The following is a 142,861-nucleotide window of genomic DNA, read 5'->3' as shown; positions in this document are numbered from 1 at the left end:
ATATAAATATAAATATATTATTCAATTATATTTTTCCACTGGGCCAAATGAGCTAGCCAGGTAGCTAATGGTAGTGCATTTAATACATACAGTGTTTCCCACCTGACAGGATGAACTTCCTCTTTAAAGCCTTTCTATTTCATTTGTATCTTATGCTGAGAGAATCTAACATTCAACAACAAGTTCCTCTGGTGAAAATGCAGGTACTGTAATGCGAGTTCTGGAGTCCCTAAAGAAGGTTCCTGAAAAAGCTCCAGTAGTCAGAAAATGTTAAAACTTGTAACTGCTGAATTATATGACAAAAGGAATGTGTGACTTAACTAACTAAAACATCTTCACTTTCATTCTGAGGAGAAAATGGGACCAGTCCTGTCATTTACACATAGTCTATCATTCAGTGTTTGTAAAGTAAAGTCTACTCAACCTTTCTTTTTCTGCTTATCAGTGACACACACAGACACAAAGGAAACACTTAAATTAACAATGGTAACACATCATCCCATGTCCTGGTTTCAGACATTTAGGTTTCTGAAAATGAAATATATGCAAATATACAGACTAGACAGTGAAATGCTAAGCCCATAGTGTGCAGGCATGCATGAGCACAGTTTTGTCATTTTTCTGTCTTTGTTTTTTTTTTTTTTCAATCTAACTGGAACCGCGGTGACTTGTGCACACGCTCATCTCAGCATCCTGTTCCGAAATAAGGAAGTTAGCAGAAAGCTGAAGCTCAGTGTTGGTCTCGCTCTGCACCGCTACTATTCTTTCTATCTTGGACTGTATTTTGTACCCTTCGTAGATTTGTCTATGAAGGAACAAACAGGCTTTACACAAAGACTCAGCCATGGAGGTTTTCTCACTCGGATTAATATGTGTTACCTGATTGCTTTTGTTGATGTCTGCAGCCTAATGCTTCTCTATTGCTCTGCTGTTCTTGCCTCTTCTGGATTTCTGCATCTGTAGTGCCCCCTAAACCTTCACACCTGCTCGCCCTTGGGCAAGACAAGAAACCTAAGAGGATCCCTCCACCGCCGTCGAGGCCTCTGCCAGCTCCCCCTCCTCCACCTAAACCAAAGCCCAGTCTAACCCCTCCTGGCTCGGGATCACAGCCACAGAAAGAGGCCCAGAAAGTGGGGCTGCTCATCGAGAGGTTCGAGAATTCAAGGTAAGGCCTTCAGCATGCTAGTCTTGCTTGTCACATTTATATTTGCATTGTAATGTTTCGGGTATGTGTGGATGTGTGTCTCGACGTTCAAAGAGAAGCGTCAACTTGAACCTCTCATGTGGTCTGCCTGAATTTTATCGCTTAAGGATGATATTTTTCACCCTTTTATCCTCTCATATTTTTCCAGTAAAAAAGCATATTGATTCTTCATTTGAGTATGATTGATAATGCACATTTTTTATTTTCCCAGGGTCCCTATCCTGGGGGTGCTCCCACGGTCCCAGCTGCACCTGTGTCTGAGAATGGACACTGCGTCTGACATCACTTCCTCCTGCGGCCAGGACACCACGGCCAAGGTTGCAGTAGACTCCTTCCCTGCAGACAAACTTGCACTTGGCACCTCCGAACGGACTGACGAGGTGTCGGAACTTTCCTGTCTGGCTTCTGTGCACATCGATGGTTCGGATGAGGCACCATTGGACGACTGTGACATCACACACAGCGTTGGTTGCCTTGATGACGTTGAGCGGGAGGATGGCTCCTCCCACGAGCTCCTGGACAATCCGGACTCCTCGGAGCAGAATGGGAAAATTCCTAACCGGGATAGTGGCATCGACAGCCCGTCATGCGCTGCAGAGGGGGAGGTATTCCCCAACGAGGACGCAATCGACGAGGAGGATCATTACGACAGCGTCACTGAGACGGAGAGTGTGTCCTGCTGCGTTACCCTAGGCAACAAGCGAGATTCAACGCAGGATGAGGACAGTGACTTGGATGAGGGGAGCAGTGGAGAAATACACTCTTTGACAGACACACAGACTGGGTATCTGACAGATGCACACACAGAGGCGCACAAAGTGAGTACCTCACATGCTTTAGCATTATTAAGTTATAACCATAAACCTGAACGACCATCATTTAAAGTCTGAATCAACCCCCCACACCTCTGGGATGGTCATAAATGTCTCCCAGTTACTTCCTTCCCCTACCGCAGTACACTTTTTAATTTATATTTCATGTTACATCATGATTTTGAGGAATTTTCACAACATGTTTGAATTGAGCACACCTTGCATGTTTAAAAGCTTCATCTCAGACAGTCAGACTGCCTTTCATGTAGTGGAAAAAGTAGCTTGTGTCTATTATTATCTCAGCCTGGGTGAACAATTTCAAGGAATACTTTGAAACGTTAGAAAATGTTAGAGCCTCAGTTTGCGGGTCACAAGTGACTGACTTGTATCTAAAAGCAGCTTTGCTGTTGCATAAAAGGATGAATACCTGCCCAAAAGCTGTAACAGGAGCTTGTGATGGCTGCTAAATAAAGAGTCCAGAGACGGATATCTCCCCACAGCTGGGCTAAAGTTTCATTTTTCGCTTGTCCTTCAGTTTGACTATTGATTGTAAACAACACTGATACCTCAAGCAGCGCACGTGCGATTCCTTGTGGCCTATACATGCTGTCAATGTGTCCTTTTTTGGAGACACAGTTCCTGATATAAAAGCATCAGGGACAGGGTAAAGTCTTAAAATATGCTGGCATACTAAAGAAAAATAGATTCTAGAGGTGATGACTGAAAGATGAAACAATGTCAAATGAGAAGAGACAGAAGTTGTGAAACCCACATTGTCAAAATAAGCTAAATGGTTCGTGACCCTGATGTGTGTTGCGTGTCATTGGGATGAACTTTATCAGCAAACATTTCTAATTTTTAATCATACATTTTTTTATGTCCTCACAGTTTCAACAAACCATAATGAAAGATTGAGAGAGATCATTTTCACCACCTCAGCTAATAACATTACACATTAGTTTCACATGATACCTCGGCTAAACCTAAACTAAACCACCGACTAGAATAGAGCTATGTGAATGTCAGTTTACAGTAATGTGCTCCGGATGCTGCTGACTGTTTCTCAGCCATCAGTATAAAAGGATAAGCCTGCTGATATTTTATATTTTTCTTTATTGTCAAGAAATCCCATGGAAACAAAACAAAACTAATATTGAATTCAAAGTACAGACAAGTGTTGTCTGTGTAGACAAAGCCTGATATAGCTTATTTTCTCTCTACCATAGAGCTTTATTGTTGTTGTTAAATACTCATTAATGAGCCGCACTGTTGCACATGTTCTTTCATTACAATGAACATGAGCTCTATAGTTTATTATGAGGCGACCCCACATACACCATCCTGCTGCTATAAATACTAGAGCACCAGATCCACAATTTACTCTGGTTTGAAAACTACAGTGCCAAGCTGTTTTAATAAATTATTTAGGCTTTTTTTTTTTTTTTTATGTAAACTGGGCCATTTATGTGGATTTACATATTCGGTGGGAACATATTGAAGTAAATGCTGTTCATATTCGACTGATATGAAGTGGTGCTTTCCTCAAATACTGCCATAAGTGGATTTAGGACAACAGCTTTAAATGGAACACAGCATACAGGCACAGTTGAACAAAATATTTTTAGTGAAGAAGATTTGCACTAAACAAGCTAGTGATTACTTTTACAGTAAAGATTTAAATTCAGTATAACAAACCTATATAATTGTTGTTTTACACCTATGTACTAACAGTCCTTGAAACAAATCAAGTACTGTCATTTAAAAAAGACTTTGATACAAGTAGTATAAAGGTCATGCAGGGGAGATAGTTTTGCACTGTATTGTATGTTTTGGTTGACTGTGGTGAATATAAATATATGAATGTGTTGATGTGGAGAGTCTTGTAATTTTAGTCACATAATCCTATTCGATAAGTGCCTTGTAAATGATGTTAGCATTTTTTTCAAAGAAGGATTTGTGACTCGTCTGTGTTGAACTTGGGTTAGGGTTGTTGATGCTGAAAACTTGTGTCAAAAACCTAATAACTGAGAGGGTTTCTGTTCACAAGTTTATGTAATCCTTGGTGTCTGCCTGTTTCTCTCAGTGCTCAGAGACTCAGAAGCTCCTGAACATCGCCAAAGAGCTTCTCCAGACGGAAGAGGCCTACGTCAAAAGACTCAACCTTCTCGACCAGGTAACTTTGGGCCTTCGTCTCTTTTTCCATTAGCGTGTTTGTGAGAGTGACAGTGTGTTTTGGATGCCTCTGGTCCAAATTTCAATCTCCTAAGTGTGCCAGTGGTTTTAGTAACAGAGATCAGGGCTGAGCTGGATTAAAACTGGCACTGTGATGCACTTGACAACAACCCGTTCCTCTGTTGACTGGATTACTCAGAGCAGTGTAAGCACGATCATGTGAGAAACCCGTTGTGTGTGCGTGTTTTATATTTATGCATTTGCAGCATAAATATAGCTTTGTTACCACAAACCTGAGCACCTACACTAATACACTAGTGCCCACTGTATAAAGCAGCACATATTGGGGTGTGTGTGTGTGTGTGTGTGTGTGTGTGTGTGTGTGTGTGTGTGTGTGTGTGTGTGTGTGTGTGTGTGTGTGTGTGTGTGTGATGCCCTCACAGTGCCCTCCTTTACTACTTGTATGTAAATCTTGCGGATTAAAGATGTGTGTTGCCTGATTCTTAACTGGTTTATCATAACAATATATAATAACAAAGCTCTTTAAAAAAACAATTTAAAAGGCTCAGTGATCCTTCCCAGATTTAGCTGTTTTGATGGAGTCATTGATAGTGAATTCGGCACCATCAAGGCTCTGATTTACAAGATAATTTTTTTTGATGAATCTATTAGTCATTGGTATATAAAATACAAGTTGACATATTTAAATTCCTTGTTTGATCTAATCAGCAGTGCATTTTTTGAAACTTTTGCTTGAAAAATGATTTAACCTAGGGCTGCAACTAACGATTATTTTCATAGTCGATTAATCTGTTTGATTATTAGTTTGGTCTATAAAATGTCAGAAAATGGTGAAAAATGTGGATCAGTGTTTCCCAAAAACCTAAGATGACGTCCTCACATGTCCTGTTTTGTCCACAACTCAAAGATATTCAGTTTACTGTCACAGAGGAGAGAAGAAACTAGAAAATATTCACATTTAACAAGCTGGAATCAAAGAATTTTTACTTTTGTCTTAAAAAAAATGACTAATCGATTATCAAAATAGTTGGCGATTAAGTTACAAGTTGACAACTAATTGATTAATCTTTGCAGCTCTAATTTATTTGATTATCACAATTATCGTCTAATTGCCATCTCCTGTAAACTCTCTCCACCATACTTTAAATCCTGATTTCTATCTTTACTCTCACAAGTCATGACCTGCTCCTGCACTCTGCTCTGTTGGCTCTTTTGTTTGACTGTCTCTCATTTTTGCAAATGTGTTATTGTATATCAGCTTCTATTTGGGTTCACTCATGTTTGTGATGAGAATTTACTCGCGGTGGTTGAGTCTTCTTCCTCTTTGTTCAGTTCATGTGGTACAGAGTTGTACAGCTGCCCAATCACAGAACAGATATGGTGCATTTGCTGCTGAGGGCAAAGAACCCTCACAGTTAACTTCCTGTTTTTGTCACAGTACTTTTGCACAATACTGGTTTCCATGGAAGCAATCGTGTCAATTCATTGTTGTGACTAGAAGGGAAGCAAAGGGTGATGAAAATGATGGATGAAGCAATTTAAGACAGGAGTTATGACGCACCATTATGTTTAAATTCAAAACTTAACCCAGACATTTTAAGACTGCTACTGCAAGATTAGATTTTATTCCCCCGCTGACATTAACTTGTAATAGTACTGAAACAATACGTTGAATAGACAACATAAATAATTAATTTTCTAATTATTTAAATGCAAGTTTTGCAAGTTGTGGGACTAAAAATAGAAAGCATTGAAGGAACAGAGGCTGAGATATCCAGACCTTCAGTTCCTGGTATGGGTCAAGCACGAAAACCACATGATCCTATATTTCCTATGATGCAACCCATAGCATCTCTTATCAAAGCCTCCCTGCCTGGTAAACACTCACGTATTTCAACCTCCACTTCCTCAATTTGTAATGCAGGCTTTCTGTTACAAATGTGTCTTTAAGCTGAGATAACCCTCATGAACTCACAATGACATCATCAGTGTTATTATTCTGACAAAGGTCCCCAGATACATTAAGGACACAGTACCTCACAGTGCCCCTTTGAGTCATTAGTAAAAAATGCCAAACATTTGCTTTGTTTATTTTTTTACTGTTTTATATCATTGTCAGTGGAATATCTTTGGGTTTTGGACTGTTGGTCGGACAAAACAAGCTATTGGAAGAAGTCACTTTGGGCTCTGGGTAATTGTGATGGGCACCTTTCATAATTGTATGACGTTTTATAGACTAAACAATTGAATTGAAGAAATAATTGTTAGTTACAGTGCTAACGTATAATCAGGCTGGGTTTGTGAAATAATTTTTAACATGTCAATTACAAAATGTCAACAGTTGTTTTACCATCAAAACAAAACTCAATGATGTATCTGTCAAGTTTATATTTTGTAGTTTAACGAGGCAACGCTGGAGAAAATGCTTGTGTGGATAAGCAACAACATGTCTATGTTTACATGCCTGCTGCATGAAATGGAGCCAGATTTGGGTGTTTTTGGAAACAGCTGCATAAGTGTTTGTATGTATGTTCTTTTTCTCTGCAGGTATTTTGCACTAAGCTCACAGAGGCTGGAATCCCTCAGGAAGTGATTACAGGGATCTTCTCCAACATCTCCTCCATCTACTGCTTCCACGACAAGTTCCTGCTGCCTGAGCTCCAGACACGCATTACTGGAGAATGGTGAGGAATAAACACCTGAAAGTTCAATGGCTTTCCAAATGGCATCAGTATGACATCATTCTAAAGATGGTTTGGCTGTTTGTGGTCAGTTAGGCAGTTGGTGTTGGCTGTAAAACTTCGACAGCTGGGCGGCAGTGGAGGGCATTATTTTTCAGTGATGTCAGGTTGCCACGTTGTGTGTTTTCTGTGTGTGTGTGTGTGTGTGTGTGTGTGTGTGTGTGTGTGTGTCAGAGTTGCAGAATGAACCCATTTTCTGTATTTTTTCGAAGTTTTCAGAAATGTACCCCAGTGTGTGTTATTGTGTCAGCATCAGCCACCCTTGGTAGATAAAGACTCCTCTAGAGGAGGATGTGTTCATGGAAATCACCTGCCACATAATGATTCCCCACACATTATTTTCTGCAACTCATCAAAACGTATTGGCTTAGATAGAAAGATATAAAAACTGGTTCACACAACCACACAACCAGTCAGACAAGTGCACCTCAGGAAGAAGATTCATAAGGATTCATTTGTAGAACTCCCCCTTAAGATTAGTCTAATTTTTTTATGAACCTTCATTTGTTTCTTACTTGTCTCCTAATTCTAAAGAATTACATCAATGCTTCCTTCATATCTATGGTAATCTAACCCTTGTTGGTCTCAAAATGTTAATCTGTGTTTTTTTGTGACATGTCAGGAGAAAGGATGTCATTAAATCAGTTAAAGCAAACCTTAAATTACCAACCTCACTTCACGAAGTTGAAAACGGGTTTTGAGATGTTTCTCCCTAAGCTTTACATCTATAAAAACTGACTACATAGGTAACTTAATGTACTGGGACAGGCTGATTTAGTAGTCAATAAAGGCTTGCAAGATGGAACTGAACTTTCCAAAATGCTAGCTTCATAGCATGAGACAAAAAAAAAATCATTGGCAAGCTGAACTTCCCTTTTAAAATGTTAAGGAACGGAAGATGCAGTAAAAGTGGCAATACTACTAAAATAATTACTTTTGTGACTAAATGTGTGAACCTGTGTTTGAGCTACCTGAAAGTCAGAATTACTATTATTTTTTTTTTTGTTGTACTTGAATTAACCCTTTTTTATAAACATTCATTTTCTGATCAGCTCCAGAACAAAATACTGTATATGACATTAAAAAAAAGATTTTTCAAGATCTGTCTCATCCATACAACATACACTTTACAGTATCATGTTTTACTGTATGCCACTTTACATGATAGCCATACAATGACAACGATCAGTGAAGATGTAGTTGTCCTGCATCAAATAGACCCATATATACCCCGTATAATTTTTTTTTTGGAATTTTGACTTCAGTCTTGGATTAATCCGTTTGTTTGTTGTGTTTGCTGTAGGGACTCTAACCCTCGTATTGGAGACATCCTCCAAAAACTGGCTCCGTTCATGAAGATGTACGGAGAATATGTGAAGAACTTTGACCGAGCCATGGACTTGGTCAACACCTGGACACAGCGGTCTTCACAGTTCAAGAGTGTCGTCCAGAATATACAGGTAGGTGTCTGTGTTTGTCTGTGTATCTCCTAATTGGATACATCCTCTGATGTTTGTCCATTAATTAGCAGTATATTTCAAATTTCAAAGCCATTTTTTATTTATTAATTTTTTTTTCATTTTCACATGCACAACTGCATGTACTAGAAAAACAATCTGGTCATGTATCTAATCAAATCTTTGTTGTGTTTGAACGAACAGAAACAGGATGTGTGCGGGAACCTGACGTTGCAGCACCACATGCTGGAGCCAGTCCAAAGGATTCCTCGCTATGAGCTGTTGCTCAAAGACTACCTGAAGAAGCTGCCTGATGACGCTCTGGACCGAAAAGACGCAGAGAGTGAGACATCAGACCCACTGTTTTTACTGTGAAAAAAATATTTGATTTTGTTTTGATTTTGTGGTTTATCTGCATTTTTAGTCTTCAATAATGTAGTGCCCCAAACGACTTGAAATAGTTTCTGATCAGACATACCACATATGAACCTCTAAAGCCTATGAGCAGACTGAGAAGAGGATTAAACAGCCCACTGGCTGCGCAAGAGCTAAAGCTGTGTGCCATATCTCTTCGTGCCTGCTTTCCCAGTTTCAACACACTGCTCGGTCACGACTGATCAACTGCGTGTTGCAGAGACTTCTTCTAGTTACAGTTTTCTCTCTTCCTGTCAACCTGTTCCTGTTTTTTCCTCTGCTTCACTTTTTAATTTAAACTTCACCTGTAATTGTTCTGATCGCAGAGGTGCGTATGTATGTCATGTGTCTTTCAAAAACCTACCACAGAGCTCATGGTTTGATGCACTCACAATATTTATTTATTTCACAAAATACACAGCCTAAAATATGCAAATGCAATGTTTTTTAATGTTTCATCTTTTCAGTTTTTAACTATAGATTTTCTTATATATTCTGGTGCAAAATGTCAATAGAAGACTGCATTATTACATGGAGGATACATCTTGTTTTACAAGTAGATCATTATCTGTATTAAACTGAATAGAAGAATAAGTGTTCTCATTATGATAAAGAGAAAACGTCTGAACTTGGTTGGACTAGAATGCTGCCATTTAGCTAAAAGTGATGCAATAATTAGAGGTGGCATGAACAAAAAGGGTCAATGAAAAGACCGGAAAGTAGGTGAAGCGATGCAGTTTCACATTCCAGAAAGCACAGGTGAAACAAAGACATGTCTGCTCGAGTTGATAATGCACAAATGAACATTTGTGGTTATCCTTAGTTATTTGGCTCAATGACTGTGGAGGAGAGGGAGCATAAAGTGCTGGCTGAAACTGGAGCTCCTGGTAAACTTTAGTTCAAGACAATGTTGTGCACATCCATGTAGTTGCTGGTGCAGGACAAAAAAGTGAATGTTCAAAGAAGGTAAAGTCCGCACAATAGCTTAATGCTCCGAAAAAATACTTTAATAGTGCAAATAAGGCCCACAATTTGGCCTTCCTCAGGTGTGTTCCTCAGTGTCACCTGAGGAAGGCCAAGTTGTGGGCCAAAACGTTGTGTGCCTTATTTGCACTATTAAAGTATTTTGTATTAGGCTGTTGTGCGGACTTTACCTTCTTTCAACTTACTGTCTGAACTGTCGTACACAGAGTCTGTATCTGTTTTCACTGCAACGGCTATTTTTCCCCGACTGTGAACAGTGGTGGTTTGTAGCCAAAAGACGCAAACTGCAAAACTAGTCCAAAGTACAGTATGTGAGAACCTCTTGCTTGAGAATGCTAACCCACCGTGGATATTGCTCCTTGCTGCTCCACACTTAAACAAACTGTTTATAAACAGCCAGTTGATGAGATTTAGTGCACACAATGTTAGTATTGTTGGGGAAAAAATCACCTTTATTAACACCATACAGACAAGTAGCTTGCCCTCATTAGGGTAACAGGATACAGGATCATTTCATCTATCATAGATATGATTGCAGGATTGCAGATTAAACACATCACGTCAGTGCGTCTTTATTTATGCCCACAAATTCCATTTAACATGATCTGATGTCCTCCCACATCCGTGTTTCCATTTACCTGAGCATTAACTTCACCACACTGTGGTGTTGTTTGGAGCCTGTGGAAGGGGTTTTCTCTCATCCACAGTTGAAAAGCAGTTCATCACAGTTGTTTTTGGCCTCATTTCCCCTGGCTGTGTCTCTTCTGCTTATGTAGACCATGATTAAGATGGCTGACTCAGGTGCTCGCAGGGCTCTCTGCTGGCTAAAAGCCATTCTAATGCATGCAGTGTGTTTAATGTTAAGACAATGCATGGTAAGCCTTTGATCCTGTTCAATTTATATAATACAACTAGTGTGACATCTTATTCTTCAGTGAGCAACAAAAAATATTTCTTGATTTATATCTGCAGTTTGATTCAGTTTTACTCAAACATGATCTTATTGTTGTATTGTATTGTAACATGCTTACATTTGTATATGTGAATGCTTGTTACAGAGGCACTGGAGCTCATCTCTACTGCAGCTAACCATTCCAATGCAGCAATCAGGAAAATGGTAAGACTTTGACTTGACTTTTATTTCTTTTTCTGTTCACTTCTTTCTAAACTCTTTTCAACACACTATTACTGTCTCATTGAGGTTTATAAATAACCTCAATGAGACAGTAATGTGTTACCCAATCATGGAGTTGCTGATGCTGTACTGTCAGTCAGCAAACATTGCAAGTGTGTGTCTGAGGGCGTGAACAAGTTGAATTTGTACAGACAGGAAGGTGCCGTTTCCTGCCTCGAATTTCACCGCTTTTTAATACTCATCCTCTTTATCTCTTTCCTCTGTCTGGCCATTTTACTCATATGTCTCACATCCTTTAAAACAACTCAAGCAGACAAATGTGTTTAAGAATCAATAAGGAAATATAATACCTGCTTTCCTGCCTTGCTGGAAAACCCAATGAATGAATGAGAGTCTTACCTGAAAACAAAATCACCCCCTCTGGTGGAGTTTTGCTTATAGCTCCATCTGTCTTCTCACTCTCAAGTGTCTTCTCTGTCTTTTCCTCATCCTCCTGTTGCGTCACGTTTTCAGGAAAAGATGCACAAGCTGCTGGAGGTTTATGAGAGGCTTGGAGGAGAGGAGGACATAGTTAACCCAGCCAATGAGCTCATCAAAGAAGGACATATCAAGAAGATGTCGGCCAAAAACGGAACAGCACAAGACCGATACCTCTACTTGGTGAGAGGATTGAAGTGTTAACTTAGAGAAATATCAGATTTCTGGAGGATCTTTCTATATATGAGCCTTGTTATCTGTACTGCTTATTAACCGCATCATCTGTCTGATCCAGTTCAACAATATGGTGCTATACTGCGTGCCTAAACTCAGACTGATGGGACAGAAGTTCAGTGTCAGAGAGAGGATTGATATCGCTGGCATGGAGGTGCAGTTCCGCTTTCTCATTCTGTTAGATGTCTTTTGTTTTCTCTAATCTTTTATGTATTATGGTGGCTACAAGTGTCCTCTGTTTCCTGACCTCAGGTGCAGGAGAATGTGAAGCAGAACCTTCCACACACGTTTGCCATTATCGGCAAGCAGCGTTCACTGGAGCTGCAAGCAAGGTAAAGACATTTGAATCAACCACTATAGAAAAACTACAAACTGAACTGAAATTTGAAAAAGTACTGTAACTGTATTAAATGCAATGTATTCCTATGGGACCCGCAAAGTGTTTAATATAAGATTAAATGAAAATATTACAACCTAATGTATTACGAAAATACCATTATCAATATGGTATTTATCCCGGTGAAACCTTTAGTTAATGTCACATTTTCTTTTACAATGTGACTTATATTTCATAATATCACTTTTCGTGAAGGTGGTGTTGTCACCAGTCACCTTTCAGCCAATCACATGCAGGCTCAACAACTACGAGCTAGTTAACTAGCAGCATCTCAACCTACATATTTCACATTTCTCGTGTTGGCCGTGTTGTTGTTACGTACCTTTACAAAGCTGCACATACTACCTTCCAAGTCAGCAAACTAAGCTGGTTTGGATTATGATTATTTATTTATTTCATAATGTCTGCTAGCGCTATTTGGGGTGAATATTTGAATAGCTAAGCTATTTCATTGTGATGCTCTGCGTTTTTTGTTAAAATGAAATAATCTCATGATCTTTTATTTGCTTTACAGGACAGCTGAGGAAAAGGAAGATTGGATTCAGGCAAGAATCACACACATGCACGCATAGATATACATGTAGTAGAAGTACACCCATGCACATATGCACACACCGTCTCTTGTCTCTCGTGCACACATGCAGCATTTTGTGCCTGTGCCTTTGGTAGTTCTGCTTTATTAGAGAATGGAATTAGCAAAGGTTTCCTCCCCACATTGATTCAGTGTGTTTGGGAATTATATTCTCTAATAAAGCTCCTTATTATTGTTCATTTAGCACATTAAAGCAGAGTAAAGCTGATTAAAACATTTTGCAGGCTGGGAGAGGGGGGAGGCTATATTACAGAGGAGGTTTTCTGTGTGATTTAGTCTGGGTGCAAGCATGAGAGAGGGGCTGAAATGAATAGAGAAAGCATTCAGAAAAGCAATGGACAGTGGAATGTAAACTTTAAAGGTCCTATGACATGCTGCTTTTTGGATGCTTTTATATAGGCCTTAGTGGTCCCTAATACTGTATCTGAAGTCTCTTTCCAGAAAATCAGCCTTGGTGCAGAATTACAGCCACTAGAGTCGATCCCACAATGACCTTTACTTGGGATGTGCCATTTCTGTGTCTGTAGCTTTAAATGCTATGGAGGAGGAGAGAGGTGTGGCAAGGTGAAGGGTGGGGGTGTGGCCTTGACCAGCTTGCGGCCACGGTTGTAGCTCTATTTCCTCATGGGCGGGCCAAATTCTCTGAGCAGCTGTGGGCGGCAGGCAAAGCAGAGAAAGATTCCAGATCGCCCCATCTGAGCTTTCATTTTTCTCAAAGGCAGAGCAGGATACCCAGGACTCGGTTTACACCTATCGTCATTTCTAGCCACTGGGGGACCATAGGCAGGCTAGGGGAACTCATATTAATGTTAAAAAAAAACCCATAAAGTGACATTTTCATGCCATGGGACCTGTTAAGGTTTTTGAGAAAAAAAAGAAAATGTTTTTACCACTAGCAGGGCAGGTCTCTAAACTCTGACTATGACACTGGCTGTGAAGCTGTAGCAGTAGGACCATGATGCTTTTGGAGCTGTGATGTCATTGCTGTTCATTCGTTTGGTGTGTGGTCTTGCCAGAAAGCACACCACACGCGCTGTCTTTGTTCCCCAATCAGGCAGTGAAAGGAAATTTGGCTTTCTTCCTCCCTTTATCTTCTCTTTTTTCACTTTAGTCACTCTTATCCTTTTAAGCTAAGTATCAGACGCAAAGTATCAGACCCTAACTGAAAGATACCTAACATAAGATGAAAAACGTCGTCATGCTATAATTCCGCAATTTAGCATAGTTATTCTCATGACAAGTACGTACGAGAATAAATGCATTCAAATGCTGATGTGTCTGATCAATAATCCATCCCTTCTTTTTGATTTTCCCTCACTTCTCTGTCTGCTAAATCTCTTCTGACTCTCAGGTGATCCTGGCCACTATCGAACGTCACAAACAAAACAGCGAAACATTCAATAAAGCTTTCAACAGCTCCTTCTCCCGGGAAGATGACCACCCCCCTGAGTCACCGGTCAGTCTCACTCTTCCTTCATCAATCTATTCATTGATCAGTCAATTAGTGGGTCATCCTGTGCAATGAATCATGGGGGGCTAGTGGTACATCATACAAATTTGTCATAGTCTGGTCTTTGTCTGCCTGAACAGCTATCCCATCTATGGATGTGGTAGAATCGTACACACAAAACACACACATAAAGAAGCTCTTTCTTTCCATCCTTGACAGTTGCACACGTAGCGTCTGTGAGTCTCTTCTCCAGAACTCTCTCATGACCTAATAGGGAAAGCCCAAGTCAAAGTGTATACAAAACTCTTATGGATCTGCTTTGACCCACTTTGGGCCGGCTGGAGTTGGACGCTGGCCAAACTTAACTAACACAAGCCTGAGGACTTGATTCAGAAGGTCCAGACTGACACCTAGTGGTAGAGATATCTGACTTCAGACAGGAGCTACTGGTGCTCAATATGTTTTTTACTTCTCCTCAGGGTCCCTGGTGCAACACATCCATCGACTCAGATGGTGAAAGACTGCATGAAAGGGTAAGATGGGATCTCATTTAAAAAATGTGGTACCCTGAAGCAGGGCTGGGTTAAGAATAATATTAATAATTAGCTGTGGGTCCCTACTGTCTCCCCCATTTCTCCCAATGTCTGTGTATTGTGTGTGTATTAGTTAGTTATCAGTAACTAACTTTGTAGTAACTCAACTTGATTAAGCACACATTTATTTAGGAATATGCACCATGTTAAAGCAATGAAAGAATAATACATTTCCTTAAAACTAGATTTTCTTTTACTCTAAAAGACACCATCTCAAGGTTATGTAATAATGCCGGTGTCCTATCATTTTGGTTTATCAATTAATCCGTTTTGCTCTTTGGGGAACATAGGTCATTCATGAACTTTCTTCAGCTGGTTCGGTGTTGGGCAGTCTTCTCTGCTTTCTTTCAGGATGGTCTTGTTTCCTTGAGTTTTGCCTCCATAGACCTCCTCCAGCTGTTTCTGGGTACAACATGGCACAACACTTTGGTTATAGTGTACTTTGATTGTGCACACAGTATTACCAAACTAATTTGCAGTTAATCAAATTACCACAAACAAATTGCCCCATGTTGAACTGACGCCTTTGGGGCCCTTGAGGGTCTGTGGCCTTGGGGCATTTGGTAATCTAGTGTTGCCCTTATTGTGATATGAATGAATTGAAAGTCTGTCTATTTTTAATATCACATTAAATTGCTGTGCTGATTTGAAAATACAATTTGCAGTGTAAGCACGCTGTACCTTTTTTTTACGTACTTTGGGGGATTCTAGTGCATTATATATATATATATATATATATATATATATATATATATAAAACAGCTCATCTGCAATTTGTTTCTATTTTCTGCATAATTTTCTAAAATTACGTCACAGGTCTACACTGTTTGCACGATAAAGAAAATATAGAACATCGTATTAACAGATATAAATCTTCCTTGAACAGATCCAAAGGCTTCTAAGAAACTGAAATTGTTTACATGATGTTGAAAGCGTTGGTTGATGTGTGTTGATGTACATGTGGTGTTGATTTGTGTTTTTCTATAAGCAGTTTAGGCATGTGACATCATGAGCCTGATTGATGAAATCAGCTAGCACACCTGGTATTAATTAGCTGTTTATTCCTGACAGCTTTACCTGCTCCTGATGATGGTTTTAAGGTCGTGACACACCAACCAGACGGCCAACCCTCGGCAGAAAAGGCAGTTGGACTGATCAGTCTCCCCGAGTTGGTCAAAAAAGTGCCTCAGAACACACCAAAGCGTACAAGACGTAATACGTCTCCATAACAGCAGGCGGCGCTAATCTGTATTGTCGCCCAAAAATGAAAACCGGCAGCTGATTGGACGAACGCGTCACATGGGTCTGGTTTCTCCGGAAATTCAAAGCCAGACTGTCATGGTGACTTGTTCAGAATACGATCTCATATTGTACTAAAATAGTTCACTGAAACTTGTTTCTGAAAACATTTTGAGCGAGAAATAGCCCATGCAGTTGCTGAATCTGTCTTCATTTCAGATCGACAAAGGTCAGTTTAAAAGATTTTCGTCAGTTTTTGAGAGACTCTAGTCACGCTCATCCCGCTCCTTGTTTCCGGTTGGCGCTCTACCAATCAGATTGGTCATTTGAGTCCGACTGCCGGCAGGGCCTGCCTTCCGATTCAACATGTCAAATCGGCCAAAATGAAGGTCGACGGCCCCTCGGACGGACGACGGCGCGGAACACACCGAACAGACTCGAGTCACTGACCTCGCCAGACTGTCCGACGGCCGATTATTGACTTGGTGTGTCTCGGGCTCTAAAGGCCCTGCACAGGTGTTTTTAATTATTTTAGCTGATTAGAGTTCTGCTGCTCAGATGGGAAGAGCCATCATTATGCTAACTAACACTTTGATCATCCACTACACCATCATGGAGGATCCAACAAAAGAAAAACAAAGTCTTTCATAAAGTGGCCTGACATATAAAGGTCGCTACTCCAAGTGACAGATACAGCTGTGCAGCACGTCATTAGTAACTGATGTTGCTTAAAGTGCTCATATTATGCTCATTTTCAGGTTCATAATTGTATTATTATGGTTATATCAGAATAGGTTTACATGGTTTAATTTTCAAAAAACACCATATTTTTGTTGTACTGCACATTACTGCAGCCCATTTTTTCACCCTGTGTTTTGTTTTAGCTACAGAGTGAGACATCTCACTTCTGTTCCATCTTTGTTGGGAGTCGCACATGCTCAGTAGCTAGGTAAGCACTGCTAGCAAATCAGAAGCGCAGAGTATGAGGGCGTGCCACGCTAGCAGCTAGGCGAGCATTATAACGTGTGTTACAAAGTGACACACGTTCGTCACGGAAGTAAAGGCTGGACTACAATAGAGCTGCTTGGAGCAGTTTGTGAACAGTGTTTTCTCTGGAAGATGGTAAGTCCCTTTGGGGTGGACTTTGGGCTTTTTCACTTTGGAAGCCTATTACATGCACAAAAAATATATATACAACACAATAAAGGGAAAACGGCAAAAAGCATAACATGAGCACTTTAAGACTGACGCTAAGGAACCAAAGATTTTTCATTTGGCAGCTTTGGCTCCTCTGTCCTTGCGTCTCTTCCCCGCATATCTCTCTCACATTCTTGCTTCTTATAATACATCCATGGAAAGAGCTAAGACGCGAGGTAGAGAACTTATTCTTACAGTCTATTGTAGAGACGCAGAAAGTGATGAGACATGCCAGCACTATAAAAAGCACCCCATGTATTAGTAAGAATAAGGGGCAAGTTGGCCTGCCTTAACATGTGCAAGGAAACTAAGAAGAGGCAAGAAAGTGACAGTCAAGCACAGGAGTAACCCTACTCTTAATAAAACAGAATATTTGGCTGAAAGGATTAAAGGTTTGCTTCTCATTGACATGCCTGCTGCAAATGGACAAAAAACGTTCATGTTATCTGTATAAAAATCGGACAACCTGTGCTGCTGTGGACGCCTCCATTTGACCTCCATGTTAGTTGTCTTTAAGAGAAGGGATAGTCTGTCTGTGTCTTTGTTAATAGAAAGGAGAAATGGAAGACGAACAGCCAGACAAAGAATGAAGCAAGACGAGCCGTCGGACATTCCTTCAGTTGTGCTGAAACTGAACAGACTGAAGACCTTGACACGTGACTCCTGTGTTTTTTTATATTTTCCAGAAGAGTTCCAGGAAAAAGGACAAAGAGAAGCAAACGTGTAAAGGCTGCAACGAGAGCTTCAACTTCACCAAGCGCAAACACCACTGCAAGTCCTGTGGAGCGGTGAGCACAGATGGAACAAGAGAAATTTGGGCATTGTTTGGCAGGATGTGCAAATGAAGGGATGGAGAGAAAGAAGTCACGGAACAAGTGGACAATTTCTTTCAGACAAATGACTGTTATCAACTGAGTGGCTTCTCAATGCTGTCTCTTTTTCTTTCTGTGTCCTTCTGCAGGCCATCTGTGCAAAGTGTTCAAAGACCTTGGACAACAAAACAAGCAGAGTGTGCCCGGAGTGTTTCGAAGCCAGCCTCAGCCTGGAGACCCTCTGCATTAGTGAACAGAAAAGGAAAGCTGTGCCTGAGGTGAGACACGCACTTGAAGACAAGCAAAACACACACACAAACTGAGAAACATCTAGCAGCATGTGCATAATAGTTATATTTCTGCCTCGATTCATGCCAGTCCAATGCGATCCTGTCCATGTCTCCCAGTATACTGACAGTCAATGTCAACCAAGGGTTAGCAGCCAGACTGAACTGCTGGCACTAAAAAGAGAGAAAGAAGCACAGTAGTTTACTTAATAAGTCCAGTACTCTTATTTCTGTTGAAATATTAAAGTCACTGCGTTTTTAGAAATCATTACACACACATAAAATTACATTATATACATACAGTACATGTGCATTTATGAATTAACACAGGTTCACATTGAAAGATCAACTTATCCCTCTTTGATGACTAATATAATGAGATCTCAGCTTAACGATGACCCGTAGTCTCCGCTGACTCCACAGTCTAGCTGCTTCAGCTGTCTGTCTGGGATGTTGTGGATGTACAGTCAACTCTGGTTATACTGAAAAGCTGACAAGCGTACTGTTTAGATATATTCTGGTGGTTCATTCAGGCTGTGGTCTCAGCTACAAGATCCACAAAAAAAACTCATCTGCAGTGAGATTAGTCACCACATGGGGGGGCTATAGGCCATACATGGATTAGACAAGGGGCAGCAGGAGCTTGAACACCTATCCATGTACAAATCTCCCTGTGTCCTACATTGTCGTTATGTAATGATAATCAGTGGAAGATCTGGGCTGTCAGTTGCTCAAGTTCAAATCCCCAAAATGATTCAGATGGATTTCAATTAGAAGCTTATTCAAATCGATGATAATAATAATCAGGTTTTTATTTTTATAGCACATTTCGAAACGGGATTACAACGTGTTTTATTTATAAAAGTGGTTGGGCTCTTGGTATATATAGTTCTGTATTATTGTATCTTTTCAGAGACAGACATCTCTAACGGGGGAAAACTGCCTGCTATGTGGCCACCTTCAAGTGCAGGAGAAAGGGAAGAGCTGGCCCAAGATGTGGGTGGCTATCACCAAGGCTGAGCCACTGGTGCTATACCTGCAGAGCAGTGGACAGGTAAGAGAGAGAGAGAGACACACACACACACACACACACACACACACACACACACACACTCGGAGATAGGATGATGATACACCTGTTATTTATGAATTATTCCAAGTTTCTTATCAGATTTAGGGATTATATATTTGAATATATATATATATATGATATAGCTTTCTTTATTTTACGCATCAGTAAAGTAGTCCTCACTTACATTACGTGGAATATATTACATCTGGTTTCCCTGTTAAGGAATGTACAAATAAATGACAAACATTGCACACAAGTTTCCCCACATGGCCACATAAATGATGTGTCATCTCTTGTATATCCGCTGATCCTCTTGCTTCACCCGTCTGGCCTTTGTATACGTCCTACCTTCTTCCTCCTTTCGGAACAGGACATCTGTACAGTGTGGCGCCTGGGCACATCAGTAAGCATGTGTAAGTCAGATCTATCCAATCCTGCCAGGATGTCTGTACACTGTCTACGCTCTGTAGATTTGGGCCAGGAGGAGTTGGTTGTCCCGAATCTGACCCTTAGGTATAGCGGCTGCTGCTGTCAGTGACGCTGCTTCAATGTGTGACTAGGTTTTAGTTTGCACTGACCAAATGAAGCAACTCTTTGGATTTAACTTAGTTCCTTGAAATCTTGGCTCTGTATGTAGTAATAAATCTGCTCAGAACATCCCAAGGAGATGCATGAGTGGTTTACAAAATTAAAAAAACTCTGAAAGCAATCATGTGTTGAAAGCTTTTCGCTAAAGACTGTGATTCTCTGTCATTCTCATTCATAGTGGATAGCACAGAAGGGAAGTCAGCCTGTTAAAGCCTCCCCTGGTTTTATTTCCAAGACTAATATCCCAATCCCACCGCAGAAAGCTGCCATTCCAAAGATTAGGATTAATGGGAGTTGGACGAGCATTTCCTGATTATACAGAAAGAAAGAGGGGGAAGGGAGAGTGGGGTTTACTATACATGCCTAGTGGAATATACTGTATTCTCTTGCAACTGAAGAGACAAGCTGTCACTTGCTGCTCTGCTGTATTTTACAGTATGCTTCCTCTTTATTCAAGAGAAGCACAATTTTGACTGATTGACTTATGTTGCTCATTTTGGTAGGACTCTAAGGGGGCACGGGTGGTGCCTCTCCCTGGATTCGAAGTGAGCGTGGTACCGCCATCGGGAAGCGAGAAGTCGGAGATCAAACACTTGCTCCGGCTCAGTCACACCCAGCAAACTTTGCTCTTAAGTGCCCAAGATGCAGAACTTCAGGCCAAGTGGGTGGACGTCCTCTCCAAAGCTGCCCGCAGAGAAACGCCCACAGATGCATCAACAAGCCTGACTGAACACAGGAAGAGCCAGTAGTGGCCATGTTGGAGCCACAGGACTCCCTCCCTCTTTCTCTTGTGTATAGAGCACACATTACTTGAATTCACTTTACCTTGGCACTTTTTGTTTGTTTTAGTTTTTTTTCCCCCCTCTTTTGAAAGGACCACTCAATCCTTCCTATGCCACTTCTTCTCATCATGACCACACAGCTACGTCTTCTTCTCTCTTTATCTTCTTGTCTCTCTCAAACACAGAAAAATTACTATGCTATCAAGCCACCAACGCCACTGTATGTATACGTGTGGTTAGGATATTATAGTGTTTTCAAACGCTGGGGAGGACTAAATGTTTTATTTGTAATATAGCTGAAGAAAGTTCCTGAATGAGTTTTTTCTTAAGATGAAGTTTGTTGTACATCATGCGACTGTGTTGTGAAGCATTAAATCTTGTGTGTGTCTTTCAATTTGTGCGAACGTATGTATGTGTGTTTGAGTGTGAGTCCTTTCCCGTGTTTATTAAGTATTGAATGTTAGTGTAAGAAACCTGCGCCACCTCTCTGTTCTCTTCACTCCTGCTGTGGACACAGTGGCAGTTCAGTGGGTATTGTACAGTATGTATACTATAGTGCGATGTAAGAAAGCAAAGAAACAAAAGACATTTTAACTTAAAAAGACACAGAGATGTGTTCGCTTGTGGCTGGCCACCTGATGCTCCCACTGTCAGTTCCCACCTTACAGACCCTCTCTTCATACTTCTCTCTCATCTATATAGGTAATAACTCCCTCCCGACATTGTCTTTGGACTCTGAGACCTTTATTCTGAGTCGGATCCACCACATTTCCACTCTGTCATGACTGTGACTCATCCAGATGAGAGTACACAGCCAGAATGGGATCAAGTGGCCTCAATTATGACCCTCCGCAGCAGGTTCAGTCCCTCAATATCTCCACTTGTACACATGCTTAATAAATAATTTCCGTATACTTCTCTCTCTTTCTTAGCATAGCAACCGTCTGCCTGCTTCTATCCCTTTGGTGATGTGATGGAAACCAAGTACTGTACTGTAAAACTGTTAATTCTGCCTTGACCCTGTACCCTGCTCCTATCAGCCACCAGCCTTTAAGCAAAAGTAGCAACAAAAAAAACCTTGTCATTGGATCTCTTTGTGCATGTAAACTCACTCATATTTATGTACTGTGCTCTGAAATCTTGCCCCTATACTATACCTCTTTTTATGATCCAGAACTCATTCTTGTCGTACTGTAAGTGAGCAGCAGTAAATGTTTTAAACATGGATTGTGCACAGTGGAAAAGCAGTCAAGCATATCATCAATAAACAGACATTGTGATTCATTCAGTACCATGCTGTCCAACAAGATCTTCACGTTTCACATAAATTTCTGTCTGCAAATATGTTTCTCTTTGTCTTTTTAAGAAACACAGAATCTGATTTATTTTTTTTAAGGGAAAGACCAGTCTTGCATTGTCAGACCTATCTCCACAGCACTGTGGAGTAGGGAAAGACCAACCTCAAACAGAGGCATAAATTGATGTTTATTCACTCCAGTCACTGATCTTGTATTGATATCACACACGAAACAGCGTGTGAAATAATGCCAGGAGATATTTGGTTTAATATGCTGATGTGATGTAAGAATGACCATAGGACTACTGTATGTGTGCAAATGAGTTTCAGGGTGCATGTGATTGTGTCGTCTAGGCATTCTATTCTGTAGTTTTAGTTCCATTGCTTTAAATGTCATGTTCACTTCCAGTTTTCACTTCAGTTTGGAATTAGTTTTTTTTGCCTGACTCTCTTTGTACTTTGCACCGTAATAGCAGAGGACAAAACAAAAACAAAAATGTTGTTTTGAAAAACAAAACCAAGAGTATACAGCATGCTAGCGGCTCTGTGAGGCTGTACTTAGGCACCGTGATGCTTTGGGATATATGCTAACATTAGCATGTTAACATGCTGATGATAAGCAGTATGTTTATTACCATGGTGACAATTATATAGTTTTCTATACATGCTTACAATTTCTGATTAGTACCAAAGGCAAGGCAGTTTTATTTATAGAGCATGTTTCCTACACAGAGATAGGTTCAAGGTGCCGTACAAAGAAGTTTAAATGACACAATACAAAGTAACAAAATTATATAATTTAAAAGAACAAAATCTATATAGAAATTAATTATTTTTTTTTTATTTAAGAACAGAAATAAAAGATTTACAATAATACAATGATAATAAGGCCTTAGGTTTTAAAAAACATGTAGTTAAAAGTGCTTGACAACAATAAGGATTTGAGTCTGGATTAAAAACTGCAATTGGTTGGTGTAAGAGGTCTCGCAGCTTTATATTGCTCGAGCATGTCAGTCATATTTAGGGCCAACTCCATGTAGAGATTTATAAATAAGTAATACAACTTTAAAATCAATTCTATGACTTACTGGTAACCAGTCTAGGGATTGAACTGGGGTGATGGGGGTTGTTCTTTTGGTTTGGGTCAGAACTCTTGTTGCTGAATTTTGTTGCAGGTGCCTGATGGTCTTTTTAGGAAGTCCTGTCAGAGATCTATTTTACCGGAGATAAAAGCATGCATACAATTTTTCCCAAATCCTGTTTTGTCATAAGGTTCCTGACTTTGGTTATGTTTTAATGTGATAAAAGACTGATTTTCTTATGACTGATACCACTAAACACAAGGTACAGCAGAGGCTAATGGGGATAGCATAAGTTTTTTATAATTATAAAAACCAAAATATTGGGAACATTTAAATTTGACCTGATGGTGGTGCTAAATGAAAAGTTCCAATTCATCCTGAAAGGGGGACATAAATGTGTGTATTAAATTGTACGGCAATCCATGTAGGCCTAATAGTTGTTGAGATATTTGCGTCTGAACCAAAGTGGTGGACAGACAGACAGACATTGACCTTTGAGCCGTGCATGGATAATGAAAAATGAGAATTAATTTTCAGTTTAGATTTTAGGCTTTTCCACTTCCCTGTGTACCGTTTTCATGCTTAGTTATTGTCAGCTGTGATTCAGTTGCTTTGGCTCAGTGCAATTTGTTGTTTTATTTTGTTGTTGGCATGTGATTGTGTGTTTTGTGAGTGTTTTGATATGGATTTAAACTGCTGGACAATATATATCTATAGTAACTGTATAACATGAAGTCAAGCACACTAAATAAAACACCATGTTGCCTGCGGTGTGCAGCAGTATAAACAGCTGTCACCCTGAGAACAGCACTGAAACTCCCTGTACTGTGTTAACTTACAACAGGCTTCTCAACATGGAAAGCAATATAGGCAGATCACTTCATCTCATTATTACTGCTGCTTCCATCTGATGTCAGAAGGTAATCCAGAGAGCCCCAGCTGTATCCTGCATGTGATCAGTTCCATAGTAAAAAATGTGCTGTTAAATACTTTTACAATATCAGTCAACTTAACACACAGGCATTGGTTTATGCTGGTGATCTGTGTGTGTGTGTGTGTGTGTGTGTGTGTGTGTGTGTGTGTGTGTGTGTGTGTGTGTGTGTGTGTGTGTGTGTGCGCGCGTGTAAGTTATATGGAAATGAAGGTATGTTGAGTTTTGAGGACCTGAGAGCTAGCTTTGAGATCCCTAGGACATCCTTCTTCCTTTATCTTCGCTTAAGATCAGCCCTAAAATGTTATGGAGTACCATTGAGACCCACCCAATCATTAAATGGCTTGTTGATTCTCCTGCGAGAGGATTAGTGTCCAGGATTTTGGAGTTTGGGACAACATTTATCACTGTTCCAAGAACCCAAATCACCAGCAGATCCACTTCAACATATGTCATAGGACATATTGGACGCCTCAGAAGAGATACGTCTCTAAAGTCATTCCTACTCCCTATTGCACGTTCTGTCAACCTGAACAAACTGGAACTTTCCTGCACATGGTCTGGGAGTGTGAACAGGTGCATGGGTTCTGGAATAAAACAACATCAATAATATCTGATGTGATAGGATGTTGAATTCCTACTGACCCAATTGTCTTGTTACTTAATGACAACTCTAAATCACATCTGCTTGGAAGCCAGACATTTGGCTAGCCGGCTCAACCGCGACCAAGAAAATGATAGCTCAACGCTGGCTCCCCCCCCACTCGCTTTGTATAAAACGGTGGTTGCCGTATTTTCTAGACATAGTTATGCTTGAGCTCTCTACAGCAAGGATTAACAAAGCCAAATCATCAACTATCAACCTATGGAAAGGCGCAGCAGCACAAGTATCAGTCCTAATGACCTCAGCATCACAAGAAGTAGAGGAGAGTGACTAGGCAAGGTGTGATTTCTGTTTTTGTTTATTTTGTTTTTTTATTTTATTTTCCTCAAGACCGCGGAGGGTGGGGGGTGGGAGAGGGTGGTTGTTCTTGTTCAAGTGTGTTTGTCTGTTCTGTATGTTCAAAATGTAAAAATAATTTTAAAAAAACAGATAAAAAAACAAAAACAATTATATGGAAATTTGATTCACTGAAAGGGTTGAGGTAGGAAATCAGCCGTAATTCAAGTTATGGCTTATTTCACCTCTCAGATATGTGTGTATATTAAAGTAGGTGTGGAAAGGGTGTAAAAAAGCTGTTGCAGCTGTCTTAAGTCAATTTTTCTACATCTGGATTTAATTCAGTTTCATCCTCCTTCTGTCTGTTTTGTCTCTACTTTGTCGTCATCACGCTTGTTTTTGCAGTTCTTGTGGACATAAACTTATTGATGTACATTTACAGAAAAAAGGTAGAGAGGACAGCTATTGATAGGCTGTATGAACTGTAACTTCTTTATATAGCGAGTCAACACTAAGTGTCAAAATGATGAATTGGAAGGCTGGCATCCCTGTAGGGCAGAGCAAACTGCTGACTGCCTCCTTCTGTCATTTTACATACTGTACATTTAGAACAGAGTGGAGAGGGTGGGTGCTGTGTCTACTGCTTTCATCAACTCTCCAGAGTCCTCTCCTAGAACGCTCAAGTCTTTGTGTTGTTATTTTTCTTTCCAACTAATCTTTAACTTTTTTTTCTTTGAAAATATATAGTGAGGAGCTCTTTTCTCAACAGTAGAATTGGGGTTTAGTTGGCTAACAATCTAAGTTTCTGGCATGAAGTTTTACTTCTGCATCACACCTCTCTTTCTTGCTTTTTACTGCTTTATGTATTTGCCATTAAGGCTGCAGTGGAACTGTAACTTGACCGTAAATTGACCTCCATCAACCCTTGAAGTGCTCATATTATGCTCATTTTCAGGTTCATAATTGTATTTAGAGGTTATATCAGAATAGGTTTACATGGTTTAATTTTCAAAAAACACCATATTGTTGTTCTGCACATTGCTGCAGCTCCTCTTTTCACCCTGTGTGTTGAGCTCTCTGTTTTAGCTACCGAGTGAGGCATCTCACTTCTGTTCCATCTTTGTTGGGAGTCGCACATGAGCAGTAGCTAGGGAAGCACTGCTAGTCAGTCAGAAGCAGAATATGAGGGCGTGCCACGCTAGCAGCTAGGTGAGCATTATAATGTGTGTTACAAAGTGACACACGTTCGTCACGGAAGTAAAGGCTGGACTACAATAGAGCTGTTTGGAGCAGTTTGTGAACAGTGTTTTCTGTTGGAGATGGTAAGTCCCTTTGGGTTGGACTTTGGGCTTTTTCACTTTGTAAACCGATTACATGCACAGAAGATATATATATAACACAATATAGGAAAGGGAAAAAGCCAAAAAGCATAATATGAGCACTTTAATGGCTCTATTCATCATAGGCGCAGACCTCTTTGAATGAGTAAAAAATGCAGGGTTGGTTGAACCGAGCCATTACTGTCGCCAGAAAGGCCCAGAAACATTTGCATTCTGCATTCCTAAATCTCTAAATACACCACCCTGCTGACCTACCTACTGTATTTGGGGAAAGTGGGAAAAACATATTACCACCTGCCTTTCACATACAGTACAGTACCCCCAATTGATCTTCCCTCATCTCTATTAAGCTCTATTTTTGGCTGCTAAAGCAGCGTCTTCGGTTCCTGTAGGTCCAACACCTTGGTCCACAGTGACATATGATAACCATTGATGGATTGACATGAAATTTGGTGCAGAAATTCTTGGTCCCTTGAGGATGATTCATAATCACTTTGGTGCAACCCTGACTTTTTCCAACAACACCTCTGAAACTATGACTTAAAATCCATTAATCTTAGCTGTACTCTGAGATTAATGCTAAGAGTAGCAGTTTGGCATGCTAATAGTAGCATGGTAGCATTCAGTTTAAAGCACTGCTTTAGCGCAGCGCAGTGGTTTCCATTTGAGTAGGTCAGGAGCTAACCTGATGAGCCTGATGGCTTGTTACCATATTGTTACATATATATACTTAATATATCTATGGTTTGTTACACAGAACCTTCTTAGAAGCCGTCAGCGGTTAAAAGGCAGGCAGTTAAAACTGTTAAAAAGGTAGGCAGTTTCAAAAAAATACCTGGCAGGTGATTGGATGAACCATCTGTCTATCACGATAGACGGCCATCTCAAACACCTATGTCCTTGACGTTACACTTCCAGGATTGCTCCGGTGCTGCAGGAAATTCCGTCGAATGCATGTATTTTCCATTTCCTTCCGCTTTCTGTGTTTTGGAATTTTAAATTTGGTGGATTAATGAACTATTGTTGACTGCTCCTCAGATCTCTGCATGGTAAATTGAGACAGCTAGCTAGACTATCTGTCCAATCTGAGTTTTCTCTCACACAACTATTTTGCAGCAGCTCTGTGCGGAGCTTAGTGCCGCCCATGACAATTCTGATTGGTTTAAAGAAATGCCAGTAGACCAGAGCACGTTTTCCTCCCATCCCCGAATGCCTTGTGGAGTAGCCAGACCCTCCTCCAGCACGCTTTGGAGGAGGGTCTGGCAAAGCAAGACTTCAAACACATAAACCACACCCCAGTAGCTGCCAGTAGCTCCTCACCGGATGCTTATTGGTTCGGTTTGCTGCTGTTATTTTAATTGAAGCATGCCATATTTCATTCATGGAAGCCTGACCATGCCTGACAACATGGATTTTCGTGTGATATGTAATCCCGCGATTCTCACGTGATCTCATAAAATGGTGAGAATCCAGCTGCCGTGCAAGGTAAGTCAGGAGCCTCCAGGGGTTAACAAGGTAGTCTAAATCTTAGGGGTTAAAAGATGAAATAGGGGGGGAAAAAACTCAAGTTCCAATTAGTGTTTTTGTTTGGTCTAATTTTCCACTTGGGCCATTAACCTCCTTGGTTAAAAAACTTCCTTATGTGTAAATGTATATATATTTTTTGGGATATTGTTTTATGTTGTCTGCATCTTTTTATATATTAGCATATTCTTTCTGTTCTGTCCATACAATATAGTCAGGATGTGTTGCATCATGCTGCCGTTAGCCATCATACTTCATCTGCAGCAACACCCACACACAAATGCAAATGAACAGAAACTGCATTCTGTAATGAAGCAAGTTCTCCATTCCTTTAAAGGAAGTGGTTGCGACTGTTTCCTGCCATTTTCGTGTTTGGTACTCTTGTACTCTGTACATGATATGTGTTTTTGCCCTGCCTGGTTCCTGGGTGCAGTTGATGCACCCAGGATGTTTTTTATTCTAAAACTCATCATTAACCTACCTACTGTATTTGGGGGAAAGTGGGAAAAACATATTACCACCTGCCTTTCACATACAGTACAGTACCCCCAATTGATCTTCCCTCCTCTCTATTAAGCTCTATTTTTGGCTGCTAAAGCAGCGTCTTCGGTTCCTGTAGGTCCAACACCTTGGTCCACAGTGACATATGATAACCATTGATGGATTGACATGAAATTTGGTGCAGAAATTCTTGGTCCCTTGAGGATGATTCATAATCACTTTGGTGCAACCCTGACTTTTTCCAACAACACCTCTGAAACTATGACTTAAAATCCATTAATCTTAGCTGTACTCTGAGATTAATGCTAAGAGTAGCAGTTTGGCATGCTAATAGTAGCATGGTAGCATTCAGTTTAAAGCACTGCTTTAGCGCAGCGCAGTGGTTTCCATTTGAGTAGGTCAGGAGCTAACCTGATGAGCCTGATGGCTTGTTACCATATTGTTACATATATATACTTAATATATCTATGGTTTGTTACACAGAACCTTCTTAGAAGCCGTCAGCGGTTAAAAGGCAGGCAGTTAAAACTGTTAAAAAGGTAGGCAGTTTCAAAAAAATACCTGGCAGGTGATTGGATGAACCATCTGTCTATCACGATAGACGGCCATCTCAAACACCTATATCCTTGACGTTACACTTCCAGGATTGCTCCGGTGCTGCAGGAAATTCCGTCGAATGCATGTATTTTCCATTTCCTTCCGCTTTCTGTGTTTTGGAATTTTAAATTTGGTGGATTAATGAACTATTGTTGACTGCTCCTCAGATCTCTGCATGGTAAATTGAGACAGCTAGCTAGACTATCTGTCCAATCTGAGTTTTCTCTCACACAACTATTTTGCAGCAGCTCTGTGCGGAGCTTAGTGCCGCCCATGACAATTCTGATTGGTTTAAAGAAATGCCAGTAGACCAGAGCACGTTTTCCTCCCATCCCCGAATGCCTTGTGGAGTAGCCAGACCCTCCTCCAGCACGCTTTGGAGGAGGGTCTGGCAAAGCGAGACTTCAAACACATAAACCACACCCGTAGCTGCCAGTAGCTCCTCACCGGATGCTTATTGGTTCGGTTTGCTGCTGTTATTTTAATTGAAGCATGCCATATTTCATTCATGGAAGCCTGACCATGCCTGACAACATGGATTTTCGTGTGATATGTAATCCCGCGATTCTCACGTGATCTCATAAAATGGTGAGAATCCAGCTGCCGTGCAAGGTAAGTCAGGAGCCTCCAGGGGTTAACAAGGTAGTCTAAATCTTAGGGGTTAAAAGATGAAATAGGGGGGGAAAAAACTCAAGTTCCAATTAGTGTTTTTGTTTGGTCTAATTTTCCACTTGGGCCATTAACCTCCTTGGTTAAAAAACTTCCTTATGTGTAAATGTATATATATTTTTTGGGATATTGTTTTATGTTGTCTGCATCTTTTTATATATTAGCATATTCTTTCTGTTCTGTCCATACAATATAGTCAGGATGTGTTGCATCATGCTGCCGTTAGCCATCATACTTCATCTGCAGCAACACCCACACACAAATGCAAATGAACAGAAACTGCATTCTGTAATGAAGCAAGTTCTCCATTCCTTTAAAGGAAGTGGTTGCGACTGTTTCCTGCCATTTTCGTGTTTGGTACTCTTGTACTCTGTACATGATATGTGTTTTTGCCCTGCCTGGTTCCTGGGTGCAGTTGATGCACCCAGGATGTTTTTATTCTAAAACTCATCATTACAAATTTCTCAAATTTCATAACCATTGCTGTAGGTAGGATCTGGACACGTCACACCCCAACCTCCTCGCTGAAAGACAAATCCACCTGACAGACGCCCTGGGGTAAATGTCTTACATGTAATTACATAATCTGAAGGTACATGATAGAGATTTAGATTATGAATTGCTGTAATCATAACAATAAATCACCAGAGACACCATCATTCATATCTTTGTCTGATTCACAGCCTGAGTGGAGGGGAGAAAAAAAATAAACCTCAAATAAATCTAATTCAGAGTCAAACCACTGCCACTGAAGAGGGTTGGTCATTGGAGAGGGTTGGTCATTCTATCATTATATTCTAATTAGAAACCATTAAGCTTGATTTGATCATGCTGATGTGAGGTCTATTTAAGTGAATAACTAGAATGGCCTCAGAGGCACTATTTTATCTATGGTTCCATTAGCTCTCCACAGATTCTTCTGGTTACACCCTTCCACAAGAGAAAGCAGCATTGTTTCATGGAACAATAGAGTATTTCTCAATTAATTCCCAAGTAAACTTAAAATCTAATTATTTCCCAGGAGCTTCACACCTGTTTTTATTCTGACAGATATGTAAATGTGTGTGAACTTGTGCACACTTGCATTCAATTGAATTATGCTGCAGCCTAAATGAGCACCCCTAATGACGCAAACACCAATGTCAACTCTGGGCCACTGAACAAATGATGTTGTAAAACACCAGACCTGAATATCTTATTATACAGAGCATCTAATGTGTCATCATCTTGCATGGAACACTGTGGAATGACATGGAGCAACATGGCAGCAGCTAAAGCTCACCGTAGGAAACAACAGTCATTTGGAATAACAGTAATCATTTCAGAATGAGTCATTTGGCAGTAGGGTACAAATACATTAAAAGTTCAAGTCAAGTGAGATGCATGCAGCTAAACAAAATCACAATGTGCACATACACAAATATAACATTGAACTGTTTATCTAAGATACACAACAATGGTTATTATAGGACTGCATTCAGTCACTGCTGGAGCAATTACTCCATTTACAGCCTGATATGACATTCTAGGTTTTTCGTAAAAGCTTTACTGGACCCAGAGACAATGTTCAAGTTTAGAAATCTGTGTGGACATTATGTACTGTTTGATGTGGCCCTGTTCTTCAAGTCCTAAATAATAAGGTGTAGCTTGTATAGTTGGCCCTGTGAATAGAGTAAGATGAACCTACAGAGAGTATGTTTGTTTTCTAACCTTCCATGTTCAGGAGAGCTACCTTATCATTTTACTTTCTCTCAGTAAATCCATTCCTGCCACCCTCCAGACTTTCTCATCTTTCATGTGTCTTCAGCACCGTCGGGCTGCCCCGCTGTTAGCTCTCTGTCAACACCGCAGCAGGAATCGTCCCCAGTTGCATCAGCCATATAAACACACTGCTTGGCACACATGGATGTCCAAGCACTTAAGGAACCTGCAGGGTGGCTGTGACACAATGAAACTGTTGCAATTCCCTTGCTACAGTATGTTTTGTGCTTTTCTGCAGGGGTCGCGACCGTGTTACTGGGTGTAAGGCTGTCGGAGGATGTATTTAACGGGAACTATTGCAGCAGTGCAATTTAACAGCTGACACTATATTTCTATGAAGGGTGTGAAAAAAATATTTACAGTAGTTACATTGTTAGTCACACTAGCAGTGTGGCTTTAGGGATTGAAATGCTGGCCACTCCACCACTTTGAATTATGAATTTTGGTACGGAAATTTATGGTTCACAGATGATTTAATCTTACTGACTAATCTTCCTGTCTCGTTCTCTTGCCCAATCATGGGGTCCACATTTGATATTTTGAATGAAATGTCTTTATAACTGTTGGATGGACTGACATGAAATTTGGTTCAAACATTCATGTACTTGATGATGAATTTGTCAGTACTTTGGTTAATGACCAAATGCTTGCAATAATGACATTCCCATGCAGCAAAGGGCTGGGGGCCGGACTCAAACCTGAGACACTGCCAAGGACTACAAGGCCCTCCCCAAGGCTTACATCGGGAGCACACTCTACTGGGTGAGCTAGAGGTCGCCCCAGAATGAAATCAATTTATGCCTAATATACGAGATTGGTGTTTCCCTCACTCTTAGAGAAAGTATAATAATACTGTATAGTAATATTTATAGTCGTTAAGAGAAACAGAAACTCGTAATGCATGAATATCTTGTTGGTGACTGCAAAACTAATGGCATTCCCATCAGCTGCACTTTGTTTTGTGCTAATTAGCAATTAGCTACAGTTAGCATGCTAATATCTTAAACTACATTTAGCTCGAAGTAACTACAGCCTAAGTACAGCCTCACATGGCTCTTGTTTTCTTTGAGTGTCAGTGCCAAAAGCTGAATTCAGTTTAATAACTCAATTTATCAAAAGGCCATTTCTTTCAGTGCCTCTTACATTTAGCCTAATGCTTCAGATAGTATACACCTGTGTGATGAAAACCAGTCTCCAGCTTGAAAGTTCTGTATCATATAAGCTTATTGATAAAGGTTGCTAATCAATCTGCCTAACTAAAAAATATCCCTGGCCAAATAAAGTATACCTAACTGACTCAATTTCTCCTCCCAAGCCCGCCACAGTATCCCTCATCCTCTGGTGTCTGAGAAATGCTGTGCATCTGTAACCCATGCCTTGCAAGCTGTGCACGTCTGTGGCAAAGGAATGCGTGATCAACTCAATTTCCTCTGAAAGTCTCATACTTCATACCTACCACCCATTTCATGTCTTTTCTCGCTCTCTCCCAGTGAGTGTATGGAGGTGCAGATTTATGGAGCGGCCCAGTCACTGGTGGCCACAATCCAGCTTGAGTAAGTGATTGGTTCAGAGATTACAGACACTGAGGACAGAGAAAGGAGCGTTAATGATGTTATAGACAGATCACCAGGTGTGTGTGTGTGTGTGTGTGTGTGTGTGTGTGTGTGTGTGTGTGTGTGTGTGTGTGTGTGTGAGAGAGAGAGAAAAGAGAGAACGTGGGTGTCATTTTGGAAGTAGTCTCTAGACAAGGGTTTTCAGCCATATGCATTTCTCAGCAGTACAGAGACAATCCATCCTTAATGATACCTTGACATTAACATTAAATGGTTTCTGGGAGATTCTTAAGTACACTATTTTTTAACTTCATGTTTCAGTTGAAAATAGAGTTTGTTTTGCGGGTTTATGATGACTCATACTTATACCAGGGCCCCACTGAACAAAGTTCTTCATCCCCTATGTAGAAGAAACCTTTGAATAAAATAACTGCCTCATGGATGCAGTGTAGTCTAATAATTACTGTAAAATCTTGCTGGATGTTTGTTTTATCACTTTAGGAACTAACCAAGGACACTTCGGAGAGGGCACCTTCAGTCTCCTCCACCCAGACCTGCAGCCATATGTGGCCTGGTCCGAGCAGCAGTGTTGACATGGGGCCGTTGCCAGTGTAAGATGGTGCCCCTCCTGCTCTACTTAATTAGCTGTGTGATGGAGTGGTACCCCACCCAGCAGAGCCACTGTGTCACACTGACTCAGGGGCAGTGCGGACACACAGAGCTGACCAGTCTCACCTCCCTTACCTTTTCTCTGTTTCTCCTGTCGGATCAGGTTACAGTTTTTTTCCGATTGCTTAAGCACTATTTCGAAAACAGGGACCGTTTTTTCAAAACACTATACACACAATTAGCACAACCACACACACAATTAGCAGAACACCTCAGACCCTTTGCTAAATGAAACACTGCTGCAAATACTATTCACTAATTTATATTAAATAAAAACATATTTTGTTTCATGTGGCATGATTCTGTTTGAACCAGTTACACACTGCTGTTGCTAACCTAAAACACTTTTAGCAATTCTACTTCTCAGTGATTAGAGTACTGTAAATGAAGAATACAGAGAAAGTGCTAATATACAGTAAGTTCACCAAACACTACACAAGACCAATGCTGCAGACTGAGGAAAATATAATGTATTTCTCTCCATATACCCAAATCAGTCAACATGTCAACATGGAGAATCACAACAAAACATGTCCCAGTTTTCATGCTACTAGAGCTCAACAACAGACAAACATAAAATACTGTATCCAGTACAAGTTACAATTACAGTAGAAACAGAGAAAGAGAGAGTATGGTGGAAGGTATAGTACTGTAAACTGTGGATGGTGTTGAAACCAGTTCTGAGAAAGAGCAGAGCGGTGGAATGACACATTGTCCCAGATGACAATGTATTGCATCTGGTGCATTTGGTTAACTGCTGTGACAATGTTGTGCAATCGGTCCAAAAATGCGAGAATGTGAGATGTGTTGTAAGGGCCCATATTTATGGTGGCCGACAGGGGCAAACGCCCTGAAACTTGAGAAAACACACGCAAATAGACAAAACACAAGCAAATTAAGAAAACAACTTCATTAATTTGACAACACATGAGCAGCATTCAGCAAACGTGCTGCAAATACACACAACACAACCAAATACATAAACACGCTGCAAATAAAAAACGATGCAAAAAGAAAAGCACGCAAACCCCGAAAAAAGAAGCGATGCAAAAAGAAAAACAACTTCTTTAATTTGACAACACATGCACAGCATTCAGCAAACACGCTGCAAATGCACACAACACAACCAAATACATAAACGCGCTGCAAATATGAAACGATGCAAAAAGAAAAGCACACAAACCCAGAAAACAAATGCAATAAAAAAAAAGCAGCATCCAGATTACACAACGGAAGTTCTCCAGACCTCTAGGGGGAGCAGCTAGTAGAACAGCTTGATTTTTGACCCCACGGGGAGGGAGAGAGGAGAGAGAGAGAGAGAGAGAGAGAGAGAGAGAGAGAGAGAGAGAGAGCAACTGCATAGATATGTTTTCTCTCGTTTGGTGGGTGTGTCTCGGCTCAGGTCCCAGGTGATACTCAATCAGCAGAGACGTCTGTAAACTCGTGGTAATAAAACATTTAAAACTGCATCAGCGTTTAACGTTGACGTTTGTTTAAGCCATATTACATGAGAGGGTTTAATTTCGAGGTCCGAAAGGCGCATTACTGAAGTAGCCTATAGGCCTCCTCAAGTGTAATATTGTGATTATACAACAACGGTTACCAACAAAATAAGTGATCAATCTGTATTCATATTGTGGAGCAATTCGCTCTTGAAATACAAAAAACAGACAGGATTTATAGTCCCTCCCTGTAAACCAGCCCTTTAGTAAACCAGCCAATTTACCATGGGATTTATCAATCTGAATAAATCCCGCTCGCACATATAAACACAAAACTGCTTTGCTAACTCCAACGTGTTGTAAGTAAGACATCTGCTGAAAAAGTTATTGTATTCATTAGCATGATTGCTGTACTGTTTAGTTCACAAACATCCAACACACCAAAGTACAAACACATAGCGGACCAGACGCGAGCTTTTATTTTGAAAAGCTGAAGCTCGGGGACGGCACCAGCCGGGAGGGCATGAGACGGGAGCATAGACTGTATATTATTAATATATTATGTTAGTAATAATAATATGAATTTAATATACAGTCTATGGAGTTCTCCAGGCTGCAGCCATACCCGACTCTAATAAAAAGGCAGAGCGCTCCCTCCCCATGGGGTCGAAAATCAAGCTGTTCCACTAGCTGCTCCCCCTAGAGGTCTGGAGAACTTCAGTTGTATAATCTGGATGCTGCGTTTTTTTGTTGCATTTGTTTTCTGGGTTTGTGTGCTTTTCTTTTTGCATCGTTTCATATTTGCAGCACGTTTATGTATTTGGTTGTGTTTTGTCTATTTGCGTGTGTTTTCTTAAGTTTCAGGGCGTTTGCCCCTGTCGGCCACCGTACATATTGGCATGACAGAGGAGGACCCCATCCTGTGTAATGGCAGCGCAAAGGGTGATGTTACCCCCACGTTGCCCTGGGACATTGACTATAGCCCTGTGGCCAATGATAGTTCTACCTCTCCTACTTGCTTTTGTGAGGTTGAACCCTGCCTCATCTACATATGGATTTGTGCAGGATTTCTTGAGCATCCATCTGTAAAACTCTCTGAAATACAGTGAAAGACAAGATTGTGTAGTTCAGGATAGATCTAGTATACAATGTACATATAAAAAGGTCATGTGTGCAGTATGCAACATCACAGTGCTAAAGTGAACAATACATACCTCCACATACTCATGACGCAGCCGTTTGCCCCTCTCTGAATTCCGCTAAAAAGGCACTTTATAAAGTTGTTTCATTTGAACCTGATGTCTTTTCAGGATGCGTGCCAGTGTTGACTGAGAGACCTGATGGACATTATTGAAAATGGCATGGTCACTGATAATGTTGGCTTGAATATCTCTGAGCCTTTATTGGCCAAAACCATGTTTATGACCTCTCACTCTCATTATTCTTCTTCTGACTCCTTCCATTTTGGTTGAAGGCAGGTGAACTTACCTGCTGCATTTTATATAGTGATTAAACCTGATTGGTGTGTCTACAATTAAGCAATCATGTGTTTGCGCACCTGATGGCTGTGTTCCACAGATTGGCTCATAGGTGTGGTAATTTGACAGACATTTGTCAGTGCTTTGGAATTGCAAGGTAGTGACATCATGATATACTTCTGTGACTAATGTATACAAGTGTGTTTAGTGTTTTGCAAATTACTGTGTGTATTGTTTTGCAAAAAGTATGAAGCTTACATTGTGCTTATAGTGGTGCACATCTGGGCCAATGTTTTGCTCCTTGAGTGTAAGGTTTTGATAATTGTGTAATACTTTTGATTTCAGTGTGTGAGCAATCAGCAAAAACTTTAATAATAAAACTGCAACAGCCAGAAAGCATCTTCTTTTTGGTCAATGTCTATTTCTGCTTTCGTTGCATCACTGACTGTCCTGGGCTTAATTAGCAAGCCTCTCGGTTTTATATTGGACTGCACAGAGTAGAGAGCACACAAGCCTGGGCAGAGAATAAAGTGGAAGGCACTGAGAGTCCAAACTGTAGCCGCTGAGACTATGCCAGAACACATTAACTGTTGCTGTAGCAACCGTCTCCAAATTAAAAGAGAAAACTCAACCACTTTGAGCACACAAATTTCTCAAAATGTCCTCATCCACTGTGTCTCTTTCTCTATCTTCTTCCTCCTCGAAAGGTTATGTAAAAATATTCTTAAATACTGAATTTGTGGAATCAAAAGTGGTATAACTGTGGACACTCAGCAGTTGATTAATTTAAAGGCACTGTATATGGCTCTCACCACGCCATTACTCCACTAGTTGTTTGCTGCTATGTTTATGTTCTAAATGTTTTATATAGCACCTTTAACAAAATGTTTATTTAAGGAATCTGGCTTGCTTTCAGCAATATCTGGGAGAACTGGGAGCTGAACACCAATTTTGAAATGTTATGAGACTTGTTTAATGCCTACAGACTGATGAAGAGTTTGTCCAGGCAACCATAACATACCTGTGCTTCTTATAACTTGGCAAGGTTTCTTTAGCTAAAGGTATCCTAAAGAACAGCGTAACACGGAGGTTACAATAATAATCATAGTTTAGGACAGTTATGAACACAACTCTTGAGCATTTACATAGTCCTTACGTCAAGTATGAACACTTTTAATCAGTTATGGTAATGTATTCATGAATAATGAAGCAAACTGCGGTCTGAACAGAGGCTCCCATTGTGTCTGAGGTGGTGTATAGGGGTTTGCTCAGGTGAACAGGGCTGCGCCTGTGGAGACACTTATCACCCACAGCAGAAAGAGTCTCATGCATGCCCAGAATTCTCAATGACATTAGAACGGCCGACATTCAGTTTGAACAAACCCTTTATATTGTTTTTTTTGTATGTGTATGTGTGTGTGTGTGTGTGTGTGTGTGTGTGTGTGTGTGTGTGTTTCCATCCACGTTACTCATTCTATTAAGAAACCTGTCAGTAAAACAGAAGTAAAGCAGTTGTATGATTCACATCATCCAAGTCACCAGTTATCACCTTCACCACAAGTCTAACCGAACTGTGACACAGTTAGACACAGACAGAGAAGTGAAAAAAAATGATGCCAGACAGGTAATCAGACAGAGAAACATTAAGGAGCAATGATGGTTATTTACAGGGAAACCACAGTTTTGACATTGTACAGTCAAATGTATTCCCATGTACTAATTTCACTGAAATTGTGTCTTTCCCTGTCACACCTTTTATAAGACCCTTCTCTATTATAGCCTATTATCAGTTTGACTGTTCCTCCCTCTGTATTTGGCACTACTACTGTCGTAACTTGCCAGCATTATAAATGAGCATCCTGTATCACATACTTTGAAGCTGGTGGTATTAGTTTAATGATGGAAGGTCCTAGCTTGCATATCTTCAGTGAAGTTTGGACATAATCACGCAAACAATCTCTTTGTGAACCAGTTCTCTTTGATTTGGAACTCTCTCTCTCAAACACTTATTAACACTTACTATATTAACTGTTGAAATGTGGATACTGGAGTCAGGAATGTAAGCTGTGCATTGGCAAAATGGCTTAATATTCCTTAAAGATTAAGTTTACGTCGCTGATTGTTTTTTTTTAAATATTTTTTATCACGTGTTCAACCCTGTCTGTAGCACCACATCCTGACTCGAATAGAGCAGCGGTGCGACATCCTGCCCACAAAGAGCGGGTTTATTGCTGCTGTAGACTCGTGGACTCGTAGACACTGGACTGCTCACAAAGCGCAGCTCGGATATCCAACTTGACCTGACCTGATGTAATCCACAAAATCATTTATTTCTTTGGTCGACAAGGTCTCGACCGATCACTTAATTCTCTCTTCGTCCTCTCGAGCGCTCATCCGCTTGCCACAGCGCGCTGTGCATACCAGGGAATTAGTATACGTTATGTTGCGGTGAGAAAGCATTGTGGGAGCACTCTGTGGATGTCAAGCTGTTCACTGGAAGAAGCTCACGCACGACTCCAGCTAAACGGAATCCCGACTTGTTTACCCTGTACCGGGCACAGAGCAGCACCGTTGCGCATTCTTTACGCACAACCAAAGCGCGGACTGGGGGGCCGTCTGTCTGTCACAACCATGTCAGCAGCAACAGCTTCAATAGCAGATGTGTCCAGGACTGATTTTACAAACAAAGATGACAGCCGTGACCGGAATAAGTCAGGTAAGACAGATGCCATCGCGAACCATGTCTAATACATAGACCTACTCGAGTTGAGCGTGTGGGACGGGGATATGTTTAAGGCACTTTCACTTATCTCTTAGTCCAGTTCTATTATTAACATACAGGCCTGTATTTTAGGATTGTACATAAACATTTATATTTAGGTAGCCTAATCTCGGTGCCCTGTGTATCTGTTACCTTGCTGCTTTAGGGACTTGCAGTAGCCTACTGTAGGCCACTTGTGATTCCAATTCCCATATATACTCAATAATATGATACATTTGCGGACTTTTATTGATAGGTGTGTAATAATTTAAGAAACATAAATCGCATTAATAAATAGGCTACACTTACATCATTCAAGCTGTCAGCTGGGGGTTTAAAGGGAAAATGTATGAACTTCATGCACACTTTTCTAACAGATCTAATCATTTAAAACAAACATAAAAGAGGAAGTGAAAAAGGGAGGCAAGGCTTTAACATCAGAAACTTCTCGCGCCGATGCACAGCTGAACATCTCACACGCACGCTCACACAGTCATAAGCACGCACGCACACACACACACACACACACACACACACACACACACACACACACACACACACACACACACACACACACACACACACACACACACACACACTCGTTACATAAAAGTGATTCTCATTTATCGGAAGTGCATCCTTGTGTTACATAAACTTGAATATGGTGAGCTAATGCTAATAGCTTTCATATAAGTATTTATCCCTGTTGAGTCTGGCCCGTCATAGTAAAATTTGAACAGAAGCGTGTGTAATTCTTTAAAAAGAAAATGCACATATACTTCTCTTGCTTCATTTCTTTTTGTCTGTATGTCTGTCTTTCTGTCTGTGACACCACAAACGAGTGTGATTTGACCCCCTTGTGTGGTGTTGACATGTTTCTCCAAGTGCACAGCTCCTGTCAGATTCTTGGATGTTTTCCTTCATTTAAAAATTATAAAGAGGACCGCTTCAAATTTTCTCCAATGCCACAAGTCCATTGTGTTTTTAATGCAAACCAGAAGCAGGTTTCTCTCAGTAAACAAGCTCTGCTTTGACTTTTCCTGGGCCTAATCACATTGTCCTGATGTTAGAAATCACCGACTTGATGTCATTGTGTTTATTTGCATTCCAACAGCTTGTGTCATGATGAAGTGATACTCTTTTGTTGGAGGTTCTTCTTGCCAGAATGCTGGCGTACTAAGCAGACACAGTGAGAGACCTCCCCTCCTGTAGTATGCTGAGCACTGTGCTGTGCTGTATGATAACCGGTTGATTAGTATGGCTCCAGATGGCCCGTGTGTTTCCACTGCCTCGCAGGCCTTTTGTTTAATGATTTATCATGTTTCCTGCTTCAATATACTGTAAGAATCCGATACAGCGCTGCACCAGGCTGTTACAGGGGGGCTGTGTTTTGTCACGCTGCGTTGTGCTGTGCAGCCCTACAGGGGTTCAGTGCTGATAGCTGTGGAATGATGGTCCCATCCCACATTGAATCTCATCTGCAGTGCTTCATCCTTTTTTGTTGTTCACACACTGTTCACCCTGAATAGTTGTTGTGCTTCTTTTGAATTCTGAGTCGTCTGATCATCTCTGTGAAAACTAATTTCTTTTGAAGACACATAAATTAAACACATATTCAAACTTTCGCTGAACTTTTGATGATTAATGCACATCTAACATCTGCAACATAATTCAATCAGAGCCACTGTTTTTGATGCACACAATCTGATTCCTCACCAACTGACTGTCAGCTTTTTTTTTTTTAGGTCAGAACCAGGCTCAGTGCACACCCATGCCCCTGCCGGCCCTGGGCACCCAGAGGATCATCCAGGGCAATGGCACGACTGTGGGCACAGTCATTTCCCTGCAGTGCCCAGCCAAACACAAACTGGTTGGAAGTAAGCTAATGTGTGTCTTGGGCACCAACAGCACACAATGGGTGGGGAAGAACTACTGTACACGTGAGTAGGAACTAAGACCTTGATATGTCAGTTATTGTGGAAAATAATGGCACTCATTCATACACTTTATAACCCAAATATGTGTGTGCAGTTTAAATGTTCCAAATGCTTTTACTGGGAGAATTGCAGCAGCTGCAAAACTTCCCCTGAACTGTCTGCCTGCTCATTATTCTGAAGAGATAGGATATATATATATATATATATATATATATTAAACATTATCTGATAGGCATTGTGGCTATGGGCAATGTTACATGAAGACACTTGAGGTATGATTTGGCTTGCAATAATTAATTCTTCTAAATTATGTGAGGACACATTCAAGAGAAAATAATTTCTTGCTTGGGGATAAAGCTCATTAAAAGAGATTATTAATGCTAATGGAGATAGAGAGGAATAATTTCAAGCAGGTGCACAGTTAGCCACTTTCTTGATGAGCAAGTGGAAAAAGTGAGAGCAGGATCTTAATTATGTTTCAGGATCAATCCTCATGGGAGAGAAGAAGCTGCCTCATGTGAAACTGAAAGAAATAAAAAATGGAATTGATGTTTCATTGTCCTTTCCGTCACAAGCTGGCATGTAAAATGACTTTATTTTTACCAATCCCCTCTGGTTAAATGATAATGAAAGACTTGTGCTAAAGCCGTCTATGTGGCCGACTTTATCCGTAAAGCCTAAGGTGGCAGTGTTTTGTGTGGTACCTGAGTCTGATAAGAAATTGTACACAGATTCTGCGGCATGATGAATGGAGATGTCTAATACGTTGAGTGCATGACATGGAAATAAAGTCGATAAATCAGTCAACAGTCTTCTCTCTCACTCCAGCTCTGTCTCCCTATGAGGACTATGGTTTCCGTGTGGCTGTGCTGGCATCCATCGTAAGCTTGGCCATAATCTTCTTCATGTCTGTTGCCTTCATCACCTGCTGTTTGCTCGACTGCATCAAAGAGGACAAAAGGAAAAAGCATGACAGGTGACTTAAAAGTAACAATACCACAAACTAAAAGTATTTTATTACAAGTAAAAGTCATTCATTTCAAGTCCTTCTTGTGGAGAAAACAAAAGTTATCTATGTCACTGTTACTTACTAAAATGCATTGTGTGTATCCATGAGCTCTAACAAATGTGTTGAAAGCATTTCCTTCCTCATAAAACATTTGCAAAGCCGATTTTAAAGTATTTTAAATCCAGCATTGTTTACATCCATGTTTACTGGCTCGCTGTCTTCTTCTTGGCACATTGCTGCATATTTTTGTGGAATAATATGAAACCATTGTGAGGACTGTGCACGTCACCCATCTGTGCGCGCATGCATTTGTTTCCTTGTGCATGAGATAAACAAAACAGGGACCCACTCATAGATAAACAGCTCCATAGCTACTGGAGGTCAAAAACATCACAAGGAACCTTAAAGTAAAAATAAGGGCTGAGGGTCACAAGATAAATCTAAGATGATTAATGGAGTAGGAAAGATAATATAACATGGAAATAACTCAAATCAATTGTAGGTAATGTACTTAGTTCTGTCCATTACTGGAAGTAAATAATGCAGAAGAGCAAAGAAGAGAGTTAACAGTCAGTTTCCTGTGATGCATTTACAAACTGAAATACTGACTTGCAGGTTTATATGGATTCTTTTAAACAGGGAGTCAGATATGTGGCATTGGGAGGAGCAGGCCCAACATCAGGAGGACAACAGCAGGTCTCGCAACGGCAATAAAGGCAGGAACAACAACAACAACAATACCCAGGAGAAGGTGCTTTCACTGTGGGACACCGACTACTCAGCCATGTGTGACAACATGCAAGCCTGCAGGTGAGATGTGGGCTGACCTTTGCTTAAACGGTTAAAAAAAAGGGAGAATTTATTTTTTCAAAGAAAAAATGAAGACATGCAGAGCAGCAGAAACAACAACTTCATGTCCTTTTTCTCCACAGATGTCATCAGCAGTTTGCCTATAGTGCTGACTGCACATATGGCCGCACTCCTCTGCTTTCTACTCTCCCCGGCTATAACCAGCCTCTCTTACTCCAAAATTTAGAATCTGCACAGATCTCTGGTCCACCTGAATACAACAGACCTCCTCAGTCCTCCAGTCAAACTATGAACCCAGATTGCCAGATCTCAGCAATGGGGCCTGGTGTGGTGTGGCAGTATGGAGGACAGCAGAGCAGTTTGTCAGGAGTGAACCCATCAACCACAGATGAGTCCAACACGAAGAATAATAACCCTGCCAAAGACTTTTCCATTCGGATTATTTCAGTGTGAGGACACATTACACAGGAGGTGAATACCATCAGTCAAGAACTTGTTTACTTGCCAAATATGGTGGTCTGTACGATGAGGACTATGGGAAGTAATAACTGAACATTCCTTGTCTTGTTGAAATTATAATGTCTGCAGCTCTGCACAGTATAATGGCTCTATAGGCATACTGATCTGACAGACAGATGATGTGCCTTTTGTAAACTGTAATGGCACACTGCCCTCTGTCTAAAAAGGGGAGCCATTGCACTTTCAGGACAGCCTTGTTGGATGACACTCCATGTAATTAGAAGGTCAAGGGACATTCATGCCCTCAATTGGTTAAAGTTAACGATTAAGGTGTTTTTTTAGTTCACAATACATTGTAGACAGCTGAGGAAGTTGTCTGAGAAACTAATCCAGGCCTGGAAAGTCCACTTTGTTTAGTAAGGAGAGCAGCTGAAAAGCACAGTATGCCAGTGTGTAAATGTTTTTTTTAAAGAATGTAAATAAATGAAAAATGTATACTGATAATGAGTGAGACTGTATTGCAATGGGAGGAGTGCAACGTTGTACATTTCCCTTTGAGAGATCAATCCGAATGTTTACAAGCCAACTTGAAAAGGCAGCAGCAGTACAGTGATTTTGACTGTAAAATGATGTAGCTTACACACAGGTGGGTAAACGCAACACATTATTATTATTATTATTATTATTATTATTATTATTATTATTATTATTATTATTATCAGGTATAATTGACATTGGTATAAATTGAAGAAGGGAATAAAATAAAGTGATAAATGTCACCTCTGTGTTGCTGTTTGCAACAGAAAGCTTAGATCCTGGTAATCTGCTTGTCAGCTCAGTCCGCCGTCGCTGTCTGCGGACTGATAATCACCCTGAGGTCAGTCATGCGGCCCTAGGCGGCGCAGCGTGCTGATGTAACTGGACAGCAGAGACCGTCACGCCGGGGAGACCAAGTTTTATCGGGAGTTTTGTCGGTCGGAAAGAGCAAGTCCGATGCGCTGTTTGTTTGTCAGTATGACAGGTTTGTGAATCACGGGTAAGATGTTTTGGCTCGTTTTGGATCATTTACAGAAATCCACTTCTAGGAAAGGATCGCTCACCGCCTACTGTGCTGTGTGGTGCGCCAGTTGTTGCATAAAATCTACAGTTTTGTATAGCAATGTGTTATGAAATGCATTCATTTTGGCTTCATGTGACGGAAGCATTTGGGTGTTACTTAACTACTAGGCCAACTACCTACTTTTCTGTTCAGATATCAAGCCTATAAATAAATCATCAGCAGTTTTGATGCTTTACATTATGTTATTTAATAGAGCTACCCAGCCCTTTATAAAAAGCATGCACAACGAAGCTCCTTCCTTTGTCAGTCACATCCCAATCTGAAGTTTGGTCTAAGAATCAATTTTTCCATGAAGAACTGGCTCAAATCTGACTTTATGAGGCAGTTTTATCTACTCTTGCTACAACTTTTTTTTTTTGTTTATAGCAGGATATTCTGCCTGACTTGTTTAAAGATGTTGCTAGTTGTATAAAGAAAAAGTAAAACTAGATGTACTTGATTACAAATGTAACACAGAACTAACTCTAATTTCGTATCTACATGATATAAAATTGTGGCGTCTCTACTAGCTGTTGAAGATCAGTTGCAAGCACAAATTTGCCTGGGTAATGTGGACATTTTTCAGAAATCCTAATGACGGATGTGAATCACATTAATGCACAGGCAAAGATCAACAATGGTCATGAGGTAACCTTAACCCAGACTTACTAATACACACTTCCTTTTTTTGTTAAGATTTCTTTTGGGGCATTTTAGGCCTTTATTTGTATAGGACAGCTTAGATTTGAAAGGGGAGAGAGGGGGGGAATGACATGCAGCAAAGGGCCGCAAGTCGCAAGAACCCGCGGCTGCTGCGTCGAGGAGTAAGCCGCTATACATGGGCGCCCCCGCTACCAGGTGAGCTAACCAGGCGCCCACTAATACACACTTAATAGGAGCTATGCTTCTATGCTCATCACCTTTTTGTCATTATGACCCAAGTGTCCCTTTACACCTCAGTGATGAAGATCAGTGAGTTGGCAGGAAAATGTGGGATTTGGTGGCAAAAGCACTATAAAATACAGCCTCAAATAACCATTGAGTTGAACCATGCAGCTCCTGTAACAGTCAACAAAGAACTGGTATTTACTTCACGCCTCACAGGCTTATTTATGCATGTCTTAACTCAGTTGACTTGGTATTCATGCAAGGGTGTTGCCAAATGGACAAAAACACCTTTCTCAACAGGAGAATAAACCTCTTAGTCATTTATTTTCAGAACAGGACTGATGCCAAGACCCGCTGCATACTAAGAAACTACTTAAGACTTGACATAAAATCTGTGGGCCTTCAATTAGTGCTTTGTAACATGCTCTAAATGTACAGGGTCATACGGTTTTGAACTGACCACACAATGGTACATGCAATTTTAGATCACTGATGCGTCTATGAATATGACTTTAAGAATTCAAGTGTATATGTAGTGTAGAGTGCATTTAATTTGACACTGCCTCTTGCTCATCTCTCCTTTTAATGTTGTCATTTCTATCGTTCTTGGCTAGACATTGACGATTACCATGAGCAGCTCCAGAGGGACGCCCAGTTCCTGTGCTCGGACCAGAGGATGGAAACTGAACTGGTTGACAGACTGGTGCTGCAGCTGAACAGGATATACCCCCAGATACTCAGTGACAAGGAAGCCCACATGGTCATTACAGATAACATTTGACATCATTCTAACAACACCAAACATCCTGTTTTGACAGTCATCATGTCCTTACACTTGAATCTGGAAAAACTAAAAATGGAACTTGCAACAGAAGTATGCAGGTGTGTTTAGTGATTCAATTCAGCATGTGTCTCCCTGCAGTTCAGGAAACTGAGTGTGCCCACCAGGGTGCGGCTGCCTGAGCTGTTGAAGCACCTGCATGGGAAGGGCGAGGAGGCGTGTTATGAATTCTACAGAGGACTTCACATCCACGCTGAGGACGTTTACTCCAGCCTGCCCACCAGAGTCCTACAAAGAGGTAAAAACAAAAATGTGGTCCAGCAGAGTCACACCTGAATGTATTTTTCAGATGAAAGTGCAGAAATGCCTTGTAGCAGTTTGGTGGGGAGATAAAATTAAAGGTACAGTAGAATCGGAGCAGGTTTTATATATTGTCAAGGTCCAAATAAATAAAATGGAAGTGACATCAACATCCAGAAAATGCCAGTGTGTATTAATCCATATGCATCTGGCATAGTCATGTGCCAGTGTTCAAACACATTATCTTGTGGGTTGGTGGTTTAAACCTGAAAAGCTTCTCTAAAACATGTATCCATTTATGCGCCCCTTACTTTTTCCTTCATGTTTTCAAAGTTATGTTGTCCAGTGTATCTGATATGTTTTAGGTGAGATGGGTTGGCAAATCTTACTAGCAACTTCACCGGTGTCCCATAATAGTGGATCCCCTGCTGTGTAATTGCCCTGTCTGGCCTTATGGAGGCTTATCCTATTCAGAGAGAAGCCAATGTGCTGCCTGGACTATAGTTCAAGTAGTGGATGTGACATTACACAGGCTGTTATTTAAAGTGTGGGGTTTACCCATTAACCATTTTTAATCTCTGTTCTAGAGGTGGCCGATCCAAAATGGACTAACAATGTGGCGATCCACCCAGAGCGACATGTGCTTAATGACAGAGGTAAATCTAATCAACACCTCACACTGCTGCCGAGTACAGTAGAGCATTATATGAGCTTTCTGTTTTTGATTTATATGTTTAAGTTAAATTGCACATATAGGCATCTACTATCTGCATGTTAAAAAGACCACAGCTATTTACACGTTTTAGCCAAGTATGTACAATCCATGTATACCTTAAATTACGCGTCAACAACTTTTCAAAGCACACCATATGTTGATGGATTGAGTACCTGTGTTCCAGGCAGTTTTTATTTTAGAACAATGTGGAAATCACATTGTAGGGACTTTAAAATTAGTTGAGGTAATCCAAGCAGTCAGTCAGCTTTGTTTGTTTTGAACAAGTTTATGTCGACTAACGTATGTTATCATCAAGTAGAGATGCAGTTGCAAGCAGGAACTAGTATGCTAACTAATAACCGGTGCATTCAAGAACACATTGTATTCGTGTTCTTCTATAAACTTAGACTGATTTATATTTGATTTGGTTCCATGACAACAGAGCAACAAGCTCTGTCCATAACAGCCATCTCTCAAACCTGAATGCCCCCTTTTTTAAACTGCATTACAATGTGATGATAACATAACTTTAAAATGAGAGAATGACACAAATGGGCACTGTGGAGTTTCATGTTTATACAACGGGATAGAGAATGTTCTTTTGTTTGTTGTTTGTATGCTCTTTTCATGTTCTTTTTCAAAAGGCAACCAAATGGAGTCAAACAATGGGTATTTGGGTGGATTGCCTGTTTAAGAAAGGTGTCTAGTCTTTGCAAAATTACTTTTAGTTTGAATCCTATGCTGGCATAAACTGAAACCGGTGGTTTGAAAAACTTTGAAAAAGTGTGGGTAGTAGTGTAATGTAATAATGATTTGTAATTAATGGGCTTCAACAAGCCTTTAATCTGCAGTTTAGAAGTTTCATTTTGCAGCATGACTACTAGGGAGTTTTTTTTAATATGGTGGACTTACAGTTTGTGTGTGTCAGGGTGCACTGTACCCCCTCATTGATCTTCAGATAAGCCCATTAAGCCCAACTAAGCTTTGTTCTTTAACAAACATAGTTGTCTGCTGAACCTTTTAACCCCGAGCTTCAGAATGTGGGCCCTGCCTGCTCTGCACTGCTTCACCATTCATCATCCCATTAAATCCAGTGCTCTGGCTTTGTGGGTCAGTTAAGCCCACATGTAAACCCCTCGTCCAAAACAGCTTCCTCTGTCATGCATTCCTTTGAACAGTGTGGGGGCACATCCACAGGGTCAAAGGTGTGTCAGCAGGGAAATGGGTCATCAGTGATGACTCCCAATCATAAGTCATACAAGGAAATGATGGTTTGTTTGAACAACAAGACAGTTACTTTCTTTTCACAGAGCAGCTTTGGACTCTTGACTCGTGTCATATATTAGCGTACATTTCAGTTTTTCTAAGCTTTTTAGTTCATATCATTTATTAGGAAGACACTGACCCATGCACATTTCGCAGGCCCACCAGCTGATCAGATATTCATTTGTTTATAGGTGTTATTCGTCACACATTATCTCTTCTCTTTCCTTCTGCAGGACCAATGTTCTTCCTGAGCTGTTTCAGTTTTGCTGCTGGTATTGCAATGCTGTACTATTACGGAGGTGAGTCATACAGAAAGATGGAGAAGTGTTCAGACTTATTTGTCCTTGGGCATTTGAAATGACTTCTGAATATCAAGAATTGTACAAAAATCACCCAAAGCCCATCTAACTCTTTTATTTCACATTTAAAACATACTCTGTTTGTGTTTATCATTTCTAAACCACTCCCCATATATCTTAAAACTCTTTGTTGCCACTCTCTCTGCCCACAGAAATTGAGACACTGAGAAGCACTGGTCTGTTTCTTCACTGCTCTGCAGCAAGATTTAGTGAAGGTGCTAAAAATGTTTTCATTTCCTCTGCTGAGGTTGGAAAGCAGAAGAAATGAGGCCGTTAAGATGCTGAAATGCTTAAGAAGTAACCCTGTGAGAAGAACAAGCTGTGAAAATTGCCCCTTTGCTGTGCCAAACTCACATACGCTTTGAGGCTAAAAATGTCACGCATTTGTAAGCACTAATTGACTTTCTTTTTTATATCTGAAGCTGACATTAATGTAAGTCACTGTGTCTTGAATTCCCACAGCTAACATCTCTTTACATGAAAAAAATGTAATGAGTCTGATCTGGATTTATTGTGTGTACAGAACTAATGATTCCAATCAGCTAAAATGAGTAACTGCACACCCAAACAGGTGTTTTCAATCCCTCTGGCTGATTAGACCTCAGGTTGAACTAGTTGGAGTTATGCTTGGAATTACATGATTTCACCAAACTCTATGTGCTAATACGAGTGCTAAAGGGTGAAGTTGTCCTGCCATAACAGGTGCAACTAAACCAACAGAAGAGCGAGGAAGATGCAATCAAGCACAGTTTGTACACATGGTCTATTTAGGCAACATAAGTGAAAACTCCTGTGTTAGTAGCTTGAATCTGCTGTGCATGCATAACATATACTGCACTACAGTTTCTCATAGACATATATTTCCACCCACTCACCCACTTTCAGTGCCTTCTAATACAGTAGCCTAATAAAGAGACTAATAAAGAGACTAGTCTACTGACTAAAGCATTAAATACCAAAATCACACGATGGTAGGTTTGTGTCTGGCACTGTGAACATGAAATGGCGATAACACGATAAAACATTTATTTCACTAAATACACTAGAGGGCAGTGCTTCCTCATTCATTGCACTAAAGTGGGAAACATGATGATGGAAAATGTTTTGGTGTGCTATAACAATGACAAACTAGAGCAACAGACAGCCACATTAATTAATAATGACAATCAAACTTATTGATTGAATAGATTCAACTTAATTAAATGCTACATTAAACGCTGTTGACTGCTAAAGAAAGACTTGTGTGCAGGCCGAATGCATCTCATACTCACTTGAAGCCCTTTCAAGTATTTCTTATAATGATGAATCAGTAGGACAATGGCCACATTAATGATGGTTTACACAGTACTCAGATATCTCAGGTGTCTGATCTCAGGAAGTTTGCGGCACTGAGCTGGCTTTTCCGCCTCTGTTTTCTCTGCAAAGAAAGAGAGAGAGAGAGAGCAACAAATGAGAGAGTGGAGTCAGGAAGAGAGGAGGGATGAGGAGATGCTAAAGGGGGTTGAAAGTGTCACCAGGGTGATTGTTCAGTTTGAATACTGGTATCCACATTCCCAAGACGGAGCTATTAATAGTCCTGCTTCGCACACAACCCCGATGATCATCAGCATCCTGTGATGTTGGACCCCCACAGAGCCGCTCATCTTCAACTTCAGGACTGAGATGGAGCCATAGACATTATGTATATATATATATCAGTCCCCAGATCTGCTCTGAGTGGAGCTGTGTGTGTCATCAATCTGGCTCTCCACTCTTCTGGCTGTTTCCACGGTTACCAATGATAGTTGAGGAGGAAAAGGATCAGATTGTGACGTTGGTTTGTCATCTGAAAAGTGCTTTGTCACAATCATGTTGAAGAAGATATAGATAGGAACATGAATATTGTTCAGGTATTTAGCAGATGGTTATGTGAAACTCAAACTGCTTTTATGTCCTTGTGTTAAACCACTGAAGTGTATAAAATGAGCATTTGCTTGGACTCTAATTGGGGTTTCAGTGACATTGATGAAACACAGTCTAAGGCTTCCATTTTAACAAGCAGTTCTGCTGGGTCTGCGCTGTGTTGACTCTGACTCACCATTTGCTGGTCCAGAGAACGACAGTCACACTCCAGCTTTGCTCAGAACACAGAGAGAGTCATGGCACAACCAAGCATTGCTATAATTGAATGTTAGGCATGACGCCTGTGGTTGGGGGCAGATGTTGGTAAGGTTAAAGAGCTGTGGAGGTGGGATGGAGCTTTGAGTCATATGAGGCACACCCTGCTTTGCATACATTTGTTCAGCAGACCCATCAAACCACCTGGTCTGAGCTGTCTGGAAATGAACCGTGACATCTTGCTTGAACGTCATCAATGCAATTAAAAATGGAAGCCTGTTCTGCTGTCAGCATTTGTGTGTGTGTTTGTGCGCGATGTGTGTTTAACTGTGCTTTTGTGTCTGGCCGGTGCTCAGGGTCACTCTCGGACAGCAAAGGAGACAGACAGTGTGACCTCACATGTGCCTGACTGCAGTTGTCTACACTTTCCTGTTTGTCCAGTGAGAACAAATGTTGTATTGTTTACGTACCAGACCCCTTTTGTCACTACTGCCGTTTTTCTATTGTTTGCTGTTTCTTACCATTTCTGGTAAATGAACAGTAGTTGGATTTTGTGAGTTGTTTTCCGTTGGAAATTTCTCTGAGAGCATGGAGAGGTCAGTGTGTTTGTTTGTAGGTCAGGTAGGGGATTGTGAAGTACAGGTCAGGGGAGGAGAGGCCCAAAAACATGCTGACTACATGGACGTCTATAGGAGACAACTGCACAGTAAGGCAGGAGAGAAAATACCTGTTTGTATAGAGAGAGGGGAGCAGAGAAAGAGGGTGAGCATAAAGAATATAGCGAGCAGCAAAAACAGAAAGAATACCTATGTGTGTATGTGTGTGTTCTTGGTTAGTCGCTGCGGTTCGGCCTGTGAACTCCAAAGGCTGTGATGAAGACGTTGACTACCACTATGATAAAAGCTGGCCTGTGACCAAGTTTTCCATAATGTTCAACCTCCAATGCTTTTGTTCATCGTTCAGGTTCCATCAAACTGCAGACAGAAGCAGGAAATACAATTAAACAACACACAAACACACACTCGATGAATGTCCAATCAAGCATCAGCAGTCTACTTGATTCTGGGACTCAAGCCAACTTATTATACACAGATTTACTGTCAACCATAAATCCATATATACTTAAGTCTGGGTTCAGGGAACTAACATGTCCATGAGTGATCACACAAAAATGCAGTATATAAAATATTTCATTTTGACAAGGGCATATGAGGATAAAGGAATCATATGATTTATTTTTTTCCCTGTGCAAACTGTTATTTTTTTAACTGAACTGAATAAAATCTGTGCTGAATACCATTAGATTTTTTTCTTTTTATGAACAGCTAACACAATAAAACAGTATGTGAAAGATATTGTATAAAATATAATAATAATACTAATGTTCTGTTCGGGCTCCTGGAGATCGGGGCCCTCTTTAATAGCTCAAAAATATATAAGTTTGTTGTTTCTTCACCTTGATACTTCATGGCTTTCCTAATTCAATTATAATTGCTTATAAATATGATTTGTGAACTGATGAAATGTTTAAGATGTTGCATAACTTCTGTCTGGGGTCTCAGAGACTCCAAAATAAGTCTATGAAGATTTCTAGAAAAAAACTGGTTGATTGTGATATTATTATTATTTTTATACATACATCAGTGGGGTCTGTGAGACCCCACACAATTAGTAGTGGCAAAGCTAATGTCAGCAAACACAATAAACTCCATGTACAATTTAGTGCTTACATGAGTACCATACAAGTGGAATATCATTTTCAAAAATTTGGTGGGCATATGTGGTATAAAATCAACAAACTATCTGTTGATAATTGTTTTGTATGATTGATAAAATATAGTGTTATCACTTTTTTTTTTTACATGTGGTGCCCTTAAATCAGTGTATTTACTTTCAACTTAACATCCAAATACTTGTTATTATATGTTAGGCGTCACTCTATTGCTGTGGATTCAGCCATTTATGACAAAGACAAGCTTCTGATTCAAAGCAAACAGAACAATACAGGGAAGAGTGAACTGATCAAGGGAAGCTTGTATTTCCTACACAGCTTCATTTCTAAGTGCTTTGTTAACACCTTGTTCTAAACAAAATGACCAAAAACAAGTAATCAATGTTGTAATAATGACATAGCAGCTAATAAAAGTTGTCATCTTCATCATCACAGGAGCCCGCCTATGATAAAAAAAGTGAGGTGTGATCAGGGAAATGTGTGTGTAGGTGGGAGTATACAGTAACTGTGACTCCACAGAGACATGTTACGTGTATGTGGGAGATTACCAAAGGTTAAACGGTGTCCGTGGCTGTGTGTGTCTGATCTGCCTGGGGTGGGGTAGAGTGGGGTTGGGTTGGGGGGGTCGGTGGTATGTAGGCCACTGACATCACGCACCACTGGCTCCATTTAAACAGAGCTGGATCAACGATAGAGGGAGGGGAGGACGGAGGGGGAGGGCAGAGAGGGCAGTGGGGTTCAGAACAGTCAAAGAAAATGAATGAAGAGGAACGAAAAGAGCAATGAGAATGAGATGTGTTTGATATTCTGGTGGAAACGAGGGGGGGACGGTGGCTTGAAGATTTGGTGGATGGAGAGGGTTAAAAGTGGGCAGGCGTTCATGAATTTGTGTGATGACTCTCACATGCGGACCAACCCTCTTTCTGATACGGGATCCTTTAAGATTCAAAAATCTTATTTTACAGTTAATATGACTGATTAATTACAACTATTGTGCTTTTTTTGTGAACACAGCACAATTTCAAACTTGTAAACAATATCTCTATTGTAGAATTAATAGAAAGAGAGGTTCAAGTAAGAGGAAAAATTAAACCAAACATTTACAGGGGACATGGCCTAAGCTTTTTAATTCTAAATTCTTTTTAGATTATTAAGGTTATAGATTACTATTGAGAGAGGAGTGCAATAGAGATAACTTAGTTATGTTTCAGGTATGGAGAGGATACTGACAAACGGTCTTTTATTTATTACTTCTATTAGAGAAATTAATCATTGTGACCTGGCTAAAGTTCACTGACCTTCTGTTCAGTCCTTCAGAGGAAAATGTACTGCAGTCTAACCTGCACTGGTACTTTTCATCCTAACTCATCTTACCATCTTAATGTACCTGTTTTTCCGACCCCTGGATGTGGCTGCTAAATGCAGACATTCTCGTAATCCCTGGATGTGTGATTAGATGGCACATTTAGATTTAGTTGATTTTCTTTCTTTCTATTTACTCTAAGACATGCATAGAACATGAGCACCGACACATATTGACACATTTACACGCACATACACAGCGAAGAAACAAAGCAACCTTCCTTCATCCACTCCCACAAGGGCTGACAGTAGCACTAAAACCTTGTGAACTCTGACCTGGTATCAGTTCTTGTTGCCATAGTTATAGCTAGAGTCAAACTGGTAATGGATTATTTGTCAGGAGTCAATGGCATTGGTGAATCTTGCTGAGATGCACACAAACGGCTGAAGGTTGAGAGATGTGAAGCTTGCCAGACAAAGACACCTCTGGTTTATACCAAAAGGGCTCGGGCTCTGTTTATTTTCTCACCTATGAAGATGAGCAGGACCCCGACTGTGACTTGCAGGAAGAGGGAGATGCTGATTAGGGTGATGATGGGGGTGTAAAATGAGAAGTGTGGCCCCTGCTCTAGCACAGCCTTTAGCTGGGAAGCGTTGGCCATCAGTAGAGCCACATCCAGTATGCTCTCAGCTGCACTCTTCTTATTAGCATAGTGGTTCATGTTCATAGGGGCTGGGCTGGTGGGTTCAGCATCTGGATAGGAGGCCTAGGGAGAGAAGAAAGTAACTGGCACAGAGATAATGTTTATGGCTTTGAGATAGCGAGATATCAAGAGAAAAGCTTGAAAATAAACAGAAAGGCATGCTCTGTGCTGTGGTTTGTTCTCCCAACAGAGCAACAAGGCAGCATGTTGATGAGACTAGCAGTAATTTTGTGCTTCATGTGCATTGATGGGGAGGATCTGGTTATCATTCTGACCTAAGTAGCACAAGGAACAGCCATTACAGAAGAGTGACCTTTGAAAACAAAGCAATTAGTGCAGCAAAGAGATACTGACACATTGGTAACAGATCGGTGAACATGAACAAGTCAGCACGTGCAGTGTTCAAGGCTTTCCACTAGCTATGGTTTCAAATAATCACATTCAGTCTGCACATTTTCTTGTTCTCTGAGCATATTGTACCATGTGTTGCTGTGAGCCCTCTAGTCCACTATTTGTTGACTTTATCAAATCAAAGCAGTGTGTCTGACACACTGATAGTGGATGATACTGTGACTCTTTAGCTGTATTACTGCACTGAGTAAAACCCAAAACAGATCTTTTTACAGCAGCAGTTTTCTTCATTAATCATTGTGAGATATATAGACATTTTATTTGTACTGTATATATATATTATATATAGCAGGGACTTAGGATGGAGGAGTGTCATTTAGGCTGCATCCCTTCCATGAGTGAACAGGTGAAAACCAAAAGCATTAAAGAAAAAAAATAAACCTTAGTTTTATGTTGAATTCTACAAACTATTGATTCTTGTGTGGGTGATGATTATGTAACAAAACATCTGCTAGGTTTTGTGTGTGTGTGTGTGTGTGTGTGTGTGTGTGTGTGTGTGTGTGTGTGCATGTGTCTACTCCATCCCAGTGGACTCTGCACCACAAAGAGAGAGACTAGTACTGCGGCCAGCAGGTAAATGGTAAATAGTAGCGCTTTATATATTACTTTTTTTACCTTTACAATTTGCCTCTCATTCACCTATTCACACACACACTCATACACTGAATTCATACATGTGATTGTGCTGGATAAACAGTCTACTTGTTGAAAAAAAAATCACTCTTTTAAAAATGATGTAAATACATCTTCCTTAGGAGCACTGATGCTGAATAAACATTCACTTTGAGCTACTGTTCAGCAATGCCTGGCTAACTACTGAGCACCATCGCTGAGGATTTGGTCGTGTCAAGGCCAAAACCTGCACGCTCTCTGCGAACACAAAATAATCAGCAGTGCTCGCAGTCTCTTCCTTGACACTGAAGCCTTCCCATTTTTCTCACAACACACCCCTGCAGCTGCAGAGAGCATAGTTTGTCAGGGATTAACCAAACCACTGAGCTGGTACGATCTGTCTTCCTTCTGCTCCAGGGATAGAGAAAAGAAGAGCTGCACCCTCTAATTTGCTACAGGGTAGACTACAGCTGAATTACAATGTATTTAGTAGATTTACAACAATCAGCTGGCACAGTTAAATTTATATATGAGGGGGAAGTACAAACTGGTCGTGTGGGGTTGAAGAAGAACTGTTTGCTGTAATTATTGTGATACGTTATTATAATAATTTTTTTTTTTTAAATGCTGTGATAACCACTGGACAAGCCAAGTTTCATTCTCTTAATAAACCATTGCTTTACATGGAATACATGTCACTGGCCAAGTTCCCCATCTGGCAGCATACCTATCATTTCAGATTTTATAAATTGCCATATAGCTTCATGTGAACACTGCAGAGACATCCTGACATCTAGCAAACCTTGAAAAACATCTCTATGGGTGTTCTTTTCACTCTGAGCCATAATGCCTCTTGGTAAGACTCAAAACAAGGAATTGAACAGCACTTCAAAACATGTTCCCTAAAGTCCACGGAAAAGCAACATTGGTGCAGTGTAGCGCCCTTGTGACTGTGATTTGTGCCAAACGCCACAAATGGTACACTGTCATGACGTGTCAGGGTCAGCCATTCTGCTCCCAAACTCTGACACAGGCTTTTCAGAGACAGCCCTTTATCCCAGAGTCAACAGAACAGAGTGAGATAATGCTTGTTGTGAGATCACAGGTTGGAAACATGCTGTTAGTATGTCTAGAAACACAGTAGATGGATTTTCTCAAAAATTCACCAGCAAATACAAAGAACTCTTTTTGATGTTTAGTATTGGGCATATATAAGGCCAAAACGAAAGGCCACCTACAAGCTTTTTGTCATTCTTAATCCTGCTGTCTACTTATATCACATGGCTGAGAACATAGGATAATAACTAATAACCCCAGAGGAGTTGATGTAAAACATAAAGCTAGTGAATATAGGTCAGGGTATGTCACACTGTGCTGTCATGAGAGGGGGGGGCATGATATATATATGACAGGTTGCATGTGATCCAGGTTACAATTGGATAACGCATTGAAAAACACCTACAACAACCCATATTTGCACTGAATTTTGTTCTTCCATTTGAGAAACAGATCGCTTGTCAGTCATCCAGCCATTACAGCTCTATTGTTATTTTCAACAATCTAAAACAAAAGGTATTCATTAAGTTAATTGCTCTGTAGGCCTACTGGTCCTAGGTTTCAATATTTTTGTGATGAATTATTCACACTGCATTTCTTGTCTGAAAAAGACTCAGGGGACACACTGCGGAGAGAGAAAGTGGGGAGGATGAGGAGGGGAGGGAAGACAGAGGGAGGTAGAAAAGATGTTTGAATCTGTTTTAGCTCTCAGTTCAATGTGTCACTGTGGAATAGCAGCTTCATATAATAATATTGAACATATTCTGCAGAATATGATCAGGTGTCACTAATATTACAGTATGTGGGCATAGGAGAAAGTGGTTCAAAGGAAATCAGATGGTTATTTAATTAAAGAATACCTCTTAAAATGATTAAACTTGACCAAAGTGCTATACTGAGAAGATCAGGTACATTTATATAACTTGAATGACTTGATGAATAAATACATGAAAAATACCTCCCAAACAACCTGGACTGTTGTAGAATAAGAAAATATATAGGCCCATTTTGTATATATAAAATGTGAAAGCACAATACAAAGAACAGATAAAATAGGGACGATTATTATTAAACATGTATGTAAATTGAGTAATAAAACCTCATAGTGGGTAGCTGTTCTTTAGTCTAGGGAGAAACATTGAAAATGCATGATCACTCTTGAATGTTAACTGAACAGTAGAATCGAGAGGAGTAATTGGGCTGAAAAACTAAAAGGCTTGGAAGTAATTTAGGGAGAGATTGGGACAAAGTGAGATTTAAACCAGTGCCAAATTATGCAGTGTTTTAAAAACAAATAAAAGACATCCACAGCTATGCACCACACTTTCACACATGAGAGATTTCCCATCATAAATCTTTTTTGTCTGCTTCATAGGTAGTTGCAGTGCATTAGGTTACCTGCTTTGAAATTGCACACTCTGGGAAGGCTGTGATTTCTAATCGAACCTAAATCTTAATTGAACCATAAAAAAAGTTGTTCATTGTGTTTCAAAAGCCAACTAAAGCTTTGGATTGCTTCCAAGCAAAATAAATGAACTCATTCAACTCTCACACCTAATCCTAAACTTTTCCCACATCCTCACACTAACTGATTACCGCTAAGCTAAATACCTGCATGTCAGTTACTGTGTGCATATGTCGTGACTAATGCTTTGTACCAATCTGTATCTGACATGTAGAAAGCTCTTTGCAACAATACAAGACACCACTTAAAACATGGGGAGACCTTGCATATACTGTTTAGTTAATTGAACTTGCTGCTGTATAGGAACACGATGAAAAAGCAAATTAACTTACATCTGTAACTGCATGGGTGTTTCCCTTACTTTTTTTTCTTTTTTTCTCATACATCAGCACTTCTTTGTTTTCCATCCATCATGTCCTGTCAGCAGTCTTTCTCTCTCACTCACCTCAAACTCTGGCCCTCCTCCAGATGAGGATCGACCCAACTGTAAATCTAATTTCCATGATTCTCTGTTGGGCTTTTAGTTTTACAGCCTTACACAGTGCAAAGAAAACATGGTTGTTTCAGAGCGTGATCCATCCCGCTAGGACTCAGAGACTGAAACACTTTCTCATTCTAGAAAATGTTGCAGTGTAAAACCTACTGATTAGACATACTCAAGAATGTGCTAGCAATGAACTGAGATCTGACACAGAATCTGATGGGTTTTAGATTTCAGTGTAACACAGGCACAGATATTAAAAGCCTGTGGAAAGTCTGCATATAAGATCTTCACGCCACAAAAGGAGCATGGATTGATTCCATTCGTATTGACTCACCCTGGTGGGAGACACATTGTTAATGAGACCAATTGCTCATTTTATTGAGCGGAAGGGTATTACATTCTGCCTCTGTTGGCTGAGCTCTGACAGTCACAAGAAAGTATCTCTGGTCTCTCTCTCTTCCTCCTCCCTTCTTCAAACACACACACACACACACACACACACACACACACACACACACATCTATCTGAAATGAAATGGTGCTATAAAGACAGTGACTATGGAGATAACATAGTGATGCCCGTTTCCTTGCCCTGTAAAATTGCATCTTAACTATCATATATTGTAATTACTTGTCAAATGGCAAATTCAATCACCACATAAAACACAATAAACACTCCTTGTCATGGCATGAAGTCGGATGACATTATGTAAAAGTAAAACTGTGTGTGTGCATGTGTTTGTGTGTTTGGCCAGTGAAGTGGAAACAAAGGAGGGGATTCATTATTTATAAAGTCACTTAGGTGCCAACAATGCTCCACTCCTCAACTGAACCATACTGTCATCTGACCCTGCATGCCTGAAACAGACATGAAGATCTCTGGGTTTTTTTATTGACTTATTTCTGTGTGGACATGCATCATTTTTGTTCTGCAAAGTTTAGACACCCCCCATATAGATGACATGTAGGCTGATATAAGAAGGGGGGGAGAATGCTGAAACTACAGGGGGTGGATACTTTAACATGACCACCTTACATAAAAAATGCAACAACGCCACAAACTATGGCTTTGAAAATGCCCACAAAGGAAAATTAACATCTATTTGACAAAATCCAAACAAAAATTAAAAAATGTAAACTTGCTGCCAAGACTGCTGCATTGAATTTCAATCAATTTTCCAGGTCCAATTAGCACTTGTTTGGTTCTTGTTGGATTTCCCTATAGTTGGATTTGGATGCAGTTGTTAGCAAGAAAGCAATAATTAAAAAAAATACCTTTGGTGGACAGAGAAACATTGCATCCAGGCTCTCATTTCTTGCAGTTGTAATTTGTGCAACACACAACTTATCATATCAATCAATTATACCTCAAAAATCGGTTATCACATATACAGCACAGTATGGCACAACACAGGGGTTACCTGTTTCCCTTAATTAACATTTTGTTTCCAAATGTCTTACCTCAGACCTACTTCCCCTGTTATGCGTGTGGTAGGCTACTGCAACTCAGCTGCACGATGCAGCTCTGAGATATTGAGCTGAAAAGTGTCTTGTTGTTGGGGAAGAGAAGACCGGAACTGCAAGTACAGTCTAGTTGACAGCAGATGTAGCCTATATGCAGTTATTCTATTCTATTTTCTACACTATTTTGTTCTTAGAAAATTGTGTTGTACAGAAGGCTGTTGAGCTCTGAGACAGGGACACATGATGGATGATTGAGCTGGCGAAGGGCGTGAAAGAATTTTTACAGACGATAACAGGCTTTTGCATGGAATAATCATTTTACCGCTTTGTCATTCCCTTGCATGATTCTACACAGTATTTGTTGGTCTTTTTCATGTGAGATATACACTCAATTATGGTGAACAGTACAGCAGTATGAGTGGATCTCTGTGGTGTCCCAGCGTGCTGTTTGATTGGACAGCCCCTCCAGTCGTTACCAGGGGCGTGGAACCATGCGAGCTGAATGGGGAACACATTTGTGTTTCTCGCCGTTGTATTAACCTAACTTAATGGGGAGCGACGATGACAAGCGAAAACGGTTGTCCGCGTAAATTAATTGCCGAGGAGAGGCAGAAAAACTAACATTTCCCGTGTCTTAAAGCGGCCCACTGGTCTTTAAATAACGTACATGCTCCGCATACAGTAGAAACCGCGGAGAGACTCGGCATCGTCACGTTATCTGCAACCGAAGCAAGGGATGAGAGGACTTGAAAGGAGATAAATACAACATATTCGTCGTTTTTTCTCGTTAATATGAGGTATATGGTCACTTAGTAAAGACTGAACCTGTATTCGTTTACGGTCTTTTGGGTAGCTTTTGTAGGTGAAAATGGGGACACTATGCAGATAGGGCGTTATAAAGTCCACCTTTTGAAATGGACAATCGGCTAACGTTAGCGATGTTTTTCTAACACTGGACCTGGCAGTTCTGTCTGTGTCGTGTATCGTTAGCGTGGGTTTAGCCGAGGTTTTTTGGTCGGTTTTCTTCGCTTTTTGAACATAGGTAAGTCGTGTCCCATGTTGGTTCAATGGAATAACATGTTTGAAGACTAGCTAACCTATTGTTATCTGAATGTTGACGGTAAAGTAGCAACAAACGTTAGCTCTGAATTGCCAAACTTAACGTTAACTTGTGTCATCGGAGCCAGCTTGCTAGTTTTTCCCCTCACCTGGCCGATGATTGCTTCTGCCAATGATATGTTTTAACTCGTGGGGTTATCTTTTTATCCACCGGCTTTTATTAACATCAACTAACAGTTAACTTAAAGTCCGACGTGACTGACACCCATAAACCTAATATAACATTATAGCTTCAGCAGCATTGCCCTACAATTGTTGGATTTTGTTTCACTAACGTTAACTGGCAACATTTATTTTTGCAGCTCCTGATATCTAATGAAATCTCGTCTGTCACTGTTTAAGGGCCTTTGCTGGCAAACTGCGTCACCGAGTGGGCGCTGCAGGTATTCATCTCTACTGAAAATCTACATCTTGGAAGTCTAGCCATGGCACAAATGACCTGGAAACCAAAGTGACTGCACTTTTAAATCACCATGGAGCCGGAGGCTAATTCAAACTCCACGGCCCATCAAGAACTGAAACACCCATCTGTACCAAACTCAAAGTGTGAAATGACTATGAATGTGTACAAGGCCATGGGTGATGGAAATGTCAATCTTGTGGACTCAGTAGTGAGAGAAGGGAGTGACCCCAGTGCACACCCTTCCTCCAGTTATCAGAGGAATGTGCATCAGAGATTCATCAGGAGAAGTCTGTGGTTCTCGGAACCAGATGAGCAGGCCTTTGAAGCACCTGAATGCAATAACAGGAATAAGATCCTAAACATAAACCTGCGGACAATAGTGGACAGGACGCGAGGGACTAGCTGTGGGGTACAGGAAGGTTCCAGCACTGAAAGTCAAGGTGGGCAAAAAGACAGTGCAACAGAGAGCGCCAGTGCCGATGAAGAGAAGGATAAAGGTGGAGATGCATTAAATCTTACATGCAATGATAGCGGTAAAGCTGCTATCAAGGCATCCAGTGAGGAGAATGAGGAGGAGGCGGAGATGAAAGCAGTCTCCACATCTCCAGGAGGAAGATTTCTCAAATTTGACATAGAGCTGGGGAGAGGGTCCTTTAAGACGGTCTACAAGGGCCTGGATACTGAGACTTGGGTGGAAGTTGCCTGGTGTGAGCTGCAGGTAAAGTACTAAAACTGATTTACAATCTATCCCTGTGACACCCAAGCATAGAGCCGGTGTCAGTTATGGATAGACTTGTCTATATCCTTGACGTTACACTTCCGGGATTGCTCCGGCGGTGCTGCAGGAAATTCTGTCGGATGCACGTATTTTTCCGTTTCCTTCCGCTTTCTTTGTGTTGGAATTTTAAATTTGGTGGATTAATGAGGACTATTTTTGACTGCTCCTCAGATCTCTGCAGGGTCAATTGAGACAGCTAATCTATCTGTCCAATCTGAGTTTTCTCTCGCACAACTATTTTGCAGCGGCTCTGTGCGGAGCTTAGCGCCGCCCATGACGATTCTGATTGGTTTAAGGAAATGCCATTAAACCAGAGCACGTTTTCCTCCCGTCCTTGAATGCTATGTGGAGTAGCCAGACCCTCCTTCAGCGCGCTTTGGAGGAGGGTGTGGCAAAGAGACTATGGATAGACAATCTGTATTCAGCAGCCACATTTACCACCCTTTTTTTAAATTCTTATTCTTGCAGATGGGCATAGGAGACTATTTCAGTAATAAATATCTTTACATTTTTACATACATCTTTTTCTCTACAAGATATGCACAAGTTGTTTTTCAATCAGTGATTTATATTTGTGGAGGAATGCCTGACTTTCACAGGAAGCCCCCTCTCTGTGCTCCCCTCTCTGTCTGTGAAGGATCACACATGACGTTAGTATAATGGTGATGTCTTCAGGGAGCTGTCAGTCAGCCTCATTAGGGAGTCAGCTAAATTGCAAATGGGTTACCAATACATTTTAAATGGTTTACACAGGAAAAGGGATTGACAAGCATTGGCTGCTGACGTGAAGACGCATACCATCATAGTAGGGGTGCAAGATATATCGATATTGCAATATATCGAAAGTGTCGCAATAAGTATGCAATATTTTGTGTAGCGCTGCGTCCCGTCCGTTGGCTGTGTGGCTTAGTTGTTTGATTTAGAGCCCGCTTGAAACGCTACAATGATCATGTTTCATTGGCCAGTTACCATGCCACTTGCAGATGTTGGTGCACGTCAGCGCACGGGTCCACTACGTGACAAACCCTATGTAGCGTACTACATGTGTGCATATTTCGACAGTGACAGTTTAAGTGAAGAAATAGAGACAACAAAACGGAACAAATCAGAGAAGCGAAAGAAAAGTTGTGTCCTGTTCTCTTTATATATTTTATACTGTACAACCAGTAAAACATGTTCTGTAGACATGGTCCTTATTTATTTATTCATGTTGGACCAGTCCAATATGACCGTCAGTTGAAATAAACCTTGTGTTGTAAGAAAACTTGTTTAATTTCTTATGAATCTATTTTGATGCATTTTCCCGTATTTCTTGTAATTTTACATGTTTAAAAATATCGAAGTTAATATCTATCGCAATATTCATAATCAATATCGCAATATCCCATTTTGTCAATATCGTGCAACCCTACACCATACCTCTATCTTGTCTTGCATTACGCAGACAGGTAAACACCAGCTTAGACTGTACAGACTTTAGAGACTCTCTCTCTCTCTCCCTCCCTCCCTCCCTCCCTCCCTCCCAGGAGGCTTAAGGGGGAGTACAGTAAGCATGGTTGGCCCCCTCAAAGAAAGAACTTCTACTGTGATTTATTATTCTTTCAACGTTCAGCTTAAAATACCGTAGTTAAAGATTAATTTCCAACAGTTTACGCTCAACTAGGGTTGCACAATATTGACAAAATGTGATATTGCGATATTGATTATGAATAATGCGATATCTATCTATAAATTGCAGGAACGTCTGTCTGTGTGGGTGTTAAGCGCATATCTCTCGAACCGTTAGTCCGATGGATTTCAAACTTGACAGGTGTCTTGCTATGGGCACGAGTAAGTTTGACCTTATTTGGATAAGAAATGCAAAAGATATCGTTGGTAAAAGAAGCACACATTGGCTTTTGCCGCTCTAGCCGCTGGCCGCTCCCCCTCTGCTCACTGAGTGAGCAGTGAGCAGGACCAGAGACAGAGAGAGAGAGCAGCAGAGCTTTGGCAGCTATGATGTGACATACACCTCAGGTAGCTCAAGTAGCACTACGTTAACGATCAAACGACACAATCTCTCTCTCTCTCTCTCTCTCTCTCTCTGTGATATTTTGTGTTACATTCTGAATCTGCAGCGAATCTCTATCAGGTAAATATAGCAGTACAATGTCTTCCTCTGATGTAGATGTAGCCTACACTGTAAGTCAGTAGTAGCCTATACAGTGGAGTTGCATTGTGGTTTGGGGTCTTTCTCTAAGTAATTTTGAGATATAATTTGGTTTTGAAGATTTCTACAAGCAGCAATACCAAAGGCCAAGCAATCGGCCCATTCCAAACTGTACTAGTTGATATTAATTTCGATATTTTTAAACATATGTAAAATTACAAAAGTTACGGGAAAACGCATCGAATTGGATAACAAATTAAACAAGTTTTCTTACAACACAAGGTTTATTTCAACTGACGGTCATATTGGACTGGTCCAACATGAATAAATAAATAAGGACCATGTCTACAGAACAGGACATGTTTTACTGGTTGTACAGTATAAAATATATAAAGAGAACAGGACACAACTTTTCTTTCGCTTCTCTGATTCGTTCCGTTTTGTTGTCTCTAGGACAGGAGATGCTTGTGTGTGTGCTCTGTCCCAGCAGTGTGTCTGTGTGTTATGAGCTGTGCTACTCCTTGCCTCCCTCCCTCTGTGCAACAGGAGGTAGGCAGACAGGAAGCAGCTCAAGTGCGCTGTAGCATGCTGGGAACTGTGTGGCGGTCCTGTGGCATCAGTGAATACTAATTCTCCTAAGGTACTGAAAACATGCTGCGTCAGTAACCTGATTGACTAAAGAATGCATTGAAATAACTAAACCTGTTTTGTACGACACCTTATCACTGGAAAATACTTTAAAGATAATTAGGAATGAGTAAAGAGAGAGTTGCGATGAGAGGTACAGTGACTTCATTTGGCTGATGATGTCATGCGGACTGATAGTAGCGGTGAGCAAAACCAGACCTCAACTTGATAACACTGAGTTGCAAATTGACTCAGCAGATGGTAGGATGTGGAACAGGAAGCAGTTTACTTTATTTTATTCTCCCCTAGTGACACAATAAAGCTCCCTCTAGTGGACAGTCAATAACAGATGGTAATCACAATACAAATGGTCCTTTCTCACAATCGTGTTCTCTTATAATCCGCTTTCCGACCAAGTAGTTACAGGAACGTAGTTATAGGAAAAGTCCACTTCTAAGCAGTTCTACTAACTACTCTCCCCCAAAACCGTTTTTTCCAATTGCATTCGCACTGGCCAAGTGGCCATAGGGACTGGTAGGAGGGGTAAGGGAGTGATGCATGCACGGCAACGGTCTTTATAGCGTTAAAATCAGAAAACAAATACACCAAAAAGGGTATGAACTAAATACTAAATCTAATGTGTGTGTATATAGCATATTTGTCATAATTTAAACAAGTCTCCCGAAGAGAAACGTATCTCTCTCCCCCGCCTCTACCTGCTGCTGTGTGTGTGTGTGTGTGTTTGTGTGTGTGCGACGGCCGGTGAGCCACAGGACACGCTTGTGGAGTTTAACTCCGAAAAGACAGTTAACCACAGGTTCCCGTTAATCTTATGATGGACATGTGTTGTGATATTTAAACAAAAGAACCGTCAACGGCGAAATAAAAGCTTCTGATTTACGAGAGCGGTCTGAGAGACCTCCAGCTTACCTCGGGGTCTCTGAGCCAGTCATGAACGAGCTAGCGGCCGGGGCAGGCAACTCACTTCATGGAGCTTCTCAACTCCGAAAACTTTGAAGCAAATTGTCAATTCAGCAAAAATTTTCGCAAGACTGCCTGTATTTGAAATCTAAACAGTTAATTTCTCGCCTAAAACGTTGTCAGAAGTGAAATTAGTGATGAATAAGATTGAATGAAAATTGTTAAAATTGTCCCGTTGTTGGTCTGTCTGTACCGGAAACCCGACCTAGGTTCATATGCTGAAAAGAGAAAAGAGTGGCATTTTATCTGTACGCATTTTGAGCTATCCGTGTGTATGTCTACGCTGTATACAGCGGGCGTAAACATACACGCCACTTGGTGTGTTGTCGTCGTCTTTCCGTGTTATCACGAGAAGAAAGCGACGGTTGCGTTTAGGAAAAGAAGAACGGGGTTGGGTTTAGGAAAAGAACAGCGGGGTTGGCTTTAAGGAAACGCCACACGTGGGACACAATCCCATCCGCCACCCCAACCAACCTCCCTACGCGGATTCTCGCCATTTCATACTACTCGCTACGGCGTAAATTCACATGCAATCGCAAGGTAATGTAAGTCAAAGGAGGCCAAACGCGTTGATAAACACGCTGAAAAGCGAGTATGTGTCTTGATAACACGCCAATAATGGCTGTGTTATCAAGCCGAATTGGCGTGTCGTACATACACCACTTCATGAGATCAGTCTGTAGTGTTGAGGCTTTTGGACAAGGTCTGGCGTTGCGTCATTGTGTGATGGTTTGCACTGAACATATCCTTAATCTGAGTAAGTGTACTAAGCTTGGCCAGTGGACTCTTTATTTTAGTGCGGCAAATTCAATTTTTATTGACTTTCTTAAAGTGAAATTTAGAGTTTGTAGGTCCAGTGGGATTTAACAGCATGCTTAATGTTGTTGTGCGTCATGCAAGGAGTCACTTTTAAAGAAAGGTCTGAGCCACGCTGCCCACCAGACCTTCTCGATCATATTCAACAACATAGTACAAGTATCAACTAGTCTTAAGATTGCACCCAAAATAGTGAAGAATGTATGCTTGCCTGTGTTAAGCAGGATTACTCTTCAGTGTTGCATGTAGAGGATACCAGCACCTAGCTCAGTGAACTGTGGTGGAAGACAGAGGAGCCCTCTGTGGAAGACGTAGGGAAAGAGACATGACTCTGTGATTTTCCACTGTTTTCCCTCCTTCCAGTGGTCACATGGCTTTTTTTTTGTTTTTCTTTTTGCCTAGACATTTTAATCTGGTTCTGTGTTTATTCTTTCTGTCTCTCTTCCTCCCACCTCACTCTCTCTTAACCCCCTGCCCCCTTTCCTCCCATTCCCATCTCCCCCACATCTTTGTTTCTGTGCCAGGCTACTGGCATAACACAGATGGCCCTGGCTCAGACAAGGATGTTAATCTGAGAGAAAGATGCCTGTTGTGAGTTTTTCCTTTTCGAGAAAAAAAACACTGTTTGTGTTTGCCTTGTCTCTTTTTATCATTGCTCACTGGAATTTATTTGTTAAACTTTGGAAACTTCTAGTTTCTGCCAATTGTGGCTCTGTGTAAAGAATTTTTATTTCAGTGTTGAATGCTGTGTGCACACACACAGACACAGTTTACTTCTGACTATGTACAGAACTATCTGTGGTATTTGGCAGTGAGCGTGTTGTTCTGTAGATTAAATCTTGTTCTCAGCTTGTGAATGCAGAGCTGGCAATGATACTATCGCAGACTATGAAGCTACCTGTCTCTTGAGTGTTTGCTGGAGATTTGGGTATTTTCGAACCAAACAGATCCAGAAAATGACACCATGAGTCATTATGTAAATGTCTTGGTTACAAACTGGCTTTTGCTGTAATGGTAGATTAGATTGAGCCATGTTATAAGGGTAGTAATGTATTTCTGAGCATAGTTTATGGCTGTCTCTTTGGATTAACATGCATAGTGCTAACAACAACAACAACCCCTTCTTGACTGCTCAGATGGCAAAAGGAAAACAAAGTTGGAGATGCTCTAGTGGGTCATTGGTTACAGCCCATTTGGCATTAAGAGTCACATGGATGCAAGGGCAGCCAGACCCAGTGGCTGTAGCTAACAGTGCCCGATCAGTGGCCTCATCTTCAGGCATGCCTGAGCTCCCGTGTCACTCAGCCTACTGAAGAGAGGAGTACAAACCTGTTAGAGCCACAGAAATGTGGCTTTTGGTAAAGCTCCAACAGACTTGTTGGAGAAAATGGTAAAGGAATAGCCATCCAAAGTCCTTGGTGAAGTTATCCAATGTCTTGTTTTTTTTTTTCTTTGAAACAGTCCACCCTGTCCAAAACCCATGATAAATGTGCTTGCTGTGTCTGCACATCTGACTGGTTGTTATAGCTTTGTCTTCATTGATCATACCAGGATGATCAATGAGCAACCTCCCAGAGAAACACCTTTAGAACACATACACTCCTGCCTTGAACTGATGAAGATTTAACTAAATGGCCTTTGACCTCCCTCCCCCAACAATAGAAAGTGTTACAACATCTCATTAGGACGAGTAATCCCTTATGGAATTTAAGGTTATTTGTATGAACGAATCTGGAGCACCTTTGTATCCTGTTAGGCCTCCTGCTTAGTGTAGGCTCTGTGGTATGAAGACAAGGGTTACTTTCAATACACACTCTTGTTGACCTCTGTATCACTTAGCTATTTACGTAATAATGAGTAAAAGAAATGGCCACACAGTAGCACTTGCGTCTTAAGTCTGTAAACTGTTAACATTTATTTTGACAGCTCATTTTATATAGCCTCTTATGTTCAAGGACTGTTTGGTAGATGAATATAGTTTTGCTCTGAGTTTTTTCTGTTTAGCTTTAGTAATATCACTGGTAAAATTGAAGTTTATGTGGCTGCGATATATTTACATTTTGTACCTGTCATGCATCCATAAAGGGGTTTGCTGGGGTCTTATCATATTCACCTGCGTCAGAGAGTTGCTAATTCAAACTTTTTGGTTATGTTGCACTGGGTTGACTTGTACTAAAAAGTGTTATTAGATATTTTGTTCACTTCACCATGGGCAAAATATTAGAAAAAAATGAGCGTTTCATCTGGCTGTTTTGTCAAACTTGACAAAATATACAGCACCTTCTTAGAAATGTGAGGTATGATTTTTATTGGTTAGTGCTGTTAAGATAGCATATTCTGCTGCTATGCTGTCTTTTTATCTACGGCAACCCTGGAGTTTGCAGTGATGCATTTAACACAGCATTCTTCAAATTGGTTTTGTTATTGATGACCTGGACATGTTTTGGTAAATATACCTCTCACATTAAGAAAAAGGCTGCTTTTAAATTATCTATGCAGGAAAAGCCCTTGCTTGCCTGTGTGGTGTTTAGTCTCGGTCAGCGTAATATGCTGAATCAAGGCTGTCTCCCTGGCTCTGTGCCCCCACACTGCAGCGGCTGATGAAATGGTCGAGAGAGGGGGGTTGGCCAGGCTGCAAAGATCAGCTCAGGACATCTCTACCCAGCACACCACTCTGCCTTGTCTCAGCTCCAACCCTCATCATCAGTGGTGTAAGAAAAGGGGCACGACATTCTCACTTTCTGGCTTGCACCAGCCCACGCTGGCTTCTTTAGGCTTTAGTCATTTACATGGGCATTGAGCACACTGAGTGTCATAGCACCACAGCTATTCATAGCTAGCTGTATTAACTACTCTATGGTTTTTACAGTGGGTCTGCGTATAGTGTTAGCATTACAGCCCTGACGCAACAAGGAGATCGTCAGCCCAACTTTGACCGACGGTGAGCGTCCTAGTTTTTGTGGTGTGTCATGCACCGTCGCTATTAGTCGGCCCTCGTCTACCTTTTTTCATCCGATTCAACATGTTGAATCGACGTCAGCGTGAGGAAGCCATCTGATTGGCTATTGAATTAGAATTAGTACACGAGAAGAAAAACGGTAGTGAGGAAGGAAAACAAATGACTCTGAGTGCACACAGAAGGCTCTTCTCATGTTTCATCTCATCGGATTAATCCAATACAAAACTGGCCAAAACTTACGTTCAAATGTAAAAAAAAAATAAAAAAAAAACACAGGTTTGAACGATTGGAATATCTATTTCAGCACATTATGTCAATAAGATGGCAAACATACGAGATGCATAACTATCTTGTAAGATCTACATGCCTACATATTACAAAATTAATTAATAAAGTAATAACTTAATATACAGTAGGGCTGTGCAATATATCGATATTTTATCTATCGTTATGAGACTAGATATCGTCTTAGATTTTGGATATCGTGATATGACATAAGTGTTGTGTTTTACTGGTTTTAAAGGCTGCATTACATTTAAGTGATGTACTTTTCTGAACTTATCAGACTGTTCTAGCTGTTCTATTATTTGCCCTTTCCCCTCTTAGACATTATGTACACATTACTGATGATTATTTATCAATAATTGTCAACCCTAGAATATCGCCGCGATATCGCTATCGAGGTAGTTGGTCAAGAATATTGTGATATCTGATTTTCGCCCAGCCCTAATATACAGTCTGTCTCTCTCTCTCTCTCTCTCTCTCTCTCTCTCTGCGGCGTGGTTCGTGCTAGACGGACAACTGAGCCCCCTAGGAGGCAAACTAGCCAGCCGGCCGGCCACTAAATTAGTAAAATGTAACAACTTAATGTTTCATTCACACGCTTTTGTCACATCGTAGGAAAGCGCATCGCTCTCTCCAAATGTAACCATTTTTGCATGAAGGTTTGTTGGGTGGAATTCACAAGGTAACATTAGCCAACTAGCAGTTGTTGTGTAAGTGGCCGAGCCGGCTATTTACGGTTTAGCGCGCCGCTTACTTGAATTAAATGATTTAATCGTGCGGCTCTTCTAGACTTTCCAAATGTCGGACTAAATGGATCAAGTTCTGACAGTAAAAAGAGTCATTTCACGGGGTTGTGACGCTTAAAAAAAAAAAAAAATTCTCTTTAACCATGTAAGTCTATGGGAAAATATTTTTGTGCCAGAGGGCATCACATGACATTGCAATTCCACCTTTGGCCGCTATGTTCAATTGTCTTCAAAGCCTGGCACACTTCCTGGGGGCCTGGCCGCTTCTGTTTCGGGCAAAGGCTGTTTAGTTGTAGGTATCATAGCAGCGTTTGTATTCAGTTTCCCTTTTTGAATGATGACTAGATTACCGTCCCCTGCTGGCGTGAAGAGTTATTTCCTCTTACGCAGGCGCAGAACATGCGCTATAGTTGGCATGGATGTTTGGTGTCTATGCAGGAGTTATGTGTTGAAGACGTCTCCCTCAGCTGTCGTGCCTCACATTTTCCTGTCCACTATGAAGTCTTGTTCATTTGAAATGAAAAAGTTAAGAAAACATGGCCTATTTTGATCTTTGCTGCTTGACTGTAGGATCACAATAAAGGATAAAGTTCAAATAGTTTCAGTACTACTGAAGAGGAGTATCAGGAAGACCAGTGTAAATTGGGGTACTTTGAATCTCAGTGAACAGGTTGGCTGTGAATTTGATCGAAACACCGAGATTCCCCCAGAATGTTGTTTAGCTGAGGTAAAAAGCATTTGAAACATTTGGAATTTTGGACTGGGGGGGGGGCATCTTCTCTTGTGATGAATTTAGTCAGTAGTAGATGACGACCTGAGCAATAATCACACTTGAATATGGGGCATTTTCTGTGTGAAATAATCCTTCAGATTTTCCCCTTAAAGTCAATAATGTATTTCATAAGTGTATTCATTCATTTATGTTAATGGAGGAGGCTTTCTCTGCTGTTTTTCTTCAGAAGTCATTAGAAAACCATGGGACTCCTTCCCTCTGCCTCTTTCTGTTTCTCTAGTATCGTTTTTCCACCAAAATTTGTGTGTATATGCATTTAAAAAAAGGGGTTAAACCTGCTAAAAACAATCCTTTCCCATTGCCAGTAGACGCCACCAACTTTTCCTACTACAGCTTTCTGATACAGTGCACAAAACTGCAAACTACTGTGCATTTACTGTGCAGTTTTTCCCTATCTTCTGACTTTTTATAGGCTAAATGATTAATCAAAGAAATAATGGACAGATGTATCTATAGTTTCATTAGTTGCACGCCTCGTTGGCTTATTTAATAAATAAATAAATAAAATAAAGAGAGAGTGAGTGTTGGGCAAGTTACTTTTAAAAAGTAATTAGTTACTTCTTCCAAAAAGGTAACTAAATTAGTTATTCAGTTACAAATTATGAAAGTAACTAGTTACTTCAGAAAGTAACTATTGCATTACTTTCAAGTAAAGCTCAAATGTGACCCCACCTCCACCTACCCCTCTTTAATGGAACTTAAAATACATGTGCATGTTCAATTATTTATGATAAATCTAAATATTATAATGAAATGGACACTTAATACAATACATTAACAGAAACAATGTACACAAATCTAAACTATTTTAATGTTGCTGTGGGACAAAGTGAGACTAGCCTCCAATCAAATGCCATGTATGTAGATATGTTTATATAGTGGATCGATACAAATAACACAACACCTCAACAGGCCACAACTGGGCAAAATTAAATTATGCTTGTTAAGCACTATACCAAAAATAAATAAATGCACTCTTTGTAGTGCAAATAACGTAAGTTGCCTGATCTTTATACTTCGAGCGAGTACAGACTCTAGAGTCATATAGTGAGAGAAATAAAATGTCTCCCCTGTTCTTTCTGACCACGGTGGAAAATCTGTAGCAGGAAAAGTTAACCCTCTCCTTGATTTCATAACGCCATACCTGTCTCTCTCTTGTTGACTGACCCGCTTGTGTTGTTCGTTGTGTCTGACTATGCGTGCTTTCGAACACCCGCCCAACTCTACCTCTGATTGGCTAACCATGACATTTTACTCAACCTCAGCCAATCGTCAGCGTTTATGCGCTTGCGTCGTGCACTGCCCACTAACCAAATTAGAACCATAAAAAAAAAAAATATTTGCCTCTCGGCTCAGACTCAGATCTAATTGGTCTGATGAAAAAAACCAGCTTAAAATATAGTAGCACACCGCATTTTTTCCCCGATTTATTCCCATCACTGTGTATGTATATATACACACACACACACACACACACACACACACACTACCCGTCAAAAGTTTGGGGTCACTTAGAAATTTCCATTCCACCCCATTATAGACAGAATACCAACTGAGATCAGTTTTTTTTAATCAGGGCAGCAGTTTTCAGATTACATTATGTGCATACATAATTGCAAAAGGGTTGTCGACTGTTGTAGAAAGAAGTGGCTGATCTTTAATGCAATATCTACATTGCCCGTTATCAGCAACCATTCAATGTTCCAAAGGTACATTCTGTTTACTAATCTGATATCATTTTAAAAGGCTAACTGAGAAAACATTGAAGAACCCTTTTGCAATTATGTAAGGACATAATGTAATCTGAAAACTGCTAAAAAAAAAAAAAACAATGCTACTGATCTCAGCTGGTATTCTGTCTATAATGGAGTGGAATGGAAATTTCTAAGTGAGCCCAAACTTTTGACAGGTAGTGTGTGTGTGTGTGTGTGTGTGTGTGTGTATATATACTGTATATTACCATTATTGATCTTATTGGTAGCATTTTGATTTTACATGCCTTTTTGTGTAGTTACTTATAGAAAATAAATTCCCAGTAAAATTTGCAATTGCAAAATTTGTTATCTTATATTTTCAGTCAGTTTTGATAATTAAGTTCAACTGTAACATATTTTATATATCATTAAAATTCCTTGTAACACCTCAAATGTGGTGAGGAATTTTAAGGAAAAGAAACAAAGATGTGATCAGTCAGCAGTTATGGCTGTTGCATAAGAAGCGTCTTTTTGAAGAGGCAAGTGTGTAATCAGACATTTTTGTTTCTTTATCTTTGTGTCAAAGAACTGTTTGTTTGTCAGCCTACACATTTAATCTGCGACAGGAAAGAGGTTTATAGGAGGTTTGTATGGCCTAATCCACACTGGCTAACTCCCAGTCACAATCAGCCAGACACACAGTTATACACTTAAACACCCATGCAACAAACTCTCACTATAGTCTACTTACAGTTTAGTCATAAGCGTAGCTGTGACGTATTGCTTTGTTGTTCTCCTGTTTCTTTTCTGTTAACTAAGGGTGCTGGGGGTGTGGTGGTGTCTGTCATATGTCGCCTCCTCATAGCTTATCTCTTCCCCCTATTTTCATAAGCTCACTCCTTTCACACCCAAACAGCAGAGTAGTCATTTGGCCGTAGATTTTAACAGTACTGTTGTCTTATTATCATAGTATCTCAGTGGCTTGTCATCTTTGCCGGTGTTCCAGTCCTTCAGGCTCCTCCTTGACAAGGTTTGGTGATAGTATACACATTTTTTCTCTCATAGCTTTACAGCAGTCTCACCAGCTCTTTCTCATTTAAAATGTTGTACTGTGCCACCCTTAGTGCCAGTGTGCCAATTAGCACAGCTTGGGTGTAGAGTGGCGGTTATGTCAGAGTAACAGTAAAATAGAGATAAGAGAGCTGCTGGCCAAATTCTCGTGCAGTCATGACTGATGGGACACAATTCAGCTCTGGGCACTCTGCTGCCTCATTGCTCACCCTGCACCAGCTTTTTAACGGCAGCAAAAGCACTGCAATAGTCATTTGTTATTGGGGATGATGGGTGCAGAGGGTGGCCAAGTAATTTGGCATACCTCCTTAAACCTGCCAACCAGTCCCATGATTCCAAACATCCTCATGTTGAAATGTCTAAGCTGTGAATAAGACACAGCTTTAAGGTGTCGTGTTCTGTGATATCCTGACCTCCAGTAAAGAGAATCATCCTGCATAGATTAATAAAGCATAACATTATCGTTGTGATAACCTAAGCTTTTCATTGCAGTGTTCGAAAGCTATACTAAGGCCTGGTTGCTCTGTGGTTTCAGAGTGGCCAGCTGTGTGTGAGTGAGGCTTACCTTTTGAAAAGTCTTTATGATTAACAGAGTCCGGATTTAGTTTTTATAAGTACATCCTGGAGTGAAATATTTTCTTAAAGTGCTCATATTATGCTCATTTTCAGGTTCATAATTGTATTCAGAATAGGTTTACATGGTTTAATTTAAAAAAAAAAACACCATATTTTTGTTGTACTGCACATTGCTGCAGCTCCTCTTTTCACCCTGTGTGTTGAGCTCTCTGTTTTAGCTACAGAGTGAGACATCTCACTCCTATTCCATCTTTGTTGGGAGTCGTGCATGCGCAGTAGCTAGGTAAGCACTGCTAGCAAATCAGAAGCAGAGTATGAGGGCGTGCCACGCTAGCAGCTAGGTGAGCATTATAATGTGTGTTACAAAGTGACACACGTTCGTCATGGAAGTAAAGGCTGGACTGCAATAGAGCTGTTTGGAGCGTTTGTGAACAGGGTTTTTTGCTGGAGATGGTAAGTCCCTTTGGGGTGGACGTTGGGCTTTTTCACTTTGGAAGCCTATTACATGCACACAAAAAATATGTATATCTTTTTGTACTTTGTATTGTGATATATATATATATATATATATATATATATATATATATATATATATATATATATATATATATATATATATATATATATATATATATATATATATATATATATATATATATATCATAATAAAGGAAAGGGAAAATGCCAAAAAGCATACTGGGTATAGCTGTCTAGGTTTTATAGTAGGGGTTGTTGATAAGTTTAAATATACATTGCTGTCACACCATTGTTACTAAACCCAATGTGCTCCTTGTTAACCAAGGATCATGATGAGGCCAACTTCATGGGTGAAAGAGAAAATGGTACTTAGGAACACAAAGCTGTGGAGAGAGACCAAGTTGATTTCTTTTAGCGTATTTGGCTGCCATAATTTCAGCTAATATGGAAACCTGTTGCTCTCATAAGTTGACTCATTTGATTGTGGGTCTCACTGGATGAATGATTTTAGAGATTTGAATATTGGGTAAGAACCTGTGAACTATTATGGTTTAATCGGGGGTACTGTGAAAATATGAAGCACTAGATTGGACCGGCTGGATGGTGTCTAGATGATGACTTGGGTCAGCTGCTTGGTCATTTAATTGACCCATCCGGGTCAATGCCAAAAAACATTATGGTCCTAAGATTTCTTACTAGAGAATAAAACCTTCTTTGTTTCTGTGCTTTGCTACTGGTCTTTTCTCGTTTATATTGTGTGTTAACTACAAAGCATTAAGCCAAAAGTAAAAGACTTTTCAATTCATCATATAGGGGACTTTTCTGGGGTTGAAAATAATGATGCAGTCCTGTATAATGCTTGTCATATAAGGCAGATTTTTGTAAACATAGCAACACACAAAAAGGTGACGGTAACGACCTTTTGTCAGGGTACCTGACATTGAACAACCCATAAAGGTTTTAATACAACAGACTAATCAACAGAGTTCCCCCCCCCCCATATTTCAGAATATCACAAGTGATCAAGTGCTTTATCAACTCTGATTAAAAATATTTAACAATTAAGTAATTATTTTATGTTTCAGTCTTTTCATCAGGCTGTTGTATACCACATATTAAGTGATTTTACAAATTTAGTAGAAAGTGGTTGTTGTCTTTTGACCTGCATTAAGACTGCCGAAATCTTGAGGTATGTAATTTCAGTTATGAGCTCAAAGAATCCATCTTTATAAAGTATGTGTGTGTTAGGAGTTATTGGTAATAAAACACTACCCATGAGTTTTCAGCTTTAGAATCTGTGTTTATAAAGTTGTTCTCAGTTTAAGAACACCATCAGCATCTATCACTCACTGTGTTTGTGTGCACTTGTGAGTCTGTCGGATGTTAAATTGATGCTCCAGAGAGGTGCCCTGCCTCAACACTCTTTAGCCTGACAGCTCCCCCACTAGGGGCAGTCTGATTCTATTAGTGGATAATCAATAGCAGACACTCATCCTGATATAGCCCCTCAATCCCTGTGGCACTCTTTTTTCTTTTTTTTTTTCTTTTCTTATCAAGCAAAAAGTGCGATCACTGCAGGAAAAAATGGGCTGCATCATTCTGCGGTCAGGAAAACAATGTTTTGACTCGGTAGTGTTTGTGATGTTTGAGCATAACATGTTTTTTATGCTTCTGTTGATGGCAGGAATTCCAATTAAATGGTAAATCCTTTGACATGCTTTCAGAGCTTTCTACTGTTAGTACTTATGTCTGTTAGAAAGCTTGATACTCCAGAACTATTTTCACATGAAGGATGCTCATTGTTTGACAGATTTATGTTAGGCTGTGTTTTTTTTCTCTGCATTAGTTTAATAGGCCATTAATCAAGGTTAGCGATGCCGACTACATTACACAGACTAGCTTGTTTTTTCTTTAAAACACAAAAATCAAAGCTATTTATGTATCAAAGGTTCACCACGTTCACGTTGTTGTTGTTGTTATCATCATCCAGTATGTTGCACTTAGAAACTCAAAATAATTAACACAGGTCCAGATATATTAGGGTACTTGTAGACTTGGCTAGGACTTGTGCTGATTAACAAAACAAAATGGCCACTACCGTACATTCTGTAGCACAGGTGGCCTCAGTGCAATTCAAACTCCAAACTAAGGCAGTATTTGTGCCATGCTCAACCAATGGAGTGGACAGCACAACAGCTAGAGCCTTTTATATATAGCCATTAGCTCCTGTTACTGGGTACTGTAAGTCTTGCAGCTTACAGATCTAAAGTAGCTGAGTTGATCGCCATCTCTCCACAATAAGGGCACTTTCTTTTAAAATGGACAGCATGCACTATAGACAACATGTGACATTACACCAGGAACTTGAATTTGAACACATAGTTTTGCAATTACATGGTATGTTAGCCTGCAGAGTTCCCAGGACTAACATTTTAATCTATTACCTGGTCTGATATGTCTGTGCAGCTGAATGAGCTACCAGAGCTGGGGAATTAATATAGTTCAGCACACAGATGTAGTGGGTGGCAGCGGAGTCTACAGCACAGCTTTATAGATTGTGACATTAGCAGGAAGCAATCTATTTTCCTGTGTGTGTGTGTGTGTGTGTGTGTGTAACCTTGCCTGGGCGGCTCCACACTCTGCTGTGGCAGGCTGAACCTTTTCTTCAGCCATGTGTACAGTAAAGGCTTGATAAGATTCTGAAAACGTACATGCACAGAAACACTAAATGAACTATATGCAGCGGATTTCAAATGTAATAATGAGTCACACTTGTTAAAGCTCAAATCTCTCACAGTTACTATGAAGCAATTAACAAATCTCATTTACAGATGCTTGCCGTGATATCCTTTGTCTGGTATGTGTGTCTTGGAGTGACATTCTTTTAGTGTCTCAGTGTGCATATGTATATGTCTGTGTATCTCGCTATGCTGTGCACAACACCTCTGAGCCTACATGTGGCCTCTAAATTATGCAGAAGCCCCAATGTCTGCTGAGAGGGAAAACAGAAGTGTGTGTGTGTGTGTGTGTGTGTGTGTGTGTGTGTGTGTGTGTGTGTGTGTGTGAGAGAGAGAGACTTGGGGAACACTCTGTGGTGGGGGTAAAGGGGCTATTTAGGAATAGCAGCAGGATTCCTGAAAGATGAGTGCAGAGATGATGAGAGGAGGAGGGAGCAAGAAAGATAAAACAGTAAAGTGGGGAGGAGTGTCCCCTCAGGGGAGGAAAGCTGCAGTGCTCAAGGGTTAAAATTTGCTTTAATTTGTCGGTCTCTTTCCTCCTTTTAGACCTGTGGTTCAGGTAAACTTCAGTCAATGTGCTGCTCTTGTGCAGCAAAGAGCATCTGGGGATAACCCAGCCCAACTTGGGCGGCCCCAGCTCTCCTCAGTAGAAAAGATTCTCTGCAGAACTGAATTATTCATGGGAGTGCAGTGAAAATCCCCACCCCCCACACACTTGCACACAAAACCTAATATGACACATACCGCCCCCCCCCCCCACCATGCTTTATCATCATATCACTTTACTCCTCAATTCATTGCATCACAGCACATTTTGAGTTTGTTAATTTTTAGGTTATTCAGGTTGATTTCCTATTTGCGGTTTCATCTTACAGGCAGTTCACTGTGGTTGAATAATTAAATAGATCTCGCTAGGTTGTGTTTATCGCATTCCACAGTCAGTGTCGTCGCTCCCTGTAAGGGGTGGGGTCGTGCTTCTAGTCCATGCTCAGTGCTGCTGAGTGTACATGTGTGTTTGTTACATAAGCCGTTGCTGTGGTGGTTAAAAAAAAAAAGAAGGGAAATTGCAGTAAAGAACCCCTTGGCACTACCTAGAGCAAGGTGTTCTCAGAGTGGGGTCAGCCTTACAGAGAACTGTAGAGGGAAACGATTGAGAGGAAGCGCTTGTCGAAGATGTGTTTCTGTGTGTTGGGTATTCTTGGTTATGGAGAAGGGAGTGGTTGGTGTTAGGAGTGCAGACACAGATTGCAGATATGGGGGGAGGGGGTAAAGGAGCAAAAGGTAGTGGTTGAGTGGGGGAGAAAGCAAGTGAAGGAGATGGAGAAAGATGGAAGAGATCGATGACACGTAACCTTCAGCTGCAGTGTGTAGAGGGTGTGACCATGTTAAAGGCATACTATGCAGTTTCCGTTTTTTGTCAAACAGCTACCTCTAGAGTCGCTGTAGGGTACTTGTATTTAACGTTACTGTCGTAAATACCACTCACGCAGAGCCGTCCCTGCACTCACGGCCTGATCCCCTCCCCCCTGTAGGACTGGTCTTATTATCAACAATGGATGAATTAACAACTTCGTAAAAACTGACATACAACAAGCAAGCGCTACAACATAGAACGCAAGCAAGTTTACTTGACATGTTGAGAAAATGTCGGGAGTACAGTCATCAAGTTGGCCTTATTAAAGTCTCCTGCGATTATGTGAACACCGTTGCGGTGGGCCCGCTGCTGTTCGTTTATGGTGTTCAGCAGGAGAGAGAGCGCCGTGTTTACGTTGGCGTCGGGTGAAATATACACAGCCGTGATGATCACTACTGTGAGCTCTCTCGGTAGAAAAAAAGGCTGGCATCTTACAGACGTACTCGAGGTCAGGGGAACAGCGTTTATCTATAATTGTCCCGTTATTACACCAGTTCTCATGCACATACATACAGAGCCCCCCTCCTCTGCTCTTACCAGAGTCTCAGTCCTGTCCCATCGTAGCAGAGTGCGACCTGCTAGCTGCATGCTAGCATCGGGTATTCCCGGGTGAAGCCAGGTTTCAGTGATAATCAAAACAGCAGTCACGAACATAGCGATTTCCAGCAAGTTGTAATTCCAAGTCGTCCGTTTTATGCACCAGGGATCTGGCATTGGATAGATCCAGGCTCGGTAGAGATGGCTTGTGTGCTATGCTAGCCTTAGCATAACACCGGACCTGCCGCCCTGCTATTCCTCTCCCTCCTCTGTCTGCACCGCCTCTAAGACCCAGCAACAATCCATGGAGAGCCCATCGGTCTCGCTATGTCGTCTGGGATTGTGTGTGTGTGTGTGTGTGTGTGTGTGTGTGTGTGTAATGAAAGACACTCAAAATAGATATCTGGTGCTGGTCACCGATGTCCAAAAGGTTCTGGCGGGTGGAGCGGATGTTCGCAGAACCGATATTAGTAAAGCAATTTGTGATTCTCGCGAGATTTTGGCGGGGCGCCACCTCCCAAACCTGCATTGCTGGCAAATATGTTAGAAGTATCTTATCATTAGAGCTTTATATTCATTATTTCTTTCTGGTGCATCTGTCGTCTTTCCTCTAGGATCGCAAGCTGTCAAAAGTGGAACGTCAGCGCTTTAAGGAGGAGGCCGAGATGCTGAAGGGTCTTCAACATCCAAACATTGTCCGTTTCTATGACTTTTGGGAGTCACCCCTTAAAGGGAAGAAGTGCATTGTTTTAGTAACAGAGCTCATGACGTCAGGAACGCTAAAAACGTGAGTACCGTTGAAGGTAGATGTTGTACAGACAACTCCTCATTTGTGCCTTGCCATTTCTATATTGTTTACAAGAAATGTGAACCTATCTATGTTTTACTGAAAATATATTTTAAAAACTCATATGATTGTCAGGTAATGTTTTCCTCTCCTTCTTGCAGCTATCTAAAGCGTTTCAAAGTAATGAAGCCAAAGGTCCTGAGGAGCTGGTGCAGACAGATCCTGAAAGGCCTTCACTTTCTCCACACTAGGACCCCTCCTATCATCCATAGGGACCTCAAATGTGACAACATCTTTATCACTGGACCTACAGGCTCAGTCAAAATAGGGGATTTAGGACTGGCAACACTAAAGGCGGCTTCCTTTGCTAAGAGTGTCATAGGTAGGAGACTTTAAAATGTAACTTAGCAGATTAATGGTTCTTGCAGTAAATAAATAAATACGTTATCCATTTGGCACTCTTCTCTCTTCAGGCACCCCAGAATTCATGGCTCCAGAGATGTATGAGGAACACTATGATGAGGCTGTGGATGTCTACGCCTTTGGCATGTGTATGCTGGAGATGGCCACCTCGGAATACCCCTACTCTGAGTGTCAGAATGCTGCTCAGATATACCGCAAAGTCACTAGTGTGAGTACAGATACTATACATTTTTCTAGTTTGTAGGGAAAATATTTGACTTACTGCAAATTTCACAAAGATGAGTTGTGACACTATAATGATACTAATAATAGATTGTGCTATTATTGTACAGACAAAACAGGGCCTGCACTAACTGTGCATTAGCTGTCACACATACTGTATACAACAACTTTTAGTAGTAATAAGTGTGTGGTCATTCAGTGTGACCGCTGGCTCTTTGTCTATTTTTTAAATAAGTTGGGAAGCCGACAGCAAATCCTAATTTTACTTCTAATGTTATTAAACATAGAGAAATGTTTTCCCCTCGTCCAAAAATGGTCATAAATTGATACTAGAGATACTTCCTTGTTTACTGCTGCACCTGCAATAAATGAAATGCAGAGGAGGAGAATTAAACTAGCCAGCCTGCAGTTTCAAACTGCAAGCTGCAGAGAGCCTACTGTACAATGAGGAATTAAAGTACAAAACACTAGTTCTGTTGGTGTACAGCTGGACTAAAGTATGTAACAAAATTAGCTGTTCACTGAATATGATCTGTAAACCCCCACCTATTTCCAGCATGTGAGGTGATTAATATGCATTACTCCCGGATTGTCACCTAGGTCATATCTACAGTCACCTAAAGGATTATTAGGAACACCTGTTAAATTTCTCATTAATGCAATTATCTAATCGACCAATCACATGGCAGCTGCTTCAATGCATTTAGGGGTGTGTTCCTGGTCAAGACAATCTCCTGAACTCCAAACTGAATGTCAGAATGGGAATGAAAGGTGATCTAAGCAACTATGAGCGTGGCACGGTTGTTGGTGCCAGACGGGCTGGTCTGAGTATTTCACAATCTGCTCAGTTACTGGGATTTTCACGCACAACCATTTCTAGGGTTTACAAAGAATGGTCTGAAAAATGAAAACATCCAGTATGCGGCAGTCCTGTGGGCGAAAATGCCTCGTTGATGCTAGAGGTCAGAGGAGAATGGGCCGACTGATTCCAGCTGATAGAAGATCAACTTTGACTCAAATAACCACTCGTTACAACCGAGGTATGCAGTAAAGCATTTGTGAAGCCACAACACACACAACCTTGAGGCGGATGGGCTACACCAGCAGAAGACCCCACCGGGTACCACTCATCTCCACTAAAAATAGGAAAATGAGGCTACAATTTGCACGAGCTCACCAAAATTGGACAGTTAAAGACTGGAAAAATGTTGCCTGGTCTGATGAGTCTCGATTTCTGTTGAGACATTCAGATGGTAGAGTCAGAATTTGGTGTAAACAGAATGAGAACATGGATCCATCATGCCTTGTTACCACTGTGCAGGTTGGTGGTGGTGGTGTAATGGTGTGGGGATGTTTTCTTGGCACACTTTAGGCCCCTTAGTACCAATTGGGCATCGTTTAAATGCCACAGCCTACCTGAGCATTGTTTCTGACCATGTCCATCCCTTTATGACGACCATGTACGGTAGTATGGTGTTCCTAATAATCCTTTAGGTGAGTGTAAATTGTCATAACCAGGGATCAACCATTGTTGACCGGCTTGGTTTCAATTGACAAAAGAAGGGTTGAACACGCGTCACATAGTCTTCCTTCTTGTAACATGCATTTTGTAATAACTCGGGGTCATGCTCAGTGAACCTGTGAAATAGGGCGCAATGATGTTTTAGCTGTTTCACCACATAACTCCAGGGAGTTTTTAATTGCAGAAATGCAGCATTTCTTTTTTAGTACAAGATCTGCTCTGTTTCTTGGGTGAATAATCTAATGAGCCATATGGAGTCACAGAGGGAATCCAAATCCCCTTTGTTTTTTTAGATAAAGGCTGTATTCCATTCCATTTCAATGAGTGTCTCTGCAAGCAAAACATACTGTAAACTGCTTTTAGATTAGGGGGTGTCTAAAACCATGCTAGTCTTCCTGATTTGATGAAGGGTATTGATTTTCCACACTTGAGACTTGGCAGTGTGGGAATCTGAGAGATGACTCTTTCACCTGCTGTTGAAGAAGAGTAGGCTTTATGCCCTTTATTAATGGTCGGGCAGCATCAATGCAGCTGTCTTTAGATACTGTTACCTGCATTGTTACTGTATGCATATTAGAGTGGCCTACAGGGACCACTGCAGGATATTAATAGGAGATTGATCAAAGAGAAACCCTGATAGCTTTATACTACTCCCTGAGCATATACAGCTTGCAGCTGCATAATAGGTAGAAATGTTAATTCAGAGGATGCATATACAGTATTTTAATTTTAAAGTTTTATAAGTTATAAGATGCAGAAAGTGCTGAGCTAAGAACATGTAGTATTACCAAAACTCCCACCATTTAAAAAGTAATACTCCAACCAAAATCTATTAAGATTAAAACACTCACAGTGGAAAAGTATATACAACGGTCTATAATAACTTCTCTAACCACTCCTGCTGTCCATCCATATACTTAGGATGTTCTGAACAGTCAAAATTCCATAGTAATTAGGTATAACTGTGTTCTAATTGTAGTTCACAAACAAAACAACATCAGGAGGGAGGGAGGGAGAGAGAGGGAGAGAGAGGGAGAGAGAGGGAGAGACCTCTACAGGGAAATACAGTCACACTTTACACCGCTTAACATAAACTATCAGCATTTTGACCATTGTGTTTAATCCAACTACTAGCTAACTGTAACGTAGCATCCCGTGCAGCGATGCTTCTGGAAAGAAAAAAGTCAGGCACTGAAATTTTCGTTCTTATTCGGTCTCGTTACTACAGTTTACGTCGGAACCGGTGCCCTATTGGCACTGCGTTTCGGTGTACACAACCCTAGTCCTGACCAATGTAAGATGGATGTGCCATGCACAATTTTACACATCACCCCACAAACAAACTCACCAAGGTCGTGTGTAAGAATTGAGATGGATGTTGTCTGTTAAGCTATAATTTGGTGAACATACTGAGCTCTCAGAGAAAGAGAAGTTGACTATTCTGCAGGAGTGGTTTGAAAGGTTTCTTTTAATTGCTTTGATGCTTTTTGGAATCCATTGCAACTTACATGGTTAATCAAGCTGACCTCAGCTGCCATGCTCTGTCAAGGTTGAAAAGCCTACAGGGTGTGAGTATCTGGAAAAAGATCAGATTTGGGGTGGAGTATCACAAAAACATACCCACGCTCTTTCCTTTGTTTTTCCTACATCGTTATTTTTCATTAACACAGTATCCTTCCATGGCATGTCCTCAGCATTTTGTTTATATTTCCTCAGGGAGTGAAGCCAGCCAGCTACAACAAGGTCATAGATCCTGAAATCAAGGAGATTATTGGGGAGTGTATCTGCCAAAAGAAAGAGGAGCGGTGAGTTGACTGTGCCCATTATTGTCCAGTGTCCAGCCAATAGGGCCCACAAGGTCCCCTCTCATCTTTCATGCCTCGTCTCACCTCCCCCCCTTCATTGCTGTGGTGCTGACAGTTGGGCTCTCAGCAGCACCACAGTCTCACACCATATCTGCCGGGTGTCTTTCAATTTCTGTTACATAATGGGTTTGTGTACAGAGGGGAAAATAACCCTAATAAGCTTCCAGTGGCTTTTTATTGAAGCATAATTAGGTTCAGTGAGTGACTTCAGTGGCTCTGTCTCTTCTCCAAAGGTAATCCATGTCCATGTATGATGTAATTACTGTGCCAATATGTCCTTACACTATCAACACACCAGAATTATTGTACCACAGCTAACCATATCGATGCTATCTGCAAACACTATACATTACAGATACGTGGCACCTGTGTGTGTGTGTGTGTGTAATTTTTGTGCCTGAGTCTTGAGCTCTGGTGTTCCTTCTCCCAGGTACACCATCAAGGACCTGTTGAACCATGCTTTCTTTGCTGAGGACACAGGTGTAAGGGTGGAGCTAGCTGAGGAGGATGATGGGAAAAAGGACTCCATAGCCCTGAAACTGTGGGTGGAGGACCACAAGAAGTTAAAAGGGAAATACAAGGAGAGTGGAGCCATCGAGTTCACGTTTGACCTGGAAAAGGAGGTCCCTGAGGTTGTGGCACAAGAGATGGTGAGTGAATAATTAAAGGTATAGTCAGAAGAACTTATTCATACATGGAAAATATTTGGAGATAAATCTGGATTTGGAATCCTTATGTATTTCTTTGTTTTACATTGTGATGTCTTTCTTAAAAATATGGCATCTAGACAATTTAAGTAATTTTGTTTTAACCCATCCTAGTTATGCAGTTTGTCATGATTTGCATGTCTTTCTGGCTTAGTGTGTCCTAGCTCCTGGCGTTTCTTATGTCTCATCATTGGGGAATGGACACAAATGCAGATTGCTAGTGATTGCTTGATCCTCCAGGAATACAGTGATTGCGGTTTTGTTTGTTTTCTTTTGTTTACATTGTTTCTCAAGTGAACACTATCAGATAAGGCACCCACAGGCCCTGCAATAAAAACATGGCCCAGAAAAACTGAAGATTTGTGGGAGAAATGATAATACCAACCTCAAGTCTTTGTCACTCATCTAATCTGGTCTGGAGCACCATGAAATTATTTATTGGGTTATTTTATTAACACAGCTCAACTTCAGATGGAAAGTATAAACATAGTCATTGTCAGGCTTTGTTCTTTAACAGCATTTAACAGGATTCAAACTTGCTTTGAAACAGATTTATGTTAGGCCAGTCTACTGCATGAAGACTGAGAATCATCTGCAATGTGTTATTAGATATTGCACAAAGAATCTTACAGGACGTGCTCGACGTGTGAATAAAGGAGTCCGTGAAAGAAGTTTTTGTGAGTTGTGTCAGCTGCTTTCCTGGCCTTCTCTTTTTCTGCCTCTTGTTTTAACCAACTTCTTCTCTCTCTCTCTCTCTCTCTCTCTCTCTCTCTCCTCCCCCACGTCTCCCTCCCTCACATCTCTACCCTTCTTTCTTATCTGCTCTCTCTCCCTCCATTTATCTGTGCTGTTTTGGCCTTGACCAGGCTGTCAAGCTGGGAAAGAATGGCCTCTCTGTAACAATCACCTTGGGCATAAGAGCAGACATGTACCAAGATGGTACATGTAGACCAACAGCACAATGAGATTGTATGGCCAGCATGTTCCCATGTCAAGTCATGGATGGATAGATATGTTTTATTGGCAGTGATAGAAGTACTCAAATTGTTTTTTTCTGAAGTATAATTATTAATAGTAAAACTTAATTTTGCGCAGTAGAAGTCCTGCATTCAAATGTTTACTGCAAGTTAAAAAGAGACATATCAGCACAATGTAATTACACTTAACGTCTGTTCAAGGTGGCACTTTGAACTCTATTTTAATGCTAGATAGTTTAATGAATAATAATGCATCATATTTTAATTGTGATATTTTGTGAGTAAAAATCTGAATCTGCAACGTAACCGCAACATTTCTGTCAGATAAATGTAGTAGTACAATGTTTTCCTCTGAAGTAGAAGTACACAGCAAGTCAGTAGTATACAGCGGGTTTGCTTCGAGGGCCTTCTGTAAGTTATTTGGGGTTACAATGGTTCTGGAGAATGCTACATGCAGCAATACCACAGGCCAAGCAATCAGCCTGTTGCAAACAATTACTCTGTTTATTACTATGTGTTTTCTATGACATTTTATACCATGCATTCTGTATGCTGCACATCAGATGAATGAACGTGGTTTATTTAAATAGTGTTAGATTTAATACTCACAACATATTGGCTTGTCCAGCTTTTTTCTTTCAAATATTTGTACTGCTTTATGTTGTGTTCTCCCATTTTTGGTTTGGACTGGATTGTTTTTGCATGTATAACATGTGTTCTATGTATTGTCTTCATCTTTATTTGCAGATGTAACAGTTCAGACGGTTCTGTTGTGAACAGTGAACCAAGCTGCTGACAAAAGGAATACGTCCCCACTGCTCTGATCTCCTTGAAATAGATTTCCTATTCTTTTTCTTTCTTGCGCTTTCTCTCTCCCTCACACAATGTGATCTCTCTTCTCTCACATGCTCTATGCTAAAATATCCTGGAAGTCATGCCTTTTCCCTTTTCTTTGTCAGGTGGAGTCTGGCTTCTTCCATGAGAGTGATGCTAAGACTGTAGGAAAGTCAATCAGGGACCGTGTGGCACTGATCAAATGGAGAAGAGAGAGAACAGTGTCTGCTGCGGTTCCAGTGGAACAAGGTGAAGGGGGACACAGGGTCCAGATGACAACATCTCAGGGCATCCCTGCTGGAGTTGCACATGTAGGACAGCCTTTGCTGGAACCAGAAGAGCCAGAGGCAGACCAGCACAACAGGCTGTGTAACCTACCAGCCAGTGCCACCTCAGTGACATGTAAAAAAATTCTATTCTCCTCTACTCAAAAATAAATGAGCTTAATTTCTGATGTTTTTTATAAGTGCAAGATTTCTGTGTCTCTGCAGCAGACGGCACACTTGATAGTGGCATGGGCTCCACTGTGTACTCAGAATCCACCAGCAGCCAGCAGAGTGTCCTCTACCAGTCCCTGCTGGAGCCTATTACTATGGCAACACAGCAGGTCTGTATCAGGAGCATACACACCCAGGTGGACCATGTACATTCAGATTTATTAAAATACAAACACTCTTTGAAAGCAGCCATGGCTCACGTGGCCTTGGAACTGGGCACAGACACTGTATCTGCACACTTAAAAACAATATTCATCTACACAGTCAACACATTTCTGGACATTTGCACATCAGTCTTCATTAACCCAGTCATGCACAGCAAGTTTGTTCGTCCTTATCATATAGTTTTTTTTTTTTTTTTTGTTACAAGCTATTCATTTTGAGTAACGTGTTTTCTTTTTTGGGTTGCTCCTCAATCAGTGCCACAGCAGTAGCCCTTTTCTGACAGATCGACCTCACTCCTGTGAAAAGGGTGAAGTATGGGGGGCAACACTGAGCCCAGAGCTCAGGACTCGATTGGGAGCTGCAACACGGAGAGGAAGTGCCCCTGTTATTGACACTCACAGGGCAAACCACATTGCTCAACTCCATGCCCTTATTCAGTCGCGGAGATCAATCAGTCCCACCCCCACAGTACCAGAGAAACGGTTAGAACTCAGCCCCCCTGAGATTCACTCAGAGGCTAAGGATGGGTTCTCCACCCAGGGTGCTCTACCAGTACTGCAGGCCTTCCCTGTCTCTTCACCCTCTGAGTACCGCCGCTGTAGTGACACCAGCATCAGACTGTTATCCGAGTCCACCAGTGAGAACTTAACACTTCCTGTGCCAAGTGTACGCAGACACTCTGACCTTAGTAATCTTCTGAGTCTGCCCTCTCGTCATAACCACCATTTTCCAATCCATAAAGGCCACATGTGCCAGGCCTGCCTCTCTTTGCTTCTTCTAAGGTCACGAGAAGGGTGCCACTGCTGTCCTTCTGTTGCCATGCCAACACACCACTGTCCATGTGACTTGAGACAAAACCTGTCCTCTGGTGGAGCAATGACCACTCCTAGTTATGGACGGCTGAAAGGTTTGAGCGATTGTTCCAATTTCTCACTGCTACAGCAGTCCCTGTTTAATATAATCAGCCGCAAAGCAGACCCTTGTCACACCATACCCTCCCAAGCCCTGCTGCACTCCTCTGCTGCCCACAGGCCTGTCCGCAGTGATGGAGACGGAAGCCTGAAGCGTAATCTCCTGAGTGGCAGTATGGTTGGAGACCGAGAACCCCTTCAGGACTGCAATGATAAATTCTGTGCCAGAGAGCAGCAAGTTACCAAGGCTGTGGGAGTGGTAGGTCACATTAGCAGACAAGTCGCTTTGGTTTCCCATGTGGGGCCAACTCCTGCTTAACTGATTTCTCTCAGCCTGTCCGAGGTACAGCATTATTCAGCCTGGAGCTGGTCTGATCTCCTGTCTGCTGTCTGAGTCTTGCTACCTGTATAGGCTTAAAGAACTGAAAATCATAAGCTTGCTACTGTTGGAGGACAATGGCACAATCTCTAATAGACTACGTTTCCTTGCTGATTAACCTTAACCAATCCCTTCTAAAACTGACCTAGATGTTCCTTTCTGCTTTACTGGCCCAATGCTACAGCTGTCTTGCTTTAGCTTGCCTTGGATAGATGGCCTCTGATTGAAGGAGATGTCTGATCTCTCTCCTCTCGGTCTCTCCTACCATTTCTCTCTTGTGTCCTTATTTTAGCACACACCGGTCACCTGTCACTGCCTGCTCATTGTTGAAACAGATGTTTCATTAACTTATTTTTATATATCATTCTCTCATACTTGCATCCGGTAATGTAATTGTCACAATTATTAGCTTTTCTGTGATTTTTATCCTCGACCGGTAAAATTCACTCCCGCGAGGGTCTAATTTTAATTTCTCTCCTTTGTTTTCTTAGGCCAGTTCCACAGGTCACCCGAATCAAACATCTGTACAGGGCCTGCCTTCATCCAGCACAGCAGTGCACACACCACTGCAGTGCCTCCAGCCTGGACACAGTTACCCTGCTGCTCCATATGCTGGCCAACACAGTGCTGCAACACCAGCTCCAGCTAGTCTATGTTCAGTCAACGTCCAGCATACAGTCAGTGCTGCTGGCTACACACCTCCAGGTGTGCAACAGACCCAAGCTGCAGCAAATATTTTAGCATCAGCTGTGCCACAACTTGTTGCACAGAGCTACCAAACACCATGCCACCAACAGCAGCAGGCAACAGCAGCAAGCTCTTTGACTTTTCCTTTGAAAGTCCAACAAACTTGTCAGAACTGTGTGTCTCAACAACAGGCTCACTCTGCATCAGGATACCCTACTCCAGTTCAGCAACAGACTGCTGCAGCAGCGACCGCTCTGCCAGCACAGCAGCCAGCACAAAGCTACCCTCTTGCATCTTTAGCCCCAACTATGGCAGCCATTGCCCAGTGTCATGATACTACACAAGCTCCCAGCGCACTGCAACACGTCAAACTGCCAAGTCAGCAGCCTGGTCAGAGCTCCGCGACACCAGCACTTTACAGCCAACAGATACCCATTCAGCAAGAGCACCAACTAAATACTCAGTCCAATATACAACTAACACAACATGCTGAGCAGGCTCATATTCAGCCTCAACTCCAGCATAGCCAAGAAACTCTGCATACCATACACCAACAAATGGCACAACAGCCTACCCAGCTTTCTCAAAGTATTCAGTCTCAAGGTCAGCAACAAGTACACACCGTAACTCTACAGAAGCACAGTCAGAAAGCCATGCAGACTGCATTTCCACAACAGAGCCAGGATGTATCCCAGTCTACAGTCCAACAGGTTCATATTCCAGCTTCTCAACTTCATCCGACAGCACTCCCAGTTGTGCAGGTTGCAGCCACACACCAGAGTTACCCTGCTGCTGGTCTACCTGATGCTGCCTCTCAAAACTATGCACATTCTGCCCTCAATGCACTGCAGCAACAGACTGCATCAGCTCAGAACCACTACCTGTCTGCACAGTCTACTGCTGCTCCCCAGACTTACGGAGGACAACAGGTGAGGGATGATAATCACTACAATATATTGTAGCAAGGTGGCGTACATATTGCCCCAGTTTCGAATTTGTTTTCCCTCCTCTGACCTCACCCTGTTTTAATTTTTCATCAGTTTCAACCCCATCTTTGCATCGCTGCTTTCCTGAACCAGGTAGAATGCCTTCGTCTGAACACAATTTGTCACAGTGGGAGGGACAGAAAATAATTAACTTAAACAAGTAAACATTATGATTTATGGCAATGCTATTATTGCTTTTAGGCTACTCATATTATGTAGCCTGGTTTTGATTTGGTGCAGCTAAATTGGTAGCAGCTGTGTTGGTGGACAGTAGGTGAATAAAAAAATAAAAAGCCCAACAGGAGTTTCCTTGGACAACAGCCAACAAAGAGATGAAGGAAAACAGTAATGAAAACAATAACAGTGGTTTTAGCCGCTGCATCTGCCAGCCCTCCCAGGCTTGGTCTCCTCTGGGATAAACACAGTGCTCAAGTATGTGCAGCAGATTCAGACTCATTCCAGGCTTAGGGACAGGATGGAAAATGTCAGCTATTCTGATCTGGGTCAATAGCAGGAAATGCAGATTTCCAAACTGAGAGATGAAACCGGAATCCCTGCCATTATTGAAATTCCTCCTCTTTTTCTCCCTCCTCTTTTTGTTCTTCTGTAGAATATTCTTGCTGGTCATAGCATATCACAGCTTGTACAAGATGGACAGAGCCATGGGCAGAATCTCAGCCAGTCAGCTTCAAGTGCACCAGCCCAGGCACTGCCTCCTCAACAGTCAATGGCTCAGGCTACTGTCCAGCAACAACTCCAACCTCTGCAGATTTCAAACTCTCTACCACCAACACATCCATCCCAGGTATTGTCTGTTCTCACACATTTCACAAGTATCTTACCGGGGTAATAGCCGTTCATTTTTCTTGTGTCTAAATTATTGTATGTCTCAGCAGTTATTTTTACCTTGGATTATACAGAACGATAATAATATAGATTTAACGCATAATAATCTTGAAATCCTCATGTTTGTTCTCTAGATTATTTGATTTTCCTCTCTTTTTATCCTTTTTCCTTTTCCCTTCAGTTTCCTTCACAGTATCCCACAATCCAGGTGATGACAGCTGTGACTGCCTGTGAATCCTCTTACCCTCATTCCTGCACTGCCCCTCACCCTTCAACCTCCTCTTCTTTTAATCACATCTTCCTTTCTCCTGGACAGACTCTTCCTGTGACCCCCTCTGTCTCCCCCCTTTCGCCTCTGCACATTGAAAATGTGTTAGTTTCACCCACTCCAGTGTCCCTCATACCTTCCCCCTCACCAATGCTGGGTAGGGTGGGACCCACATCCCCACAGCACCAGCCCACCGCTGTTCTGCAGCAGAGTGTTGGATCTGAATCTTCTCATTCACAACCTGCATTTATATCCGCACCAATCACCCAGCCCATACACACATACCCACATGCCACGTGCCAGAACACACACCCTCCCACAAATGGCAGCAATCAGCCTCTGATGCAGGTAATTATGATGGCTGCAATGGAGTGCAGATTTTTACAAAGAGGGTGTGAACTGGAACCTTTGATTGTGATAATCTCTGTCGGATTGTTGCTGTTATTCTGTGGCTAAGTGATAAATCAGATAAAGTAATGCAGATTAGAGCTGGACGATATGGAAAAAATCTAATCAAATACATAGATGTCGATATTGCGGCGGTATTGTAGGGCTTACTATTGCTGTGTTCACAAAATATTTACAGTGAGTGTTTTGATAAATAATAATCAATAATGTGGATACAATGACCAAGTGGGTAAAGGAAAATAATCAAACAGCTAGTAAAGTAAGTTCAGAAAATGTCATCACTTATGCAGCCTTTAAAACCAGGAAAAGACAACACTTGTGTAATATTACGATACCCAAAATTTAAGATGTTATCTAGCCTCAAATATAGATGTCGATATTAATTCAATTCAGTTTTATTTATAGTATCAAATCATAACAAGAGTTATCTCGAGACACTTTACAGATAGAGTAGGACTAGACCACACTCTATAATTTACAAAGCCCCAACAATTACAATAATTCCCTCAAGAGCAAGCATTAGCGGTAGCTATTGCGACAGTGGCGAGGAAAAACTCCCTTTCGGGAAGAAACCTCGGACAGACCCAGACTCTGGCAGGCGTTTGTTCACCTGTGCCGGTTGGGGGTGTGATGAACAGTGGCATAGTCAATAAAGATAATGGAACAGTGACTACAATGGTAGTCGAGTAGTTCATGTCATAGTAGGTCTGCAGCAGGGCGTTACGGGGTGTAATGTGGCACAGCATGGGTGGACGCAGCAGACGCAGCCGACACTGCAGGGAATCGCAGCGTAGCAGGGTGGCAGGTCCATAGCGACAGCTGCACCCAAGTCTTAAAAGCACCCTAATCTGCCATGATATTCTCAGAAGAAGAACATAAGGACTCCGGGAGGCAACTCCCAGAGCTAGGTTAGTAACAAGCATTTCTGGGAGAAGAATGCACATAAAAGGAAACAAATGAAAAGAGAGATGAAAGAGCAGCTCATTGTGTCATAGGGAGGAAGGAAATTCCCCAGCAGTCTAGAATTATAATAGCATAACTAAGAGAGGCAGGCTAAAGAGAGGTGCCGGGTCGGGCTTGAACTCTCCCCTGCCAGAACGGGCTGTACTTCCTGCCTCCCTCTACTCTCACTATATTATTGATTATATGATAGGTAGATCTGATGACTATGAGGAGAAGCAGAGGGAAGCTGGGGTGCTGTGTCTATAGCTATACACCCTGCCCCGCCGGTCTAGGCTTACGCTGCAACTCCTCACTCCCTAACTATAAGCGTTCGTTTGGGGAGATTGTTTTTGAGGAACGTTGTCGTTCATACCCATATGTTGCCCAGTCCTAGCGCAAATGGAAAAATGACTGAAGTCTTTGCTAATAATTGTTATTCATACTGTACTTCATAGATGGAGATCCTGTTAAATATTTTTGAGGAATTCTTATCAAGAAAACAGCCAAATGTTTGAATATTTCAAAATGTCTGCAAAGGACTCAGTCTTCCAGAATAACCTCATTATGTATAATACAAATGTGTTATCTGGTTTGTCTTTTACAGCAGGTTCAGCAGGCCCAGATCAGCAATCCTGAGCTTGTCCCCTCTGCTCAGCCAGTCCAGCCCACTCAGCTCACCCAACCTGCAGTCTTCTCCTCACCTTTGCTGAATGGGTCAAACCCGTGCACAGTCACTACTGCAGCACAGCTGGACAACAATAATCCATGCCAGCTGGCCCTGCAGGCCCAGAGTCAGGTTCAGAGCCAGATTCCTGTGCTTCAGCCCTCTGACTTTCAGAGAGTGTCATCTGGGTCTGGTAGTTCCAGTCTGACTCAGCAGAAACAGCTCAGTAGTCTCACTGGAGCTGCAGGTCAGGGTCCTACAGAGAGCAACACTGAGGTATGGGCATATGATTTCCACATTTTGTTAGTTCTCATTTCTTCCTCTGCCTACCTTGCTTTGCAAATATATACCAGTGCACTCACATGTTGTATCACTGTACTTCCTCTCAAGTCACTGTCAGGAACGTAATCTAAATTACGCAATACATGTTACACACATCTCTTTTATTCCTTCTCTCTGCTTGTTTGTTTCTGTATTTGTTCTTTCTGTAGGATCAAGCTGCAGAGAGACACACTGAAGGACATAGCTATGACAGGTACTAGCTTTTTTCCCCTCAACCATGTTTGCAGGTGATCTCAGCCAGCTCTCAGGTTCTGTCAAATGGACATTAATCCCTAGTCAGCCTTCTGCCTGATAAGCAGTGACATGAATGTTGACACAATGCAGTTGGTCTTAAACAGTTTTCCGTCCTCTTACTTCAGACTTAAAGAATTAGAGGCTCTATACTCAGGGAAGTGCCATGTTGAAAGGATGCCGAGTAGAACATGCATTGGTTGGCTACATTGTTTTTTTTTTTTTTTTTTGTTGCAAACAAAAAGTAATTAAACACAAAGCTTAACACTATCAAAAGCATTGCCTTTGCCCATTTTTTTTACACTCCCAGAGGCAAAGGAGGCAACCTTGTTTGCCTTTTAGAAAATAATGATAGAACAACTCCTAACTAGCTAGCTGTTCCTCCTAAAGTAAAACCGGTCCCATTTCTTATACTGTATTATTTGTTGTGTAATGTAGACCTAGCTGACAGCCGTCTATTTTTCTGGCATTATTTTGACAAAAGGACAGCTCTCCAGCTATACACAAATGTCTGTAAAACCAGAGTGCACTTTGATGAACACTCATGGCATCTATCGATCTGTCATATCGTTGTGATCAGCAGCTTTACATTTCAGAAAGTTCAGTTGTTCTTTCATAATGGATAGAAGATAGCTAATCCCCCACAAATCTATATCCCCTTCAAGCTCATGTGGAGTTTAGCATCTCCCATGGTTGATATATCAGGCTTTTTTTATATATATATATATATATATATATATATATATATATATATATATATATATATATATATATATATATATATATATATATATATATATATATATACACACACACACACACACACAACATACTACTTTTGTCAATCCATTATCTTTATTTGGACTACAGTTTTGAACATGTTTGACTTTGTAATATTGAAACTAATAGTCTACTTTAACGTAGAGCTGTGTGCTCAGTATTAATGTATTCATGAATAAAGCAATACATGCTTACACTGATGTACTTGCCTATCCTCACCAAAACCAGTCTCAACTCTGATGCCACGTCAGGGAAGGAGATGAGTGATGGTTACGAGGGGACATATGGAGGTAAAGGCGAAGGGAAAATCCGCAAACACCACCGCAGGTCCACACGCACTCGTTCTCGGCAAGAGAAGACTAGCAGGCCAAAGCTCAGCATGCTCAATGTGGGTAACCAAAATATATTCCAACAAGGAAAACATTTCTTTAAACCAATGTTCAAAAATAATGTAATAGTAGACAATTCATTTATTATGTCTGCTCTTGTTGCAGGTGTGTAACACTGGCGATAAGATGGTAGAATGTCAGTTGGAAACTCATAACCACAAAATGGTTACTTTCAAGTTTGACCTGGATGGAGATGCACCTGAAGAGATTGCTACATACATGGTAAGTAGGAGACAAAGTCACTGCCCCTTCAATTGATGCAAAGGTATTGGTAGCGTGTGGTAAGCTGCCTGAGATGCTTTATTGTGGCTCAGAACTCTGAAACTCCCTGTATTGCTGTTCTGAGCTGCAATGCAGCAAAAATGTTTGTCTGTCTCTCTCTCCTGCTATTTCTCTCCTCCAATCCAAACTAATTCATATTTATAGATAGATAAATATTTATGGCTCCACCAACTTACCATGTATAATATAGGTTGTCCAAGGCAAACACCTACTTTTTACTTACTTTACTTAAAGCGTAACTCTCGCCAAAATGCAACCTAGGGTCTTTTTTGCAAATGTACCTGAGTCAAACCTTCGTTTAAAGGCATATTTAGGACGGAAGCGCCACTTTTAAGATGTACTGTATTTTCGTTTTTTCCGTCAAATGGCCTTTTGAATGGGAGTGCTAGGGGCACCTCAAAATCACTATTTTTAAAACACTAAGAAGGCTTGACACAACATGAAACTTTGCTTGAAGTATCACCAGGGGCTCTACACCTTAACAAAAGCATTGAGAACATTGTTTGTGTACCCAGAGTTTACTAAAAAAGGTTTTGAACAACTCACCGTAGGTCTTGTTGTTTCCAGCCGCTACCACCTCGGCAGTCAAAACAAGTTGATATCAAAACAAGTAGCCACAGATTTAGTATATCCCTTGTGCACCGGTGTAGTTAAGGTGTAGAGCCCCTGGTGATACTTTGAGCAAAGTTTCATGTTGTGTCGAGCCTTCTTAGTGTTTTTAAAAATAGCTATTTTGAGGCTAGCATAAAAGTGCCCCTAGCACTCCCATTCAAAAACGAAAATACGGTACATCTTAAAAGTGGCGCTTCCATCCTAAATATGCTTTTAAATGAAAGTTTGACTCGGGTACATTCACAAAAAGACCCTAGGTTGCATTTTGGCGAGAGTTCAACTTTTATGATGTGAAATGCTTAGAAACATAAATACTTAATAAACTTTATTAAATTATGCAAAAGTAGTCCATGGATTTTCTTCGGCCTCAAATTGAATAGAGAATGTATCTGGAATTTAGTTTACTCTCAAAATGTTTTTCCCCTCCTAAACTTCTGTTGTCCCTGGCACAGTATTGTTTTAAACCTTGCTTGTTAAGCTTAAACCTTTAATGTCCTGTTACCTTTTTCTCCATCGTGCCCTTCAGGTGCAGAATGATTTCATTCTGCCTTTAGAAAAAGAAGTGTTTATTGAGCAACTGAAGGACATTGTGGACAAGGCTGAGGACTTGCTGAGTGAAGACGCCGAGAGTGAGAGGAACTCTGACCAAGGAGGCAGTCCCAAACAATGTGAGGGAGCTGGCGCTCTGGGAACAGAGGTGAGAAAGTAACTGTTGACAGTTAATAGTTGCGATGGCACAATCTGTCTACCGCGCACTCAAGATGACTTTGCATGCAACGCTGCCAAAAATACTATTCTTGCTGATGTGATATTTTGATCTGCATTGATCTTTAACTGAATTTGTTTCTGATGTTCAGCTCTTTGGCTGGTTGAGGACATATTTAAATGCCTATTAAATTGATACACCTGCATCAAATCTGTGTAGTAATTCTTGCTTTTCTTTAGGGATTGAAGGCTTTCGCACCCAGCACACCACAGCTGGTGTACCAGCAAAATGGTAAGACTCTGAGCCACCTGGATCTTGTAGATTCACTCAAGAGAATTCACTCACACTTTACAGTTCCAGTTAAACTTAGCTGCCTCCCTGTACATCTGTATTCTTATGAGGCCTGTGGTGATGTGACAATGGATGATTTTATGAATTACTTTGAAATCTGTTTGTATTCTCCAATGCTTTTGATTTTTTGATTCCAAAGTGTTCATTACCTTTTTAGCTATTCTACTGAATTGATTTTATAGTATATGTGCATTTATGATCTTTTTCTTTCTCTCTGTCCTTGAAAGTCCTCCACACTGGCAAACGCTGGTTTATCATCTGCCCTGTCGCTGAGACGCCTGTGTTAGATAAAGAGAAGACTACATCTCACAGCTCTACAGCCCAGGGTATGCACACTCAGAAATACAAAGTATCATTAATGCTTCCTTGATGTCTTGAGATTCACTACTTACTAAAAGGAATTCTTTAATATGAGCAGCAGCTTTCTCTGCCAGGAGTATGTTTTTTATAGGACTGAAACGGAATCGTTTGTGTCTTGCTGTTGATAGTGAAGACGCTGTGCATGCATCACAGTGTGCTTCTTTGTGGTTCATCCGTTGGGGTCAGTTATATAAGAGCACTTCTTCAGTGGTTCTAGGCAGAAATGAAGGGCAGGATCTAACTCCAGCTGACAGAGCCTGGTGGGGGAAGACAAGCAGTGATGTTGATAACACACTGGCACCTGCAGAACCCAGCCTCTCTTCTTTATGGCCTTGGCCGTTTAACTCCAAATCTGTTCTACTCCCAATTAACGCTAATCTTTTTATTTCTCCAGAATCCGAAAAGTCTGCCTCATCCTCAGTCAGGCCCAACAGCAACATGACTGCAGTGACTCCCCCAGTCACATCTTTATCCTCCCAAAGCCCATCTTCCTCCTCTTTGCTCCCTGCAGCTCAGACCTCATTGCAACCTCAAGACCAAAACATTGAAAAAACACGGATCCAGCAGCCTCAGCCCTGTATAAATAAACATCCCCTTGCTGCTGTTGGTGCCAGCCATCACAACTCCCTTCCTGTGGAAGAGCCTTGCATCTCTGCTGTCTCTATGGTAAAGGACATTCCATGCTGCGCTATTGTGCCACCGGTCTCTCTGAATGTGAATGCTATTGATAAAGAAGCAGTTAGTGGTTTGACCTCTTCTCAAACTAATCAGCCCAACCAGAAGGCCAGTCCTACTGGAGAACTACCCCCTCAGCTGGCCTCCCATCAGTCTGTGGTCCTGCAGCAACCTTATGCCACGCCCATGCAGCCTGGGACAGTCACCTCCCAGCCCCAGAGTCCAGCACATCAGAACTCCCAGTCCACAAGCCACCCGCAGCCAGTAAGTGGGGGGCCAGGAGAGTCAGACAGTGAGGGACCACGCAGAGTGGAGTTTGCAGACCGCACCATCAAGACATTGGATGAGAAGCTGAGAAACCTGTTGTACCAGGAGCATGCTCCCTCCCAGGCCTCTAGCACTGCATCTGACCCCCAGGCCTCCAGTACAGAGGGAGTAAGCTCACCTCCAGTCTCAGAAGGCCAGAGCACCGAGGGAGCACTTACAAAGAAGAAGGGGGAGCAGCTGGTAATTTTTTTTTGTGTTTGTGCGTTTGTAATCTGAGCATTCAAACATTGGTTAGGAGCTAAGTTAATGGCATCATCATTGAATCGTTTCCCTGCATTGTCATTCATTTGACTATTGGCTTGGCTGTAAAGAGCACTATGATTAGAAAGAGGGTTAGGGTAACAAAATGACTGCCGTCAGCGCCATAATTCATCATGATCTTTTTCTCTGGCAGCTTCATTTTGTGTGTGTGTTTCTTTGTGTGCATGCTTCCAAAAACAAATCAGGGTCTGACTCATTCAGACAAAACTGAGGTTAGGAGAGGATAATGGCTAGCCTTACCACACTGATCTAGCGCATGTAGCGATTTACCACTCGCCACTATTCAAATGATTGCAACCTCCCACACACACACCCTTCTCTTTTTCTCTGTTAGCCTCAGATTCCTGAGAGCACAGATAGCGTGGGTGCACTAAGTGACTCTTCAGTGGCAGGTAGGTAACATTAGCTATGTAATGTCCAAATCACAATATTACTGCATGATAAGAGAATCATTTGTTTTGAAACCTTCTTTCTCATCCTTCAGCCACTAACAGGGTTTTGAACAGAAGAGATGTGACCACCAGCTCCAGTTCATATAGCTCCAAAAGCCGTTTTCAAGTAAGCTGCCACTTTCAAAACCCTTGAGGGCACATCTGCTCAATATAAATGTCTTTTTGACCAAATTAAATTATATTACAGGTCATGACTTATTCCAGTGTTTGTCCTGGGTCCAGTTTGTTGCTTAAAATTGCATTGGTTGATGATGTTTACGGACCCTGATTTTGCTATGAACAAGGGCTTCTCTTCCTTTCAGATCATCCCCACTCCACCAGATACCATTTGTCGTTTAGAGAAAAGCGAGACGACTGGCAGTTCCCCAGCACCCTCTAGTGGTTCTGGAGGGTCTCACAGCCAGACCCAGGGCCCAGGCAGGAATGAGGACTGTGTGGCCAAGGGCAGATCTGTGACAGCTGCAGCCTATCATGAGAATGCAGGAACATCCAAACTCCATAGTAGTAACCGTTACTCTGCCCCACCAAACTTCTACCAAGCCACCCCCACTTCCAGCCCTGATGTCACCCCAGGCCATATTCCCCGGGCCCAGACGATCGATACGCCAACTCATCACAACTACCACCACTCCTCTCACCACTACTCTGACTCAGCAGATGAAGACAGCAACAGCATAGCCCTTCCTCCAGCCCACCCCGCTCCCCCAGCTCATGCCCTGTCTGAGCACAGTGGAAGCGACCTCATGAAGAGGGCAGTGGCCTTCCTGCGGCGCTCTGGTCGGAGCAAAAGTGAGCAGAGCTCTGATTCACCGAGCCGACCGCCCGCGGCAATGAATGGTCACGCTCCCTCACCTTCTGCAGGACATGCCCACTCATCCTACATCAGCAGTGACAATGACTCTGAGTTTGAGGATGCAGATATGAGGAAAGAACTGCAGAAGCTGAAAGAAAAGTAAAGTAACTTACACACATATGCATTCATCCACAGCTGCACAAATGTGTTGCATCGTCTGTATGTATGTGTAGGTAAGCTCCTCTGCATAGTCATCAGAAGTCTGTGCATGATTTAATTTACCATTATGGCATTTGGCAGAAAACAAGGTTGTGTTAACCGACAATAGTAACTGACGATGGACGTAATCATGTTTAATGGTCATGACTGCCTGGTTATCAAGACGTTTTGGCAAATGAGGCTTATCCTCTTCCAACATGATTGATTATTGAAGTATTACATTACCAAGGTATTAAAAATATGAGCGCTTCACCACTTTATTGAAAATGACTGATGACTGACTAATTAAGTATGACTTAAGGCTGCAAGTAGCAGCGTAAATCTGTGCTAGTATACAAAAAGTCCTAAAGTAATGGTGTGAAAACAAATGTTAGTAACTTTTTACCAACAAGTAGACAGACCATGCTAATCTAAGGATGTCCCTTGATGCAGGTTTTATGACTGTAAGTGGAGGCTTTGACAGAGGCTTTAGTGGACTACACATGGAGTGTATTACGGAGGCAATGCTTAAAAGAAGACCATGAAAAGAAGATGCCGAAATTGAATAGCAGCCAGTTAATTTCTGTCTGTTCTCTCCCTGTACCTTCTCACTAGACACATGAAAGAGATCTCTGAGCTGCAGGCGTTCCAGAGAAGTGAGATTGAGCATCTGTACACTGAGCTGGGCAAAACACTGCCCCCCAATGTTGGCCTACTTCATGCTGCACCCCCAAGTGGTCGCAGGCGCAGGGCCAGCAAACATAAGCTGAAGGCTGGAAAACTGCTCAATCCGATGGTGCAGCAGCTCAAAAACAATCTTAACACCTCCACAGAGAGGAAAGGTGTGTGGGTTTGGATGGTGTAGTGACAAGTGGTTTATGGGATGATTTGTGTGTATGGGAGAGCATTTTCAGACTGAAGCACACAAGTGAAAAACACAGGAATGGCGTCAGGTTCAGAAAACCGTAGGAGTGTGTGATTCGCAAGTGATTCACTCTGACTCACACTTTTTTCTTTTATTTTTTTAATTTTTTTGCTCCAAGGCGAGAGTGCTGCCAGTTCATCCAGCTCCCCGGCTAAAAGTTCAGTTCTGTCAGATGGCTCTGCCCACTCCAGTGGCAGCTCTAGCTCCAGCAATGAGCCCAGTGCCACCCCAGAGCAGGTCCACACCCAGCAACCCTGTTCCTTAAAGGGCTCTTTCTCCTCAGACAACATCTACGCTGGGCTACACAGTGATGGAACAGCCAACCAAGCTGGCCCTGGCCAAGGTACACATTATAGGTTTATGTGCATGCTGATATGTGTGGATGGGACATGCTAGCTACAAAACAGCCACTAGGGCTAAGGTAAATGCTTAACAGTGTTAATGTTGTCCATTCTGTCCATGGACTACATTTTGCAAGTAGAAGGTTCAAGAGTCTCATCTCAAAGGATTACAGACACAAACACACCTCATAATGTGTGTAGTACCACTTAAAATACTACATATATAACATTTTAGCCATATGGTAAACATAAACATTTGTAAATGTATTTATGAGATGGCTAGCATCTGTCTGATTGAGAAAAGGAGAAGTGGTACTTAGAGTATGTGCTATACATCAATATTGCGTCCTGGTATATACCATCTGTACCATTACGCAAGTAATAGGAATGGTGATATAAATAAAAATGATAACCAATAATTGTTTGAAAGCTGGGGTTGGCACATTATCCAATAATTCAAGTGGTACACATTTTAAAGTTCACAATTTAAATTCACAAACTTGTACTTTGTTTATGTAGCCTGGGAGAAATAAAGAACAGTGAGTTAATATTCAGTTCATGCCAAGGGACTACAGGTGAAAATTAGCATTTATGCTATAACCTGGCTCATTTACAGTCTGTACAGAAATGTTAGATTGTTCATTAATGTGCACTGTCCAGAATAAATAAATAAATTAAAGGAAAAAGAAGAAAAAAAGAAAAAAGAACTTGATGTAAAAATGACACGTACATGGGTTCTAAAAAGTAAAATATAAAATAAAAAATCATGGAAAATGATTCTCAGTTAATCTACTATAATCCACGGTATAGAAGATATTGATAATAAATAATACTTAATAAATATGGTTCATTGTTTTTCAGCAGCCATTATATAACCAAATTATTAACCAAGCCACGTTTAAATCTACTACAAGTTAAGACAGAAAAATAGTTAGACACAATAAATAGACACATGTTAAGGCTAAAAGGTTGGTCAGTGTACTCTTGGCTATTGTAAAACCAAGAGCTGTCTACATTCTAACAGTAACACCTGTAACAACTAAAACATGGCTCTTTTATTTAGTTTGCTAACAGTATTTTGGAGTTAGCAATGAGACGGGACATCCTTTTTAGTGACCACAGTATCCCTCCCTCCTAGTTTTATAATTTGAATCTGTAGCAGTTTACCATGTTTTTTAGTTTGAAAGGTTTTGATTTTGTTAAACTTAGTGTAAGATAGAACCCAACAGCTTTATGCAGCTAATAATGTTGCATCTACGCCTCAGTCAGTCTATCTTTTTTGTGTAACTGGCTGATTTATTTTCTTTAAGATGTTGTGGTTCAAATGTATTTTCTTTTTAATTTACTCAAATATTTTTTAACTTATTATTATTATTATTATTATTGTTATTATTATTATTATTAGTTGGTCATTTTGATGCAACGTAATGAATTTTTTTTTCGGTACAATTTTATTTACTACATTTTAATCTTATGTTGTAGTGTATTTTATGCTATGACAAAAGCACATTTAGAGACAGGTGCAAATTACTACAAGCTGTAAATCTGACCCCATTAAACAAGCAATATTAAATTAATAGACAAACAAACCAATAATATCAGGGTCAAAACCCAAGCATACAACCACAATACCCTTACACGGTAGTTCCTGAGCTCCCCTAATAACGCTCTATTATCAGTTGTATATTGGCTGACATTTCTCATTATTACCAGATATTACACTGTAGTGGGGTCCTGTAATCGTGCACTCCTTTGCTGGTGCTTTTGATGGTGGGGGTTTCTCATCCCAGTCTCTGTACACTTTTACAAAGTGTCTCTCTTGTTTCTTCTCTTCTTCCCTCTTATATTCATTTTTACAGGCTGGACGGTTTACCACCAAACGTCAGAGAGAGTCACCTATAAATCTAGTAGCAAACCACGCACTAGATTCCTCAGTGGACCTGTGTCTCTGTCCATCTGTTTGTATTTGTTCTTTAATATTTCCCCTCACTCATTTCCATCTTCTGTTCATTTAACCTGCCTCTCTCTTCTATCAACCAATTTTTTTTTCTTCTGTAATATAGTGGATCTTCTATTTCACCCTCCTCACAGGCCTACTCACCTGAAATACATCACCCATTTTCTATCCCTACCCCTCGCCCCCCTCCCTCAACAACCTCAAAGCATGTGGTCTGTATGATATATTTTTCCTGGCCGCCAGAGAATATCCAGCACATGATCAAATTCAATGAATCTAGCTAACGTAGGCACACGTCACCAGAATCAAGGGCTTGTTCTCTGCCCGAGCCGATATTTTCCGCCGCTATCCTCGGGCCGGGCCGGAAATGGCTCGGAATTGTAATTGAGAACGTCCGTTATAACGGCCCACGTATTAAAGAATTGTCAGGTTTAAATCGGGCCCGGGCTCATAATTACAGTTAATGTGTTGGGCTGGGCTCGGACACAACGTGCTCGGGTAGGGTCGGGCTTCAGGTTATCAGCAACACTCTATTGATCTGCCAGATTTTTGAATGGGGGTCTGTAGGACGTTCAGGGTGACGATAGTTTATATCCACGACGTTCCACTTCCGAGATTGCTCGGTGCTGCCGGATGTCACTCTTTTCAGCCGGATGTCTGTTACCTCCCGCTTTCTTTGTGTTGAAATTCTAAACTCCTGGTGATTTATGAGGACTATGGTCAACTGCTCCTCAGATCTCTGCAGGGTAAATCCAGACCGCTAGCTAGACTATCTGTCCAATCTGAGTTTTCTGTTGCACGACTAAAACAACCTTTGAACGTACACATTCCACCAAAACAAGTTTTGCCCAAGACGAGTGTGATTGGTTTAAAGAAATGCCAATAAACCAGAGCACATTTTGCTCCTATCCCGGAATGCTGTGGGGACTAGCCAGACCCTCCTGTGCAGCGCTGTGGAGGAAGGTCTGGCAATGCGAGACTAGGGTGACAAAGACGTTCACATAATTAAGTATACAAGCCAAGTCAGCCCTCTGAGCTAATGCATGCTGCTAACTTCTGTAGTCAAGGGTTATAAAATAGAAACACGCTGCTAGGATGGCCAACAGACTTTTATTAACTGCCATATCTGCGCATAACACTGCTTCACATGACCGGATTTTGACGTATAAGTCCTCCAGGTGGGAAGCATTGTCTCTGCTGGTCAGAAAGCATGAAGTAGAACAAAAGTAACTGGTTCTATAAATTTAGAATTACCCCAAAGAGTCTGGACACCATTCAGTTTCTTGGCATGAAGCTTGAAAAGGAAAGATTGCCAGGGTGTGTATGCCTCTTATAGATCTGTGTGTGTGTGTGTGTGTGTGTGTGGGGCTTCCAATACCCAGGCTGCAAATGTTATAGGTATTTATCTGTACTCTGGCAATCATCCACAATTTACAATTTAATGCCCTGTCCCACTCCTACAAATGCTTTGTGCAGTGCTTCTGGCTTAAAGAAAACCAGACCCCGCAATCGCACTGGGGCTAGTTCTCTCCAAACATGGGCCTGAGATCAGATCTAAAACAAGACAGTGTGCCTGTTTGCACAAGTGTGTATGTACATGTGTAAGAGAGAATGCCAAAACCTTTATTTGTTGTGTGTTTCCATCCACTCTTTAATTTTGATTGTGTAACATCTCCCAAGTCAAGGCACTTTGCCCAAGTCAGTAAGCCTCTGTATACTAACACAGAGGAAAAACCCAGCCCTTCCCTGATAGGCAGGGCTCTCTTTGTCCCTCATGTTTGGACGGAGAAGACGTGCATGGTGCAGGCGCCAGGCAGGGCACTGATGGAGGCTTGCTCCGCCATATGAAGGGCTGTATCATCAATATTACTCCTTTTTTTTTTCTTTCCTCCTTCCACCTCTCCTGAGTTACCTGCATGTTTCTGACAAGTGCTGACTCTGCTGAGTTTCAGCTAGTATCTGTGTGCTCTTTTAGTTTGAAGTTTTATTTATTTTGGTTTCACAGGCATTCTCACATCGGCAAAAGGATCTCTTTTTAATCCAGGCTCCAGTCTTCCTTTCTTAGAAAACTAAAATGATCTTGGTCTCTCCCTACTAACTAATGGACCATACTACATTTTACAAATCAGTAAACACAAATTATTTTACTCTGTATTTGTAAAGGCGATTTTAAGATTATAGTGACTGCTATTTTACCAGATTTCTGTCCATCAAAAAAAGGAAGAAAATATTTCTGTTGTATTCAGTAATGTATTCGGTTAATTTAAAAAGCAGCATAAAATATGGTGGTCTTCATCCTGACATTGTTGCTATAAATGCGGGAACTTTAACACGCTACACCAGAAACCAAAGCTAGGAGTGCTCTCTCTTAAGCTTGTCCGGTACAGTTTCTAATAGTCAACTTTTCAAATGATTGTCTATTTAAAAGAGAACACCTAGGCTCTTTCTTCCAGTCCTCCTCACTGATTTTTAAAACCCCTTGTCCTCCTTTTCCCTCTTTCTCTCTCCCCAATTGTTTTGATAGCTGAATGTGCTTTTGAAGCAGCTTTTCCACATACTTGTGGTGTGCAGTGTGTCCTGGCCTAACTGTTTCTGTCTTGTGCTGTTTTACCTTTTTATAGGGTCCACTCTGAAACGACTATGTCTAGGCAAAGAGCGCAGTAGTAGTAACTATCTCATTTACTTACTCTCTGTCTTTCTTACTCTGTCCTTACTATTTTAGTCCTCCTTATGTTTGTATGTGCACTTTATTTTCTCTTTTTTTGTTTTGGCACTTTGAAAATTGTGTCAGTTATTGTTGAAAATGTGGGTACTCTACAGATTGCATTATTTTACGTTTCTTGTTGTTTTGCATGGCAGTGTCATTGTCTTGATTGCTGAATTTTTTGGCTGCTATGTTGGCAAAATATGTAAATAAGTTGCATACACATATTTACTCTGGCCTCAACAAAGCCATTGGGACCATTCTTAAAGTTGGCTTTTATGGCGGTGATATTATAGGTATATTGTGTCACAACTGCCTTATATTACGCCATAAAGCAGCCAATTGATTTGACTCTCAATTTTTTTTGGAACTGGCCAGATTTTGAAGACCTTTTGTGTCTTTGCAGGGTCTACTCTCAACACCACCACAGCTCAGACAGCCTCCAATCAGACACAGGCGTCACTCACCACAGCTACACTGTCACCATCTCCCCAGCCAATCACACAGCTTGCTCAGGTCCAGACCAACAACAGCAACAACAAGAGAGGCACGTTCACCGATGATCTTCACAAACTGGTAGATGACTGGACGAAGGAGACTGTTGCTGCAGCTAATCAACCACGCCCCTCCCTCAACCAGATCAAACAGCAGAGACGCCAGCAGGACCTGGAGGGCAGAGCGCCACCCATGGGAGCAGCTACACATGAGGTATTGGAACTGGAGATGTGCACTCAGGGATAGATGATAAAAGGATCAGTTGTACTTTGATCTTTTACATTTGAGGCAGTCTATGCACTACTTTGTACAACAACTCCCTTCTGTTTCAGATGAAATGCCATGTTGGTCCACGCAAGTTCCAGCTGCCTCTTTCCTGCCCCCTGACAGCTGCTTTAGGCCCTGGTATGCCCACAACTCTAGCTCCCAACTCCTCAGCTATGCTCCCTCCTGGGTACCTTTTACCAGCAGGCTCCTATGGCGGGATGGTTCCTGGTCCTCTTTACCCCCAGCAGTGGCCTGGCATGCCTAGTCCTGTCGGGTCTGTGGGTCCTGTAGGCCTGCTTGGTGCTGCAAGAATGATGCCCTATGCCACAATGGCAAACGCAGGGATCCAAGCCTACCCTCTGGTCATGCCCGACTCCGAGAATGGCCCGTGTCCAAAAACCACTAGGACTACTTAATCTGCGAACTAATATTTGTTAGTGTGTATGGGCACGATTGTCCAACACCATTCTGTTCTGGTTCACCAGAGCCACACATGTACATCATTTGATCTTGTAGTGTTGATATTCTTTATACATCACCTATATATATATATATATATATATATATATATATATATATATATATATATATATATATATATATATATATATATATATATATATATATATATATTAAACTCAGCCATACAAGACAATTTGTCTGCAGTAACACAAAACATTTCACTTTATTCTTTATAACTGCAATTTACACATTGATTTTTGCCTTTCTCTATATTACGTACACTTGATACACTACATTGGAATCCAAATAACAGTGGTTTGAGATACAGTAACAGGACAGTGTTTATGATGGAGATATTTGAAGGAATGTAGTGCCTTGAACATTGATTTATAGATAATTTGTTCTTCTGTGAAACAAAGCATGTCTGCATCAAAGGTAGTTTGAGTGCAGTGCCTTTTTTTTTAATGCATTACTGACACTTTTGTTTTTTGTTTACATATGTATGCCCTTGTATAACTGCACTTTTAATACAGTATATGCTCTTATTTAAAATAATAAAATCATGTTTTAACCCTTGTTTACTTTCCACCCCTGTGACAGATGGATTGCCATAGTGGTGAGATGTACCGTTGCCTTGCAGAAAGAAATGGTTAATGTACGACTGATGAGAGAAGAAAAAAAAAATTACGCCAGCAGCCAAATCCACTCTTTCGGGTCAAATGGTTCAGTCGGACACAGCCTCTTTTTGATAGGACAACTGATGCATTGGACAGCACAAGATTTGGCAATGTTGTAGCCTTGTGCTCCGAGGAAAGGTGGTGTCCAGAGCCATATATACTGTACATAGTTCTTTCTACAGAATATGCCTCTGGAAGTGTTCTTATCAGAATGTAGCAATTAATATGTGAAGGCTTGAGGCTTAAAAGTGCAATTTAACCCCCTCCACAAAGCTTTGATCGTGGCCTTGCCACAAGCCTTATCTCTGATGCGTGCAACAGGAGCAAGCTGAAGAGTTGAACAAAGTTACAAATCACCAAGCAACAGACAAAAGTTACCTTGCAACGTATAAACATTACAAACCACCAAGCAAACAAGTCACTACTGCTAAATGTTCTTTCAACTTGGCTATCCTATTACTCGGCATACACTATATGTGAAATGTTTCGTGCAATCACCAGTTAAGTCTGATGTTTTTAAATTATTTGATGTTTAAAGCTTGACTTTTTAATGCTGCTATTGTCTGAGGTGATTCCACTGTACAGTTAAGCATTATAGTCACATAAGCTGGTACTTGAATAAAAACAACTCCTCAAATTAAATTAACGAATGAGACCCTCACAAAGCAGTGTTTATTTCCCAGGTTGCTTTGGATGACAGCATTATTTTTTTTTCAATTTTCTTTTCAGTGATTCAGAATTCAAATGATACTTGATGCGGGAGATTTGCACAACATACAGTAGTCTCCCTTAATTCTAACCTGTTGACGAGTTTCCTACACTGTATATAGTGCGTTTCACCGCCTGTACTTTTTTATCACTGACGAGCATGGCCAACTTTTCATGTTTCACAAAGCAAAGAAACAATACAGCTACAATGGTTATATATTTTACATCTCAACACATTTGAAAGGTTTCAGCACCCCGATTTCTGCCAAGCTGTGAATTGTACAGTTTTCTTGTAGTTTATATATTTTTTTTTTTTGGGGACTGATTAGAGGTGGTGACGGGGGAGGGGTTGCATTGATGTATATTATTCCATAAATTCAGTTTGAATTGGACTTTTTATAGGATATTATGCAGAGTCTTCTGCTTTGTTGAAATACTTCCAATAGTAAGAGATTTCTGTTCTCTGTCACTTGTATCTGGTTTTGTTCCACCTCCTTCGCTGCCAACTCGTGGTTAGCAGAGGAAGGAATAACTATTGTTTGCATATTCATTTGGATGCAGTGATTAAATGGAAGGAGCTGAGATTACAGAGAAGGAGGAGCAGTCCTGACACTTTCTACTCTGCTCATCTCACTTCTCTCTGGACAATATTGCCCCCTGGTGAATCTGCTCTGATTGTCAAAGGCTTGTATTCAAACTGTGGGATTGCTTCTGCCTGCTGAATGTCCCACTGCATTACCCCACCCAACCCTGCTGCACTCTAATCATCAGACTGTATGTTGAGAGAGAAATAAATATTATTTTGTGCTTGATGGTATGTTTCGTTGTTTTTATTGCCTTTTATTGTTTTTCTGTAGCATGGAGTTAAGATAAACAATTAGGATAAATTCAACCAATGAATTCTAAATAATATATAAATAGAGGGTGTTCAAGTGTTTGTAGACTTGTTTAAAAGTGTGACGCGCAGTCAGGCCAGGATGTTTTCACTTCAGTCCTGCCGACATCTTTGAAACAAAGCCACAGATTCGCAACATGCAACACGAATGTAGGAAAGTATTGGTCAAGTAGAAATGAAAAAAATACATGATTCAATAAACTCTCCGAACAGAATATAATTTGTAGTATTTTGAAATATTGGTTAACGTGCACACAGGCTCTGTTTTAACACCGAAGCCGAGAAATAGACCCTGCTTTGTGTGGCGAATGTGTCAACCCGCGTCTACGGCGTAACGTTACAGCAACGGTTACCCCTTTTGTTCAACCGAGTTCCTGAATTATTCCCCACACAATGAAATGATCGGGATATTATATTGTTTTATAAACACATTTCACTGTACCTACGCGTCCTGTAAATCTCATCTGGGATTATTTTATGCATTAAAACCGATCTGCAACCCGTCCGATCTGGTGTGAGGTTTCCGAAGCACGCAGTCTTGGGGAACGTGGAGTAGTAAGTGTTTATAACGTTAGTCCAGATCTGTAGCGTTAAACGGTTGAAGGCTGGTTTTGTCAGAAAAATTGGGTCACATTTTGACAATTAAAAGGTTATTCAGAGTAGAATTGTGTGGTAATTTCCGTATTTCATCTTAACCCACTGTAACCTGAAAACATGAAGTAGTAAAGCCCTAAGCACGCCTGCCTATTTTCCTCGCATCGCACAACATTTCACAGCTATTTCGCCACATAGAATGATAATTAATTTGTTGATCGAACTTACGTTAGCTATTTAATTAAGCAATATACCTTGTGCCGCATGCTGTAGTAGTGTGGTAACGTTAACCTGATGAAATCTAGTAATACTGTCATTTTGCTGCTCAAATTCAGGGATACACGGGGTGAGGTCATTGTGGAGGGAAACACTGTTACAGTGTATCTAACATTAAACACTCGTGTGTATTATTTGTTATTATTAATGCAAAAAAACTGCAACGTTTAAGTAGCACTCCTCTTTATGTAGCTAACGTTAACGTATGCCCTGTGGATAGAGCTACAATTTAGCACGCGAATTAAAACGTAGTGTAACGTTATTATTGAGCTGAATGAAACACAGAGCGTCGATTAAGATGACCAATTAACGGAAGCAAGCGATAACGTTAGCTACGTTGTAACGTTAACTCGTGAGTAGTAACTGTAGTATGTATGCTGTTTGGAGAGTGAACTGGTGTTGTTGTTTGCTAGCTGCTGTTAGCTTGCTGGCTAACAGCGTCAGGCTGCAATGTTTCATTGTTTGAGGAGAAAGCATCGGTGAAATGCTAGGGCTAACGTTAGCTGGATTATAAAGTCCTATGGTTAGTTTTTGGGATCATCAAACTAAATTTCGTCCTGTGCACTGTCGTTTTAGCCAGAACTCATGGGCTGTAAACAAGCTGTAGGCAACTAGGCTTACTGTTATGCCGTCTGTTTCACTGCACGTCAGCCTGACATAACTTCAGTTAGCAGGGAACATAAGCAAAAATATTGACCTAAATGCACCTGCTACTGGGAACCAAACATAACAATTTGTTTCCTACTGGGAGTGAGGGACATGGTCACGTGACTGCACTATAACAGGTGCACGACTTGTCTAGACTGGTGTCTCTAAGTGCTACAATTCAGTGACAGTAGCTACTATCTAACTAATGTATTGTAATTAAATCTCTGGAATTTATCCTCTTATGGTTCTCCTTTGTGTTCCTCTCTCCCAGATGTAAACTTGAACAGCATCTGTCGCAGCAGTGGCTGTTGGCACAATGGGACTGGACTTTGATGTAAAGACGTTCTGTCACAATCTGCGGGCCACCAAGCCCCCTTACGAGTGCCCTGTGGAGACTTGTCGTAAAGTCTACAAGAGCTACAGTGGCATTGAGTATCACCTTTACCACTATGACCATGATAACCCAACTCCTGCACAGACTGTGCCCCAAAAGAAGAGAAAAGGACGGCCTCCTCGCGCCTCATTGGCCGGGTCAGGTGATACAGACGATGGTGGAGGTAAGGGAGGTGGAGGACCGGGGCACGGGGGGAACACACCGGGTAGCCCCAACCGGTCAGATCACTCGCACTCCCCGGGCAGAGAGACAATGACCTATGCCCAGGCACAGCGCATGGTGGAGCTGGAGTTTCAAGGACGCATCCAACGCATTAGCATCTTTGAGAACATTGACGTGGTGTCAGAGGAAGACAGTGATGCAGAGGATGCACTTCCATCTGGTACTGGTGGTAGTGGCGGAGGGGTGTGTAATGGTAGTGATGGTGGAGCTGGAGGCAGCGAGGTTGGAGGTAATGGCAAGGACCGGCCAGATATCCCATCCTCTAATGGGGGCAAATCCACTCCAAAGTCTGGGAAGCATAAGAGTAAGGAAAAGAAGAAGGATGGCTCATCTCATCATCACAGCGCTCTGTCCGGCCCTGCAGTCAAGCTCCCTGAGGCGGTGTTCAGAGAACTGGACCAAGAGAGACCTGATGCCCCTCCTCGACCATCATCTTACTACAGGTCTGCATAAAGAATTATAATGTGGTTCATTAATAATTTACATAGCAGGTAAGAATTAGAATTAGAAGCAAGATTATTGTACATGGCAGGCAATTTAATGGGGTGCATGTATAGAGAAGGCATCTTTTGTTAAACAGAAATTTGGTGAGTCAAATATTTGAAGCACCATTTACACAGTCAGACCCCAGTTGTTGTTTGTTTTGCACTTGTACAGCTCGTTGTGCATGTATAAGGAAATCCATTTGCCCTCAGATTCCTTGTATTATTCTATCATTATTTTCTACCCATGTACTACCATGTATGTATGTATATATGATATATATATATATATATATATATATATATATATATATATATATATATATATATATGTATGTATATATATATATATATATATATATGTGTGTGTGTGTGTATGTATGTATGTCTGTATGTATATATGTATAAGACATGTTCCTCTACTTTCCCATTCTGGTGTTCAGGTACATTGATAAGTCTGTGGAGGAGCTGGATGAGGAGGTCGAGTATGACATTGATGAGGAAGACTACATCTGGCTTGACATCATGAACGACAAGCGGCGGCGTGACGGTGTTACACCCATCCCTCAAGAAGTCTTTGAGTACCTCATGGATCGCTTGGAGAAGGAGTCGTACTTTGAGAGCCACAACAAGGTACCTGGATTTGGAAGCTAAGGGCAAAACAATATTAGAACACTGTTAGAAACATATAGAATGTGTCCAACTCTGATCTCTCGTTATCCTCTTTTCCCCCAGGCTGACCCTAGTACCCTAATCGATGAAGATGCTGTCTGCTGTATCTGTAACGATGGCGAGTGTCAGAACAGCAATGTGATCCTGTTCTGCGACATGTGTAACCTGGCAGTGCACCAAGAATGCTATGGTGTTCCATACATCCCAGAGGGCCAGTGGTTATGTCGTCGCTGCCTGCAGTCGCCAAGCAGAGCTGTGGACTGTGCTCTCTGTCCCAACAAGGGAGGTGCTTTCAAACAGACAGATGATGCACGCTGGGCACACGTTGTGTGTGCCCTCTGGATTCCGGAGGTAAAATTCATACACCACCACATGCATTCTTGATCAGAACTGCATCATTTTGCAGATATTGTGGTACTCTGCATTGCTGTGTTTATCTGTGGTGCACACAGCTTTTAGCATTAGTCTGTTTCATTCAGACTCAATGTTGCTTTAATGTTCCTCAGTGGGTGCATAAGGATTTAACGGTATTGGCAGTCTAGGACTGTCAATACCTGTATTGCACATACAGTATATGGATGGTTGTTCAGCATGTTAAGTGCCAGTGGCTTGATAAATAGCACTAGATGCATAAATTATAGAATGCAAAACACAACTAAAATGATATACACCCAGATGAATAGATTCACATCAGTGGTAATGTACAGTTTAACAGGGCTCAGTCAGTCTCTTATCTCGTTACTATCCTAACACTTTAAAAAGAGTATTGCAATAAAGTGAATTTTGCTGCCTTTCCTCAGGTCTGCTTTGCTAACACAGTCTTTCTGGAGCCAATCGACAGTATTGAGCACATTCCTCCTGCACGCTGGAAGCTCACCTGCTACATCTGCAAGCAGCGTGGTTCAGGTGCCTGCATCCAGTGTCACAAAGCCAACTGTTACACAGCTTTCCACGTCACCTGTGCCCAGCAGGCGGGCCTCTACATGAAAATGGAGCCTGTCAGAGAGACTGGGGCCAACGGCACCTCTTTCAGCGTCCGCAAGACAGCTTACTGTGATATCCACACGCCTCCAGGATCAGCACGGCCTTTAGGAGGAGTGGGCGGCACCAGCATGGGTTCGTCTCACAGTGAAGGAGAGCTGGAGGAGGATGACGAGCCCAGCATTGGCCATGATGATGACTCCAAGGGCTGGAGCTCTGAGCGAGCCAAGAGGGCGAAGGCCAAGTCCAGGCTGAAGATGAAAAGAGCGAGGAAGATCTTGGCTGAAAGGAGAGCTGCTGCGCCAGTGGTGTCTGTTCCCTGCATACCTCCCCATAGGTACATACACACTACATGTTTTACCTGTTTTACTGTGTGCTCCAAGACGCACATATGTCTAGTAACCCTTTAACACAAAACTATGTGGATCAACAGGTTAACCAGAACCAAAATGATCACTTGACTTATTGTGGGTCGCTGTGTTTTTTAATTGCATACTAATATCTGCTTGCTCTAGAAGTGCTGTTCTGTAAATCGCCCTTACCTCCTGGAACAGGGGGGACCTTCCCTATAACAATTACGAAAGCTTTACTTTTATGACATGGGAGTACAGCAAGAGTTGAAGTAGTGTTTGTTTCTCTGCAGGCTGAGCAAAATCACCAGTAACTTGACGGTACCCAGGAAGAGCCAGTTCATGCAGCGACTTCACAGCTACTGGACCCTGAAGAGGCAAAGTCGTAATGGTGTACCTCTGCTACGCCGGCTCCAAACCCATCTGCAGTCCCAACGACACATTGACCCACTCCCACCACAACCTCCATCACAGCTCCCTCCGGTGACTTGTGTAATTGTATGTGATTGTATATGCTACTGTAATTCTGTTCTTGCCTCATACAGTTGTCTGACACGTTTGTGTGTGTTGCAGAGGGACAGCGAGGAGAAACAATCTGCTTTAAAGGAGCAGCTGAAGGCATGGCAGAGACTTAGACACGACCTGGAGAGAGCCAGGCTACTGGTGGAGCTCATACGCAAGAGGGAAAAACTCAAAAGGGAGACGGTGAGATACGAATTACCTCTTATGCCTGTTACTAACTGATATTAAAAAACCCTAACACTAGCCATAGCACACTACGTTTTTCCATTTTTTTTTGATTAGTACGAAAGTCTTCTCTTTGGATTGGACTTGCTTCTGTGCAGGCAATGAAATGGTTTAATGGTCAGGTCTTTGGGGCGTGGAAGGGTTAGGTCCTGCCAGGAAACTCTGACACATTTAAGTATCAGCTGCATATCAGCAATGCATTCGTTAGCTATTTTCTTCCTATCTACATGAGAGTAGAGATGGTCCGATACCATTTTTTGCTTCCCGATACCGATTCTGATACCCTGAACTTGCGTATCGGCCGATACTGAGTATCGATCCGATACCAGTGTGTCATCTATTTGATTATGTTTTAACAACTGTATACTACTATCCTGTATGGATGTGATATTATTACTTCATAACTTTGTTGTCAGTCTGGCTCAGGTTAAACTCTTTGTGAAACATGAATGCCACAAAATTTTCTTTTATTCTGCCGTTTGACAGTCAGTTATAACAGAAAAAGAACATAAATAAACTACTTTAACGTAGATTTTCTTTAGGGCTTTATTACGTGGTATCGAATCGGTGCATAAACTCCAGTACTTCCGGATACCAGGATTTTAGGCAGTATCGGAGCCGATACCGGTATCGGTATCGGAACATCTCTACATGAGAGTGCACACACATTAATTCACAATTCATTAATCCACTGTTTAGGTGTGCTACCCAAATAAAATCTTTACACGGAAAACAACACTTTTCTTTGCTACTGGCAGTTTAGCACAGTCACATATGAGTGTGTGGGTACATGCATACATTTTAATTGGATTTACAAATACAATGTTTGTACTACCAATTTTGGTAACTTGAAGGTATCTACATAAGAGTGACATGACACTGTCATGAACACATGACACTGTCATGACACAGTCATGACACATGAACCCTAACCATAACTTGTCATGACAAAAACCAAATGACACTTAATAAAAGAAGCATTATGTCATAAACGTTTATGACTTGTTTATAATGTTTATGACATGTTCATGACAGTGTCATGTCACTCTTATGTAGCTACCTTCAAGTAAAGTGTAACCCAAATTGTTGTCTATGTTTATGTATTCAGTGAGCAGGTGTACACTGTTAAAATAAATGATGTCTGTGTTTAGATTAAGGTGCAGCAGATGGCGCTGGAGATGCAGCTGACTCCCTTCCTGGTGCTGTTGAGGAGTACTTTGGAGCAGTTACAGGAAAGAGACATTAACAACTTTTTTACTGAGCCTGTACCGCTGGCAGAGGTAAATGCACGCACACACACACACACACACACACACACACACACACACACACACACACACACACACACACACACACACACACACACACATACTCAGGAGCATATTCACTATGTGTGCTCTTTTCATATTAATGTAATTTTTTTAATCTGATCACATCAGATTAAATTGGTACATAATGTATGTAAAATGATCACTTCTTTTTCTATTTGCATTTTATTTATAACTATAATAAAATTATTATGAAAAATTATTAAACTTATTTGTATAATATCCCAGCTCAGTAGCTTTGATACAAGGAATCCTTGCCAAAACAAATTGTGTTTAATTAAACAAATATTGGCTGTCATGTCGCCCACCGCGTCATTTAATTTCAAATTTCAAATACGTATTCTGTTTGACTTCTACACGCTGACATCTGCACTGAAAAGTCACTGTATATATACAAGAGCTTATTAGAGCACACAGGTCATGCCTTTGCCTGATCTCTACTATCCAGGTGCCAGACTACCTGGACCACATTGACACTCCAATGGACTTCCAGACCATGTGGAACCTGCTGGAGTCCCATCACTACCTCACTTTTGAGGCATTTGAGGCAGACTTTGGCCTCATTGTCAACAACTGCCTAAAGTACAACGCCAAGGACACAGTCTTCTACCGCGCTGCCCTGCGACTCAGGGAGATGGGCGGGGCTGTCATAAGAACCGCCAGGCGCCACGCTGAACGGATAGGCTTTGACTATGAGGCTGGCATACACCTCCCCCGAGAGCCGAGCCCAGACAGTCACCGTGACCAAGACAGAGACCGAGACAGAGACAGAGAGAGGGAACGGGAACGGGAACGAGAACGGGAACGAGAACGGGAGCGAGAGCGGGACAGAGACAGAGACAGAGAACGAGAACGGCCATTGTCCTCTAATGAAGAAGGTATGGAAGTTTATGGCAGATAAAGCATTTTTGTCAGGCACAATTTTCTAATGATTTATCTTTTGCAAAGAGAACTTCTAGGTTGTCCAACCACTTTTTGGTGGCAAATTGATACCTTGCATTTGGAGATGAAACAATATGTTCTATAGTTACACACTTTTGGCTGGCTAGATGAAAATGTATACTTTATTATCACACAAATGTGAGTGAAATACTGGAAAGAATTAGGGTGGGAGAGAAATGGGAGGAGGTGCGTGGATGGCACAAAGGTATAGGAGGGCAGACCATGAGTCATGGGTGTAGTAGAGATTACGTTTAAAAAAGAGGGAAAGGTAGTAGGAATATACTGTATATACGTTTAGCTTACGAGGCTAGGTTTACGTTCTTGTTGGTGTTTGTCTTTTCTTTCCTTTCAGTGATTGAATGTCAGTTACAATACATTCCTTGTCACAAGTGTTGAGCACTGGAACGGTATTAGACATATGTGGAGTAATATGTTGAATACAAATATATTGTAAAGAAAAAAAGCTCTTTGGCACAGTAAAGCCTGTGACCAATAGGTGGTGCATGACATTCATTCAATTCAGTTGCTAAAAACATTTCCAATCCTTGTTACTTGTATAAACTGGGTTTCTTCTTATTTTACTATTATTGTGGTCTAAGACCAACCTGTAACCACCTGCAACCTGTAATCTTTGGTACTAGATTACTCTCACATATTTGATTTTAACTCCCAAAATTATTTTTTAACAGTCTCAGATTAGGTTTGATGAATCTTGCAGACATGCTGAATTTTTGACACCATATACCAATATTACACAAATTAGCATAATGTTGTCAGATGTCTGGTAGCTCAGGAATTCTACCAAACATCCACAGGGAAACAGCCCACATCTCTTCCCTTTGTTAGTGTTGTCATATTTGACTTAATTCATAATTATTCACCTTTTCTTTCTCTAACAGCCTTTCTCTCTCTGCCCCTCACAGACCTGCTCCTGCCAGAGAACAGGCGACGGCTGCCACTGGAGGAGCAGCTGCATTACTTACAGGCGCGTCTTGATGAGGTCAGCTCGGGAAAGCACAGCATTGGTCAGTCTCGTAGAGCCAAAGCTCTGAGAAAGGAGATCAGTGTAATCAAGAGGAAGCTTGCGCACCAGCGGGAGGGAGGCTCCATTATGGGGGGCCGGGAGTCTGTGGGAGGAGGAGACCGGGGTATTTCCCTCCCCCATCACCCATCCTCTTCGGGACACCATGATGAAGGGGGGGAAAGCAGCAGCCAGGAGATTGGTGGAAAAGGTGCATCTAGGAAGTAAAATTAAAAAAATATCATTAATGTGCATGAAAATGATAACCTCTGTTAAAAGAAAATAACGTGATAAGCATTTGCTTGCATTTTTAACTTATAAACCTCTCTCCTCAAGATCTGAGTGTATCCTCGTCTGCCCTGGCTCCAGAGGTGGGCCGTCGAACATCTGTCCTCTTCTCCAAGAAGAACCAAAAAATGGCTGGACCCCCCAAAAGACCAGGACGCCCTCCCAAGAACCGGGATGCTGGCTACGCTGGGGCGGGGTTGAGCCAAAGCCCTATCGGTCCCCCTCAGTTGCCCCTGTTGTCACAAAGCAGGCAGAGGAAGAGGCCCCGCAGCCCGCGCAGCAGCTCCAGCTCTGACAGCGACAGTGACAATGACGACCTGCTCCCAGGTACAGTAGACACATGCATAATAAACGTTAACGTGCAAGTTTTGAGTCACACACACTCACTTCACTCTCTTCCTCAGGTTTGCCAAGTAACGGTTTCGATGGAGGAAACCAGCCAGTAACGGAGAGCTTCCGCGTGTACAGAAGTGAGTCCCGTCTCCCTCGTTCCAGCTCAGACTCTGAGTCCACAACCAGCAGCAGCAGCAGTGCAGCTTCTGACAGGACCAGGTGATTAGTGCACAAACATGACCTCATTGTTTTGATTTCACAGCACAGATTTACAAGAATGGGTTACTCCCAGCACTCATCAGCCCTGTTTCCAGCTGCTCCAGGCAGCTGTTTTAAGTGAACAAACCCAGATGAACCCACTGTACAGCAGACACATTAGCCATACCAACTTCATAAGGCGAGAACATGTCAGGACAGTGTGTCTGCAAGCCTGTTGAGGAGTTCTGCCTCCAAGAGGCCAAAAAGATCAGTTAATGCAGCTTTAAAGGAACAGTTCGACATTTTGCTAAATATGCTTATTTGCTTTCCAGTGACTTCCTGGAGTCTTGTCATCACTTTGATGTTGCCAGGCAGCCAGCGGAGACTCCAGGAAGTCACTGCACCCGGCCCCTGGTCACCAGGAAACAGTTCCAGCATGTAAATCCCTGTGAAACAGCAACTTGTCGTTCTTACATTATTGTTTATGTATGGATTAAGAAACCAAGATACAGTGTGTTAATTACTGAGCTTTTGAGGTGCTGTTTTTTTTTTTTTTTACTTTGACTTGAGAAATGTTGAACTATCCCTTTTAAAGTGCTTTCAGATATGATGTTGCAGCAGTGTCAGCCAACCAGATCTCAATGGTATTATGGCTTTTATGCGTGGCTTAAACATGTAATAATTGTTTTAGTAGCACTAAACAGATAAAGTATAAAAGAAGATGAGATCACCAGCAACCTCTTGTTTACCACAGCACTCAGTATAGCAACTACTAAAGCGTGGTTAGCGGTATTTTATGGTGTTGACATTAATAGTTGATAACATCTTTGACCAGTCACATTGTAAACACTTGTATTAAAGTTATGTGGAGCTTTATAGTCCCGTGTCTCTTCTCTCTCAGCACGACCCCCTCTAAGCAGGGCAGAGGAAAGGCGTCGTTCTCTCGCTCTGCTTTCCAGGAGGACAGCAGTGAGGAGACATCGGGCACTGAAAATGATTCCTACTCAGTTGGAGGATCGCGGAGTGTTTCACATTGTAAGCACACTTTCATATCCTCAAACACACACATACACACACATGGTGTGTCAGTGCTTACAAAATTAGTTTCTATTAATGTAGACTGTGAGTGCTTTCTCAGAATGATTTGACTGTTAATGTACAGCAGAGATGGGGACTTTAGTCTGAGACTCGGACTCGAGTCGCACTTAAGTCGCACAAACAGCTGACTTCAGACTTGACTCGGACTCGACCCAAAAGACTTGACTCGAGCTCCGAGACTCGCCAACAACCTGTTTTCATGCAATTATTGCTTTTTAAATCAAAATTGTATTCATGTATTTCTATTTTCGTTTATTGGCGCATATACGTTGGGGAAACGTATGACGAGCTGTATGTCCCCTGTCCTTTGCCATAATGTGCAACGTAACGCATGCACATATGTGCGCGCACTCACATATAAAAAAAAAATGCATTGCCGATGGCGACACCAAATCCTCCTGGAGTTGTGCCTTTTGTCATTAGTTTTGCTTTCAATAACTTGGTAAACAGTGGCAGTAAGCAAACAGCTACATGCAAGGTGTGTGGCACCAAGATAAATGATGCCAGATCAACAACGTCGGACTTCATCAGGCATCTCAAAACGCACCTAAATAGGTCAGTCACTCACATGCTAATGTGAAAGAGACGTTACATTTAGCATATATCGTCACAGGTAACAAGCTAACCATTGCAAAGTGTTGTGCTAATGCTGGGAACAGGCACATTGTATCTTATAGTTAGTGGTTGCTGAGGCTCAGACATCCATGGTGCATAGGAGGTGGGACACACGGATCCATATCCCCAGGAACAAACGCTGTGTCGGGGGGGGGGGGCAAACGCATGTGATGCGTAATTGATCCCGTGGATGATTTGTAGGCTATTAAGTGAACAAGGTATACCCGGTCCACCAAACACTGGGCGGTCTTGACTGTCTTAATTCTGCACATATTTCTGTTACTGTAGTCCTATTTACTATTTCATTATTTCATCCATGCGTGGCGCAGCGGATCCGTGCACACTGTCACCTGCCGTGAAGACGCTGGCCTCACTAACCTCTCCTCCTCTGAGTCGGGTCTCCCTCACGCTGGACTCAGTTTCACTGAGCATACTAACACTTAGAAAATAAATGGCATTACATCAGTGAGTTCAAACTGCTTATTGTGCGTAATTTGGACTGACACTGAGATGCATTTTGTTCTGTAACTGGTGTGGCGCTGCCACTATTCTCTTGATTTCCACTTCGACATTAGACATTTTTTTGAGTGAAAGAGACGTTACATTTAGCATATATAATCATAGGTAACAAGCTAACCATCACAAAGTATTGTGCTAATGCTGGGAACAGGCACATTGTATCTTTATAGTTGTATCTATATGATGTGACAGCTTTAGGTTAATATTTCACCAGGTCAGAGGACTAGAGGGATGTGTTAAGTAGACCCCATAAAGTTATCCCACAACTGATTTTGATACTGATACTAAAATTTAACAATACAGTGTTAGGGACAGATCAGATGGCCAGAGACTTGAGACTTGACTTGGACTTGTGGCAAAAGACTTGAGACTTGACTTGAACTTGCCCCTCAAAGACTTGAGACTTGGCTTGGACTTGCAAAAAATTACTTGTGAACATCTCTGATGTACAGTAGATTCAGAACGGGCAAACTGCAATATCTTTGAGTCTGTAATCAATCTGATATGATTGCAGTCAGCTTTTTATTTGATTTAATATGATTTGACATAATGTCTTGAATACCACTGAAAAGATTACTAATGATGTTGTCATGACACTAGTTTACACTTAGCAGTATGTACTGATCAAAATGATCTAAATAACTGACATTTCTTAAAGGTTGCTCTGTGACTTATAATGTATTTAACTTTTGCCTGGGGCCCAATTTAAAAAGAAATTAAACATTCAATGCCCCTTGATTTATTTATTTTTTCTTTTCAGCTTTGAAAATAAGAAAATAAACCTTCCCATTTACTCCAGCAAAAAAGATACAAACAGAATTGGTCCTTATGGCACAAAACATCCAAACAGCACCACAGTATTTCTGCAAAATGACACAATGCAAATATATTATAATTAGGGCTGTCAAAATAATGCGTTAATTTCGATTAATTAATCTGAGAAAAAAATAACGCAGATTAATCCATTCCATATTGACGTTTGACCCGGAGCCATTCTAGCCACCATTGGACTGTAAAATGAAGGAGGGAGACGATAATGTTCTGCCTGGATTATTAATTGGAACATTTACTTGTAAAAATCTTCTTCCTGCCAACCCTGGCTACCGAAATCTGGTGCCACTGATATGTCTGCGCTTCTCTCTGATGCTCTGAAACACAAACACCGCTGCACATGACGCTAGTTAACACTATACTCGACAGCAGCTAACGTTAGCCTACCGCTAGCTAGTAGCTGGATTAAACATGGTTAAAATGCTGACAGCTAACGCTAAACGGTGTAAAGTTTGACTGTGTTTTACTGTAGAGGATTCAACACCGGGATGTAACAATCTGCAGCTGCCGTCGGAAAAACAACACAGACGGTGCGTTCAATGAAACTGGTAAACTACAGCCTGATGGTGTATTTGAAGTTATTGTAAATGTCCTTTTCCCATCTGATGGTTCAACAGCAATTTACTACTGAAATTAGTTATTGTTATACATTATTATTAAATCATTTCATTTTGACCATATGGCCTTAGCAATAAACAAGCTGTTCTTTAATGTCACCAACTGTTGTTTAGTACCCCTTTTTTTTTCTTTTCTTTTTTTACTTTCTTAAAAAGTATCGGTTCAGGCACCGTTAATTATGTATGCGATTAATTTCGATTAATTAATCACAGAGTATGTAATTAATTAGATTACATTTTTTAATCGATTGACAGCCATAATTATAATATGCAGTGATAGGACACACCTACTTATTTTCTTGTCTGTGGTTAATGTTGCAATAGTTTGCTGTAAAAACTACAAACCCAGAGCTACTAAAAGCTGAGAATCGGTCATTGCATTGCAGTGAGGTGCACAGTTGCAAACATGACATTTTTAACACTAGACATAGGCATGGCAGCTGTAGAAAGTGTTTTCTATGATATTGATATTGAAAACATAACAAAAGAAAATGCAGATAAAGAGATCAGCATTCAGCGTGTGAAAGTGTTGAATTTTCAAGCTCAAATGACGACCAAGGCCTTTTGTTTAGGACACCCAACCCAGCTCTCACCCAGTCTTGTTGGAGCTGGATCTTCAGTTCAATTCAGTTCAGTTCAGTCACTTTTCAGATCAGACACAATTATCCCAAATGGGAAACTTGATTTTTTTTTTTTTTTTCACAACCAGCCCAGTTTCCCCATTACAGAAACAGATTATTTTTGTTATGTTTTTCTCGCAATTTCCAAAGGAAAAGGGTGTATCTTCTACTGAACACTTGAAACAGTGTGTGTACATACCCGTTACTTAGCTAGAAGTGAGGTTGCACAATGATGAATATCGTCCTGTTCCTGTGTTTTTTTACCGTTAGTGGTGCGTGGTCGGGCCAGGTCCGGATGCTGGATGACCTCTGATGACTATTCTTCTCTGGAAGCTCTGGACCTGGTGTGGGCCAAGTGCAGAGGCTATCCTTCATATCCTGCTCTGGTGAGACACAAGCCCAAGTCAGGACATTCTGCAATTTAATGACTGTATGTCTAATCCTCCTCTCGTTACCGTCTGCCTGCAGATAATTGACCCGAAGATGCCCAGGGAGGGGGTGTTCCACCGCGGTGTCCCGATCCCTGTCCCGCCTTTGGATGTGCTGAAACTAGGGGAGCAAATGACCCAGGAGGCCAGGGAGCACCTATTCCTGGTCCTCTTCTTTGACAACAAGAGAACTTGGTCAGTGCTCTGATTCATCTTGTCTCATCTTTTTTGTATTAACTAAACGTATCATCACTAATCATTATAACGTTTTTTTTCTTTTTTGTTTGCTCTGACATTTCTATTCTATTTGTATTTTTTTCACCAAAATGATAAGCACAGTAAAACACAAGATGCAAGCAAAACAGGCTTCTGTTGTTACGGGATGTGTGCACACAAGTAACTGTGGCAGTAGTTAAATGGAAACTGCACTCCTTGTACTATAGCACAAGATGACAGAACATTTGGCAGAAATAGGGCAACTGTGGTTTTTGAAAATAAAAGAGGGGAAAAACAGGTCGTATTTTAGGTCACCGCGTTTGAAACAAAAGGTTTGCTTTTGTGAAATGTGAAAAACGTATTGACAACATGATGACAACAGCCAGTGTCCCTCTCAACCGCCTTGATGATCCTTGTCGTAAACTGCTTTCAGCTCGTAGCCCTTTTAAAATCAAGAGTTAAAGAACCAGGAAGTTATTTATTCAATTTATCTTCCACATTATATCACTCGGCCTGTAATGCCTGCAGAGGAATGTTTATTATTTAGTTTAGAGCTTTTTGTTTCCACTATGAATTCAATGTACTGTACCTCAGTTTAATGATTTAACACTCAATTATACGTTTGTGTGTATCCAGGCAGTGGCTGCCGCGCTCTAAGCTGGTGCCGCTCGGGGTTGACCAGGAGCTGGACAAGGAGAAGATGCTGGAGGGAAGGAAATCCAACATCCGCAAGTCAGTGCAGGTGGCCTACCACCGTGCTATGCAGCACCGCAGCAAGGTGCAGGGAGACCCCAGCAGCGAGACCAGTGATAGTGACTGAAAACACACACACAAACACCTTATGCGTTGGTCCCTGCAGGTGTTGTTGAGTATGCGTTTCTCTATCGAGAGCCCAGCCCTCCATCACAGAACACAAGAAACCGTGCCAGTAGCACAGAGTGGGTAAAAAAAAAACATCCACTACATTGGCCCCAAGACACACACACACACATACACATATCATGCAAACTAAGCCGTATTTAATCTGACGTGTAAAATATTGTATTTAAGAGAATTAAAAAAAAAAATGGAATTAATAATAATGATGGAAAAATATGCTATGTTTCGAATCACCAATCAAAAATAGTCCTCATATGTGGTTGATATGTTTATTAACAAATGAGAGGATGGTTTACAGACTCAAGAAATGAACAGTGTTACACATACACAACTCTAATTTTACATTTGGACAGGGAAATGCCATCACCCCAACACATCTTCACATATCGCCCACCTCTCTGAGAAAAACAAAAAAAGGCCTGGTGCTAGTGTCACGTCATTTGTCAGTGGAGCACAAAGAGAGACTATTACAGCCTCAACTGTGTGCAAACCAACTTTGATGTTATTTATTCTGCTTACTTCTTAACAAGGTCCACAAGCTCGTTTTTATCATGGACTACTTCTAATCACTCCTGCTACACAAGACACCATTGTGTGGTCCTTTTTTTTGTCTGTCATTCTGTGTTCATCATGTCTCCTGTTTTTACAATTTTCTTAATGTACGTCTGTCACACAAGCCGCTGGTCAATGAATAATGAGGACTAAACTGAAACACATGATCGCCTGTCTTAGTTTCAGGCTGATGGCTTTAGAACTTTTATATATACAGATTGCATAAAGATAGAAGTTTAATAAAAAAGAATTGAGTTTTTTAAACTTGTGGGTTGTGTTGTGGTTACTGTGTGTCTGCTTCTGAGAGTTGACTCTGCTAATTTTCAGTGTTCTTCCTGGGTTCCTTCACGTGTGGAATATCCGTGTGTCTTCAGTTTAAAGTCTTACCCACCCATTACCTCTTCCCAAGGAAATTGTGACTCATAAGCAAGGTTATAATTGTTAACGAAAACGAACGAAATAACAAAAACTAGGTTGGAAAAAAACATTGTCGTTAACTGAAATAAAAATAAAAACGAGGCATTACAAAAAAAAACGATAACGAAACTAAAACTGTAATGTCTGTTTGCAAAACTAACTAAAGTAAAATAAAATTATCGAGTAAATGTCCTTAGTTTTCGTCTTTGTCGATCTTTCATAGAGCAAATAACGTTATATCTCTCCGACCATGAAATTTCCCGTAGACATGTATAGTTTCCGATTGGGAATCCAGAAATTCCGATATTCCACATTAAATGACCATATGTAGGCTACATTTTATGTACTGGTGTTATTGTTGAATACACTGTGAATACATATTTCTAAAATTGTATGATCTTTTTGAATCCCCCGACAAATAACCTATATTACAAAAAAAGACTAAAACTAAACTAAAACTGAGCATTTTCAAAAAATAAAAAACGAAACTAGCAAACCCGCTTTAAAAACTAATCAAAACTAAACTGAATTTGAAAACAAAAAGTCAAAACGAAATAAAAATAAAAACTAATGAAAAATCCAAAACTATAATAACCTTGCTCATAAGTGCTTCTCAAGATTTATTACGGTCTATCTTTCTGATTTTGATTAACATAAACTGACAAAACACCTCTTCATGTGCAATGTTTGCCATCAATGAACATTACCTATGTTTCTTTAAAAGGATTGTCTACGCTGCAAGGACAAATCTTGGGGAGCATAGTGGCCTAAACAACACTCATTACCTCTTAACCATAACGACCTTGTGATTATATAATACCTTGCTCAGCCCACAGGCTTTCGTCATCCTACCTACCAGAGTTACATCATGTTATATGTTTTATATATATATATATATATATATATATGATAATTCCTCTGTGAGGGTGTGCAGAGTCCTTCGCATTGCAAGTTGCTTGCATTGTGCAGTCCTTTGTGGTATACTGTATACAGCCCAGACTTACTGTTAACTGGTTCTACTGGTCGGACAACCTTTACAAAAACACACAGTATCATATACCTGTTTGTTTTTTTGCCTTGTGTGCTGCATGTATATCCTACATGCCCAGATGTTGAGACAGTGGTTTGGTTGCCTATACATTATACCTGATTTTGACTAATGAACTTATGCATATCATACTTCACCATGTCACTGCATGTTCAGGTATACCTTACAGTATGACTACATTTTCCTGCCAAGTTAATTACATTTCCCATAAATCGACTGACTGTTTACATTATCAGTTGCGATATGAGCTCATTTGCCTGTGATGACAATCTTTTCCACTCACGATAAAGATCCCCCACCAAACTCGAACACCCACTCACCACAATGTTGATGTCTTTAGATTTGCAACCAAAATGGCACGCCTCGGAGTGAAGACGTCTTGTTTCCTGCACTGAGCTGCGCTCAACATGAGTGGAAACCACTGATAAGTATCTGTCGATGGTTTCGACAGAACACACCTTATGGTGTTGTGGCAACCAGTTGCCTGAAGATTTACAGCTGTTCCATACTCTTTCCATTTCTTAAAATTGATTTAACTGGACTACAAGGGATGTTCACTGACTTGGAAATGTCCTTGTATCTATCCACTGGTGTGTGTTTATCAATCACCTTTTCTTAGAGTTGCTTGGAGTGTTCCTTTGTCTTCATGGTGTAGGTTTAGTCACAATACTAACTCACTTTACAGATACAGGTGTACTTACTGTACAATCAAAGTCTTTTTATATGCACTGTATTTATGACTGTAGGTAGGAGGTGTCTGGGTGAAATTGTAATAGTGTGTGTGTGTGTGTGTGTGTGTGTGTGTGTGTGTGTGTGTGAGAGAGAGAGAGAGAGAGAGAGAGAGAGAGAGAGAGAGAGAGAGAGAGAACTAGTACAACAGTGGTGAGAGAGAGCTAGTACAATCAGTGCTGGGTAATTGGTGTTATCCTACAAAACAAAATCCTATGTATGACCTATTAGGTTAACGAGCTGCGAGTTCCATGGGAGTATTTTCTGTTGGGGCCTCAGTAAAACTAGGCTTAGGTTCAAAGCTACACCCTCCTCCTGCTGTCTGGGACTCTGATGATAGGCGGAGCTGAGTTGTCCGCGATGCAAAAATGTTTTTTTTTAACAAACGCCCTCATAGTTTAGTCATTTGGCAGGACCTGAGCGCTTAGAAAAAAGCAGTCTACTTGAGGTAGGCTAGATCATACAACACTACGACACAGCCCGTCTCTTTTGAGGGCGCGCGCTCAGATGTTTAGCAGCTGAACACAGACGATAGGCAAAAGTGTTCGCTCTTACCAGCAGAAACCAGCTACATGGACCATTGGAAAAACTACGGCTTCGCGAGGGCACAACATTGTGGCTTATAATTATGCGAACATTTGCCATTTTTAATGTTTTCGGCACCGCGTTGCTATTTATTACCGTCGTGGTGTCTCCACTGCTGCTGGAATGTACCACAACATGTCGGGTGAGTTTTAACACAATAATGAATTGAGGGTCTCTGTTAATATTTCAGTAAGATTAGATTTATTACATTCAAAACACTAGCCTAACTGAACTTCTTCTTAATAAAAAATATAGTGATTTAATGCATGGTGGATTAAATGGGCAAATCCATACAGTTTTGTGCTAAACTTATGTTGTCTCTCTCTTGTCCTTATTTTAGATGGGAAATCAAAATGGTACGTTTTGTAATTTCACATTGAAGGCATCATAGCATCATATCAGTGACTCCATGTGGAAGCCACTATGCCACTTGCTGTAATAATGCTCTTCTACTGTACAGATTATGTTGAGGGAGACTGCCCTGTGAAACTGACCTCAGTCCAGGACTCTAAGGGGATTTACTCTGAACGTGTCACTGTCCATGTCTGGATGAAGTCTGGTGGTACGAGTCAAGCTGCAAAGTCAATTTTGTTATCTTCTAAAGCTGTCATTGTCGCATGTCTAAAAAAAGTATGTCACACTGCTTTCTTCCAGACTTCTGTGAGGCCCCGAAGATTGCAATTCAAAAACACTCTCAACAACTCTCAACATCTGAGATAATTAGGCCTATCATGAAAAAAAGGAAAAAACAAATAAAGGTTAGACTTGACGTAAAATGTCATTATGAGCCTACAGTTCATTCATTTATTACTTTAAGAGGATGGAACACAATGGTATCATCTCTCTTTCTCTATACTCTCTTTCTTAGTGTGACTATGAAAAAAACCCAGGTGAAAACCGAGTCAAGTGCAATGCCAGTTTTGCTCTGGTAAGATGCATTCTCCTGTTTTAGGCTCAAACATGCTGTTGTGAAGACAATTCTGATGATGTCTTTTTTTGTCTTTTTTTCAGTGGGAGCTGGAACATGATTGTGATGAAGCTGTAGCAAACAGTGTTGTTTCTGCGTCCTACAACACAACTTCAACAAGCTGCAGTGTCAGTTACACAGTACCAGGTTGTGTATTTAGGATTTCTGGCCTCATGTTTTACCTCTTTTTGTTTAATTTTTCCTTTCTGCTAAAATTGATCCTTTGCTTCTTTCATACATTTTCCTTGATTCTCTCCAAAAGAGCAGCCTGTATAACACAAAGGAAATGTAAGAGTCAGGTGTGATACTGTATATCTTGTCTCAGATGGGTGACAAATTAAAGAAAAAAAAACACGGGCCTCCAGAACAGCTCTAATGCTAAATTGTATAAGTTGTACAAGAATCTCTTTACGGGAGACATCAAACAGAATTGTTGCAAACACAGTTCCTAATTTGGTGTTATGATGACGGTGGTGGAGAGCAGTGTCTGACACATCAGTCAAAAATCATCCATTGTATCAGAATTAGGGTTTGTTTTGATTTGCATGACTTCAGTCTAAGAGTAAAAGCAAACCCAAACCATCTGCATTTATTATGTTTCTCAACTTCACTAACTTATCCACGTTTTCCTTCAATGCGTCACCCATCTGTATGTTTTGAGCTGTATGTGGTGATGATTATATATCGGTACTTTAGCTATTTTTTTGTGTGTGACTTAGATCCCAAGCCAGACTTTAATCTGTCTGTGAACCTGTCGTCTAAATCCATCTCTGTCACCGTGGAGCCTGGAGACAAAGTTTACGCCAAATGGTGTTACCAAAAAAGTGAAGTGGACTGCATCGGCGGTGCACATTCCCCCCAAATTACTGTAAGCATCAGAGGCACATTTATCTGCATATGTGCACTTTTGTTTTTACACACTAAAGAAAGTAAGCATGTATGTTCTTTTCAGATTGATCCATCTCAGGTTCGATCAGCTCTTCTTAACATCACTTACCTGCTGCCCTGTGTGTGTGTCCAGGTACTTCCAGCTCCATATATTTTTTGTACACATGCAAAATTATTATTTTGTTGAATGAGAGAATAGTTAATTCCTGTACATGTTTTGTATTGACAGGTATATTACACCCATACGGATTCCCTGCGACATACAAAGTGCCCATTTCAAAGTGAGAGCCTCGCAGGTGAGTGTGATGGATGATTCATGTCAGAGTCAGATTGAAAATAAACATTTTCTTTTTTATTTTACCCTTGTTTTGTAATTGATGACTGATACTCCCGTCTCATGATTCAGAAATACAAAACAGGCATTCCCCTTTGTCTGTTGGGTGGTGTCTTCCAGTATTTCACAAGCCAGTTTTAGATCTAGTTACAGTTCATAAAAATATTGTTTATTATGTAATTTCTTTCTGTGTCCATTTCTAACACAATGTCACACTGTACAAATATGGCTAATCTAATCAATTTCTGCAGACGGGTCAAATTATGTTACTGCTCAAATCTCCGAATGTTGTGACAAGGGCGTTCCACATTCCAGGAATTATGGTAAACCCAAGGGAAATGTGCAGAACATGATCTTTATCACATTAACCTAAACCTTGAATCGAGAGCATTTTAAATGTGCCCCATTTAGCCGTTTTTCCAAAAATGAGCCAAAAAATCTTTCATGGGGTGCATTGCACTGCTGGTCATAACATTTTGTGTAGAGCACATCAGTTTTATTAGAGAATGATATTCTGAGAAAAAACATTTGTTTTAAAATAGCTAACATTGCTGTACTTTTAAAGGGTCAGGTCACCAAAATTACAAAAAGACATATTAACCTAGTGGTATTAGAAATGCAGATAGTTTTGGTTCCATGTATGTCAAGGTTTTAAGAAGGTGAAGGGAACTTTGGGGGGCTTACTGCACTGAAAAATGACATTAAAAAAAATATAATTTAAATTTTATTTTCAGAATCAATGACCTCATTGTGTACAGTTTCCCTTTCCTTTCAGTGAAACTACTTCCACAGAAATAGAGGACATTGTTTCTGTAAAGACAATTTGGTATTGAGGTTTTCAAATGTATTTTTTTTTACATTTGATGAGAGATAGAAGAAGACTTAGAGAAGATCTTGTATCCAATAGAAGGCTACGGCTAGCAGTCAATTAAGTTAGCCAAACAGCACTTTTAGCACAAAGTTTGGGGAAAACAGCAAGCATGGCTCTGTCAAAAGGCTATGTCACTGTTGCCGGCCAAGAAATGGTTCCGGCACATAACCCCCCATAAAACTACAGACACACAGAGCAAGGCTAACTGTTAACCTTGTTTCCAGGTTTTATGCCAAAGGTCAGGCTATAGCTTCATATTTACTGAGCAGATATGGGACTGGCATCAATCTTTTTATATAAGTCTTGGCAATAAAGTGAAAAAGCATTCCCAAATTGTTAAATTATCCCTTTCATTTAATTCACCTGGCTTGTACTGGGATGGCGGGTGCAGTTTCAGAGACAAATATCCCAAAACTTCAGCACCTAAAATCAAAACTATCTGCATGCCTCGACACCAGAAGAGGTGAGAAAAAAATGTTTCATTTTGTAAATCTGGGTAACTGAACCTTTTAAAGCACATGGTCTTACTTTCATGTATCAGTTTGATACTTTACTCTGATACAGTATTCTAGTTTTGCTGCTGGTAAATTAATATTTGGTTGGTTTACCACAACTGCCTCCTTGGAGTAACCACAGTCAGACACATTGTAAACATCTGTGTCCGCATTGCCTCAACAGATGTCAGAGATGTTTGGCTCTCCTCTGAAGTCACACTGTATGAGTCAAGTTTAAAGTGGAGCTCGGAGTGTCCTGCCAGTGACCTTAGGATCTCTGCCTCCCTCTGCTGGAGGCAACACAAACACCTCTGCACACCTGAACTCAACTCCACACTGGAAAAAGAGAAGGAAGATGGGCCAGACCTGGTATTTTTGGCTTGCCTGCTGTTAGTATTGGTGATAGATTACTGATATGAATTAATAACGTTTTCTCAAACACCCACTGTGTCTCCTCAACAGATTTATAACACATCTGCAGTGGACAAACACCCTCAGATGTGTGTGCAGGTGAGGATTAGCCAAATGTGCTTGGATTGAAACATGTCAAGTTGCCTGTGTTTAAGTTGCAGATTCACATATTTGTGTTTAATTTTTGCAGTTTTCTCTACAAGGCAGCCATCATATATCTTGCCCCTTCCAGGCTGGTGAGTCAAAAAGAAAAAAACAAGTTTTGCTTTTTTTTAAAAGCTGTGAAGACTCTCAGCCTGTTAATATATCACCTTTATGTATTCAGGCAGGGCCAATTGAGAGCAAGCTCTCATTTTCAATGATGCCCTGATTACATGCCATATAAAATATTATAAACATTACTAAACATAGTAATTCATATATAATATACTGTTGCAATACACAGTACACACATAAAACAATTACAGAATGTTAAACAACTAAATATGCACATGTACATTCAGAATATATGAACTCATAAAGGAGACATTTAAAGTGATTAAATGGAAACAGGCTGTTCAATTTCATTAGAATCTGCAGGTTATTCCATTTATATGGAGCATAATACTCTAATGCAGTTTTGCCCAATTCTGTCATAACAAATGGAATATTTAGGACCAAGCAGTGTCATAGTGATATGATTTAAAATTCAGCCAGCTTGTTAAATATACAGGCAATTTTTAAGCAAGCCTTTTTAAATAAAGAAAATGCATTGTTGCTCCCTTCTTAGAGCCAAAGACGTCAAGTCTACATTGTGATAAAGGAGACAGAGGTGGGGACTGAATCCATCATCAGATATAAATCTAAGGGCAGAGTGATAAACTGCATTAAGTGGATTCAATTCAGAGGAAGCCGCATGCATATAAATGATATCCCAGTAATTTAAAACTGATAGAAACATAGCTTGAACAATTGTTTCCTAAAACTTTGGGTGAGGCAAGATTTATTTCTATAAAAGAATGCCAATATTGGTTTTCATTTCAAAATCATATAATTTGTTTTGTCTGGGTTTAAAGTAAATTTAAGATTAAAAAGAGCTCTTTGGATTACACAAAAATCTGATAGACCTAGATCAATGGAGGGGCAACTGAATAGATGACTGTATCATCCGCATAGAGATGAACTGAGCTGTTCCTAACACCAGAATTAAAATCATTAATAAATATAGTAAATAAAAGAGGCCCCAAAACAGACCCCTGAGGAACCCCTTTACAGATCTTCAGAAAATCTGATTGATAACCATCAGCCATAACAGCTTGAGATCTATCAGATAAATAATTCTCAACCCACCTACAGGACACAATATCAAACCCGATATTGTTGAGACGCTCTAAAAGGATAGCATGATCCACTGTATCAAAGGACTTAAAGAGTTCAATAAAAAGTGCACAGCACAACACAATCTTGCTTATTATCTTGGGCATAAACAATATCACTCACAACCTTAGAGGCTGCTGATACAGTGCAATGCCCAGGTTTAAAACCAGACTGAAAGACGTTTAGAATATCACAGTCAGATAAAAAAGATCTTATTTGATTACTTATCAGATGTTCTAAAACTTTTGCTAAGCAGGGTAGTTTTGAAATTGGCCGATAGTTATTCATGTCATTTGTAGGACCACACTTATGCAGAGGAGTTACTTAAGCGGTCTTCCATACATCCAGAATTCTCTCTGATGATAAAGTTAAATAAAAAATATGCATCAAAACATCAACAACAATAAGTGCAGCTAATAATAAAAGACTAGGATCCAATTTGTCAGCCCCAGTGGACTTCTTCGGGTCAATGTCACAGAAAGCATTGAGCACTTTAAGTCTTGAGAAGGGTCTGAAGGAGAAACTATGTATAACCTGACATACTAGATGAGTTGTCACTTATCGGAATATGTGACCGGCAGCAACAAAGTGTTTATTAAAGATATCACATAACTCCTCATTAGAAACACTGACAGAATCCTGAGTAATCTGATTGGGAAAGGATGAGGAAGGGCTATGAGATATAGACTTAATTATTCTCCCAAATTCTGCTGGATTTCCATAGCAATCAGATAAAGAAGAAAAATGATTTAACATTACGAATTACGAGTTTCCCTCTCTTGACTCCCTCTCTCCTTGTTCTTCACAGACATGTCTTCATGGGAGGTGTATATCAGACCCGGCAGGCTGAGTGTGTTTTTGTATCTCACCTCTTTTGTTTCTGCAAAGTTCTCAGCTCAACTCTGTGTCCTTAATAAGAGGGGATGTACACCCATGGGGCAGGTCCACTCTGTGACAATGGTAAGCATACGTACTGGTTCGTGAGAGAGAGAGAGCTGAAGAGAGAGAAAAAGATGGTAATTAAATGTTCATGTGAGTAAATATGTGCCACTTCTTATCCATTTTACAGGAAGGGACTACTACTGAAACAAGGATAAATGTGCCTCTTCACTTTCTTGCTGAGAAGCCGTGTGTGCAGGTAAAGTCCATGCCCGAGAAATAGGGCTGAACGATTAATTGCATTTGCGATAATATCGCGATATGTTAAGACACAATTTCCTAATTGCAAAGGCTGCGATTTGGTCGCGTGACTTGAGTCCATACATGCAGTTAATGGATACAGGCACGCAGAACTGAAGGCTCGGTTAGCAACGATTAGCTCTGATTAGCATTTAGCTCCAGTTAGCTAGCTCCGTTATAAAGATATGGAGTGGAGGAGACTGCCACGGGGAGGGGTAACAACCAGACTCTGATAAATGACGTTCGGGGAGCTTTCACAGCAGCATATCTGTGTTGTTTCAACGGTTTTAATTAGTACAGTTAATCCCACGGCAAGACCAGCAGCAGCATGCTACTACTAACGTAACGATAGCCTCTCTGTCTCTGAGTGCAACGTTGACGCTGTCATGCACGCAGCACGCAACTTCATGAGGGGCGGGAGGGGCTGGAGGCAGCTCCTCTGTGTGCGCTATAAAAAAAAATACACTGTTGTATATACTGTACATACTATATTTTTACTTATTTAACTGTCTAGTAAAGTTCAAAGACAGTGTTTAAAAAGTGCAATCCACATGTTTACATTATTACAGTAAATGATAATTAAATGTAAATACTACTAAGTGTGGTAAAGCCACATATTTGTTTTTATATTTCTGCAATCTGCACTTTAGTTTGTGTGATTTGTTTCTGACTTTCATATGAATGTTTACACCAGGCTTGGTCAGTGCTCAGTATACTACTGTGACTGAAGTAGTTAAATAAAAGATGTCATTCATATAAATTCATGCATCACCTAATTTCATCATCACATACAGGCCTGGCCTCCTTTAATCTATCTAATCTTGTATTGTTCGTACTATACAATGATTTATTGCTTGTCTTTGTTGAATAATACAGAAGACAAAGAGCTTAAAAAATAATCGCATATTGAATCGCAATCGCAATATTTTTGAAAAAAATCGCAATTAGATTATTTTCAAAAATCGTTCAGCCCTACCGAGAAAGGTGTTTCTGGACACGGTGCATTACCTTTTCTCTCTTCTCACTCTTTCAAATTACTTTTCTGCAGGTGTGGCGGTCAGATCCTGCTCTTCATGGTAGAAGAATTCTGTGCCCAGACTGTGAGTGAAGTCAAGATACACACACAAGCTCAAGTGTACCATCATATGCACTTTTGTGCATCACTTCATGAATGAATGCATGCATGCATGCACACACACACAACTCCTACAAAGTAAAAAACTCACATTTTCTGTTTATACAGACACGCACAACAGATGTGGCATGTATGCTGTGGCAGTTTTGGTATTTGTGGTTATTGTTGCTTTACTGGGATTTTTTATCCACCGTCTCACCAAGATTGGAGCTGCAGGTTGGTTCAGTTGCCTCTGTGTCTTTGAGTGTTTGCATGTCTCCATCTTTACATTTAAACTCATTTTAATTCCACTATTGTATTGCCTTAATTGATTAATTTCTGAAGGTAACTGTGCTTAATTTAGGAAAGAAAGAATTTAAATGTAGCCAACAAATGTGTCCCCTGTCTTTTCCCATAACTCTAGGTTGGCTCTGTATACAGGAGCCAGTGTTGCTGGTGTGCTCATCAGAACAGTCAGCCGACGTCTCTGCTGTGTGCGCATTAGCCTCAATCCTGCAGGGGGAGCTAAGTGCCAAAGTGCACATGGCTTTGTGGGCCCAAAGCTCACAAACGCAGACTGGGACTGGAGTGGCAGATCTGGGTCCACTTCCCTGGCTGTACGGGCAGTGGGAAGCTGTGCGTAAGGCACAAGGAAAAGTGCTGATTATTTGGAGTCCTGAAGCCACAAAGACTTATGAGAAGTGGAGGGAGGAGAGGGCAAACATTGATAAGAATGAGAGAAAAGAGGAAGATTACAGCAAAGTAGAGGTGAGACATGATAAAATAATAGTAGAGCGCAACGAGGATTTTGGACTGGACAAATGCAAAAAAGAGAAAGCTGTGGGAAAAAAAGGTTGTGCCAGATTATGTGATGATAAAAACTGGTACACCCAGAGGGAGTCCTCTACAGTGACCGTACCAGTGTTTACTGCTGCTCTGACCTGCCTAGAGGGGGCCCTGCAGGAATGCAAAGGTCAAGGAGTGGCCCTTGTCTACTTCCAGGGCCTCTGCCACAGCAGGGACATCCCAAAGGCCTTTAGAGGTGTCCATCGGTACTGCTTACCGCAGGATTTCAGGGGTTTAATACAGGAGCTGGGAGGGATGAGAAGACAGACACAAACTGGTGAATTAAGGTGGAACTGCTGGCCCAGACTCCTGTCTAAAGTGTTGTCACTATGGCTGGCACAGCAGCTCGCCCAAAGACTACAAACACTGCTGCCTCAGACGCAAGGAAAGAAAATGCAAGAGCTGAGCGTCACATCTTCACTAAAAATTATGTCCGATAAGACTCAAAGCAGGCTCAAGTTGCCACTGGCAGCCAACATGGAAAGGCCAGGAACTGTACAAGAGCACGAGCCTCTCCATGTGTTGCCATGGCGAGAAGAGAAACTTTCATCTCAGGTTTCAAGTGTCTAATGGGGACAGACCTTTGTTCTGCTGGAAACATGATACATACTGTATACATAAGACACATGAGTTGGTCTTTCAGTGTGAGCACCTCTGAGCCAATCACTCTGTAAGAACTTTTCATTACTTGACAACATCATGTAAAAAAATGGCACCACTCATTTTGCATATTTTGAGGAGGTAAATATTCCGTCCTGTCTTCTGCATTAAGCTTTTAACAGAGGCTCTTTATGTTGCTTTCGTGACTGAAGCCATAGCAAACGGCTGCCCTATCTACTGTATGTAAATATGTTAACCACTATGAAAATCTGTTTGCAAATTAGACCTCACTTTACAGTATTAATAATGCATTTTTCAGTGTTTGAAAGTGTTGTAACAGCACAGGTGCCAATTTGCTTGGGATTTTCTAAACCGGGACGTTGAGCCAAAGCTGTCCCAGGATTTCCAGTGTTAGAGTGCAACAGGTGGAAAGATTAAGTGCATTCATTGAAATTGAATGTGCTTGACCATTTAGCAGTTAATGAATGTGGTCATGTACTACTAATATTGCCTTTAGTATAAGAGACCTATTATTTAATATGTGCACATATACTACTTCCTAAAAACAAAGTATACGTCCATCAGTTTTTTTTTATGCACTTCTTAATTCTTAATGCTGGAGCTGCTACCCCCGCGACCCGATACCGGATAAGCGGACGAAGAAGATGGATGCTTAATTCAGCAAACATTTGATTGCTCTTTGAATGAATATTTGTTTGACACTTGGCATTAGAACATTTTACATGGAAGATAATAAAAACAATTTTAATAAAAAAAGATTCATGTATAATAAGTTTCATGTGTTTTCTTCAACCTGTTTTTCAAATGAGTTACATCAACGACCACAACATTGACAAGACTCCAGTATTCTGATGCTGACACACCTGCTTGACAGGATTATCAGTACTAAGGAAGTAAGTCATACAGTAGATTAACACTGGAACCATACTGCCAAAATATTCACTGATGTGGAACCTGAACTAGGGCTGGGCAGTATGTTTTTATATATATATATATATACAGTGCTGCTCATAAGTATTCATATCCATGCTAAAGTTGACTAAAAAGAGGAATAAAAAAATCATCTTTTGGAAATTGATCTTAATGCCTTAATTAAAAAATGAAGAAAAATCTGACCTTTTAAGGACACCCATTTTTTTGTGAATGAATAATGTATTGTTAATAAATAAATGTTCTTCCTTAAAATACAGGGGCCATAATTATACATAACCTTATGTTAAATTCCCATAGAGGAAGGCAGATTTTTATTTTTAAAGGCCAGTTATTTCTTTATCAGGATACTATGCATCCTGATAAAGTTCCCTTGGCCTTTGGAATTAAAATAGCCCCACATCATCACATACCCTTCACCATACCTAGAGATTGGCATGGTTTTATTTCAGTTAGCCTAATAGCTGGTTTGATTTGCATTGATATGGATCTTATCTCAGTTAGTTATTAGACTAACTGAAATAAAACCGTGCCAATCTCTAGGTATGGTGAAGGGTATGTGAGGATGTGGGGCTATTTTCATTCCAAAGGCCAAGGGAACTTTTTTAGGATGCATAGTATCCTGGATCCATGAAATAACTGGCCTTTAAAAATAAAAATCTGCCGTCCTTAAAAGATTGGATTTTTCCTCATTTTCTTAATTAAGGCATTAAGATCAATTTCCAAAAGAAGATTTTTTTATTCCTCTTTTTAGTCAACTGTAGCATCGGTATGAATACTTATGAGCAGCACTGTATATATATATATACTGCCCAGCCCTAGTTCAGGTTCCACATCAGTGAATGTTTTGGCAGTATGGTTCCAGTGTTAATCTACTGTATGACTTACTTCCTTAGTACTGATAATCCTGTCAAGCAGGTGTGTCAGCATCAGAATACTGGAGTCTTGTCAATGTTGTGGTCATTGATGTAACTCATTTGAAAAACAGGTTGAAGAAAACACATGAAACTTATAAACAAAAGTTACATTATTATACATGAATCTTTTTTTTTATTAAAATAGTTTTTATTATCTTCCATGTAAAATGTTCTAATGCCAAGTGTCAAACAAATATTCATTCAAAGAGCAATCAAATGTTTGCTGAATTAAGTGGGTATGAATACTTATGAGCAGCACTGTATATATATATTCAATAGTCAAAATGATATAAAAATGTATATCTATAAATATCCAAATACATTTAAGATCCACAATGATTTTGCATTTTTATGGTTGTTTACTCAAGGATCACAGATACACAGTTAACACAGGTGACAGGGCTCCATAAAGAATTTGCTATCTACACCAGTGGACTTAACTGACCTAGCACTTAAAGGTTAATGATTAAACTTTAGCACTCCAACTGAAAACATTCAAACAACAGCCTCTCTGTTGGGTGTAAAGCTACTTTAGAATGGGGCAACTCTAACCAAAAGGTCACAGGTTCGATTCCTACAACAGCTATAAATGGTGTAGGCCTACATTAATAGCCATATTGGTAGGCTATATTAACGGTCCAGTGAACCAACATGCGGTTCTACTATCGTTGTCTGTGAGAAATATTTGACTTTTGCTGATGGGCTTATTAACAACACATTAAACAACACATTTTTATTCAAACAGTCCTATGGATCGTCATGTATGCTGCCAAGCAGGCCTGCTTTGGGCTTTTTGTTGTTACAATTTGGATCATGTTTATTTTATGATGTAAATTCCACTGAATGATCAGAACCAAGCAGAAACTTGGGCATGTGACAAGTTTCCTCTATCGCACCTGAGCAGGTAGCGCTGCGACACGCCCCACTCCCGAGCTGTCAATCACTAGCAAGGACAATTGCTCGGAGCGTTACAACAGTTTGGTGCTGGACATGCCACACTCGTTTCGCACTGCCATGCTGTGCTGATGGGTGGATCTCAGGATAACGTGCTCTACTCTTTGTGTTTCGGAGTGTAGCCGTGGAGCAGGAGACAGGAGAGAGACTCCCAGTGCCAGGCGCAGAGGCGCTCTCCAAGAAATGGCTCTCATGCTCCATCGGGTGCCACATGTTTCTCTCCCGCTGCTGTCACTGCTGCGCCTCTGGCTGTTCATGTCCGCAAGAGCGCTGGAGATGATTGACCTTGACGCACCTGAACTCATCTGTAGCGAGGTAAGTCCACGATCAAAACAGCATCCAGGTTTCGGTTGGTCTGTGTGCACTTCTCACCAGCCGCTATGTTCTGCGCCGAACAAGAACGTTCAGAAAACAAAATAAGTTGCCACATATGTTGGTTTTAACCGGAGTAGAGTGGTGCTTCAGGTAGCGGGTCTTATCCAGGTTTCTGAAACCAGGATATGATAATTTGACAGGATTTAAAAGCCCTACAGATAACAGATACAGAGTGTGTGTATTTATTATGTAGTCCTACTCTGTAGTGAATTTATTACACATTATTATAATATATAGTCCTTCTTATTGTTTGTTTTTATTAGGTCATTTGTAAAACCATTTTCTCTTATATATATGTATAGTCAGAATATGTTTGATAAAAGATACAGATTCTATAAAAGACGTTATCAAGAGGATTGGTATTAAACCTGAAGAGAATCCAAACGTCTGACCCTAAGAGATTTTGGTCAGAAATTAATAAACTAGGGCCAAGGCATAGTTGGAAAATACCCATGGAGGTGCTGGGGAATGATGGTAGTTTAGTGACTGCGCTGTCTGATGTAATCAATAGGTGGGAGAAAGATTTTAAAGATCTTTTCTCTTGTGAGACGTTTGATTTTGATGGAGGGTAAGACGAGGATTTATGTCAGAGGAAAAATGTAATAGAGGGCTACATTTTAAAAGGGGAATATTGCATTAATAAGGATCTAAATAATAGTCTTACAAAAGAAGAAGTTCAAAGGGCTATTAATAAAGCTAAATTGGGAAAAGTGACAGGGGTTGCAAATATCCCAAATGAAATACTGAAATCACCCAAACTATTTGATATTTTGTGTGATTTATTTAAAGGATATTTTGAATCCGGCAAAATACCCTCTATGTGGCTTATATCAATTATTAATCCGATACCAAAATCCCAAAATGAAAATCCAAGGGTGCCTTTAAATTATAGAGGGATTAGTCTAATGAGCACAGTTTATAAGCTGTATTCTACAATACTTAATGAGAGGCTCATGTTGTATTTAGAAAAAGAAGAGCTCCTTGTGGAAGAACAAAATGGGTTTATAAATCAAGATCAAGATCATGCCTAGATCACATGTTTGTATTGTCTACAATTATAACTAAAAGAATAAGTGAAAATAAGCCAACATATTCGTGCTTCATCGATTTTCACAAAGCTTTTGATATGATCAGTAGGGATCTGTTAGCATATAAGCTTATAGAGTATGGGGTAAATGGAAATTTTTATATGGCACTGAAGTCTGTTTATCACAAGCCCATAGCATGTGTAAGATTGAATGAATTCCATACAAACTGGTTTCCGACATCATCAGGGGTAAAACAGGGTGATGCTTTATCTCCCACATTATTTGCAATTCATATAAATTATTTGGCAAAGGAAATTAAAGCATTGAATTGTGGGATAAGATGTGGAAA

At 41.0% G+C, this 142,861-nt stretch overlaps 8 protein-coding genes across 20 annotated transcripts in view; 7 read left to right on the top strand and 1 right to left on the bottom strand.

Annotated features, from left to right (window-relative positions):
* The window catches only part of fgd (faciogenital dysplasia), a 55,906-nt gene extending 33,955 nt beyond the window's left edge, over positions 1-21,951 (top strand). The window contains exons 3-19 of the mRNA XM_078255351.1: positions 964-1,165; positions 1,416-2,022; positions 4,100-4,189; positions 6,757-6,893; positions 8,254-8,410; positions 8,612-8,750; positions 10,864-10,922; positions 11,454-11,600; positions 11,713-11,805; positions 11,904-11,983; positions 12,563-12,593; positions 13,992-14,096; positions 14,570-14,623; positions 17,806-17,907; positions 18,081-18,209; positions 19,132-19,272; positions 20,382-21,951. Of these exons, the coding sequence (XP_078111477.1) occupies positions 964-1,165; positions 1,416-2,022; positions 4,100-4,189; positions 6,757-6,893; positions 8,254-8,410; positions 8,612-8,750; positions 10,864-10,922; positions 11,454-11,600; positions 11,713-11,805; positions 11,904-11,983; positions 12,563-12,593; positions 13,992-14,096; positions 14,570-14,623; positions 17,806-17,907; positions 18,081-18,209; positions 19,132-19,272; positions 20,382-20,627 (2,519 nt within the window). The 3' untranslated portion in view covers positions 20,628-21,951. The remainder of the gene's footprint in view (positions 1-963; positions 1,166-1,415; positions 2,023-4,099; positions 4,190-6,756; positions 6,894-8,253; positions 8,411-8,611; positions 8,751-10,863; positions 10,923-11,453; positions 11,601-11,712; positions 11,806-11,903; positions 11,984-12,562; positions 12,594-13,991; positions 14,097-14,569; positions 14,624-17,805; positions 17,908-18,080; positions 18,210-19,131; positions 19,273-20,381) is intronic.
* A 16,675-nt stretch (positions 21,952-38,626) lies between these two features.
* Positions 38,627-43,924, top strand: susd3 (sushi domain containing 3). Of its 2 annotated transcripts, none has more exons than XM_078255345.1 (5): positions 38,627-39,160; positions 40,951-41,145; positions 41,971-42,118; positions 42,791-42,961; positions 43,188-43,313. In XM_078255345.1, the coding sequence occupies exons 1-5, from the start codon at positions 38,923-38,925 to the stop codon at positions 43,213-43,215; spliced, it is 780 nt and encodes a 259-aa protein (XP_078111471.1). In that variant the 5' UTR covers positions 38,627-38,922; the 3' UTR covers positions 43,216-43,313. The 2 variants fall into 2 exon arrangements, with proteins under 2 accessions (XP_078111471.1, XP_078111470.1); XM_078255344.1 differs by having other exon boundaries at positions 38,629-39,160; positions 43,084-43,924.
* A 431-nt stretch (positions 43,925-44,355) lies between these two features.
* On the top strand, positions 44,356-49,323 carry LOC144521073 (caspase recruitment domain-containing protein 19-like). Of its 3 annotated transcripts, none has more exons than XM_078255347.1 (6): positions 44,356-44,441; positions 46,022-46,167; positions 46,330-46,486; positions 47,076-47,144; positions 48,703-48,768; positions 48,981-49,323. In XM_078255347.1, the coding sequence occupies exons 1-6, from the start codon at positions 44,414-44,416 to the stop codon at positions 49,094-49,096; spliced, it is 582 nt and encodes a 193-aa protein (XP_078111473.1). In that variant the 5' UTR covers positions 44,356-44,413; the 3' UTR covers positions 49,097-49,323. The 3 variants fall into 3 exon arrangements, with proteins under 3 accessions (XP_078111473.1, XP_078111472.1, XP_078111474.1); XM_078255346.1 differs by lacking the exon at positions 44,356-44,441 and adding an exon at positions 45,280-45,377; XM_078255348.1 differs by lacking the exons at positions 44,356-44,441; positions 47,076-47,144 and adding an exon at positions 45,280-45,377.
* On the bottom strand, positions 46,385-74,471 carry LOC144521075 (ninjurin-1). 3 transcript variants are annotated; one of them, XR_013502284.1, is made up of 6 exons: positions 74,256-74,471; positions 67,239-67,327; positions 54,489-54,726; positions 53,206-53,336; positions 51,732-51,899; positions 49,765-50,245 (listed from the first exon to the last, which is right to left on the bottom strand). XR_013502284.1 is itself a non-coding variant. In XM_078255349.1 (4 exons), exons 3-4 carry the CDS (start codon positions 54,685-54,687, stop codon positions 50,166-50,168), a joined length of 279 nt encoding a protein of 92 aa, XP_078111475.1. In that variant the 5' UTR covers positions 54,688-54,726; positions 67,239-67,327; positions 74,256-74,458; the 3' UTR covers positions 49,765-50,165. The 3 variants fall into 3 exon arrangements, 1 of the variants encoding a protein (XP_078111475.1); XR_013502283.1 differs by lacking the exons at positions 51,732-51,899; positions 53,206-53,336 and adding an exon at positions 46,385-46,476 and having other exon boundaries at positions 50,100-50,245; positions 74,256-74,458; XM_078255349.1 differs by lacking the exons at positions 51,732-51,899; positions 53,206-53,336 and having other exon boundaries at positions 74,256-74,458.
* On the top strand, positions 60,264-108,391 carry LOC144521070 (serine/threonine-protein kinase WNK2). 4 transcript variants are annotated; one of them, XM_078255336.1, is made up of 31 exons: positions 60,264-61,196; positions 61,616-62,394; positions 80,932-81,104; positions 81,266-81,486; positions 81,578-81,735; positions 84,988-85,076; positions 85,567-85,786; positions 87,780-88,056; positions 88,149-88,261; positions 88,572-89,486; positions 90,098-91,222; positions 91,334-91,372; positions 91,890-92,084; positions 92,307-92,741; positions 94,348-94,683; positions 94,899-94,942; positions 95,989-96,148; positions 96,255-96,371; positions 97,570-97,740; positions 97,989-98,040; positions 98,328-98,426; positions 98,855-99,642; positions 100,058-100,115; positions 100,208-100,281; positions 100,478-101,127; positions 101,782-102,008; positions 102,210-102,434; positions 104,292-104,390; positions 107,011-107,055; positions 107,500-107,801; positions 107,921-108,391. In XM_078255336.1, the coding sequence occupies exons 2-31, from the start codon at positions 61,747-61,749 to the stop codon at positions 108,269-108,271; spliced, it is 8,406 nt and encodes a 2,801-aa protein (XP_078111462.1). In that variant the 5' UTR covers positions 60,264-61,196; positions 61,616-61,746; the 3' UTR covers positions 108,272-108,391. The 4 variants fall into 4 exon arrangements, with proteins under 4 accessions (XP_078111462.1, XP_078111461.1, XP_078111463.1 ...); XM_078255335.1 differs by having other exon boundaries at positions 60,265-61,196; positions 88,146-88,261; XM_078255337.1 differs by lacking the exon at positions 91,334-91,372 and having other exon boundaries at positions 60,265-61,196; positions 88,146-88,261.
* Positions 108,392-110,918: 2,527 nt separating this feature from the next.
* On the top strand, positions 110,919-126,715 carry brpf1 (bromodomain and PHD finger containing, 1). 4 transcript variants are annotated; one of them, XM_078255341.1, is made up of 16 exons: positions 110,920-111,152; positions 112,387-113,174; positions 113,657-113,846; positions 113,949-114,236; positions 114,686-115,203; positions 115,510-115,699; positions 115,790-115,921; positions 117,115-117,243; positions 117,740-118,169; positions 119,157-119,465; positions 119,591-119,869; positions 119,947-120,094; positions 120,975-121,108; positions 124,644-124,759; positions 124,842-124,996; positions 125,654-126,715. In XM_078255341.1, exons 2-16 carry the CDS (start codon positions 112,432-112,434, stop codon positions 125,835-125,837), a joined length of 3,945 nt encoding a protein of 1,314 aa, XP_078111467.1. In that variant the 5' UTR covers positions 110,920-111,152; positions 112,387-112,431; the 3' UTR covers positions 125,838-126,715. The 4 variants fall into 4 exon arrangements, with proteins under 4 accessions (XP_078111468.1, XP_078111469.1, XP_078111467.1 ...); XM_078255340.1 differs by having other exon boundaries at positions 115,510-115,714; XM_078255342.1 differs by lacking the exons at positions 124,644-124,759; positions 124,842-124,996; positions 125,654-126,715 and adding an exon at positions 123,609-123,654 and having other exon boundaries at positions 110,919-111,152; positions 115,510-115,714.
* Positions 126,716-129,026: 2,311 nt separating this feature from the next.
* LOC144521069 (uncharacterized) lies at positions 129,027-139,080 on the top strand. The gene is made up of 17 exons (XM_078255334.1): positions 129,027-129,369; positions 129,568-129,583; positions 129,688-129,789; positions 129,882-129,985; positions 130,096-130,155; positions 130,239-130,341; positions 130,914-131,062; positions 131,147-131,215; positions 131,312-131,378; positions 132,966-133,150; positions 133,244-133,291; positions 133,383-133,428; positions 135,357-135,508; positions 135,618-135,686; positions 136,776-136,827; positions 136,971-137,078; positions 137,266-139,080. The coding sequence occupies exons 1-17, from the start codon at positions 129,271-129,273 to the stop codon at positions 138,255-138,257; spliced, it is 2,421 nt and encodes an 806-aa protein (XP_078111460.1). The 5' UTR covers positions 129,027-129,270; the 3' UTR covers positions 138,258-139,080.
* A 2,088-nt stretch (positions 139,081-141,168) lies between these two features.
* The window catches only part of LOC144521063 (interleukin-17 receptor C), a 13,806-nt gene continuing 12,113 nt past the window's right edge, over positions 141,169-142,861 (top strand). For both annotated transcript variants that reach the window (XM_078255326.1, XM_078255324.1), the window contains exon 1: positions 141,169-141,424. In XM_078255326.1, the coding sequence (XP_078111452.1) occupies positions 141,293-141,424 (132 nt within the window). In that variant the 5' untranslated portion in view covers positions 141,169-141,292. The remainder of the gene's footprint in view (positions 141,425-142,861) is intronic.

Source organism: Sander vitreus, chromosome 7, assembly GCF_031162955.1.
Source record: "Sander vitreus isolate 19-12246 chromosome 7, sanVit1, whole genome shotgun sequence".
Taxonomy (NCBI): Eukaryota; Metazoa; Chordata; class Actinopteri; order Perciformes; family Percidae; genus Sander; species Sander vitreus.
Note: the sequence above shows the minus strand (reverse complement) of the source record. Positions and strands in the feature narration are given on the sequence as shown.

What these genes read in the sequence shown, in the direction of transcription:
- susd3 (XM_078255344.1), top strand. Translation starts at nt 38,923, where the DNA reads ATGTCAAGCTGTTCACTGGAAGAAGCTCACGCACGACTCCAGCTAAAC. An exon ending in CCGTGACCGGAATAAGTCAG is followed by an intron (nt 39,161 to 40,950) that starts GTAAGACAGATG and finishes TTTTTTTTTTAG; the next exon opens with GTCAGAACCAGGCTCAGTGC. An exon ending in AAAAGGAAAAAGCATGACAG is followed by an intron (nt 42,119 to 42,790) that starts GTGACTTAAAAG and finishes TCTTTTAAACAG; the next exon opens with GGAGTCAGATATGTGGCATT.
- LOC144521075 (XM_078255349.1), bottom strand. Translation starts at nt 54,687, where the DNA reads ATGAACATGAACCACTATGCTAATAAGAAGAGTGCAGCTGAGAGCATA. An exon ending in GGTCCTGCTCATCTTCATAG is followed by an intron (nt 50,246 to 54,488) that starts GTGAGAAAATAA and finishes CTTTCTTTGCAG; the next exon opens with AGAAAACAGAGGCGGAAAAG.
- LOC144521073 (XM_078255346.1), top strand. Translation starts at nt 45,293, where the DNA reads ATGCAGCAAAGGGCCGCAAGTCGCAAGAACCCGCGGCTGCTGCGTCGA. An exon ending in ATGGGCGCCCCCGCTACCAG is followed by an intron (nt 45,378 to 46,021) that starts GTGAGCTAACCA and finishes GTTCTTGGCTAG; the next exon opens with ACATTGACGATTACCATGAG. An exon ending in AATGCTGTACTATTACGGAG is followed by an intron (nt 48,769 to 48,980) that starts GTGAGTCATACA and finishes CTCTGCCCACAG; the next exon opens with AAATTGAGACACTGAGAAGC.
- brpf1 (XM_078255340.1), top strand. Translation starts at nt 112,432, where the DNA reads ATGGGACTGGACTTTGATGTAAAGACGTTCTGTCACAATCTGCGGGCC. An exon ending in AGCCTGTACCGCTGGCAGAG is followed by an intron (nt 117,244 to 117,739) that starts GTAAATGCACGC and finishes TCTACTATCCAG; the next exon opens with GTGCCAGACTACCTGGACCA. An exon ending in ATCGCGGAGTGTTTCACATT is followed by an intron (nt 121,109 to 124,643) that starts GTAAGCACACTT and finishes TTTTACCGTTAG; the next exon opens with TGGTGCGTGGTCGGGCCAGG.
- LOC144521069 (XM_078255334.1), top strand. Translation starts at nt 129,271, where the DNA reads ATGCGAACATTTGCCATTTTTAATGTTTTCGGCACCGCGTTGCTATTT. An exon ending in AAAGGAAAAAACAAATAAAG is followed by an intron (nt 129,986 to 130,095) that starts GTTAGACTTGAC and finishes TCTCTTTCTTAG; the next exon opens with TGTGACTATGAAAAAAACCC. An exon ending in TGTCAGTTACACAGTACCAG is followed by an intron (nt 130,342 to 130,913) that starts GTTGTGTATTTA and finishes TGTGTGACTTAG; the next exon opens with ATCCCAAGCCAGACTTTAAT.
- LOC144521070 (XM_078255335.1), top strand. Translation starts at nt 61,747, where the DNA reads ATGGAGCCGGAGGCTAATTCAAACTCCACGGCCCATCAAGAACTGAAA. An exon ending in TATACCGCAAAGTCACTAGT is followed by an intron (nt 81,736 to 84,987) that starts GTGAGTACAGAT and finishes ATATTTCCTCAG; the next exon opens with GGAGTGAAGCCAGCCAGCTA. An exon ending in AGACTTACGGAGGACAACAG is followed by an intron (nt 91,223 to 91,333) that starts GTGAGGGATGAT and finishes ATTTTTCATCAG; the next exon opens with TTTCAACCCCATCTTTGCAT.